The 144,179-nt window shown below is 47.3% G+C and overlaps 2 protein-coding genes across 3 annotated transcripts; both read right to left on the bottom strand.

Moving 5' to 3' along the window:
• Positions 1-47,765: 47,765 nt before the first annotated feature.
• Positions 47,766-49,956, bottom strand: LOC138472963 (histone H2B 1.2-like). The gene is made up of 2 exons (XM_069611387.1): positions 49,759-49,956; positions 47,766-48,326 (listed from the first exon to the last, which is right to left on the bottom strand). The coding sequence occupies exons 1-2, from the start codon at positions 49,954-49,956 to the stop codon at positions 47,892-47,894; spliced, it is 633 nt and encodes a 210-aa protein (XP_069467488.1). The 3' UTR covers positions 47,766-47,891.
• DHRS3 (dehydrogenase/reductase 3) lies at positions 49,099-127,883 on the bottom strand. Of its 2 annotated transcripts, none has more exons than XM_069610906.1 (6): positions 125,985-127,237; positions 64,902-65,045; positions 60,235-60,354; positions 52,650-52,888; positions 52,060-52,185; positions 49,099-50,764 (listed from the first exon to the last, which is right to left on the bottom strand). In XM_069610906.1, exons 1-6 carry the CDS (start codon positions 126,177-126,179, stop codon positions 50,680-50,682), a joined length of 909 nt encoding a protein of 302 aa, XP_069467007.1. In that variant the 5' UTR covers positions 126,180-127,237; the 3' UTR covers positions 49,099-50,679. The 2 variants fall into 2 exon arrangements, with proteins under 2 accessions (XP_069467007.1, XP_069467008.1); XM_069610907.1 differs by lacking the exon at positions 125,985-127,237 and adding an exon at positions 127,772-127,883 and having other exon boundaries at positions 50,078-50,764.
• Positions 127,884-144,179: the final 16,296 nt, after the last annotated feature.

Genomic DNA, 144,179 nt, shown 5'->3' with positions numbered 1-144,179 from the left:
ATGTGTTCATATAAACTATTAGCCGATCTGGTGGTCCAGTGACCTAACTTTGTGGATTCCTGAGATTACTAGTAAGTCCTGCATTACATGCATATATTTTTTCGATGTTGTGAACTTTTAGATTTTAAGGTTTACTACCTTTGTTTTTTGACTTTTAAGTTCTTGAAAATGCAAACGCACTTCCTTACAGGATCACAATTGATCACATCCTTTCGACTTTGCAAATTATGACATGTCCTCATATTTTTCACCACAACAGTATTAGAATTATTTTTGCTAACTAATTCAATACAACCAGACATACGTGTTATGGCAACTCTTCAAATAACTTACTTACAGCTTTCGAGCATAAGTTATATGCTATCACAGATTTATCTGTTTACCTTCCACCTGCAACAGCTAATATTTACTTGTCACAATCTCTTTTCAGCTATCAACTGCATATCCAACATCCTCGTAAATACCCCCCCAACGATCGATACATCCGTTTCAAAATATTCCACATCTTAATTAATACTTGCTTATAAACCAATCATGGGTTTCCTCTAGCAGGAACACATGTTATTTTCTCTGTCCCATCAGACGACTCATTCACTACTTTGAATTAGCATTTTACGTTTGGACTAGCATTTCCCTGTCTTCCGGCTTGGTTCATGTGTCCTAGCAACAAGGTCAGGTGACTGCGCCACCTGACAGATCGTGTGGAGGTTACTATAGTAACGCCTCAGAACTGCGATTGCTTTCAGCATTTGAGAAACTACCCGCCACTGAGCACGCCAAATCCCCAAGCCGGTAAGCACTTGCTATCGCATTTGGCAAATTACATTGCTCGCTTTTAATTTCATTTTCTACAAACACGGTTTTCCAATCATTTTACAGAACACGGCTAGATATCCGGAATAATCACACCAAATACGAACTTTTATACTGCATTAGTGCTACAGCCACGGCACCTCGGCCAAGCAATACATCATGACTTGTTCTGAGTTAAGGTAATATTTGCCTCTCTTCTATTATATATGTTACACAAAACCGTAAATTACAATAGACTAAATATGCTCTATTTGCTTCATATTTCACAGCTTACTGAACTGACCAGCAACATGTTTTGGAAATCATCCGTTGCTTTATTTTTTCTATAGTATGACTTTGACCATTCTGAGAACAATTATAATAAGGTATGCTATATTTATCATAACCTACATACTTACCCTTAAAGTCATGGTGTGTACGTAGTAATTTAATACCATGTTTTTCTTTCTTTTCTCTCCCATTTCCAATTGCTCCTTGCTTTGACACTCTTCCCCCTACCCTGACAGGTTTCTAGATGGAACACAGTTCAGGTTTAGCATTAGCATCATAGTCCAATGTACTCTATATATCTATATGCCCTGATGACGACCTCATAGGTTGAAACACGTGTTGGCATTTTCTGTATTTCTTGGCATTGTTTGGCATCATCTGTTACCAAGCACCTTACATGAAATGTGTACCTATGCGTACCAAGAATGTACCACTTTTCTTTCGCAACTTCGAATCAGGTTTTTTCTGTATTTCTTGGCATTGTCTGACATCATTTGTTACCAAGTACCTTACATGAAATGTGTACCTATGTGTACCAAAAATGTACCACTTTTCTTTTGCAACCTTGAATCAGTTTGTACTATCACTTACTTGAATGTAAAAAACTGGGCTTTTTGAATCATAAATCAATTGAACTACAAATCAGTTGTGACTTTTTGTTAATACTCCTCTTCCACCCGGCTTAAACTTACCACATCTAGTGAGTATATAACAGGTTATAAGCGCAGCCTGTGTAGATGGTTACCCCTCACAATTTGTTTCAGTTCAGGTGATAGTGGTAGATCACCTTACCATCCACACGACAGCAGCTCAACCCATACCTTAATTTAATCACATATTGAGATTTCCAGGTGTGCGCTCTCCTGATTAGGGCTCTACTCCCACAACCTTTTTGTTCTACTTTATACATAGCTTAGTCTACCCATGACAGACATTTGCAAGGCTGCCAGGAAAACTACATTCCTGGTTTCACCCTTATTAGGGATCATCAGTGCAGTACAGTCCTAACAGCCTTGGAGGTTGGAGAATGTGGCCATGTTTTCACAACACCAAGAAAGTTATGGTGGGTTTAGAAAATAACTTTCACCTGAAATGTTAAAGTAGGAAAGTTCATTTGACCCAAGTCACACATTCCACAACGCCACCTAGTAGCCATCGCTGGAAATTCACCTCCAGTTCTGAGCCACAACATCAAGGCATATTGGGTTTTCAAATTAGCTCAAATGCAAACCTTTTTCTCCAGGTTTGCATTTGAGCTAATTTGCATACCCACTGTGCCTTGCTGTTGTGGCTCAGAGCACATCTCGGCCGCCCGCAGAGCCGCCCACTGGCTACCCATTAATGAAAGAATCCTATTCAAGATCCTTTCAATCACCCATAAATGCATCTCCAACACAGTCCCTCCTTATTGGTTCAGAAAATTGCCAAGGTTCATTCTAACAGGTCCACAAGAGCTGCCCAAAGGCTGACCCAATCCAAGTTCAAACGAGTCAAAGCTAGAAGAACCAGCTTCCCAGTTCTTACCAGCAAGTACTTGAACACCGTCCCACCGACTTTGAGAGTGGAAGAATCCTGCTGGGTCTTCCGCAAACCCGTCAAAACGTGGCTGTTTCCTTAAGCAAAACCTCCCACCAACGCACCATTTCTCGCCAATAAGCATCTACTAACGCACCCAGCTTGCGAGCTGTTTTGCAATGCCTGCATAAACGCTTTTGTAACTGTAATCTGTAAATGTATACTTGCTTCTGTAACTATAATTCGGAATGTACCTACGCCCTCGCCTTACTTTGGGCCCGATGTAGCTGGTAAAAGGACCCCTATGCCTACAGGCTTTGGTGCGCTATACAACTGGAAAAATAAAACAAAATAAATCCAATGCCAAGAAATTTAAAACCAGGTTCGAATAATACATTAGAATAACTAACTTTAAAATAATTTGTGCCAGGAGATATAATACCCACCACAGTTTCTGTATGGGTGAAACCCCACCATCAGAATTCATTTTACAGAAAATAAAATGGTATCAGAACTGATGGCAGTGTGTTGAAAATGTATGCATAGAATTTGTGATATACTCAACCCCCTGTTTATGAATTTTTAAATAACTGCATTAAATATTAACATTCTTAGTTTTTCTTTAGAAATGCTAGTCCTTGGCATGCAAGGGATGAATATTTTAGAGATGTATGTGGATGTTTGTAGCGCAGTGTCTTTTAATTGTTTAGTACGTTTTTTGAATGCGAGAAAATTCGTGTATTTAGTGTACTTGTGTAACAATTTTGCGAAAAGCGTTATGAGAAAAACTATGTTTGCATTTATATTTTGTGGAAGTTCTTTTGAACTATAAACAAATAAAGATGACTATTATTATTCTGGCAGGTTAGACACTATGAAGAGGATTCATTTGAGATATTATTCTTAGAGGACAAGTAGGGGCAAGAGGGAGACTGCAAATGAGACATTTCCAGGGCAGCTGAGGATTGGAGTAGTGAAAACGATTTTCGCACCAGGGGAAGAGCCCATGACCAATCAGGTGGCTGGAACAGCGGGCGAGAATATACATTCTGCGCCCGCTGTTTCAGCCACCCGAGGCCCATGGCTCGGGCTGGCGGGCCGTTACCGGCCATGTCCGCCTTGCCGCCGGGGCATGAAAGCCATATTATTTACATGCCTACAACTTCCTGCGAGCGCTGCGCAGACTACCCGTGAAGAGTCTAAGTGATCCAGAAGGCTGCGCCCAGAGCGGATTCTTTCACGTTAGCCAGCCTCTGCAGAGAAACTGTATGCACACCAGGAATAAAATACAGATTTGCAGTAGCATGGACTCATCCAAAGTTTCTACACTAAACTTGTGTTTTCGCATCTTTCTCAGATACATTTTCATATTATTGAAAATATAAGGACGCTGTTTTCATGCCTTTCTGCCTTGAGCCAGGTTGAAGTTCAGAAAGGCCATGGGACCTGTGTGTTCTACTGCCCACCTTCAGTCCTCATACTGGCAGACTAACCCTCTCTTCCCACCTGCTGTTTTATTTCCCTATGTTCAATGCTGGACATTGGGCCGGCGCTCGGCGGATCCGGGATCCGGCACCAGAAATGGAGCCGGATCTCGCGATCCGGCCAGAGTAAGCCGCCCAAGACCATGAACCAGGCTGGAAAACTTTTTTTTTTTTAAAACGCCTGCGACGGCAGAATTGCCTTTTACCGTTGCTTTGGCACTGGTGTGTAATGCACAATGCTCCCTACATGTACAACTGATTATTTTCAGTTGTACATGTAGCAAGCGTTGTGCATTACGCACCAGTGGCAAAGCCAGGGGTAAAAGGCAATGCTGCCGTCGCAGGCGTTTTTTTTTAAAATGTATTCCAGCATTTCGGACACCACGAGCCGCGCCCCTCTAGACCACGCCCCCTTGGAATCCCCCACCACATTCTTTCCATTTCCACCACTGCCTAGATTAATTACCCTCTCCTTCTGGTCCCTCAACATTCTGAAGGGTCAAGCCGAGGTGCAGGCCATTAAAAAAGACTGTACAAAATATTAGTCAAACGCAATCAAATTAGCAGCGTATCATCTCTCCGATAGACAACTGGTAGTGCCTTGATGGGCATTCCAAATAAGGCTCAAGTGATGCCAAACACAGTAAAATCAGTTGCACGAGATAGAACGAAACAAGCCATTCACGCACTATTGCCAGATGCATGACTGGTTAAATACTCTCCTCTGTCATAGAGCATGATCAGACACACGGGTTAAATGCTCACCTCGCATAGGCCCCCAATGCAGTGTGCCCTCCCCTTCCAAGATTGATAACATTGAGTACCACTAAATTGGGTAATAATAACAGGCAATATTACAGACAATATTACAGCGCCTAGAAGTGGGAAGTATCCAGATTGCACTGATCCAAAGTCTGGGTTCTAGTAATACATATAGTACAATCGCTTTGAACAGATATGCTGCTGTGTATTTGTCCATTTAAGTATTTTGATGTATTTATTCCACTCTCCTTCCACATGGTGCTTCTAGCCCTTTGATCGATTTCCCCTCATGTAATTAATTGACCTGTAAGATAATTGAGTTAAGTGCGCCCCTCAGATCTGTGTTCAAAACCAAGAAGTGCCCTTTCCTGCTTTTGGGGTCACTAAAGGTGGAATTGGGCATGGGCACTAATAGCAGCTTTTAATTAAGCGCTTAGAAGTGACTTTATTATAAAACGTAATGCCATTCATACTACAGGACAGTGGCCCTGAATCAGCCATAGCACGACCATTACTTGCCTGAACATACACAAGTGTTCGGCATTTGTAATGCCATGACGCTTTGCTTTGTCTTCGCCCCGTTACCGGTGATTGATTACTGTTTGTGCAGGCAGCCTCTTCTCTCCTATCATCGATGGTGTTGGGTCAGCTATCATTACACGAATTAGTCAGCAGACAAATTGCTAAAAAACGAAACCCCTTTGTAGTGACACGGTCCTATCCGCTGCTGTGAGTTACGAGGGCATGCGTGCGTGCGTCCCACGTGACAGTTGCAGGCTCTTAAGAAGCAGCAGCTCCTTCCGTTTCACAGGAATTGCCTCTGGAGGGTGTGAGGTGTGTCAGTTTTAGCCCAGGAGTATCCTCCCTTCTTTGGGTCTATTATTTAGGACGACACACTACTGCACGAATGTTAAACAATGTGAACCAACCCTCTTTGAGACTTTAAGGACCTGCTTCAAAAATATTTGCAGCAGAGTGTAACTCCTCGTTGAAAATGCGGGTTGGCAAGTTCCTTAACATGGCTGCACAATACAGGCATGCCCTTACCCAGGGTCATTTATTTTAAGGGCACATGTGTATTTCTTTGTGGCATCTTTGCATATATAGTTGATAGGCTCCCAGAGCGTGTTGCCCTATGATTACAGCACGTTGGTGTTGCGTGGGGGTCTAGTTGTTGCGGGCAACGTGAGCGCCGTGACTGTGTCATGACGCTCACGTGCCCAGTTAATAAAAGGGGCTCTGCTGGCGCTGCGAGGGCAGAGCAGCAGAGCCCCAGGAAGTGGCAACTCGTGTCTGTGGTCATTGTGTGGTTGGGCCTGCCATGTGGTCGTGGCCTTGTGTGCGCGGCGCGGCCCGAGTGCCCTCGGAGCCGCGACCGTTGGGAATCAGGGGGAGACACCCCCACGCATTGGATCCTGCGCCCAGTGACACCGGGCGCTGCAGGGTGTCGCCCTGTCTAAGACACGCCGGCTGTCCGCCGACACGCACACTGCTGCTGGGTGATCCCGACGGCATTAGAGGGCTGCCCCGGAGACCGGAGGCAGCCCCCCAACACTGGCGACGAGGAAGTCGCGCCCGCCAGCTGGTGCTTGCGGTGGGCGGAGTCGTGGACCCGCGCACACGGCCGCAGTCGGCGGCCGTGCAAGGACGCATGGAGCGGCCCTCCTTTAGTTAGGGGGCGGGGCCTGGAGCTCCGACCCGCGGCACGGAGCGGGGAGAACACCCGGGCTGCCACGGGTGAAAATCTTTGTTTCAAAATAAATAAATAAATAAAAAAAAAAAATAATAAAGTGAGGTTTCGTTTCCTCGCAGGGCAGAAAAGGGGACGTGGCCTGGAGTGCCCGCCCACGGATCGTGTGAAGGGCCTCATCAACGGCCTGTGTTTCCCCAAGCACCGACGGGGAGGAGCGGAAGGAGGCGTGGCCCACGTGCGAGCCCCATGATTGGAAAGTGGGCGGGCCCGTTCCCTGTCTCGTGTGCGGAGCCGGTAGGAAGGCTCCCCTTGCCCGGGCCTCAGCGGTGAACGGCCTACTCGAAGGAAAGCCAATCACAAGCATCTCTCAGGTGGGGATCTCGGAAAGGGGACAATAACCCCTCCACAGGCCGTATTGGTGCCACGCCCGAGGGTAGCGGCTCCACCCGGAGTGCTTGTGCGCCCGCTAGGGTTCCAGAAGAGGAAGGCCATCGAACGAGGGTGTGGTCACCGGGAAATGGGCAGTGCCCCTCCACAGGCCAAACCGGTGTCAAGCCCTGGGGTTGCGGCTCCACCTGGAGTGCTCGTGCGCCCCTGGGCAGGGAGAACGCCAGGCACCCATCGACAGCCACCTGAGCCTGGCAACGGCAAGCGCACACCAACACCGGTGATTGGCGGATGACGTCCTCACCTGCCAACAGCATGTCGGACGATGAAGGGGTATGTAGGGGTCAGCTGGCACCAATACCCCATTTTGATGTCCTTGGTGCGCCGGCAAGCCTGGGGGCCCGGTGGGTGGCCTGGGTGGAGAACCTGGAGTTGTACTTCGAGGCGGCAATAGAGATCAAAGACGCCGCCAAACGCCCGACACTCCTATACTCGGCCGGGCTGGCCGTCCAGAGACTGTTCAAGACACTAAAACCCCAAAATCAATCGTACGGTGCAGCCGTCGCAGCCCTGAGCGAATACTTCAGACCCATGGTCAACAGGGACTATGAGAGGTTCAGGATGAGGTGTGCGAAGCAGGAGGAAGGGGAAAGCCTTGATGCATTCCATGGGAAGCTGCGCGGCATTGCACTGGGCTGTGACCTGGGGAACTTCGAGGAGGATGAGATCCGGGTGCAAATCATCTATGGCTGCAGCTCCACCAAACTGCGCAAGCAGGTTCTGAGGGACCCAGCGCTGACCCTGGATCGAATACTGGAGCTTGGCCGGGCCCAGGAACTGGCGGAGGTGCGGGCCTCGGTCATGGACTCCTCCAGAAACCAGCTAAAGATGGAGGTCCCCATGCAGCGAGTGAAGGTTGAGGAGGTGGCGGCTGTCAGCAGGTGGCCAGGAGGAAGAGTGATGAGGAGGGGAGACTGGCCGAAGAGAGACCCCAATGCCACAATATGTCAACAGTGTGGGTGGGATCTGCCTCACCCGCAGGACTGCCCGGCGATGGGACAAATCTGTGGAAGGTGCGGGAAAGGAGACCATTTCGCACGAGTGTGTCTCGCTCCAGCCTCAGCCGGCATGATGGGGGCATCAGGGGGGAGTGAGGTGAAGGGGAGAAGGACCCCCAAAATAGCGGCGGTCCAGGTGGTGGAGAGTCCCCGAGAAGCACCGTACGATATGGGGGAGGAGTACGAAGAGAATGTATTCTTCTTGTCCTGCAGCGGCGCCGAGGGCCAGTTTGATCCCGGAATCTTCTGAGTGGGAGGACCCCGTCATGGGGACTGGAGCACACCTGTTTTGTCTTGCGGTGTCAAAAGAAAAATGTTTGGGTTGGAGTAGCGGTTAGCTGGTGCGCGGACTGGAATGCACCAAATGTTTGCGGTGGGGTGTCGTGTGATTTTGTTTGTTTATAATAAAGGAGGGATGTTGCGTGGGGGTCTAGTTGTTGCGGGCAACGTGAGCGCCGTGACTGTGTCATGACGCTCACGTGCCCAGTTAATAAAAGGGGCTCTGCTGGCGCTGGGAGGGCAGAGCAGCAGAGCCCCAGGAAGTGGCAACTCGTGTCTGTGGTCATTGTGTGGTTGGGCCTGCCACGTGGTCGTGGCCTTGTGTGCGCGGCGCGGCCCGAGTGCCCTCGGAGCCGCGACCGCTGGGAATCAGGGGGAGACACCCCCACGCATCGGATCCTGCGCCCGGTGACACCGGGCGCTGCAGGGTGTCGCCCTGTCTAAGACACGCCGGCTGTCCGCCGACGTGCACACTGCCGCCGGGCGATCCCGACGGCATTAGAGGGCTGCCCCGGAGACCGGAGGCAGCCCCCCAACAGTTGGTACAGCCCAGCTGCCCACTAAGCTGTACTTGGTGGTTGCCCTTAGTGTTGCTCGAGGGCAGTGGTCGAAGTGTGCGAAAAGTAGTGGAACTATGTTCCCTGCTGGCCTGCCCCACCCCCCACAAACCCCATCGCCACGCCACCCCCCCCCCCCCCCCAACGCGCAGTCCATACTCCCAGAAAAACACACCTGCTGTTTAAGGGAACGTTCATGCAGTTAATTGAAGTACGTTTCAACTTCTTCCTACACTTTATTATTTAAAACAAAACCATTTTGGAGGGGTTTCTTTTTAAAATAAAAGTACAGGAACAGTAAAACGTAATAAAAAAAAAAGTAAAAGCGCACCACTCCCGCCCACCTCGACCATGCTCGAGGGCTGACATCAAAGGAAAACAATCAGGGAAAAGAAAAGAGAGTGGGGCGATCATTGTTAGAATAGTTGACCCTTACACTACTGCGTGGAGGGCCTGCATACCAACGCTCCAATTGGTCTGTTGTGCCCACCCTGAGACTCGCTCATTAGCTCAGCAGCTGTAATCTGTTTTGCCAAGCTCCTTGTGCCAGTGGAAGTGCCATGTAATCACTGCACCAGCCTGGGCCCTTCCCGCTCCGATTCCAGGGGTCCTCTACACTCGGGCCGCACCTTGCACATGCAGCCAGGGACTTCCACAGCAGGTCCCCCTTCTCGGAAGGGGAAAGGCTTTGTCCGGGTCACTTTTGGTATCCCCAGTCTCCGTAAACTGTCCTCTTCATGGCCCGCCCTGGGGCCCGATTGGACTAATTGTAGGCCTTAAATGCTCAGCCAACCACTACGAACTGCTCAGCCTGACTCTGGCAGCCCATTCCCTGGGACAGGGAAGGACAACCGAAGCTACACTGCTACAATACAGAAGGCAAGTACACCAGATTCTAGTGTTGTGCAAGTGGTTATTAACAGGTTTAGTTATTGTGTCCATCTTATTCCAGCATTAGCGTGTTTTTTACTGCATTTTTGTATTAGCCTATGCACATTTGGGTCCCTCTACCCCTTATCTTACTGCTCCTGCTTCCTTGCCTACCTGCTCCTACCCTTCCTCACAACCCTCTGGCAATCATTTATCTCAGGACTCCACAGAACCGTAGAGAGACAGGGGTGCGGCATGGCAAGGGTGGTAAAACTGGAACACCTGACGTACCAGAGTAGGGTTGCTTTTGCTTAGCTTGCCCGCTTGCCCCTCTCTCGGCTCCCCCTTGTATGCCCAGCCACACCATTGCTCTCCCCCCAAACCCTGGCTACAGGAGCAAGTGAGGAGATGCCCACAAGCATCTGAGATGTTCTCCTGGTACCTAAAGCCTTATTCACAAAACCTAACTGGAGCAAGTGTGGAGATGTCTGGAGAATCCCGGGAGCTGCTCGCATGCACCCCTGTTTGCTCCAGGTCATCTCAGAGGTCATCCTCGCATCTATGCATGCAGTTTTAGACTTTGTGATTCAGGCATAAGCAAGCAAGTGCAAGTCTGAGCTACTGACAGGCATTTCGTCATTTGCTCCCGAGCAAATCTTATGGAATCCCGCCTACTATTTCTCGAAAATTGGCTTAGTGCTTATGAAGAAGTACAAAAGTGCAGTGGTCATTTTGGTTTAAGTGTGCAAAAGGATTGCCTAAAGTTGGACACTATCATTAATGCTTCCTTTGGCGTTGTTTGAAATAAGCACTTTTTCAGGAGAAGTTTATCTGTAAAAAAAAAAAAGTTTCGAAATATCAGTATTTTCATCTAAAAAGCATGGTGTCTACCACCAAAATAGGGATAACTGGCATGTATGCAATAGATTCGGAAAAAAACACTTGTGCATGTCAAATTTATTTATTAACTTAATCTGACTGCCAAGGGCCCTGCCTCGTGCCCTTAGATTGAATTCGAGCAACTCGCTGATAAGCTTGGCAAAGGTATTTAAAATGCATTCTGCTAAGGGAGCCGCTTGATTTGCATAGACGCTGAGAATACGGTAATATGTTTGCTGGCCCTTGCTCTCGAGTTGCCTGGAGAGGGAGAGAGAGACAGTGTTTTGCTCATTATTCTCAGTTTGCTGCATGCCTCTCCCCCACTGTGACTGCTGTTTGACCTGCTGTCCGCTCGGAGACCCAGAGAGGAGGGCGGGAGCGCTTGGGGCTGGCATGCTACTCATTTATATTCATTAGAAAAACATGGACGGCCCTGGCTGCGCCGAGCAGGCCTGGCAGGGCCTAGCTCCTGCAGAGATGGGGCAACAGATCACCCTGGGCTACAAAGAGAGCCATCCAGGGCAGCAGGCTCCGCTTGGCCTGGAATTAATCTTTTCGCACTTCTCTCAGTGACATTAAAGTGTGGGGGGGGGGGTGAGAGGGGGAGCCCGCAGGATAGTTCGGAGCCATTCGTTTCACTCAGCCATGCTCTCTCCATCTCCTTCCTATTAAGCAGAGTTATTTTCTAGATGCACAGCACTGATGTTTCCACTAATGACTGACTCCCAATTCCATGTGAAGTTAATGTTGAAAAACGGCTCGATTGAATGATGTCTTAAACTCAGCTTCCGCTGCTCCTTTGCTCATCACTTATTCGCATCTGAAAAAAAATGAGTGTGTGTTGCTGAAGAGGTTAGTCTGGTGCAGCGGTGGAAGGGACTGCACCCTCTACCTCTACTGCTGCTTTCCTAGTGCGGCAGATCTATCTGTGCAGCACCAGCGGGTGGCGATGAATATTGCCATAGCTGGCACAGTGTCAGCAGGAGTTTTCCCAGACAGCCATTGGTGTCTGCCAAGGAGAAATCCTGGTGCGGGCATGGCTTCCGAAAATGGGATTTGCTTTTCCTCTGTCAGTGTATTGGCTGGTTATTCGACAGAAGACGGAACCTCCTCGATCCTAAGGGGCGTTGTGCACCTGACCTCAAGTAAGGGCTACATAGACTTCAAAGAATGGGACACTGGGCAGACTACAAAGAGCCCAAAATGCTGCAACCAGACTTCTGAGACTTGGAAAAACAGTCCCCAAAGATTACACCACCTCCCGATCAAACAGAGGGGTCACTTCAAAACCCTACTCAAATCCCCCACACCTTCCAAAGTAGGGGCCCAGAACCCATCACAAGGACATTCACCCACTACAAACCACCAAGACCACTTTGATTCGGTAAAACCGCCTTAATAAGGGTGACTAACTTCAACCGGAAAAGTTATGCCGAATCCTCCGCCTCCTTCCTGTCAACAACACTGTGGAATTCTTTGCGTTGACACCTGCCCAAAGAGGAAGAGCAACTGCCCTTCGGAAAACAGCTGAAAATCTCACAATTCAGCATGAGACCAGAATAAACCCACAACCATCTGGACCCCACTCGGGGCAACATTGTCCAAAGGGAAACTCCTTTGAATAGTTATATGAATAGGCCACCAACCCACAAACAACTCATCAACAAAGGGCCTTAGGAGAATGAAAGCCTACACAAAGCCTTAAATAGAATAAAAACTGTCCTGAACATGTAGGTGACTAGGTTTACAACACATCAGCTGAAGAGTACGGGAGCTCAGAATCCGCTAAACCCTCACCAACAAGATATGTCCCAATACAATCAAAGAACACTAGAGCTGCAATTTCAACTGATAATAAATAGCACATAACCAGCACAACATGTCTAGTAGCAGGCACCCACAGACTAACATCGAATAAAGGGGATCTTCCCTCTCTCGTTTATAAGGCACATCACATGCCAACGCTCAACCCATCAGCAAAGGACTCTAGGAGATCAGACTGATTTGGGGCAGTCTGCCTGGCACCTTAAATGGTATTGGAATAATACTGTCATGAACAGGCAATGGGCCAGCAAACAAGGCATCAAGCAAAAGGTTTCCGAGATCAGACTCGTTTGGGTCGATCTCTCCCCAAGCCCTTTCTCTAAATCTACAACAGAAAGGAACCCTGCAAGTAGATGCTGCAACCAAACACTAAAACAACGCGAGGCAAGCTACCCTGAAGTCAGGGGTACCCTTGCACCTAACCATCTCCTTTCCCTTCCAACTTACTCACATCCTCACTGCTCCAAATTACACTACTCACACAATCAACTCCCGCACATGACAGCAAGTGGATTCCATACACTCTGAATTACCTCAGCAATTTCCCTACACACCTCTGTAGCCCTAGCACCCCTCCCCACACCTACGGCTAACTAGGTCCCTGCAGCACTTTTCAACTAATTCTTCTTTGGCTCACCTCACAATGTGATGTAGCTCACACCCAAGGTCCTAGGCCACCATCCACGTAGAATCACACCCAGGCTCAGATTTCAGGTATTTCTGGTCAGCAGGCATCAACACGAAAGGATTTGCACCTGCCATTCCTCTGTCCCTACCCTCCCTCTTTTCTTGCAGAACCACATGCATTGAAGCCGCCATAATGTTACAAATGCGCTTTAAAAGATCACTTTACATTGCGTAACGTCTGAATTTGTGCAAACCTTTGTCCCATTATTCTTGCCCCAGAATGCGCTGTGAGTAGATGTTGACTGTACATATTCTCTCCAAAATCTTTTTGAGAAGAGCCTTTAAAGCAGCAGACATCATCCAGTACTGAGGACTCTGGTGCCTCCACAACCTCCAGCCAGAGGCCCAGTTCACCCCGGAGGGGCTTTAAAACTCTCCTACACCCTTGGGAGAGTTGAACCATGGCTCACCGCCCATCCGCTTGGCCAAGCAGAGAATGATTCTGACACTGTAATTCATGCTCAATGATCCATAAAGGTTGGAGAAGCGATTATGTACAGGGCAAATAAGCAGGGCACACCCATTTAAGTTAAAGTAATTGTAAGTCACTCCACGTCACCCAAAAAGCTTTCTGACCGATCGGCCTGAGATTCCTTACTAACATGTTCAAGCAATACATTCCCTGGCGGAGTCTACCTCCCATCCATACACACACTCAAGTAACTTTCCTGAAGTAGAAAGCTGAGGAAAGACAATTGCTGTAATGGGGGCTGATATATGGTAGAAGAACCCTCTCAATCTCAGGCTGGAAACAAATCAACGGAACTTCTTGGAGGGACTAAAGAATTCCTTGTCCCACAAAGCCTTCCTAACCTAACTGGTCGGCGGAATTAAGACGGCCAGGATTCAGCATTTGATCTCCATTGTTTCCTATCCAGGTATCTAAGGACTGCATACCCTTTCAGAATACCTCCAGTCTTGGCATACCCTCTCTGAGCATTCAGTCAAGAGGCAGAATTCTGGTGTTTAATTTCCTTTGCCACAGTCTTGTCATATGTGTCTACAAAAGCAATTTAGTCCAAAACGTAAAATACCTCTAAAAATTCAGTGAATCTTTTAAGCAGGCTTAACATTCAACATGGAAGTTATCCAGTCACACATTGTTCTTGTTAGAATGAGGACTACTGGTAAAAACGACTTCTTAATACTCTGCAAATCTTTTAACTTAATTTGGGACAATTCATATATTTTGCTAAATCTCTGAGGGAGATTTCGATGTATTTGCAGGTTTCGGGGTACAAATGTTCTTTTGCAATGGTGGCGAGCAATTGTTTGGTTTAGGATTTCACTTGGCCTGCCCTTTATATGCTAAATTTCATTTTGTGGAGACTGTCACTCTGACTAAATTAGGAATAAAGCCTTTTAGACCATGTGGAATGAAAAGATAGGTTCCAGTTGTGTATGTAGTTTCCATTCTCTAGATCCTCAATTACCTTGCATGGGGTCTCTTCCTGCTTACTTAAACTAAGTTCAACTTCATTCAGACATTGGCCGACTATCCTCAATGGTTGTTTGATTGACTTAACTATCTTTTCATCTCAACATGAAGGATAATTTCTTTGCACATCTCCATTAAAGGCTTGGTCGGGGGCTAAGACACAACCTTAGATATTTTCACATGAATAGCGGGGGAGGGATTTCTCTGTAGTTTTCGAGTTAGCTATTTTACATATCTAGCCACAGAAAATAGGATGGTATGGAAGGTGTAGTCCAGTGATCTATGTGGAATGTTGCCTACAGAAGGTGGGTGAAGGAACATAGAAAAACGAGGCGCAAGGAGTGATTGTTTTGAAATTATCTGGGATGGTAGTATACGTGCAGGCTGAGCTGAGAGACAGAATAGATTGTAAATGTATATTATGTTTTGTTACTGGGATCTACACCATGCAGCGCTACCATGTTTATGGTCTCCAGGCTGGATCTGAAAGAGTTGGTGGGGTAGGTAAGTGGGGGGAGAGAAGGGAAACATGCAAAATAGCTTTGCTGGTGTGTTGATGTGCGCAACTCAGAATTACCCACGTACTGGGTGGGGGTCTCTTTCTAGGTCATCTTTGTCAAGAGCATAGAGGCTTTTGTGTCCAGATGGGGAGGCTCTTGCCCCTGTGGTGCTAGGGTGCATTAGCCAGGGCAGTGGTGTATACGTTGGGCATAGAGGTGTAGAGCGCTGTTGCTTGACATCTGTAGTGAAGAATTTTAAACTGCCATTTTCTAGTGGCATAGCTGGTCTATCTAGGCGTGTTTGGGTGTGAAAAAAAGAGTGTTAGTGTTGGGACAAACATTCCATACCATGGACAAACAAATATCTGTGCCTGAAATAAGTTTAGAACATATAGGAAGTCCCTAGTACACATCGAACGGTATACAGTTCTGCACTTCACGTGAACAGTGTTGCAGCGGTGCAAGTAACCCATGCGGTACCAGGTAAAACCAATGAACAGTGTTTCGGGCCATATGATTGTGATAGTCAAATATTAAGATACTGTCATTCTGGACTGCCTGTCCCAAATAATTTGCATTATTTTGCCAGTTTTAATTACTTATAGAATAATGTATTGTTCAATTTGACATTATGGGGGTCATTACGAGTTAGGAGGTTTAGCAGCATGGCTATCCCCTTACCGGGTTCCTTAAATGAGGAATTACCGGGCCATTCCAACCTTGGAGGGCCCGGTAATTCCTCATTCAAGGAACCCAGACCCGGTACATCCCCATTCCCATTCGAGCCCCCATAGTGCTCAATGGGAATGGGGAGCATGCTAACAACGGGCCCGTTGTTAGCATGCTGGGCTGCTCGCGGGACCCGCTAAAGCTGCCTGGTAAAACCAGGCGGTCTTAGCGGGTCCCGCGAGCAGACCTCGTAATAGGGCGGTAAGGGGTTAACGGCTCCAGCACCTTTACCGGCACCGTTAACCCCTTACCACTCTCCTCGTAATGAGGCCCTATGAGTTGTAATTAATCATGCCCTGCTCATACCTCTGGAGGTACTTCATCCCTCTCTGCTGCTGTGAATTAGGTTGGTTTAGGGAGAGTTCCCATCCAGTTTGCTGCTTTAGCTAACAATTCTCCCAAACAACAATAGTTTTATTTAATGAATTGACATTGTGGTTTTGTCTATTTCATTTTTACAAATGTCTCGTTCCCAATTCATTGCATGCTACTTTATGTGCTCATGGTTAATCTTCACCCAAGGGAATGTTTCAACACCCACTCTCTATTGACTAAATACATTTGCCTCTCGTACATGAATGTTAAGTTGCCAACAGGGTGGAAAAACGCGCCTTCACCTTGGTTTCAACTCAGTGCAGCCGGAACTATTGTGAAATAACGCTTTCATCGGCTGAACATGATATGATTGTAAACCAGGCCCTCTTGGTTTAATTACACAAAAAACGCAGCAGATTTAAGATAGCCCCAGTCCTGTTTCTGTGTGTCTTGGGTCAACAGAGCTTTGGCTTTCTTTTGACTTGCTCTGTTTTTACTTTTTATTATTTAACCTTTTCTTCTATTTTGTTCTTAGATAAACTGAAGTGAAAACTGAAATAAAGCCAAATACCCTTACATGTACCAATCACATGAAAGGACCTTTCCTGGCAGCCATTTCTTTCTGTCGAAAGCACCACGTAACCACATGCACTATTATAATGTCAGCAGTGGTCGAACTGTACGAAAAGAATGAGTGGAACTACGTTCCCTGCTGGCCTCACCCCCCCCTCCCCACAATCATCATTGCCAAGCTCCCCCACGCACAATACAAAACCCAAAACAGACCTGCTGTTTAAAGGAAGTGCAAGTTTCAACTTCTTCCTACACTTTCATTTTGAAACTAAACCATTCCGGAATTATGTCTTTTTAAAATAAAAATAAAGGAACAGTAAAATAATTTTTTAAAAAAAAAAGTAGAGGAGCACCGCTCCCGCCCATTTCGACCACTGAATGTCTGCCATCTTGAGAATGTGCCTGGTAACACAAAGAAAGGCGTGTCCAATTAGAAAGCAATATTTCTCCTGTGTCTTTGCAATTTTTTTTACTGTATCTGCTCTATCTGTATTACACACCCCTGACATTATAATATTGATACCTCCTCACCATTCTGCTTACCCTTAATTCAAACAGGACTGTCATGGCTTCCTCAGTTCTGTTTCTTAGACCTCCATTCACGCCCTGTTAGGCCCATCTATTGCTTTATCCAAATGACTGTCCCTTCAGCATGTAATTATCCCTGTTAATCCATTTAAACCCCCTGGTACTCCTTTCAAAACCCCCAGAACTTTCCTCGCTTACTTTCTGCATCCATCGTCCTTCTGCCATCTCACAGAAAATTAACACCATACCATGAATTTGGAGCTACGTCAGAAGCAGGTCAGGTGCAGTGAGGATACCACGGAAAGGGGAGGGAGGTTTTAGCAGGTGGCTGTTTGCGTATTCTCAGTTTGATATTGGCTTCTTGGTACAATGTCCTGCAATTTTATTAAATTTATGTTATTGCTTATAATGCAAACCTAGCGCAAGAGTAGTGGAGCGCTTTACAACAGGATTGTGCCAGAATTGGGCTTGGCATCTTATACAGTAACGCAGTACTGTTGGTGGAGGGATAGAGGGAGTTGTATTACTCAAGCAGGTATTTTTGAAAGAGCCACGTTTTTAGTCTTTTGCAGAACTGGAGGATGGTAAAGGCATTTCGAGCATCTACCGAGATTATGTTCCAGATGGCCAGGGCACGGCAGGATAAGGACAGCTTGCATGTCTTCACATTGCGGGCTAGCTTTGACTCCCAATGTTTTGATAGTTTTGCTACATGAGGTGCGAGAGTCTACAGAGGTAGGGAGTTTAGCCGCCAAGTATGTTGGTGTTACTTTTGAGACTGCTTTGTAGGTGATACATGCAGTTTTGAATATGACCCTGGCAGGAAGGCAGAGCCAGTGAATCATGTACTGTGTTGGAGAGAGAGGGTCGAATTTGCGGGCACCTGTAATGAGGTGGGCTGCAGCGTGGTGTGCTGATTTGAGGGGGGTCAAGTGTGCGGCTGGAAACTCAGCAAGGAGGGCATTGCCCCTATTGATGTGTAAACTAATGAGGCCTTGGACCACTGTATGGAATTCATTCAGGGGAATGAAGGGTTTGATTTTGTGGAGTGTGTGGATCTGTAGCCATGCAGTCTGTGCCTTTTTGGCTATGTGGTTTTGGAAGGAAAGGCTACTGTCAACAATGAAGCCCAGGGATTTGGCTTAGTTCGACAGCTTTGGGGTGAATCATTCCAGGCACATGTCATCCAGCCATTGTTGTACAAGTTGTTGTTTGGTGGGGGGACTGATGAGGACAAATTCAGTCTTGGTCGGGTTCAGTTTAAGGAAAACATTTGCCATCCATGCTTGGATAGTAGCCAAGCATTCACGGAGCAGGGCAATGTCCTGGCGGCCGGTGACCTTAACCTACAGCTGTGTGTCATCACTGTGCTGGTGGATGGCTATGTTGGGGGTCATTTAGGAGAGTTCCCAGGGGTTTCATGTATAGATTGAAGATGATTGGAGAGAGAATGGAATCTTAGGGGACCCCACATGTGACTGGGAGTTGGCTGGATCTAAATGAGTCCATCTGTACGACTTGGTGCCTATCGGATAAGCAGGGTGAAAAACATTTTAGCACAGTACCAGAGAAGCCCATTGTGTCAGCAAGGATGGAGAGGAGTATTTGGTGATTACCTATTTCAAAGTGTCATAGAAACCTGACGACTGCAATACCGGTGGATTGGTGAACAATTTATTAGTAGAAAGCTAAGAACAGGACAAAACAAACCAAGGACAGGACAAGACTTTGACACAAGGGCGTACTCCCCTCCCTGAGTGCCCCATTCTCTTATAACCAAAGGAACGCATGCATTTCAATAGAAGGGGTGGCCCCGACAGGGCAAAGAATCATACTGAAACAATGATGCATGCAGGGCACAAAGGCCCACTATACAAGTCTTTGATACCAGCTGAGTTCTTACATGTTAGACAGTGTTATCATGGAGAAAGACATTACGTGATACCTTTAGTGAAGTACAATATACTCCTCAGAGTTTCACACATGCTGTCAGGCAGACGAGAACGCTTACAGTATGATGACTTCCTTCTGCTAAAGCCGCTTTTCCTAAGAAAGCGGGAGCCTAAAACACGCTTACATATGCCAAAAGGGAAACACGTCAGAAGCGAGAAATGTGATGGTGAGCCTTCCAACACATTAGGCGAAGAGTCTTCATTGCAAGGACACGTGCAGTAAAGCTGAAAGACTCACACTGCATGGGCAGAGAACAGTGTTTACACATGGCAGTTTACAGTGCCTACTCAATATCATAATGCAGCAATATACTAGGGAGTACATACATTTTTTCAATTCCAAACTTTCCCACACAAAAGACAACTGAGAGGTCTAAGAGGACTACTCTGATTTGTAAAGTGCCCTGTTGCTTCCCAAATGCTCTAATAATATTAACATTGACCGGGCATTTATGACCATACACATAGTCCTTTGTTCTTTTGTTGTTCTCTGTTGTTGTTTTGAATTTGGATTTTCAATGCATCACTTGTCCTGTGGAGTAGGCTGCATTGCTGTGGGTGTTATTGTCGTCTTAGGTTTTGAACAGCAGTGTGTGGAACAGACTTGTGGTGTGCTCTGCCCGCTCACCCTTGTCATCTGCTGCATGGCCCCTGACTCTGCAACCCTAGATTGAATATCACTGACTGGCTTTTGCCATCACCACTGCAGTTGTGGGCTCCCGTGTGTGGCCCCGCCCCCTGGATGTGCAGGAGCGATGACATGATTGCTATTTCAGGTGGTGCCTCTATGGCATCCTTTGCTCTGGGGGTCCCATTCTAAGGGCTCTACTCCTGTTTGCGCCTGATCATGCACCAACATGTTATACATTTGTTCTACTATCTAATTTTTATATTTTCTGTTGTTTCCATGCCTTGTCCTATTCCATCTAGGATAGCCCACCATACTTTTCCCCAGCTATCCTCTGAGCGCACCAATATTCACTCTAATCTTCTCTGCCCTCTGACGGATTGCCCGTTTAATTTTGGCCTCCTCAAAGCTCGTTCAGCTTGTAACAAATCCCACTCAATATGTGACTCATTTTTTCATTGTAACCAACACTTACTTTGTTTAACTGAAAGCTGGATTACTTATACCAGCCTCGTTTCAAACTGCTGCTACCTTGTTTTGCCACAGTGCTTGCACATCTAGACATGGTGGGGGCACTGGGGCTCTCGTAATTCTTTCTGGACTCTTCTACCGCCCCCTTCTGGTCTCCCAACCTTTCCCTCCTTTGAATTCCATTTTTCTTCCCTTTCTAATCCCATTTATGTCCCCCTGGTCTAGGTACTGATTTTCTTGAACATCTTGAATTTATTTTATCTTCTTTTCTTCACCACTTCTTCTTCTTGGTGACTTTAATCTTCCCTCCTCTAATTCATCTTACCCCTTGTTGCTTTCACTTATGGATTCCTATCATCTGCAGTTCCTTCCTTCTCCCCCTCCCATCAATCTGGTTCCCGTCTTGATCTCATTTTCTCTTCACTTCATTTTTCTTTTCCAGTGTCTTCCTGTCCCTTTCATGCTTCTGACCATTTTCTACTTTGCTTTTCTTTTCCACCTTCTGGTCCCCCTACTTCTTTCTCTTCTTTGTCTATTTTTACTCATAATCTTTCTTCCTCTGAAGCTTGTCTTTGTTCTTTGTATTCTCCTCTTCCATCAATTTCTGCTTTCTCTTCTCTTTCTCCTGATAGGACCACAATCACGCTCCACTCTACTTTGCTATCTGTACTCAACTTAGTCTCTCGTCTGTGCCCCCTGTCCCCTACTCATAAAACTCATCAGCTCTGGCTCTCTGCTGGAGGCAGAGGTGCCGCAGTTTGCTTCTGATGTTGCTGTGCTTTGCCTTTGCATTCTCTGTTTGACTCTGCTTTACTTGCCGCAAAGAAATCATACTTTTTCGGACCTCACTCTTTCCCTCTCTCATTACCCTCGTTGTCTTTATCAACTCCTCCACAATATCTTGCCTTCTAAACCTCCTGATCCATCTGCTTACTCGTCCCTTTCTTCATCTGATTTTGCCAAATACTTTACATCCAAAGTGGTGAATCTTTGCTCAACCTTTACTCCCTCTGTCACGCCACCGGCTCCCGGCTGCCGTTGGCGGCTGTGGAACGCTTGGCGTTGGCGGCGCCATTCGGTTGTTTCAGGTTACTTTCTTACTTCCTGGTTTTCTGGTCTAGTCTTTCTGTCCTGTCACTCCATTTCCGTATTTAGCCCCACCCCTCTCTGGGTTCGGCGCGTTGCAACTTTGTCCCTTTCGCGCTGTTGCTGTGCTCCTGTGTTTCACCTCACGTTTTTGCCTTGCCTATCTTGCTTTCTCTGCCTTCCTTCCCCGTGCTCGAGTATTTCGCTACTCATTTCACGTTACTGCCTCCCCTGGTGCTCTCCCTCTTTCTTGTCTTCCGCGCAGCTCTGCTGCTCGGAGCGGATGCTCTTCCTTTTCTCTGTTTGCCTTTTTTTTTTCCTGGCTGCTGCCTCAGTCCTTCGGATTGCCTTTGCTGCTTTCTGGCTCCTGTGGCTCCTTCGTTCCTGATTCCTGGCTCTCCCCGCGCTACGTTGTTTAACGTACACCTTACCTGAGTGCTCCTCTCAGCTCCTTCTCTTTCCGACACCCATCCCGGGTGCATGCCCAGTTTCTGCTTCGGATCTCCGGCCATCAAGCCCTGGACTACTTACGACTTCGCAGCAGAACACTCTAGGATGTCCGCTCCAGTAGTGCTTCGGATTCTCATTCATCAAGCCCTGGACAACTCTAAACATCTCGGCTGTTTTCTGCAGCAACATACTCGGAGAGGTTTTTTTAAGCGGCTGCTTTTTTCCTCTGTCATTGGTCCCTGCGGTAAGGGGGTCCACTGCTTCCCTGTCTAGCAGGGAATCAGGGTGGCTTCCTACCGCAGAAGACCGTTTCTCTTCTCAAAAAAGAAGTCAAAGAAGAAGCTCACCCGGCGAGAGACCTCATCAGAAGAAACAGGTGAGGAGGAAGGGGAGGTAGACATTGATGTAACTGACAACCCACCTATCTCGGCAGAGTCTGATAGTTTGCAACGCCCGAAGAATAGATCAATGGCTACCCCTGAACAGGCGCAGGAGCTTCTTGTAGCTGTACAGAATCTGACGCTGAAATTGCAGGCTGTTAAAGCTGAAAATGTGACTCTTAGGCAAAGGGTCGACTGCTTTGAACAGTCTCAAAGCGACCTTTCTCCTATGCCCTTGTCCTGCGGCAAATATGATGGTTCACCTCACAAGTTCAAAGAGTTTATGGAAGCTTGTATCATCTATTACACTTTCAGACCCCAGACCTATTCCTCAGATCAAGCCCGCATTGGGTTAATGGTTTCTAACTTAACAGGTAACTCCCTATCTTGGGCTTCACCACTGGTTACCAGTGCCAGTCCTTTACTGCAAGACTATTCCAGGTTCACAGCCCAGTTCAAGTTGGCCTTCGAAAGGCAAGAGACCACCTTAGTAGCCAGTGAACAATTGCTGGACATTCACCAGGGAAACTCTGATTTATTGTCCTACATTTCACGCTTTAAGTGGGTGGCTGCTGATGCAGGCTGGGAAGAGAACTCTCAATACACCATCATTCGTCGAGGCCTGAGAGAAGACCTTAAGGACGAATTGGTGAGGGTTACAAGACCTGCCACACTTAAGGATCTATGGGCTACTCTGATTCAGCTAGATTATCGCTTATCAGAAAGGTGGTCAGAGCATCAGAAGCATCGTGGGTTTCCTGTCCTGGCCGAGCCAAGCCCGTCCTCCCCCTCACCCACCTGTTTGAATAAAGAAGAACACATACAGATTGGGACTACTCGAGGACCACTTACGTCTGACCACCGTGGCGGCGGCGGGCTTGACAGAGAAAGATTGTGTCGGAAGCGGCCTCTATGCTTGTGGTTGAGTGTACGAAGCATATCGGGGGTGCGGCTTGACACAGCTACACACGTTGCAGAGTCCTTTCCTCTTGCAGTTGGACGTGGACGCGGAGGGAACGCAGCGCCGCTCGTGGCTTGCTGGAGTACTCGCGACTTGCGGCTCGCAGGCTCCGTTTCCTGGTACAGCGGCATCGGCCGGGACCCGGCGTTTTTCTCTGCGGTGCTGCGCCAACGGGAGCCGCTGCTGCAGTATAATAACGGCACAGCGGCGGGCCGGCGGAATAGCTGTGGCGCAGCTCCGTGTCCTTGCTGGACCTTACTGGTTGGCCTTTTCTGTGCAAGGGCCCCCTTGGGACATTGCAGGAGGTGAGTGAAGAGCTGGGAGTTTGCTGCTCGCGGGCTAGTTGTCACATTATCTGGCCTCCATCCAGTGATCTCTCCTCCTGACGCTCTGTGCACAATAATTGGCCAGTGTAGCACAACTATTGTGCTAAGTTAGCTAATACTACATATTTGAGATCTGATGAGACCCTGATTCCTGTGGACCCTTGTAGTGTGCAACCCTTATTTATTTTGGCTTGTGTGGTCCACGGGTGCAGTTACTGGGCCTTGTACTGCTGCACCTTCTTGGCTCATTAGAGCAGAAGTTGCAAGACACATTTAACCTGGCTTATAGATCACATTCCCAGGAGACTGTGGGCTTTGGCCTTTGATCCTGAGTGCTTCGATACCTTGACTTTCGTCCAATTCTCCGGCCTTTGGGTGTAAGGACCCCTGAGGCTGTGGTTCACCTTTTGCTATCATCCCGGGGTTGAAGGGAATAATAACCATCTCTCATTAACCCTCATATTTATTATCTAAACCTGTACGAGAAAGTTTCCCTTCCTCTGAATAGACAACCTTGGTGGCCGTTGACCTCCTCCCCTCCCTTGACATGCAGGAAGGGAAAATGTCCTCCCATTGGAGCTACAACCTACGGAAAATTAAGACCCTACCTTTAGAGGGGAATATGGAGATTCATATAAAGGGTGACAAATCTAAGAAGAAGGCGAAATACGCCAAGCCAGCGGACCAAGGCGCCATCACCAAGTTCTTTCCAGTAAATCCTCCTCCGGAAACAAACTCAACTACTATCGAAGAAACTGCACTCCCAGGCTCTAATGGCAGTGCGCTAATGAATACTATCAATTTCGATGACATTGACAACAATTCCCTCTTAGACCTGTGCCTAAATATCCAGAGAGGGATGGCATCCCACACCCCTCTGACGATAATAAGCAGCTCATTACCCCATAATATAAGCAATATGAGCACTCCTCCTGGACTACATAACTCCATTGGAAGTAGCAGACGTTTGTCTGCCTCCCCTAACTTAGCAATGGCATCTATGGAGGACCCACCAGACAAATAGGACGTGGACTTGGACTGCCAACATCCTGGCTCAACTGAGATTGCCGAATTGCAGTCATCAGTTGCTTCCCCTACAATTTGCACTCAAGATTCTACTTCAAATGTCAAGTCGTATCCTGGCTAATACCAACACCGTTTTCATGACATTAGACCAGAAGGATCATCTTCGTGAAGAAGCGGAAGCTAATCTATCTGACGCCTTACATATTGTGGAAGGAAGTGACGACCAGGACAACATGGAGGGCGTTGTAGCCAAGCCATCAGAAACTATAATCAGTGTTGGAGACCACGACACACCTCAAGAGAATGCTGCTGACCCTGAGACGACACAAAGTTCTTATGTTTTCTTCTCACGGAAACAACTTAGACTGGCGAGGAAGGCGCTTAAAAATGAAAAAATCCTAAATAAGTGCCTTACCCTCTAATGCTGAGCCACGGTCAGGGCTAGAAATACGCTAAAAAAAAGCTAAGAAAAAACTAGCTAGAGCAGCTGCACTGGTGCTAACGGCCAAAGGTTCCCTCGCTGGCTGGTTGGTGCCTAAAGACAAACCCATTACCCCGGACGCAGACAAGGATTTTTTGAAAGACTTAGACTTGGACCTTTTGAAAGATTTAGATCTAGAACTGGAACCTAGCTCACCAGTAGTTACTGATCTACCATCAGTACCCGTCCAAGAGGGAAATTTATTGGTGCCTCCACATCCTGAACTTGGGACTGCCCCTAAAGACATCAATGCGAACCGCATCTGCCTCATTAAGAACCTCTATCAGAGTGGCAAAAACACTTGGCTTGCGCGATCTGAGCTATTAGTCAGACTCTATTGTATTCCCCAACTTCGAGTATTGAAGTCAGACGACTTTATGTTTGTAGAACCTCTGTCAGGTCCGAACCCCTACGTCTCTGCCTTACATTGCACTTTTCTGTCAACAGCACGGCTGATCAGGAAATACAAAGAAGAACTTAGGGCTGTTGACGTAGCCATTGACGTGGACCTGAATGAAGTGGACCCTAACATTTGCCCTGACGTCACTGCAGCACCAGTTACTGCGCTTAATTGCCTGAAGCAAGCGGACATGAAAAATCTTGAACTTGCCAAAGTCCAACAAGTGCTAAAGTGGCTAAAGGAATCCCTCCCGGGGGTTCTACACAATCATTGAGCCTTTTCTTTTCTCACCTGGAATTGCAGAGGCTTTGCCCACTTATTGAGGGCAGAGGGTTCCATTGACTCTCTTGGTAAACGTAGCTGCATTTGTCTTCAAGAAACCTGGGCAATGGACCCTCTGTTATGGGATGGTTTTGTTGTATAACAATCTTTCGCAAAACGGGGCATAAGGGGGCCGTCCTTTTGGCGGTTTGCTCATTGGGGTGGTAAACACAATGGTTTCCCGAAGGGTCCACTGTGAACTTGAGGATTACCTCATGGCAGTGGAGGTCGAATATGAAGAGGAAAGCTGCTTTTTTAGGTTTCTCCTTGTTAACCTCTACAATCCACCAGGTGCTAATATTAGTGAATCCTTACAAGAAGCAGTACAGGCCCTAATGTCATCTTGGTTAATGAAACCTGGTAACACTGCAGTGGCGGTCATGGGGGATTTTAACTGCCAGATGATTGGGGAGGGTTTTGTATCACCTAACCCTAACCTCAGTACAATTTGTTTAATGACCCATGAAAAAAGGGAGGCTGTGTCATGATGCCTGCCCCCGGAAGACCAGACCAGGCCCAGCAGCCCCGGAAGCAGGCATCATGCCACTTGGAGCATGCCCAAAAGCCCCAGTTAGGGGCTGTTTGGGTGCAGTCCTGGCACCTATGGCACCAGGCTCATAACGATAAAGTCAGTCCTGGCGCCATGGGCGCCAGGCTCATTATTGATAACTTACCTGAAGCAGACCATGCTGCATACTCACCTGAGGCAGACCATGCTGCATGAAGACTCAAGCCAAATGAGGCTTAGGAGGGACTATTTTACTGAAGGGACTATTTTGTTACTTGGGTGGGGCTGTGGAAGAATACTTACCTGGAACTTCTTCCAAGGCTATTTAAACCACGCCCGGACAGCCACACGTGCTTCGCGTTATTCTGCTTGCTGCAGCGTAACGCTCACCGTGTTTTCAGCAGCTCCAGTCTTCAGCCACGCCCGCTTCAGTCCTGGGACTCCTGAAACAAGAAGAAAAGAAGGATAAAGGTTAGAACATGAGTTTTAACTTTAATCCTTACCTGAATCCTGATCCATTTCGCCACGGAGCTGAAAGACAGAAGTCTTTGAAGCATCGCTTCGCATTCCTACGGCGCCGCGCTGAACTCACCTGCTTGGCGGTACTTCAGCATTCCATCACGCTCTCTCCATCTCGCGGCCGCCCTCCGACACCTAAGGAGACAAAGACAGCAAGGTGAGCAAGGGGACTCTCTAAGGCTATACAAGCTACCCCCGAGGACTTACCTGATTTACCACGGGGGTACTCACCTCATCTTGGGTCGGCGCAGTCAACTCTGCTTCATCGCTGTACCCCGGCCCCTAGGGGGAAAACCACAATAAACTTACCTGAATCTTACCAATTGCCATTTGGAAATCTTCGAGTGGATTAATCGGCAACCTGCAAGGAATCGGACAGAGTGAAGATCAGACATTTGAACTCTTATGAACAATTGGACTTTAAGTCAATACTGGAACTCACCAATTCCTCTACGCCAGTGAAGTAACTGGTCATCAACGCGCCCCTGCGGTCGACGCAGGATGGAGAGCTCATCCTTCCAAACCATCAGGTGAGACTAAGGAGGGGACATCAAGAGTGATCTGTGGGAAGACAACGGGAGTGGGGAAGGTGGGTTGACACTCAATTCCACGGGTGGTTAATTCCCCTTCTCCTTTGCAGAAGAATATTCCTGCGAGCCAGACAAACTAGGCTGAGCAGGCCAGTCCAGTCAGTCATCTCGGCGCTACACGTCACGCTGGTGGAAACAACAGTGGCCCAGTTCCGGTCGACGCCCCCGTGGGAACCAGGTGAGCGTAACAGGCTGAGGGGTTGGGCTGGCTACAATTGTTTTCCTTATGGGATCTTGAGATGATCAACGGCCGCACGTCTGGGGATAGGGCAGGGAAACATACTTGGACAAATGGGTCAGCTGCCAGCACTTTGGACTACATATTCATGTGCCCTGAGATGCAGACAAAAGTTGCTGACATGAAAGTGATTAATACTAACTGGAGTGATCATGCGATGCTCCAATGCTTTCTCCGACTACCTAGTCATACCACTCCCATCTTGAATATTGGCAGAATTAACATCAATAATGCAGGCTCAAGAATTGTATGGTCAGAAAAAAACATTAGATTAGCTACGGAAGCCCTCAAAAACACTCCCTCAGTAAACTCCCTAGACTTCAACAGCATGTCTGTCAATGCCATTGAAGAATGGATTCTGGCATTTTCTGGAAAACATGCCGCGACTAAAGTGAGCCACATGCTAAGACCAGAGGGCGTTTGTCAACCTTACAACAAAGGAATCAGAGATGCTAAGAGAGGGCTGAGAGCGGAAATTCGTAATATTAAGACCTTGAACTTGCCTGCAGCCCTTGCCTGCAGCCCTTTACCGCGAGAGGATTAGAAAAGCCAAATATAGCTATAAAATGAGCATTAAGCATATAAAAAAGGCTGAGAAAAATAGTGCCTACCAAAGACTGATACTGACTATTTGCCCTAGGAACTCTCGCAGTATTTGGTCTCTGCTGAACGAGACTAGGGAGAATGGTAAATGGCAACTAGTTAACCCTATTAGCGAGGAGACCTGGGTAAAATTTCTAGAAGAACGTAATCACGGGGAGAGTGAATCTCTTAAGATACCTTGTCTAAGGCCACTACTTACCCGCCCTTTGAAGTTTCCCCGGTGGTCATTTGGAACAAAATTAAAACTCTTAAGTCCTCAAGAGCCCCTGGCCCGAATGGGGTGGCAAACGTAGTGATTATGAACTACCCCAAATTCTGGGCGGAGGTGTTTACAGTTCTCTTTGAAAAGGTCTTAGCGGAGGGGAGAATCCCGCATTCTTGGCAAACAGCAATCCTCATCCCCATTTTCAAAAAGGGCAATCGTGCCGATCCCAACAATTACAGGCTATTATCAATGTTGGACATATCAGGCAAACTTTTTGCCTCACTGTTAAGCGAAATACAGAAATGGGTTGACGAGGCCAACATACTCAGTAAATTCCAGAGTGGATTTCGGCGGGATTACTCCACCTCACACAACCTTATCGTAATGGACATAATTCGCACACGGGCGCTCTCTAAGGGGCAGCCTCCTTTGTATGCTTTATATATTGACTTTAAGGCTGCCTTTGATTCCATCCCTAGAGACAGGCTGTGGCTGGAACTTGAAGCATTGGGATGTCCGGAAGGTCTCTTGCACTACTTGAGACTCCTGCATCAAAACACTTCTGCTCGCCTCAGGCTAAACCAAGAAGGCAACATGACTAAAAAAGTGATCCAAAACAGGGGGGTAAAGCAGGGATGCGTTACTGCACCTCTGATCTACAACCTCTATGTTTACGACATTCCGGCAGTACTAGCCGAAACTGATAATTGCCCACCTAAAATCGGTGAGGCGCCTTGTACTGTACTAGCATACGCTGATGACCTGGTAGTGTTTGACAACACTATCAGTGGGCTACGGCACTCTGCTACTACCTTATGGGAATATGCTAGTACGAATGGTTTGACCATCAACTTAGACAAGACTGAAGTGCTCAGATTCACTGGGAAAAGAGTCTCCCGAGTTAACTTGATGGTGGGTAAAAAAAATATACCTTATGCTCCCTCCTACCTGTATCTCGGAGTTGAAATTGAGCCTAATGGCGATTACCATTTATGCAGACAAGGTCGCAAAATCAGGGCAGCGCAAGTTACGGCATTGATTGCTGCATTCACTAATAAGCAGGGTGGCTTTACGCTGTGGGGGACACGACACTTGTATATACAAGTATTCATGCCCATGATCACCCACGGCCTTGAAGCCCTTCCCTCGTTTGACTTAGCTTGGCTCCAAGTGATGGAAGGCAAATTTTGGCGTTGCATACTGGGACTGTCCCCGGGAGTACCGATGTCTTTGATAAGACTGGAACTGGGTCTTCCATCACTAAAAGCCACGGTACTCAAAAGGAGAGCCAGGTTGCATCTCAAAATGATTAGTTTTTGCTCTAACCCTCTATTGTCTGTGATACACCAAGAGGTGGTAAAAAAACACACCACTTCACTCCTATTTAAAGCAATGACTATATTTCTCGCTCACATAGGTTGGATACATAAAGGGGTAGCTTACACTAAGGAAGTACATAAAGCACTTGGGAAAAGGGTGGACCTTTGGGATTGGCTCGAGAACTTTTCACACTTGAGCACTCTAAAGAGCTATCATTTCATCAAATACAGATTGTATACTTATATGAAGCCCCAAGCTTATCTGAACCTCTGCCCTATGAAAAGACTCAGACGATTTATCATCCTATTTAGATTGGAACAAATTACCTACTCTGAGGATCATGGGAGCGAGAGAAAATATCCCAGTCCCTGAGCGAGTCTGTCGCCTTTGCAAGTCACCTGAATGCTTGGAGACAGCTAAACATCTTCTAACGGAATGCCGGTCACTAACTAGCACTATATTACTGCATCTTGGTGAATTTGTACATAACCCCCAATCTATCTGCGAAATGCCTTTTTGGCTATACTGTACTAATACTTGTAATATGCATTTGTTCATAGCCCTTTACAATGTATGGCTAAAAATCGAGCTAAATCTGGGCCCATTGATTTGAGCAACTGGAGACCCGCAATGCGAAGAAAATAGAGGGCAGTACGGACTTGTTGTTGGTACAGCACGAACATAAGCTGTATATATGAGCTTGATGTGAGTTGCTATTGTAAACACTCGTATTACTATGTACAGTGTACATGTCCGCATAGCATTTTGGGTCAAGTTAATAATAACAATGATATTCCGCATCTTCTTGTTGGCACATGTTATATTCATTTGTTTCTTCTTTTATTTTCCTTTTCTTGTATATTTGTGCACATTTGTTGAACATTACTTGTGTATTGTTTTAAGGACATTTATGAAACTTGTTTTTCTATGTGTAAAGTTTGAATTTACTTTCAATCTGTATCACATTAAAGAATAAATAAATAAACTTACGTCTGAAGAACGAAAACGATGCAGGGACAACAACCTGTGTATGTACTGTGGATACAACCTACACATTTTGAGGGACTGCCCTGATGTACCACCATGACATTCGGGAAACGCCACACCTTGGAACTAGTAGGGACAAGTTACCGAGGGGGATTTCCTGGTCCCTTTGTGTCATTATCTGTCACCCCTGTTAACGCCACCGAGAACAACTGTCAAGGATGTCCAAAGGTTCCTAGGACTTGCTAATTTTTATCGCAAGTTTATCCTAGGCTTTTCCGACAGGGTTCTTCCCATCTCCAGGTTACTCAAGAAGTCTTCAATGCCGTTTACATGGACTCCTGAGGCTGACCAGGCCTTTCTGCAGTTGAAAGAGGATTTCTGCTCTGCTCCTGTTCTTCGCCAACCAGACCAGAGGTTCAGGTTCATAGTAGAGGCTGAAGCATCAGCAGCCGCTCTAGGCGCTGCTCTTCTGCAGGAACATGAAGGTCTGGAATACCCCGTCGCCTACATGTCCAAGTAATTAAATGACAGTCAGACACACTACTTGGTCATCGAAAAGGAAGCTTTTTTTTGCCCATGAAATCCGCCTGCGAGGAATGGCGTCATTTTCTGCAGGGGGCTAACCATCCTTTCGAAATAAGAACGGACCATAGAAATCTGAAGATCTTACGGAATATGGAATGTCAATTCCCGTCAGGCCCCACTTCTTTACCCAATTTGATTTTGCTTTGACATACTTACCAGGTCCTAAAAGCATTCTTGCAGATGCTCTCTCAAGATGACCGTATCCAGGGGTTACCCCTCAGTCTTATGCTTCCTGATGTCAAGGTCATCTGTTCTGTAGTCTTTCTTGGAGGACTTTTGCAATGCCACGCAGTCTGCTGGGACTCCTCCTGCTACTCCTCAAGCCAAGAACCTTCTTATCCAGGATGGTCTGTGCTTTAAGCAGCAACCCTTATTTTTGCCCAACCTGCAGACCCGTCAGACAGCGTTACGATGGTGTCATGATGACCCAGTGGCAGGACACAGGGGGGTGAAGAACACTCTGGAACTGCCACGACGCAGATATTGGTGGCCCTGCATGACCAAGGAGGTCACGTCTTATGTTCTTTCATGTCCTGTATGCTGCCGGTCAAAGAACAACACTCAGAAATCTATCGGTTTCCTACAGCAGGAAGAGTATGAAATCAACCAATTCCATTGTGGATTTGCCGCCTTCAGAGGGGTGTTCTTGTATAATGGTAACGGTTGACTGTTTCACCAAGATGGCCCACTTCACACCTCTAGCTGGTCTACCGACTGCTGCAGAGATGGCAGCGGTATTTGCTAGAGAGATCTTTTGCTTAGATGGCACTCCAGAAAAGTTAATATCTGACAGAGGTCCTCAATATACTTCACGCTTTTGGAAAGAACTGTGCGAGAGGTTGGGCATCAAACATGCATTCTCATCAGGTTTCCATCCACAGACTAATGGGCAGACAGAAAGGACCAACGCCAGCCTAGAACAATATCTCAGGTGCTTCAGTAATAGTCAACAGGACAATTGGGTTGGCTTGCTGCCCACCGCTGAATTTGACTACAACTCCATGCACAGCGCCACTAGTCTCAGCCCTTTCTTTTGTTCCTATGGGTTTCATCCTAGCTTTACTCCTTCTCTGTCTTTTCCCCCATCTATTACTCCTTCTGTGGATGCTTTACTTACCAGTATATCGGAAGCTCATAAAACAGCTGTCCAGAGCCTACAGGCAAGCAGTCTTCGCTACCGTTCCCAGACCAATCCCAAGCGCCAGCCTTCTCCTACTTGGCAGAGTGGGACTAAGGTGTGGTTGTCCACTAAGTACCTACCTCGCTGGCTTCGTCCCTCTAAGCTGACACCCCGTTTTCTGGGTCCCTTTCCTATTCTTCGCTAGGTCAATCTGTGGCCTTCCGCCTACTGTTTCCCAAACATATGCACCGCCTTCATCCTGTTTTCCATTCATCTCTTTTGAAAGAGTTCAAGGTGGATCCCTATCATCGCCCTTTGCCTCGGGAGCCGGTACCATCTGACATTCCTCCTGAAGAGTATGAGGTGGCCTCAGTGCATGACTCCCACTATCGGCGGGGTCGTTTAGAATACCTTATCCATTGGAAAGGCTATCCCCATTCTGAGGATTCATGGGAGCCGGTTTCTCATGTGCATGCCCCGGCATTGGTTCAAAAGTTTCACCGTCTGTTCCCTGGCAAGCCGGGGGGGGGGGGTCCCTTGGGAGGGGGCATACTGTCACGCTGCTGGCTCCCAGCTGCCGTTGGCGGCGCCATTAGGTTGTTCCAGGTTACTTTCTTACTTCCCGGTTTTCTGGTCTAGTCTTTCTGTCCTGTCACTCCATTTCCGTATTTAGCCCCACCCCTCTCTGGGTTCGGGGCGTTACAACTTTGTCCCTTTCGCTCTGCTGCTGTGCTCCTGTGTTTCTCCTCGCATTTTTGCCTTGCCTATCTTGCTTTCTCTGCCTTCCTTCCCTGTGCTCGAGTATTTTGCTACTCATTTCCCGTTACTGCCTCCCCTGGTGCTCTCCCTCTTTCTTGTCTTCCGCGCAGCTCCACTGCTTGGAGCGGTCGCTCTTCCTTTTCTCTGTTTGCCTTTTTTTTTTCCTGGCTGCTGCCCCAGTCCTTCGGATTGCCTTTGCAGCTTTATGGCTCCTGTGGCTCCTTCGTTCCTGATTCGTGGCTCTCCCCGCGCTACTTTGTTTAACGTACACCTTACCTGAGTGCTCCTCTCAGCTCCTTCTCTTTCCGACACCCATCCCGATCTCTTACATGTCTCTAATTCTCCTCTGTCCGCTCATCATTCTAAGCTTTCTTCTATTCTCATTCTTCTTGATTTTTCTGCTGCATTCAATACTGTCAATCCTCTTTCCTTCTCTCCCTCTTCTCTGCCTTTTTCTTTATCTGCACGTAACTTGGGTGTCATGTTTAATCCTTCGCTCTCTTTTTCACTCCACATCTCTTCTTGTCTTTAAATCGGGCCACGGTCTAGCTCCTTCTTATCTTTCCTTGTTAGTCTTGTTCTATGTTCTGTCTCACTCTCTTAGATCACTATGTTCTGTCTCACTCTCTTAGATCACAGAACATCATTCTTCTTACTGTTCCTAAACCCCCTTGTGACTCATCCCATTTTCGTTCCTTTGCACTTCTAGGTCCTTAACACTGGACCCCTCATCCTCTTTGCTCCGCTACAACTTTATGTATTGTTCAATCAAATCTAAAAGCTCATTTTCTATCTTACCTTTCTACTTAATTCTGTAGGCCTCTCCCCTCGTCTGTTTCAACTCATACTGCATTATCATGTGATTGTACCGCTTTTTTGGTGAAAAGTGCTATATAAATGTAATAAAATGAAGTTAAATGAATGCTGAAATCCTTAGTAAAAGCTTATGCTGTTCTCCCCTTGGCCAGTGTGGATGGTGGTGGTTCTGTGGAGTCTTGTGTGGATTTAATGCAGGGGAAGTAATGGGTTCTTCACCTAGTATGTCTAAAAAGTGTTTCCTATTGTTTTTGTTGGTGCAGTCATCTCAGTGTTCTTTATCTTTCCTATTTGTGATGTACGGTGTAATCTGTGGGTGGGTTTGTTGTCTTCTCCGCTTTGAAAAGTTTCACCATTTTGTCACTTTGGACAGCCATTCCCTGTGATCTAATATCCTGCCATTTCCAGCTCCCTGAGCTCCTTTGTGTTGTTTCGATCATGCTGTAGTCGGTGCATCGTGTTTTGCTTATTAGTACCCGGCGGGAGTCAAGCAGAATGCAACACGCCTTCTTTTAGGCTCTCGCCGGGTCCTTACCCGGCTGAGAATCCTTCGATTCTCGGCCGGGATTCCAGCCACCTTGTCCTCGGCGGGGGGTGTGGCAGCCCCTCAGCCAATGAGGAGGCTCGATGCGGGGCCATCCCCGCTCCGAGCCTCCCCACGGCTGAGAGGCTGCCTTCGCCCCCCGCCGGGGACTCGGGTAAGTTTTTTTTTTCTTTTCTTTCCCTTCCCTCCCTCCCTCCTCCCTGCCCTCACCACCCCACTTACCTTCTTGCTCATGTGTCCCCGGTGGGGGACGATGGCAGCCTCCAGCAGTGTGGAGACTCGGAGCTAGGCCATCCCCGCTACGTGCCTCCACACGGCTGGAGGCTTCCATTGTCCCCTGCCGGGGACGCAGGTACCTTTTTCTTTTTCTTTCCCCTCCCTCCCTTCCGCCCTGCCAATCCCACTTCCCACTTACGTTCTGCATCTTTTATTTTTTCGGGAGCGGACGCAGGGCCACCCCCACTCTGTGCCTCCACATGGCTGGAGGCTTCCATCGTCCCCTGCCAGGGTCGCAGGTACTTTTTTTTTCCCCTTCCCCTCCCCCCTTCCACCCTCCCAATCCCACTTACCTTCTGCTTCTTTTTTTTTTTTTCGGGAGCGTACACTTCTGTTCCCAGGGCGTCCGCTCCCGATGGCCGCCATGGAAAGGGAAAACGGACTCTGTTTTCCCTTTCCCGGTGGCCATTTTCTTGGTCGTTTTTTTTCTGTCCCGAAATTCTGGGGCGTTTCGGGGCAGAAAAAAGGGGCAGAAAAAAATGCTTTTAGTGCCCCAGTCACACCTATATTGTGGGCCGGGGTACTAATAGCAATATGACTCTCGCGGCGGGGGCATTACCGACTCAGGTAATGCCCCGGGGCCTTCGGCCTATAACTATGGGCCCCGGGGCATTATCTGAGTCGGTAATACCCCCGCCGCTCGGGTCATATTGCTTAATTAATGATGAGAGACAGAGTGCAGTGGAATGCATTAGATGGCCCAGTCGATAAAAGGGAGGCGTATCTCTTGGTATGGTCGATTGGGTTGGAATTATTATCGTATCCCTAGTGTTGCTTTGCATTGCTGCAGTGTGTGACTTTTTCTGAAGTTCCTGGTTATAGCTCCTTTTGTGCTTGTTGTCCACATCGTATTCTCCTGTTATGATTCTTAATAATGTGTCCATGGCTGGAACAGTTCCTAAAGCTGCATCGGTCCTGGAGTGTATTGGGCTTTGTATATTCGGCAATGTTTGAGGTGGCTCGATCTTGCCTGAGATTAAGCTTAGGGCTACTGCTTTTAGATTCCCCAGATGGTATGTGGTGCCTGCACCCAGGGTCCTCTTGCGTTACCAGCCACCATTGCCCTGCAGTTGTTCTGATGTTTTGTTTCTTGTCCCCTATGCATCTTGGTTTTTATATCTGGTGTTTTTTCTTCCTTCTGTGGTTTATAGCAATGCTTTTTCTGTAGTGAAAGTCTATCTGGTATGGGGTTGATTGCTTGATCATACACAATTTGGATTTTTTGTCTCCAGGGTTCTATATTGAGTGATGTGGGCCCGCTGATAAACGTGCTGTTGGTGGTTTAGGTGGCCATGTTATCTGCTTTTGTGGGAGGCTGAGAGTTTTTTGGGTTTTGCTTTGATTTTGAGACTAACTTGTACAGGAAGACTTTGTTCCTCTGATGACATTAGTGGTGCCTGGTGTTGCATTGTTGGCAATTATATACTTTTTCGGTTGTGCGCACAAACTTTGTTGTAGCCTGGTAGTTCTCAGGATAGTCTATGTCTCTGCATGAATGGAGTGGCCTAAAAGTGACAGTCAAGCGCTTAAAGAGCAAAGGCAAACCGTGCAGAAGTGCAAATGGGTAGAATTTAAACTTCCACACAGGGTTACTTGCACCTTTCAGTGATCTCACAGTTTGCCATGTGGTCACAGGGCATAGTTGGAGTGGCTATGGTGGAAGAAAGATGCCAAGAGGCCAGGAGAACCCAGGAAAGTTTTGGGTATATTGTAGGTGGAGTCTGAGCTCTGTGGATGAGGATACTTGAGAGAGGACGTGAGGTCCTGGAAGAAAGAGAGGGAGAGGGAGAGGAAGAGTGGGAGAACTAGAGCATGTCAATCGATTAGGAGAGATAACTATGAAACTAATGGAGAGGGAAAACTACCTATGGGGAAACAGCAGGGGCTAATTCAGGCATACATTTTAACAGAAAACCAATTTTCACAGCAGAGTCTATTTTAGAAATTACCAAAAGATAGAAAAAAATGCTTTACATGAGGTTCAATTTGACACAGTCAACTCAATTGCCAAATTTTATTTTCTTGCTTCTGAACAAGATGTGACTGTAAACGTGGACTCTGGTTTAATTTATCACCAAGAAGTTTAAAGATATACTTCTTCCCGTTTCTGTGAGTCTGCAGCTATGCTTTCCTTCGGCAATAAGAATTTGAAAACAATCTGTATGTACATTTTATCCTTAGATTAACTTAAATTTGATTTTGTGTAACGACCTAAAATCTACCCCTCATACCCCTCGGATTTTTCCAGTTAGTCATAAATTTGATTGCACAGTTGCGGTCAATTTCCAACGCAACCCTTAAAAGGACAGAGAACACATACAAGCCTTTTCTTTGCAATGGGCCACCTGCTATGCATTATGGCTGTGGATTCTGGGAAACCCGGACTGCTGCACCCTGAGGCGCACCAAGGCCGGCTCTAACACAAGGCAATCCTAGGCAGCTGCCTAAGGGCGCCATTGGCAGGAGGGCACCAGGGGATCAAGATTGGACCTACAACTAGCTCACCTTGCAAGGGGGAGCAGTGGGGTACCTAAAGTGTTGGAGGCAGCATTAATCCTTGCAATATGAATCCCCCCCCCCTTACCACCAACAGTGATACTGTGCAGTTGTGGTTTGTGAGTACTCTTGAACAGCACGCATTACAGAATAAGTTTATAGGCGAGAAGCACGAACCCCCTCCTATCACACTCCCCACTACCTTTATTTGGAAATATTTAAAATTCTTACCCTCATTTGGGAACATTCCTTTAACCATACCATTCAAATCGACCCTTTTATTCTCGTGTGATTTTTTTTTTTTTTTCGTAATGTTGAGATGTCTCTTTAAATCTACCCGCTTCGTGCAGCTGGTTTCCGAGTCATGGATGACATCCCAAGTTTGTACTGATCGTGGGAAAAAGGGACATTATTTCCAGCCACCCACACAGTTTTAATGTGCCATCTATTAAAATGCAAGGCATTAGCGACGTTTCTCCACGGCCCGCAGGCAGGAGGGGACACAACAAATGCTTGCAAGCCCCCGATGGAGTTGGATAATACGCTCGTTACGCCTCCCTAGCGCGGAATCCCAGGCTAGCAGCGGCGCGCAGAAAACATTCTGAGCTCCTCTCGCACACAGTGGGGCCGCATGGAAAATAAATGGGCAACATTCAGATGTCACTGGTTACCATGTTTACAGTGCTCGTGGCAGCGTGCAGTATTTTGCACCACGGACACTGTTACAGTTTTGGTCAAAGTGTCACACAAATCAGGGTGTGACTGGGCATAAAATTGTCTCTGGAACCAATGAAAAAGTGGCCCACTGTTGCGAATGTGACACTGTTCCAATATAGTACCAACTGGGGAGTTTTTTTTTGGTTAAAATGTGTTGCAAATTGTGCCTTTTAAAAACGATTTGTTAAGTCACACTGGTCAAAACTACTAGCTGCACGGTGTAGCAATTCCGCAAACTGGCCCGCACTAGCATGTTGGGCCTGCCCATCGGGCATTGCCCTACTGGCCAGTAGGAGCGTGTACAAACTGCTTTTACGCCTTTCTGAATCATTTCACAAAAATGGAGGAACACACCGTCACCTTGAAGCACTTCCGGCCTGGATTAGTTTGTAGAACATATCACAGCACCACCAAACCCAATCCTTTTGAATTACTGACACAGGCCCAGCCAGACGCTGCTAGCAAAGAATGCACCAGCAAAATACCAATTGGGTAACAACCTATCACCTCGTTTCTGGAACCTTCAATGCATAACTGAAGGGCATTGAAATAAACAAACACATCTGAAAATAATCACTCAGAGAAGGGTCTGCGGAAAAGGGGGTGGAGAAGATGGAAAAGGTCTTTCAACATGTAGTTAACATTTTGGAAGGAGTGGCAGTAGACTTGGGATAGAAAACAACGTGGGGACAGAAACAGACATGTGCAGCGACTGTGGAGAAAAGCAAGACTGCGGAGAATAAGCGAAAAGTAGTGAGAGGAAGACCTGTCAAATATAGAACATAAACTGATGTGTAAATGAAAGGGGCAAACATGGCAGCTCAAAGAAACCAGGAAATGGCAAGGAGAAAGCAGGCACAGCAGCAACCACTAAACAGCAAGAGGGGCAGAGAATAGAAATGGTAGGGCTGAAGCAGAAAGTGCTAAGGAGACGGTCATAAATACTGAGTCTAATACTCTCAATCTGTGTTCTTATGTAGGGCTTGCTGCTGGATTACTTCCGCTTCATAAGGAACAAGTTACTTACCTGTAACTGTTGTTCTCCAGCATGGGTCTGGCATGGATTCACATGCTCATGAATATTCCCCGTCGTCAGGCTGGGAATCCTCGGTAAAGAAAAAACCAGTATCAGTTTCGTTTCTGATCTGTCTTTCGTAGTAGTAACCAATCACTGGTCTCTGCGTCATACTGACCACAGCCAATGACTGCCCTCTACCTAAGCCCCGCCTCTGGCAGCCATCTTCAGATTTGGAAGCACGTGAAGTGGCAGTATGACCAAGTGAAGAGCCGCAGAGGGGTAGGCGGGAGGGTTCGCATGTGAATCCATGCCAGACCCATGCTGGAGAACAACAGTTACAGGTAAGTAACTTGTTCCTTCTCCAGCATGGGGTCTGGCATGGATTCACATGCTCATGAATAAAGAATACATAGCAGTACACACATGCACAACCACGGGAGGTGGCAAAGGCTCAACATTAAGCATCACATAAACTCAACATTAAGCATCTTACCTCCTCACCAGGCTCACCTCAGGCGAACAGGTTGCGCAGCACTGCTTGGCCGACCCTGGACTCCTCCCTGGAATCCCGGTCGACGCAGTAGAATTTCGTGAAGGTGTGCGTCGACCTCCACGTAGCAGCCCTGCATATGTCCAGCAGGGGCACACCAGATAGGAACGCCGTGGTAGCTGCGATCGCTCTGGTGGAATGGGCTCTCGGACGGCCAGGCAGCGGTCGGTTTGCCAACCGGTGACAGCACATGATACAGCCGGAGAGCCATCTGGAGATGGAAGCCTTCGAGAGAGCCTTCCCCTGATTGACAGGTCCAAAGTTCACAAAGAGTTGTGACGTCTTCCGAAAACCCTTTGTGCGGTCCACGTAGAACTTCAGCGCTCTAGCTACATCCAGCGAGTGCAAAGTCCTCTCAGCCGGCGACGAAGGCGACGGGAAAAACACAGGTAACACCAAGGGTTCGTTGAGATGGAAGTCCGACGGTACCTTGGGCATGAAGGAGGGGTGCGTCCTGAGCACTACCCTCGTGTCGTGGAAAGTCAAGTACGGGGCCTTGCAGGAAAGGGCCTGGATCTCTCCCACTCGTCGTGCGGAGGTGATGGCCACAAGAAAAGCTGTTTTCCACGATAGAAACTTCAACGGGGCCGAGTGCAGAGGCTCGAACGGAGGTCCCATGAGCTTGGTCAGCACCACGTTGAGCTCCCACGCCGGGGCCGGAGCCTTCACCGGCGGGAACGATCTGAACAGTCCCTTCATGAACTCTTTCACCAGACGATGAGACCACAAGGACGTCCGGCCCGTGGTTCTGGTGTATCGGGAGATCGCAGCAAGATGAATCTTGATGGACGCGTGTGCCAGACCAGCTTTGGCCAGCGTCAGCAGGTACGGCAGTACTTGGGGAGCCGTAATCCGTAGAGGGTTAATCTTCTGTGCGTGGCACCAGACAGAGAACCTCTTCCACTTGTGTCCGTAGCATTTAAGAGTCGAGGACGCCCTGGCCTTTGCAAGAACCTCTCTGCAATCGGCCGGTATGTCGTATCCTCCAAACTCTAGCGCTGCAGGAGCCAGGCCTGCAAGTTCAGCGACTTCGGGTCGTGGTGGAGGATGGCGCCTCCTTCCCTGGAGAGTAGATCCGCGTCCGCCGGCAGCTTGATCGGCGGGGACGCTGACAAGTCCAGAAGGTCCGGGAACCATATCTGCCTCGGCCACGCAGGTGCGATGAGGATCATCCTGCACCGTGACCTCTTGAGCTGGTTGATGAGCCGGATTAGCAGAGGCAAGGGAGGGAACGCGTAGAGGAACAGGCCCTCCCAGGGGAACGAGAAAGCATCGCCCATGCTCCTCGTCTGGGGAAACCTGCTGGCGAACCTCCAGCACTTGGTGTTCGTCGCCGTCGCGAACAGGTCGATCTGGGGTGTGCCCCACCGTCGGAAGAGGCGATCCACCAGATCCTGCCGTAGCTCCCACTCGTGGCACGAGCGCAGCTCCCTGCTGAGTGAGTCGGCGATGGTGTTTTTTATCCCTGCCAGATGAAACGGCACCAGAAAAATCCCTTAGGCGACGGCCCAATGCCACAGGTCCTGCGCCTCCTTGGACAGCGCCGGGGACCTGGTTCCGCCCTGTTTCCTGATGTAAAACATGGTGGTGGTGTTGTCGGTGAAGATCCTCACCACCTTGCCCTTGAGGGACGGAAGGAAGGACCTGAGGGCCCAAAACACTGCACGGAGCTCCAGGACGTTGATATGTAGGGACTTCTCCGTCGGGAGCCAGAGTCCCCTTGCGTGCAGATTTTCGGTGTGCGCTCCCCACCCTTCCAGGGAGGCATCCGTGGTCACAGTCTCCTGGTGGGCTGGGGTCTGCAAGTCCATGCCCGCCGTCAGATGCGCGCGGGTGCCCCACCACCGTATCGCTCGTCGGAAACTCTCGTCGAGCTTGATCCTTTCCTCGAAGCTGCCCGTCGTCTGGATCCAGCGCGCATCCAGGAATTCTTGCAACGGGCGCATCCGGAGCCTGCACATGGGAATGAGGTAGATGCAGGAAGACATCATCCCGAGGAGGGACTTGATGGACCTCACTTTGGCCGCGTCGGCCACCAACATCCGTTGCACCTTGCCCAAGATGGTCCTGGTCCTCTCCTCCGACGGGGAGGCCAGAAGGGACACTGTGTCGAGCCTCGCTCCCAGAAACAGTGCGACTTGCGCGGGCACCAGGTGGGATTTGGCGTAGTTCACGGAGAATCCCAGGTCCGTGAGGAGTTGGACGGTCCTTGCCGTGTGGACCACGGCGAGCTCCCTCGTCTTGGCGCGGATGAGCCAGTCGTCCAGGTAGGGGTAGACGTGAATCCCCTCGCGGCGCAGCTGCGCCGCCACCGGTGCAAGGCACTTGGTGAATACCCTGGGTGCCGACCGTAGTCCGAAGGGAAGGGCTTTGAACTGGTAATGACGCCCTTGGACCACGAATCTGAGGAATTTGCGGTGCCCCTTTAGGATGGGGATGTGGAAGTAGGCATCCTCCAAATCCAACGACGATAGGAAGTCTCCTTCCTCCAGCTGACCCAGGACGTGCTGGAGGGTGACCATCCGGAACTTCTGCGTCTTGATGAACTTGTTCAGACGTCGCAGGTCTAGGATGGGGCGCCATCCTCCCGTCTTCTTCTTCACGAGGAAGTATCTCGAGTAGACTCCGGAGCCCCGAAGCCTCTTTGGGACGAGTTCGATGGCGCCCTTTCTGAGCATCGCCTTTACCTCCAGGAGAAGTTGAGGGACGTGAAGTTCTTTCCTGGCCACGGGGGGGACGCGCGGGCACCTTCTTTGAAACTCGAGCGCGTGGCCCCGGGCCAGGGCGTCCAGCACCCAACGGTCGGTGGAGATGGACTCCCACACGCTGACGAAGCCCGCCAGCCGGCCTCCCACCGGGGTGCTTCGGTGGGGGCCCGACCCCACGGCCGGTTCAATCCTGCTTGGACGCGGCCTTGCCGCCCTGACCTCCTTGGCGACGACGGCGGGGTCCGCTAGACCTGCCTCGTCCTCTGTAGGCCTCTTGCGACGACGAGCGGGCCGCTTGACGGTAGGAAGCGAAACCGCCGCCGGAACCTTTGGAGGCGCCCTTGCCTCCGCCGCTCCGAAAGGGCGTCCGTCGTTGCAGGACTCCAAGGGCCCGGGCCGTCTCCGTATCCGCCTTGATGGCCTGAAGGGAATCGTCCACTGTCTTCCCAAACAGGTTGTTCCCGTCGAAGGGCATGTCCAGGACTCTGGTCTGGACGTCCTGCCGGAAGTCCGTAGCTTTGAGCCATCCACGACGTCGAAGGCAAACGCCGTTGCCCAGCTGGCGGAACCCAGTGTCGGCGATGTCCGTCGCCACGGTGATGGCGTGGTCCGAGGCCACCTCACCTTCCTGCAGGATCTCAAGGGCCTCCGCCCTCTTGTCGTCCGGCAGAAAATCCAGCAGGGGAGCCATCTTGTACCAGAGCTCCCTGTCGTAGCGGGCCACGATAGCCAAGGCGTTGGCCGCTTTAATCGTCGTCGCTGCCGACGAGATGACTCTACGCCCCATAGTATCCAATTTCTTTCCCTCGCCGTCCGGCGGGGAAGTCGATGTGGAGGCCGCACCCCCCCCCGCTTTCTTCCTGGCTGCCGCAAAGACGACGGAGTCCGGGGTAGGCTGCGCCCGGAGGCATAGGGGGGCCGTGTCCGGGACCCGGTACTTTTTCTCGTACCGGTCTCTTCTAGCTGGCGTCGTGGAAGGGTTCTTGAGGAGGGAAAGGCCCTCATCCCAAATGTCGTCCAACAGAGGCACTGCGAGGACCGTCTTCCTCTTGGCCTCGCGCCGCTGATAAAGGAAGCCTTCCTTTTTCTTCTCCTCAGGGCAGAGTTGGAAAAGCTCGGAAGCCCTGGAGATCATGGAGTGGAAAGATCCGATCTCGTCGGGCGGAGAGGCCCTGGTGGGAGGCGACGACGGAAAATCCTCGTCGTATGCCTCGTCGTCCGTACCCGTCGCTGCCGTGTCAGTCCCCGTATCATCCCCTCGGGTGGACGGGGAGGAGGGCTGGAAGGGGCGCGACGGTTGAAAAGGAGGTGGTGGATGGATCCTTCTTTTCTTGGTAGGGGGAACACCAGAAGGTCCCGGTTCTGGATCCCCCGACGGGAGAGGTTCCTCCGTCGGTAACGGTAGCCTCGTCCTTATCTCGGAGCATAAGGACTGTATGGCCAACAAAATGGCCGCCGAGTTGTCTTGCGGCGCTGGCAGAGGGGAATCCGACGGGCGAGCAGGGGCCCCGTCGGTATCCTCGACGATGTCGTCGTCGTCACCTGCGTCGGGGTCCATTCCGACGGGCTGGCCTTCTTCCACGCCTAGGCCGTGGCTTAAGACCTCGATCAGCTCCTCTTCTGAGGTTGAGGCCGACTCTACGACGACGCCCTGCCCCCCCTTCTTCTTCCCCACGGGGGGTTTCACGGGGGTCCTATCGATGGGCACAAAGGAAGACTCCCTCCGAGGAGGCAGGGAGATTCTGGGCCCTGAGGTCGCCACCACTGGTGCAGCCACCACAGGCTGAGCCAGGGCCGCCGCGACCGTTTCGATAGAGGGCTTGGTCGGATGGATCAAGGCCTTCACCACCTTAGGTGCGCTCACCGCCTTATCCTTGAGGGAGGGGGCACTGCCACGCTCCTCCTCTGCCTTAGAGCTCGACCGGGGCCTCTCCAGGAGCTTCGCCGGGTGCTCGGCCTTCCTCTTACCCGACCCAGAGCGTTGGCTCGTGGTTGATGGTGCCGGGGAGGGTGCGCCCTGCCTGGCGCCCGTAGAGCCCGACCGTTCGGCGCTCCCGGTGCCAGCGGACTCGCGGTGCTTGGCCTTATGTTGGGCCCCCGTCGCCGGGGCGCCCTCAAAGGTCTTAGAAGACCGCTCGGATTTCTTCTTCTTCTCGCCAGACGGGCTCTTACCCTCCAGCCAGTTGGCGAGACGTTGATGGCGGTCCTTCATGGTCCGTTCCGACATGTTGCCGCAAAACGCACAGTCCTTCTCCACGTGCGTCTTGTCCTCATGAAGGCAGTAAAGGCAGAAAGAGTGTTCGTCCTCCTTGAAGACGTTCTGCAGCTGGCATCCAGGGCAGACCCTGAACAGCTTTCCGGGCGTCGAGCTTCCCTTCTCCTGGGCCATCTCCGAGACCGGGCCTGAGAAGCTTTTGGAGTCCTCCGAAGTGTAGCTCGACGAAATCTTCACCCTTGAGGGGCACAGATGAATCCGACACGGGTCCCCGTTGATCGGATGTAGAATCGGTGGAGCTTGAGGCTCTTTTGACCGAAAGAATCGAAGTTTTTTGTAAAAAGCGCGAAAAAATAGCACTAACGCTCGAGAGCAATAGCACGAGGATCCCAACACATGAACGTGCGGTAAAAATCTGAAGATGGCTGCCAGAGGCGGGGCTTAGGTAGAGGGCAGTCATTGGCTGTGGTCAGTATGACGCAGAGACCAGTGATTGGTTATTACTACGAAAGACAGATCAGAAACGAAACTGATACTGGTTTTTTCTTTACCGAGGATTCCCAGCCTGACGACGGGGAATATTCATGAGCATGTGAATCCATGCCAGACCCCATGCTGGAGAACGCTGCTAAGACAAGTGTTATGAGAACATTCACTTGCACTTTTGCATATTTTGCTATTTGCACATGCGCACTTGGACTCACTTCACTGTTGACCCATTGAATGAATTGTTTTCCTGACTTTAATAATTTTTCTGGTTTCATTGTTGGCCCACTGTATTTTGCGCATTAGCATCCCAGACAAATTGTTTGCCCGCGGTATGAATAGGGTGTGCTCTAATATGAACATCCTCTTCTTCATGCCAAAACACTCTATACGCAGATTAACCATGCCATTCACACACCGCAATTTTAATTCCCTCCCTATAGATACAAACATCGGAACACTGCACCTCTACACCCAATTTACATATCACCACCCCATGCAGCCAGGCTTCAAACTGGACACAAATGCCTTTATGCCCTCGACACAGACGGATTACTGTCATTTGTTCGTATCCGAAATTACCCAGGAAGAAAGAACCAAATGTTATTTGTTCAAAAATAACATTTGTTTTTTCCTCCTGCTGCCATTTGGATAACCCTATCCAACCCACACCCTTCCTTACCCATCGGTGGCACACTCCGCTGTGTGCTGCCGACTCGCCGTGTCCCTGCGACGCCTGTTCCCATTCACTTCTGTGATCAGGAACCGGCACTGCAGGGTCATTTTCTTTGTTTCACTTTATGTGAACGGGTCCGGGGGACACCCCCACAACCCCAGCAGACATTATAGTGAACAAGGGTGCGGGGGACACCCCTGCAGCACCCGCTCCCCTTGTTTACTATAACGGCACCGAATGGGATATTGTTCAAAATTTTCGGCTGTTCGAAAATTTCGTACGCCCGGAATTCAACCAAATCTCCCATTCAGTTAATTATATTTTGTCTTTTTGGCTAATACCAACACAGACCACCTAGAGAAAACCCCACAGATTGTACTTGCAAAATGCACCCATCCACAGAGCAGCAAAGCTATCCAGCATGTTCCCTCTCTCCCCATTATCCTAACCCGCCCTCCTCTCTCTGAGATCCGGCAGGGTGCATGGAGACCCAGGAAATGAAAGCCATAGAAAGCATAAATCCTAGTAACATTAATACCATAACCAAATTCAATGGTCCTCAATTTATCAACCTTGGGAGGATGAAGGGTTGAGGGGGCAGGGGGATTCAAATTTGCTAAGTAGAGGCTGGCATTGTTCCAGTGGCAAGCTCTTAACTTGTGAGCTTTCTACTCGAGTCCAGAGCAGGGACTGCCGTAGAGAAAGAAAGGGCAAGCTAGGGCGAAGGATAGGGTCGGCAGGACAGTTATCCCAGTGCCATTGTATGTTCTTGAACATCACCAGCGAATGGATTCTTGCTGGCAAAGGAACAGTGATGAGCATTCGTTCTCCTGGAACGTATTTAAAACCATAGATAGTTCTCATGGCACAGGATTAATGAGGAGATTTGTTTCTGCAGCAACACAAGGTACCAAATAGGAACTACTTTGCTGGGCCTCCTTTGGTGCTACAGGGCACACAGTTAGCTGTTGGGCAGATACATCTCCAAAGGTGCAGAGAAAGAAATGCACTGGCAGACCCTGAAGGATTGGATTATTTTGTCAACTCCTTTTCAGAATGGAACGTCAAACACACAGGGTGAACATTTGGCTGTAACGTGCCGCTTGGATCACATTTCTTGATGACGATAAACCGCAATCTGCCATTTCAAAGGGGGACTTCTCTTGCTGTAGTTGCTTGTTCAGTGACTAAGGGACTTTTCACAACTCCTATCACTTTCGTGAAATGGCACAAGTGGGCGATGAGGTAAAATATCCCTGCCATTTTGGATTGTTTGTAATGCACTGCCTATTCAGGTATCTGAGCACAAAATAACATAAGAACATCCAGGAATTACCATGGTAACCATTTCTGCCTTTAGAAAGAATGCGGGTCGTTGAAACATTATTTACACATGCAAAGCCATTGCCAATGAGAAGTAAGTTTATATTTTTAATCTAGTTGTTGCGACAGGCACTAAACTTGTATAATTACAAAAGAGCGGATAACATGTGCCTTATTACCTGCACCTCATGCTATGCTTAACTTGCAATCGGCCTTGTATATGTCTTTCTAGCGGGAACATAATCACATGTCTGATAATCTACAGGGTTCTCTTATCAATACTTGATTCTCCACGATATTCTTAAGAGAAGAAAGGAAATGTAAGGTTAAAACATGCCTTGCCAGTGAAATTAAAGTGTCCTAAGAGCAAACTGATTTTGCACTGTTTGGACTTCTTGTGAAATAAGAGAGAAAAATAATTTGAGCCCGCCTTTTAAACATCAAGCATTGGCATATTGGTCCTTTGATTGCTCTCTAGGTAGCAAACTAATGCAATATTAACTAATGGCATTAGGTGCAGAAACCCATGCAATATGCGCCACGTTCTTGTTTGCAGAAAGGGAGAAGAGTTTGCTGCTGCTACACGTTTATTACGATGGCTCAGCAAGTAAAATGCTTGCTTCGTAGATCTGTTCACAACCTAACTCCACATGTTTGAATCTCAAGGGGAGGACATACCATTCCATGTTCATAAACTGTGTGCCAATTAGTTGTGCAATAATAATACATGTTACAAGGCACACAAGTGGTAGGAATCTGGCATACAGCACTATATAAAAAGGGACATTATTATTAAGAGATAACATGGCCTTGATTTAAAGGAAACTTGCAAGTGCCCCGGACACTTCAAATCAGCAAATGTAACGGTGCCCTATTCAGTTGTATAATGACATGTAGTTACAGTGCTTGGTAGTGGTCGCAATCTGAAATAAAGCACTAAATAAAATGTGAGATTTAGATGCAAAATGTCCATTACTTAAACTGTGGCCTCACTTGGCGCTGGTGTACTTGGTGACGGCCTTGGTGCCCTCGGACACAGTGTGCTTGGCCAGCTTGTCTGGCAGCAGGAGTCGCTCTGCGGTCTGGATCTCCCTGGAGGTAATGGTCCTGCACTTGTTGTAGTGAGCCAGGCGGGAGGCTTCCCCGGAGATGCGCTCAAAGATGTAATTGACAAAAGAGTTTATGATGCCCATGGCCTTGGAAGAGATGCCGGTGTCAGGGTGCACCTGCTTCATCAACTTGTAGATGTAAATGGCATAGCTTTCCTTTCTGCTCCTCTTGCGCTTCATCCCGTCCTTCTTGGGTGACTTGGAGAGCGTTTTCTTGGGCGCTGGGGCGGACTTGGCTGGCTCAGGCACGGTCTGCGGCTGACTTTCACGCTGTGAGGAGCGGGAGAAATGTTCTACTGGCGGGTACCTCAACCACTAGCATAAAAAAACTTAGTCACACAAAACAATGCCCTCAGAGCGGCCTTAAACATTCCCAGAAGAGACCATATCTCAGATATAAGACGCAAACCATGATGGCTGCCGCTCCAGGTCAGAATTAGATCCAAAATGCTGGAGATCACCCACAAATGCCTAACCAACACTGCACCCAAATATCTCACCAACACGATCACCCCAACACAATCCACAAAGCATGCACGTGCCACGACAGCTCACCTTCTCACTGTGCCCAAATTCAAAAGAACTAAAGCCGGGGGCCGCAGTTTCCCCGTTGTAGCTGCAAAAACCAGGAACACTCTTCCCCCCCTTGTCATCAGATCTGATCCATCCCACTCCTCATTCTGCAGAAAACTCAAATCATGGCTCCTCACGGCGAGTCAGTAGTACTTTCACCTGTGCGGATGACACTGTATACTATACACCTACCCTGATGAACTGTACCTTGAACGAACTTCTGAGAACCCTCATTTTTGTACACTGCAAATTGCATATTAACCTGTATATAGTGTAAACTTTGTAAAGACACACCTATACATTTAATGACCATATCGCATGTTGCCTGTGGTAACCTTGTAAATGTTTCTTACCCTGTATTTCCAGCGCCCAGATACCTACGGGTTAGGCGTGCTTTATAAATGCTAAATAAATAAATAACAATATGTGTGATTGCTAGGAACAATTACAAACAGCTATTTGTGCGATTTGTGAAACCATGTTATAGAACATAACGCGTGCCAGTCCATAAGCCAAGAGTTCAAATTGTGTCACCTTTATTTAAAAAAACTGTTTTGCAAGGGCCTGTCCTGGGAAAATAATAGGCCATTAACAAATTACAATGAATAACGAGTTCCAGGAGTCCCTTGAGAAAGCTTACTAGCTATCTGACACATCTGGGCTAATGTGGTCCAACGCAGCAAGAATTGAGGAATCTCTCGGCGCAATACAAGAAGCCTTACAATGAGTGCCATGTGACTGGCTTTTTCAAGTCACATTCATTGCCGTTGTGAGTTTGCTGCTGGCCATTAGTCCTTTGCACTACTCGTGCTGGATTGGATAAAGCAGTTATCACGTCACAAGGAGTTCTGACTAGAGGCTTTCCAATTTGCTGGCACCTTCCAGGAAGTGCATCCATTGTAACGTCCACACGATCCTCTAGGAATGAATGGACCCTGAGCAAATAAAAACTGTTGAAATCAAGAGTTAAATGTTTAGCTCAGTTTTAACGCTACAATTATAACATCATTGCTCCTTTGTCACGTGGTAAAGGCATCTCCAAGAAGAAGTGTAAAGAATCATACTGCAGTGTATTCTGGGCTTGCGTGTTCCTTACGTACTTGGTGTCGTTGTAGGTCCTCGACATGTGTTACATTAGGTCTTCTTGCTGCACGGTAGCAGGTCCTCACCTTACGGTACACCAGTAGAACTTCTTGTTGTACAGGTTTGTGATACACTGGCAGGTCCACACCTTCAGGGGCACTGCCCGGCCTTTGCCTTGAGGTACATTGACATACATTAACAGTTCTGCTGCGATCTGGTACAAAAGCAGGTCTCTTGTTTGCAACTCAACAGCCGGCCCTTGGCTTGTGGAATACTTGCTGTTCTTCATCTTGCACAACACTAGATTGTCCTCGCTGTGTGGAACTCTAGTCTTGTGGTACGGCACCAAGCCCCTGCCGTGTGGGACACTAGTCAGCCCTCTGCTCATAGTTCACTGATCAGTTCTTGCTTCATGGGACCCATGAAGGCCTTCTGCTTCTAGAACCAGTCCATAGCCTGTTTGTAAAAAAGAAATCAGTTGTCTTGAACAGCTGAATGCTGTTGAAAGCAATGGCACAGCTTAGACACTGGACCCAGCAGAGCAGTGTCAATCAATGGGGGTATTTCTGAGATTTGTAACCTGGCCAGCAAGTCTTAAAAGTCATTCTTTAGTTCCCCATCATTATAGCAACTGGTAGATGTTCAAGTGTATGTCAAGCTTTGTGATACAGTGTTAAGAAAATAGAATGTAAAAACCCTTGCCAAAGAGTCATTAGACATTATTGAAAGATTGGTTAAACCTACATGCTAAGAGAGCAGATTTAACAATAGAATCCTATAAATTCAAAGTAAAACTGTACAAAGCGGTTACTTGTCCTCCTTCCAAGTACTGACATCTGCTGCTGTTGCGGCCACACAAACCGTACTCAGTGCCATGGACAAGACCTTGAGGAACCATTTGCCGCAGACTGCTAGTCCCTTGACCGGAACATCCTGGCAGCTGGTGAGCTGTCCGTCTGACTCCCCAAAAGTTAACTCTTATCTTCACAAACGAGAGGTTCAGCTTGCAGATTTATGTCCGGCCTTTGAAAGTGTTCATGCAGGTGTAGCTTCCCGAAAACCTGTGGATCTCTTCAAGCGCGGCCTCGGGCAGGATGCTGCAAAGAAAAGAGAAGAAAGACGGGAATGCACCTCTTGATCTGCTTTAGTCACTTGTGTGTGTTTGCACACCGAGCGGAACAGCACGGGCTCTTTAGGGAAGTGGCTAGAGGAACTTCCGCAACATCCTATCATCCACAAAAAATTGGGGAAGCCCCAAAAACAACCATGCTGATTTGCTCCAGGTTATTTTCTTCCTTTCGTTAAACCCAATTTATATTTTACAGTTCAGCAGCCATTTTCTAAACAGAGCATTGAGGCTTTGTGCATTGTTTATGGAGCTACACACCACTATTTCTCCATTCACACTCAGAATTTTCTTTATTGAAACCGTTTAGTTTGTTACAGCAAAGCAATGCATCCACTTAAGAGCGTGTGTCATATACACTTAGTATCATACAGTGCAATTTTGCCCTGGCAACAATACTGGAGCAGAGATTGCCCATATATAATGCAGCAATGCATCGTTGCACTTATATACATATTTTGCTCTTGGCGAAATGTCCCCTCTTCTAGGCCAAAGTAGATAGAATTTAGGCCCTAATGTTTCAGTTACTATATCCCTCCTGAAAATGTGCACCTGCAAGCGTCTCTAGGTTTTAGAGAATACACCCATTGTTTGTCACTTGCAAGGACCCCATGAGGTCTGGCGGCAACAATAACTGCACGATGTTCATAAGAGGTTCTAAAATAGTTGATGCTGTTGAAAGCTCAGTCATCAAGAAAGAGAAGGGTTGGATAATTGCTGCAAGGTTTCCCTGAATTTGGCCCTTTTCTGTGATATCTGTAAGGGATTGTTGTGTACAGTTGATGACCCTTCTCAACAACATACACCCAGGCCACCTCCTAAAGACATTTACAGAGCTCCGTTATCTTTCCCGCTCCTAAGCTCATGAGTCATCATTTTACTTTTGTGTGACCTATAAGCAAATCCAACAAAAGGCCCTGAAAAACAGCTCATGCATCATGGAATCATAGATTGGCCACGCATTTCCTGAAAGTACTTTAAAAATGGAACTACTGTTTCTCAAAGCCATCCGCTTCCCTGCTCGCCCAACTAACCAAACTGAGCATCCATCCATCCACCTTAGACCAAACATTCCAAGAACAATGATCAAAAGGCTGGGAGTCACTGTTGACACTCGAGACCCAGACTGGAGAAGTGAAAAGCACATCTGGAGACGAGTACAATATATGTCTACCCAGTGGATTAGAAATGCTTCTCTATAACTTTATGAAGCCACCCTCAGATAGAAGCTCTGCGTAGTCCTCTGGGTATTTTGGAAATAATTACCTTTTTAAGATAACAAGTGCATGCATTGTCCAGGGAAGAAGCAGCAGGGCCTGGTTTAATTTTACTGCTTCCACGGTCTTCCGGGCCACCGTCTCTGGCTTTAGGGGCGGGAAAAGGCTGGGAAACCTGAAAATTAAATACCATATCTTCAGCAAAACCAGTAGATTAAAGACATTATTGTTTAAATCAAGTCTCCATTTTAAGGCATATTCTTGCCACTCCAAGAGGGAAATCCTAACACTCCCATCAATTACAGAACCTACTTTTTCCACCGGTTTCTTGTTCAGAGACTGATGATTTCCAGCACTGTTCCGGTGAAAGTCAGTTCCTCCCGCCCATGCCTCTGATTTCATCCTCAATTTGAATGGTTGGCTTAGAAAGCCAGGAGAGAAAACCAATAGGCCAATGTGGCAAGTCTCTACTCTCGAGCTACTTCATGTCGCCTACTCTCTCTGTAAGCTGAGATCCCCACCACGCTGCCCAAGATGGCATAGAAGAACTGCACATCTACAATGTGACAACAACACCCAATATCTGGGGGGTCTGTCTACTGAAAAATTATTAGACCACGGACTTCAGTTCACACTCACCTGACTTTCATGCCTTGAAACATCTCTGTACTAGTGTGGAATGGCAAGACTGTGGTGGCGTGGACACCTGGGCAGTCCAACAGGCCTAATGTAAGGCTCTCCATGAAGGCGAAGGAGGAAGCCTTTGAGGTGCAGTAGTCAATGGCACCAGGAATCGCAGACAATGCAAGAACAGAGTTCAAACACACAATGTGGCCATTTTGCAGTTCCAGCATCCGAGGCAGGAAGGCTTTTGTGGTCTGAGGGGAAGAAGAACAACCATAGATAAGCTGTCAAGAACATCTTATTTAGGCACGATAAACAAAATGGCCTGGTTACAGTGTTTTCAAGCAGCCAATTATCAATTAGCCATTTCTTAACTCCAACTATCACTACTCCTATATCAAGACTGCAAAGTATTGTTAGTGAATATCAAGAACTTCTGTTATGCTAGCATTGTTTTAGCCAAATGAAAATAAGACATGCTTTTGATACCAAATTGTTAATTATTTTGAGTCTTTTCCATAAAGAAGAATTTAGGCAACGGGTGGCGGGGTGAAATGGACTTCCTTTTCAAAGAGCTTTACAAATTAAAGACTTCCAATCATGGCATCCCATAATTCCAAAGGCCTCAGGGAGTTCACCACGGTGTTCCAAAAGTATATTTACTCAAAATCTTGAAAACGAACTGATACATGAAAGTCATACAATGTTCATAGTCCACAAAATGTAGCCTTCTAGATTCAAATATAAAATCAGGAAGACAGATTTTCACGCAAAGGGTTGCTCTTTTCCTATACACAGAAATATTTAGCCAAACGAAGTAAACAAAAAGTGTTTTAAAAACCCTGACATGTTTCTGTCCTAAAAATCATTTCATGAGCATTCTTCAGGGACACATTCAGTGGCAACCCTTTATTTTTCGGATTTGTTTATTCCATCGATAGAGAAATACAATACAACAGTAGCCAGAAAATGAATGACATACACAAATGTTCATCAGAAAATGTAATTATTTTTTCAACAAAATGAACATTTAGACAGCAACTTCCCAAAAAATGACATTTTCGAGTGTCCGTGAAAAAGATTTTTAGGACAGAAACATGCCGTTTAAAAAAAAAAACACTGTTTTGAATCACTCTTGGGTTTGGTAGTTTGTGTTGATCATGTGTTGCAATCAGTATCTTTTGCACTACTAAAACTGGTTTAGGCTTTGTAAAATGTAACTTGGATAAATATTTCTTTGTATAGGAAACAAGTTAGCCATCATAAGTACTGCTTTGTCAAGAAATATATGTCTTCCTGTTTTTATACTTGTAGATAGAAGGCTAAATGTCATGGACTATGATAGTTGCATGAATTTGCTATGTATTATTTATTCAGGTGTTGAATACATATATGTTTGTATACATTCTCACTCTACGGTTTTACAACTGCATAATACAAATGTTTGCTATCTCTCTACGGTATTTTATTTGTTAAACCAATCCACGTTTTTGAGAGATGTACTCATCTCTTGTGCTTTTCATGTATTGCTATTAAAACCTGAATGCGCTTGAATGGATGTTGCAAAATTGTTCTTTGACTGTTTTGTATGGAATGTATGAATGAATTGGTGCAATTGTAGAATGCGGCAGCTAACAAAATAAGTGTATTCATGAAGAGGAGTTGTTCCATGCCTACCATGATTATCCCTTGTTGTCAGAGCATGCTTGTGTTCATATTTCCTGCCCTAGCACAAAGGAAGTGGCATTACCAATCAGGTTGCAGATAGTGCCCAAGGTGCAAAGCATCACAGTGCCAAGAGTGCCCATAACACCAGGCATGTGACACATGAGGAGCATGCTAGCAGTCCACGTACGCAACATACCATTGCAATGTGAATAATCCACACAGCGCCCCCTCCCCACACATGAGGCACCATCGCTATGTTAATAATAAGTCACAATGGCCACTGCAGTGGAAGCGCCCATGGAATGCCTGGAATTCACGTAGCGGCCAAAGCATAGACAACTCGTATTACCATGCCAGTAATCCAGATAACCTCCAGCATGTAAGGCACCACCGCAGTTGCCAGTAACCCAGAAATGCCCACAGCATGTAGGGCACCGCCGCCATTCACAGCGCTCCAAACAACCCCCTCATCATGTAAAGCACCACTGGCATTGGCTGCAAGCAATAGAAGCGCCATTACTGGAAATCGGCTTCAGTCCCTATCCCCCCCCCCCTCTCCTTCTGCAGGCTGCAAAAACCAAGCAGCCAACCACTTCTTGCTGCCCGTAATGCCTCCCTTTTGCCACCACCTGCTTCACTTCATCTCTGCTAAAGTCTCCCTGCCTGCCGCTTTCCTCCTAGCTATCCTTGCATCAGCTCTCAGCAGCCACGTGCCTCCATCCAGTCGCATTACCCACCTGCAGAGCATCCGCTCTCCCGCCAATCCACCACCACTCCCTCCTTTCTTGCCCTGCTGCCCACGGTCTACGCCTGCTTCTGCTTCGCATTATCAACCAGCCATCTCTCCTGAGACACCCTGCCTCCCCCCTTATTTCGCCTTATTTATTTATTTTACTTATTATTTATTCTGTTCTCGCCTGTTTCCGCACTTTCCACTTCTCCCCCCTTCCATGCACTTTCCCCCTTCTCCCTTTTCCATGCATTTGCGCGTTCTTAATGTCTCTGGGCCTAGAAAGATCGCTGCTTTTGTTCCCTTCCCTTTGCCTGGTCGCGCTCTGAAACACTTGTGTATGAGCGCGATATGAATAAAATATCATCTCATTTTTCCTGCAGCACCCATGCTCACATCTATTTCCCTTGCTGCAGACTCTCAATGTCACGCATCTCTTTATCTGCCTGGGAAAAGGGTGGTGGGGGAGGGGGTTCAGCCCTAAACCCATGGCACTGAATAGCGTAATCCTGCCTCTTGCACAGCAACCTACTCGCGAAAAAGTCGGTAACTTGTTTTCAGTTTCATTTCAACTTTTTCCGCAATTTAGCGGAGCCCATTTTGTTGAGGGCCTGACGCCTACACACTTAATTGACCATAAAAATGTGTCAAGAGGGGCTAACTTTCAGGCCGTCCGTCTTTGCTCTTCTATATGAAAGGTCTGCTCACGGCCCTCAACTAGGTTGTAATTTTTAAACCATCGAAACGAACGAGAAAAACCCAAACCACAAGAATAAGAATCGGGATGTTATTTTGCATTAGATAGAAAAATGTCCCCAAGTGCACCCTGCCCCGACAGAGCATGTCTATAGACAGCATAACTGCTTGATAATGGGGTGCTAGTATAAGGAAACGCCAGGGTGAGAGTGCGCAGCACAAACACCAAATTCCGCCTGTGTGGGTTTAGCCAGGCCTGAAACCTGAGTTACAGCACACTCTCATGTATGGTTTCAAAGCCAAGTTTAGGTCAGTGCGTTGCTGCTTGGGAGGGGGTCGTCGCCATATGTTTCTTCACTTAACTGTGCAGTGGAAAAAACACTGACCGCAAGCAGCATATGCAATTTCATAAGCTATATTACTCGTCAGCTAACGCTTTCAACATGGGCCGCCTTCCGTCATTATGTAATGGGCGTAGAATGCAGAGGGGTGACACACTGCAGAGAGTGGCGTCGTTAGGTCGCCTGTCTGCTGCGGCCCGTTGCAAAGCACGCCGTGGCACCCGCCACACATAATTAATGGCCGCTGCCGATGGTAGTAAACGCAAGGGTAGTGTTAAGTTGCCACTGTCCGAATGTATTTCGAGTGCAGCTGGGCACGGAGTGATGCATTTCCACAGGGTATGCCATTTTTTTTAAACACCACTTCTTCCCTCCCCATTTGTTGTTGCTAGCGTTCTAGAGGCACATATCGGATTAACTTGGGGTATTCATTATTGAGGAACTCTTGGGATTTCCATGTGGCAGATAGAGACCAATGATTTGCTTGTTAATTCTGGAAAAGCCGCATCCATCTTTGTCTCACCAAACATTCCACAGCACCAGTCGTCCTTCTGTGAGAAAGTAAGCTCTGATGGGGAGGCTGAGGGGAAACTGGGGGCTTTTGGAGTAAGGGGAAGCCACCGGATCCGTGATGCGACGCTGGTGGAGGTACATGGGGAAACCCCAGAGCCTCTCTACCCTCCCCAGCGTAATGTGTAAAGGGGTTACAGTAGGGTTGACAGATTACAAGTGGAGGTCAGGTTGAGGGGGCCACTAGAGAGAGCTGGAGGGGCAGGCAATGTGGGGGTGTCTGAATACCATTACAATGATTGCAATTTTTATGGAAGAGTGTATGAGGCTTGCAAGCTGGCAAGAGCTGCTTGCCGACTTACCGTGGAGTGGGCAAGAACCTCCCGAACCTGCTCACACTTCACTGAGTTTGCTCACTAGACCAAAGATACAGGAGGAGGATCAGGTGTCTTGCGTGTGGTGCAGGCAAAGCAATGATGGGGAGATCAGAAAAGGAAACTGCATGGTTGCCCTAACGGGGATGCCTGACTTCAAAATGGCGTCAGTTGCCTTAATGCCCTTGGGGCTACATGCAATTGTGAAATTAACAAACGCAGCTATCAGGGAGAACCATAGCACATGGGCATGATGAAGGTAGAAATGTAAACAACTTGGGAGGCGGTCAGACTCTTTATCAAATTACCTGGGGCTGACTAGGTCACAATACCGCCAACCCCAAACTTCACTGAATGACCGAGGGTTGTTATGACTGTATGAAAGGACGCAGAAGGAGCCAGGTGGTGTGGGAGTTCAGAAGGAGAGCTGGAGAGGTGACGAAAGGGTGAGAGATTGTAAGGAGAGTGCGATACTGAGATTGACACTCAATCTTTTATTTACATTGCCAAGGGCCTGGGAAGGGCTAGATAAATAGGAAGAAACAACCGTTGCCAAGAGCCAAAAAGGGCTCTGATACTGGTCTTCATAATGACGGTGAGAAAGAGGAGATGATCACTGGCCCGCAGGAGGCGTTTGAGGATGCAACGAAATACTGGCGGAACATCCAATCGAGCTTGCTACAGCCTTATAAAAACACTGTGGCGACCAGGAAATAGTCAGTGGGGGGGGAGGGAGAGCTATATGCACCCAAATGTGGTTTATAGAACAGGAAAATTGGGGTATATTTGATTTTACTGACCACAATTACAGAGCGGTACAATTAATCGTAAAATCAATCAGGTATAGGGCCTTTGCTCTGGCACTGTTGCTGATCAGTGTGAATCTGTGGTGAGCTATTGCTGAACTTGGTTGTCTGCAATATGTGAAAACATGTTTTCACTATAAGCCTAGCCCCGCCCATTCGTTTGCAAAATCATTGTTAGCGTCTAAATCTAAAACGGGAGGAAGCAGCTTCCAATGCCTAGCTCCAAAGCACTGGAACTCCCTCCCACTCAGCATTAAAAAAGAGGAATCCCTCCTGGGCTTCAAAAAGTCACTCAAAACGTGGCTATTCAACCAATACGAATAATGCCACTACCTCTGCACCTGTAAATACTCTGTCGCCTCTAGCTCTCATTGTATGTAAATACCTTGCTTTGACTTTTCTGACTGTAAATGATCCCCACTGAATTTTATTTTAACCAACTGTCTGTGACCTTGCCGTGATACCCAAGGGTCTGGGCGTGTAACAAATGTAATAAATAAATAATAGTGTAGTATACGTTGTTAAATGTAACCCTCCTGCATTTTTTTTCTGATATAATTGCCAAAACATACTGAAATGTGATTTATGAAATTCAACATTCGCACATACAAATATGTGCACCGATTATGTTAATGTTAAAGGCATTTATATAGCGCACCGTCACCAACAGAGTTGGGCTCCAGGCACTCTGGCGGATCTGTAACAAGAGGGTGGGGGGCGGATGGTAGGTTAGTTGCTTGAAGAGGGAGAATAAGAGTGAGAAGAGTGGTCTGCTGTTGGTGGCTTCAGTTCGCTTTTCACCGTTCGCTGAGCTTTGGTGTAAGTGTCGGATCGGGGCGAGACCTTGTGTGCTGTTGATGCAGTATATGTGTTGCTTTTTGTTGTTGCAGTGAGGTGAAGCCTGTGCGGATTGCTGGGCGAGAGGTGGTTTTTCGGCTGAGTTGAGTGAGAGAATGTGGGCATGTGCCGTGGCCCAGTTCTCTAACACCTCAATGGGCATGCACTCACAACAGGGTGCTAATGAGCAATTATGACCAATCAATATTTTCAATGCTGAAATTAATAGCATAGACCCAACACAAAAATGTGAATAATACTAGAAAATTGACAACTTGAGAGCGCTGTGCATGGTTACAGTTGCAGAGACCAAAACGAATAGCGGTCCTCATAATAGCAGTCCTCATAGTAAGCTGAAAGAGGATGATGGACTATTTCCAAATATCATATCTGATTGTTCATATAATCAGGAAAGCTTTTGGAGAGGTTGAGCTTTCACGTATTGTGCTCTTCCGATATCCAGTACCTGGTCATTATACAAATTAAGTGACAGCAGGAAAGGACCACCAATCCCATTGAATTTACCATTTTCTGCTTCTATGAAGGCCCATGGGGAGTGGGACCAACATAATCTCTAGTTTTACATCAACTATGACCTTCCTTTGTGTCAAGAAACGTTCCACCGACTGGGCCCTCTTTTATGCCGTCTGAGAAGGGGCAAGCCCTACCTGGGTTTCTGCCCTATATCGCTGTGGTGGCACCATGAAAATGGAAAGTGAAGGGTGGAGACTTGGGGCACCCACCAGGAAGACGGCGAAACGCTCCTCACTATATAGAACGCAATGAGGCAACAACATTATAATACCAACAATCCAGCTTGTCCATGCAGGGCTTGCACCCAATTAGTCGACATAAAAAGAGGCCTCGTTTAATCCAATAAATAAGGTAGGGAACTTGACCTTTTATGGTGAACTGATCAAGGAGTATAGCCATTTTGCAAAATCTCACGTTTAACACTTTCAAACTGACGGTTGACCAATGGATTACTGTATGGCACAAAGACAGACTTTTAAGGTAATACCCACAGCCACTTAATGTAATAGTGATGGAAGACGCCAAGGACACAAAGGATCAATAGAATGCACGAAATAGGCATCTCAGGCTTGCATGTGACCAATTAAATAAGGAAAGAAAGCTTCATATTTCCCAATATTTCCTTGCCTGGATACAGCGTTCATCGAAAATGATAGATGATCATGCAGTATTTTTAGCTACAAATGCTAGAGTCCCTTTTCTGGGAGCAAACAAGCCCATACAACCCGTTCCATGGGGTGTTGCACCCCTCTCTTCGGGGTTTACAATCACCTTTTTGCTTGATATGCCTTACTGGAGGAGAAATACCAATTTCCATATCTCCAGGCAGATATCTCCAGCAGCGGAAAACTAGCATGCTCTTCTCAGTTGGCAGCATCCCACACAACATGGTATTTGGCCTTGTTAAAGTTCCGCAAAGTGGAGCTCGCACTTTTAACATATCATTTTTAAATTACATTTTTGGGAATTTGAATAAATGTGTAAATTGTGCCTGAATCGTGAATTAATGTGTATGTTGATAAAGGAATTGTGTGTCACCAGAATGATATTTAAGCACTGGGGTTCATTGAAATCAGACATTGTAACTAAATAACGTTGACTTACCCAGAATTGCCCAAGGGTGTTTATATGTTGGGATTTAAGTAGTGCGTCATCGTCGCTGTCCATCAGGCTCTTCCCATGAACCACTGCTGCATTGTTTACCAGTATGGTGACATCACCAACCTGTGAACGAGAGCATTAAGGACTGGTTAAAACAGATTAGTTGAATGCGTTTCACTGCATTAGAAGCTTCCCATCTGCGGTTCCTTCATAGCCTCTTCCATTGGAAATAATTCCCTTCCCAGGGACACCCTGGTGTGCATCCTTTTCCAGTGTACCGTACACTGCGAGCCAAGTCTCATTTGTTTCAGACATACCATAGAGTCTTTTTAAGCTCTAGAATATACTTGGATAGCTACCTAATCGTATCATCTAAGTAAGAGTTGCTTGTAAACGGCTTCAATGCATTTCCTTTTGGCAAGTCAGTAATTCTATGTGAATTAAAAATGAAACAACTTTTCCGTAAGAGTTTCCTCAATGGAAAAAGTATGATCTTTAGGAAAAGGGATACAGAGCAAGCAACACCTTGGGTGCAGTGTCGTATAATACAACCACAGGTATGTATTAGATTCATTATTTGTGTACTCAGAGCAGCATACCGCCTTGATTTCATAGTAGAGAGTTCGATTCGGTATACAACAAATAACCAAGCCAGAGAAGTCAGCAGAATACAGTATAGCCACCATTTCCATTAGTCAAAACACTTTTAAGCATTTCCTAAAGAGAACATGAGAGATGTAATATTCTTTCTAGCTCATTCCTAGCATCCAAAACTCTAGTTGCAATCTTACACCCCTATATCTCACAAGGAAAGAGGTGTCTGAGACCAGCCAGATCATCTCCTTGGGTCAGTGAGTTCTTAAACCCAGAAGCTCTCTGATAACATTTAGCGCCAGGCCAAGATAGACTTTGTGCAACAGTCATTGACCTTTTGAAGATGGTCATGGCTTCCACCGGTAGCTTTTCTGGCTTAAGTCACATGGCCGAAGACTTTCAATATGCAGTTGAGGTTCATTGACCAGTTTTGCAGCAAATAAAGCGATCCAACAATTGAATGTGGTAAAGATGATTTCAAGAGGGTAATGCAAATGTACCTACTCTCATAATTATTGCATGGATTTATAACTGAAGGGTTTCAACTGGGATACAGGCACATTACAAACATTAATAAAACGATTGGGACCTCCCTATGTGCTTGGTAAAAGAAGCTTAACACTTCATTCTAGAGAATCCACTGACAAGAACCTTACCACTTCTGAGCCTATGAGTTGGGTCCTTCATTCTCCTTATGTGCCGCACCCCAATGATGCCTGTGACGACTGCGCCCCAGACGATAGACCCACATGTGGGTTGGCCAAGGAAGCACCCTGGAAGTCTGCACAATAATGACAGTCTCTACTGTTACCAAAAGAGTCAGCATTTTCCTGGTATTTGGCTCTGGTGGCATGGTGTTGTAATGCTCGCTGTGAATCCGAGGACATGTGACACACCAATGGTAAACCTTCACACACTGGTGGAGTGGCAGAGGTTGGAGAAAAAATGCAGAAAGCCTTTTTCTGTCTTTGTTCTCCTGCAAGTGATTTGAGGAGCCAGAAGTTCCCAAAATAGATAACCATATCATCAAAAAAGCCCCTGCTTAATTTAAAAATAAATAAATAAATATCAAGCTAGAGAGGAAAGTCTAAAAGGTCAATAAAAAAATTAAAAAACTAGTAAGCCTAAGCTCAATCCTCTTTTATTGAGAATGTGTCATTGCAGCTGTCGGCTAGTCCCACAATTAAAAGCAGCTATCATTTCTCCTCTCTTGAAAAAGCCGTACGAGGCCAGATTACCTTTAAAATACTCTGCCTAATGTTCAGATGTCTGCATGGATTGACTACACTTTACCTTAAAAAACAAATCCAGGTCTATGAACCAATCAGTTCTTTATGTTCTAACGATAAAATCTGCGTGGTGATCCCTGCATCTCAGTTCATCTATAGAAGTGATCGCAGATTCTTGGTGGCTGCGCCAAGATTGTGGACTTCGCTCGCACAGCACATCCATGCAACTGGTAACTTTCTTCAGTTTCGCAAAGCCATTAAGTCCTGGCTTTTCTGTCAACTCTCATATTTTTGTCAGGAGTAGATACTAGCATATGTGGCGCGTTATAAGCAACACTTTAACACAAATTACAACCAGGGAACCTTGCTCATATAACAACTTTGCCAAATAAAGAATAGGACATGCTGAATTATGCATTAAATAATCCGATTAATGTCAATGTTGGGGCCATTGCATGTTCAGGAAAAGAAACACGGGACCAGCAATAGAGGCGCTAACAGGGGCGGGAACGGACCTATCACTCATCATGGGTGGGCGAAGCCAGACCAGTGGAACACTCAGCATGTCCCCAGCTGCTTGCTGCTGCTGACGATGTGCTGCTCCCTGTCTGGCTTTCCCAGTACTAGTATTCCAGCATACATGCCCAATGTGCCAGACAAGGCTGGGGGCATTTGGCTTCACCAGTCTTGCATGGATACACTGATGCATGCAGGCTGCGGTACTGCAGGGCTGAATTTGTGTAGGGGTCACAATGAAGGCAGTCCGGCTTCACTGCACATGTGCAGGACGCAGAAAGCTCTACCTTTTCCAGGTTCTCGTTGCGTGCTGCACAGGAACTAGAGGGTCTTCCTAGCAGGTATTTTGAGTCTGGACTGGGGCTGCAGGAGAGAAAAACATTTATGTATGTGTGTATGCACGATTGCATATGTGTGTGCATGCAAGGGTTTGTGTCTGTAAGTGCACGTGTGAATGAGTGTGCGCATTTGAAAGATGGAGTGTATGAATGCTGAATGGGTGCACAGTGGCGTGGGGGGGGGCGGTTTGTGCAGCAGCAGCCAGTCTGGGCATATTTTCTTACTATCACCTGCCATTTTTTACTTGGCTTAAAGGGTACAGCCCAAACACTGAGCATACCCTAACGCATTTAAGTTGAACCCAGGTTCATGATACGCCTAATTAAAGGTAAAACAACCATTTATTGAGTCATATCATACAAGTTCGTCATCAAACTATGTCTGTTGCTCCGACAGACATTGCAAACATTAAAAAGTAAGTAGAAGACTATCTCATTCATTCCTCTCCCACACACACTAGTTATCCATACCATACACATAGCATAACAGCAATGCACAAAACATAATACACAGTGCATGTGGCCGATAGCCAATTCAATTTTACAATAGGTCCTGAAACCCAAGATACGATGTCTCTTTTAAATCACTAGACATGGCTTAATTAACTCTTCAGAGTGCACACCATGGTGAGCACCAAGACGTTGAAACGTGGAGTGCAATAAATGTCAACAATCATTTCCTTCATAACACAGATACAGATGGAGGGTAGTCTGTGTTTGTTATCGGCAACTCGAGTTTCGGCTATAAGGGTCCCCTAGCAGGTAGTGAGACCAGCCTCATCAGGACGAAAAGCGATGATAGGGCAGGGAGAGCCTCTTGGCACTACAATGAATGAACAATGAGAAAACTTGAGTTGTCAGGCACAGTTGTCAGTGTATACAGACTTCATCACAAGATTCGGTCACATGTTACTGCAATTAATTATATTGCATGGTCGGGCCAGGTGAAATTAATGCTGCAAATTGACTGTGACAAATACGGACCCACCGCCAAAGGTGGCCGGGGTGCCAGAGTAAGAGAGAGGAAATCCCTGAGTGGAAAGGTGAAGCCTACAAGGTGGACTACGGTCTGGAAGTCCTGTGGTAGGACGAAGGGGTTGATTTTTCACAGCGAAGAGAGATTCTGAGACATGATATTTGGGCCTTCTTGGCTATGTGTTTCTGGAAGGACAGATAGCTGTCAATGGTGAAGCCTAAGGATTTTGCTGAGTTTGAGAGTTGTGCATCAAATACTTCTAGGCACATATTATTGAGCCATTGTTGTACAAGTTGTTTTTTAGCGGGCGGACCGATTAGGACAAATTCAGTCTTGGATGGGTTTAGTTTGTGGTAGGCAGTCGCCATCCAGGACTGGATGATGGCCAGGTAATCACAGAAACAAAAAATGCCAGCAAGGAGGGAGAGAAGGATGCAGCGCCAGATGGTGTTGAATGCAGCCAGTATGTCAAAGAGGATGAGGAGGCATGAGTCACCCTTATCCATGATCTGGAGAGCATAATCCGCCACCTAGATGGTGGCTGTCTCGATGCTACACTTTGGACGTAACCCTAACTGATAGTCATTTAGGAGGTGGAGTTGTTCGATTCTGGCGAGTAGTTGTGAAGCATCTACTTTTTTCAAGATTTTGCCAATAAACGGGTGGTTCATAATGGGCCTGTAGTTGACCAGGTCGTCTAGATCTATGGTTGGTTTTTTCAAAAGAGGTTGTAAAAGACCGGTCTTGAGGGTGTCTGGAAATTATCGTTCTCAAAGGGAGATGATTCTGAGCAGCGCATTAAGGGCCGGGCCCGTCAATTGTTTAATGATTGAGGCCAGAATTATATCGTCACAGTGAGAAGTAGATTTAAGGAAGGCAATCATTTTAGGATATCCAGGGGAATGAAAGGAGAGAATTCAGTCCAGGGGGGCAGTGTGCATGCCAGGGTGCAGGGGACGCTAATGCTGTAAGACGTTGATTCGATGGAAATGGAAAGAGGACTCTGCATACTCTCACCTTTTCACGCACGGCCTTGGCCTGCTGGTACACTTCTTCTCGATTGCCCACATCACATATGAAGTAGTGACACTCCGTGCCCATCATCTTGACCTCTTCGCAGGTTTCTTTTAGGCACTTCTCAGTCCGACCCCATAAAATGATCTGCAGAAAAGAAATGAACCATGCAACATCGTCAGCACAAAGTGGTCATGACAACTGCTAACCGAAGCATGGTGCAGGAAAACACAAATCAATTAGACACAACATGATCAATGCTGTGTCCAGCGAACAGCCAAGAGACACAAACATGGATTTTTTTTATTAACACTATATACCTTTTGATATTTATTCATTTATTTCAGGATTGTATGTGTCAGGTTGTGGCCAGCTGTAGGGCTGTTACTGGTCCCTTTTATTCTCATGGGCAGCTATGAGGGTCATCCGTCAAGCAATATTCTAGCCGCACAGTATTTGGTTGCTTCTGTCTCGTGTGGTTCATGGACTGAGCCAGACGGTTTTGGGAAAGAAGCCTTTTCCCTCAATAGATGGTGGAGTGGTCTTAGGCTGTGTACCTGGCTCTTTGGTGGTTGTCACAGTTTGGGTTTCTGTGTAGGTTTCAAATTATCTATTCACTCTGTGATCGCGGCACAGCTAAAGCACACAGCATGAGTTCACCCAACTTAAGTTGCAAATGGGCCTACTATTGAACCTCTGCAAGTTCCACTGCATTTTCTCTGCACTGGTTTCTGTCTCTTGTTATGTAGCCCTCTCTCGCTATCGCACTAGACTGAAATGTAGTGTTAACCTCACCAAAAATAAAACAGAAAAATCCACCTGGGTCCCCATCTCTCACCGAAGTTTCAGAAGGGTGCCTCAAATTTAGATGTGTTTTTCATGTATTCTGGAGAGGACGTTTCACTCTGGCTTACCTGCAGAACATCCTCATCAGAATACGTGGTGCGGGCCCTGATTACAGTAGATAATTTACAAGAAAGTGATACATACATAGGCAATTTTGTGTACAGAGATACATGCCACTAGTTTACAGCTGTGTATTATGCCTTTACAGCACATTTTAATGGAGGTCCAAATATATGTAATTGTTGAGAATGCATTCCCAGTGTGTAGACATATACCCAAACGTATGTATCAAAGCAGGTAAGGTACTTGTTTCTGAAAACGAGTAGTTTAACTTTTGTACTGTGGACATCAATTGGACAAACTGCGGGGATATGCAGTCTACCTAGTTGCTGTTTTGTTCCACCTGGTGAGTTAACATTAAAGGTAAGGGGAGAGATACAGTGCTATGCAAGACCAGCTGTATTTCTCCGCCGGACTCCCTGGCGTGACCGGTGGCTCCTGTGGTATGATGCTCTCGTACACATTACCGGGCATGGTGTGATGCTCTGGTACCTGACCATGTAGATGTTCTGATTCTATTGTACCCAACCCTGAATGTAGTATGATGCCCTTGTACACAGTGCTGGACCATGTGTCAGAAGGTCAACATATGCGGGAGGGCAAGATTAACAATGGACGCCAGCCAGACACAAATGATTTACAGCTAGAAGGAGAAATACAAGAGAAGCTATCATTTTGAAGATAAAAATGCTTGTTTTCTAAAAATAAAATATACCATGTTGTAGAGTTGTTAAAGAAGGTAACAAGGCATGTGTGACTACATATGACGTTGATGCTTTATGAAAGACCAATCCAGAATTGAACACTTTATTTGTTCTAGAACTTGGCTCTGCTGTGGGGATTGCGGATCAGTCCATAATAATGGTTCCATGTAATAATGTCCCTGCAAAAATGTCTCTTGACAAAAATGATGCTGTTTTTTGTGGAGACATTGAACATTTGGGGGACAACCCGCAACTCCTGCATTTTTACAATGGGAGCAGGGGACATCCCTGCACCCTGTCCCCATACATAATGTCACCATATATAATGTCGCCAATGGCTTTTCCCAGCGACATTATGTATGGGGACATTATTACCTAATAGCATAATAATCAATATGTGTATCCAATTCACAGAGATGTTGCATCTGTGGCAGTATTTTAAAAAGTTGTTACTGTCCATGACATGGAATTCTAAGGGGAAATGTTGGGACAAAAACTGGTAGTCAATCATTGAAACTGTTGAAAGGTTGAGTGATATTTAAAAACAGACCAGCATCTGTTTGTTCAGGCTAATCCACCTAATTGGAAATCGTTGATGTCAGTCCAGCGCAGGGAATGCGCCGGAACAAGACAGAACTGCGCTCCGGCAAACAAACATCTTGCCGGAGCACCTTCCCCCATACCCAGGGGCTAGCACATGTATGTGCCAGATCCTGAGCCTCAACAAGCACATTGCTTTCAGAAGATTCTCCTTAAAGCAGTCTGCTCGTTGAAGCACAGGCACGAAAGCCGCATTATCCCATGTGCAAGTAACCCGCTCTTCCACAAGCTGTCAAAAGACTCGGCACTGGATGTAGAAACTACCAAAGCCTCACATACAGTGATGTAGCTGTCCAAACGTATATATATGCTCTGCAATTTACAGACATCTCTTTATTAGGGTGAATATTGTGACCAATCAAAACAGAAGAGTCCATTAGCCGCTTAAAAGGGTTTCTTACTGAATGACTATAAGACATGTTTAACATTTAGAACTGTGGACATTATCATGTTCCCATAGTCTTCTTTACTTTTATGCAAATCGCCAGGATTGGGTTCTGTGAAGAGATAGATACTGTGTTTGCAACACCCCTGGGCCCCGCCTTCTCCTTCCAACAGCCCCATCCCTCCAAAGAGGAGACAGTTCCCCAGTACATTTTTTCCATTTCCAGCATAATCAGTACCTCACTCAATGCACTCCTACTGTGTGGAGTACTATCATGGAAACTACCGCGCCCGAAACATCACTTCTCCCTCTAACTTGGGCAGCACTGCCTTGGAGGGTATCTGACCCAATACACCATGTACCCTTCTATGTTGGGAAGCATCAAGCCATGTTCTAGTTTCGCCCCAACACGGGACAAGGATCTGTGCTTTGAGACTACTTTGATGGTGATGTGCGCAATATAAAAGACTCAACAGAACATTCGTAAATTTAAGATGTTAGAATATATGGGTGAGAGGGTGATGATGCAAAGCAGATCATATGGTCTAGAGGCAGGAAAATTGTGCACAGGCATGGGGCAGATGTAGGGAACAGCCCTGTTTTCGAAGACTGACTTCAGGGAGGTCATGGGAGAGGAGGATTATAAAAAATGTCCTATTGAAGTCCCGTGAAAAGCAGTAACGCACCTGGCACATTTAAACGAAAGGTGAGCCACTCCCTTCTTCCCATGTCTCTGTGGGACGTGTCGGGGCCAATTAACCAATTCCAGCTATGAATAACCACAAATTTGATTGAATCACCGAATTCTCAACTTTGCATGTGACGTCATAATTCGGATCAAGCAGCAAGTCTTGTACCTCATAGAATCGCCGAATTCTCAACTTTGCAGATAGGAAGTCGTGATGCCTCGTCTACCCTTAACCCGCGCATGACCTCCCTCACTCACTAACCCCCCCCCTCCACTCCACCCCCTCAGTCTTCCACACGAACCCACAACTGCACCCTCCTCTTTGAAGACCCCAGAGCTCTCACTTCTGGAAGTAAAGTGTTGACAGAAGTTGTACAATGGGAACAGAAGCCCCATTACATAACTCCTTGTAACTCAATCTTCCAGTCAAACCAAGAACAGCAGCAGGAACAGCCGAGCCAGACAGGGCCATTCATCACCGGCTGACAGGTCTGCAGGGCAGGGAACCCCCAGGAGGGACCTGCGGCCTCTGCTCCGCTCTTGGAGGAATGTGCACATGCTGGTGGGGGTTGCATTGAACAGTTTTGCAGGTGAGGTAAGGAAGCAGCGCACACGAGAAAATGCCGCACAGGACTGGCCATTCCAGAGTATGATGATGGACTGTGAAACACATTCATTATCTTCCAAATAGGGACTTGGCATATTGACCGAATCTGTTTAACATTATGACTGATGCAGTATCCCATGTTTATGTTAGTTGCTGTAAGAGAAGGAACCCGTCCTCTCTCTATGTCGAGCGACGACGCTCGCGCTGGTAGAAGGGGCTACCAGTCAAATGCCAGGACAGTTGAGCTGTGAGATTAAAGGAGCACAGACCTAGGCAACCGGTCTCCGTGCTTTTATTTACGCCATACATATTTGCCTCATCATCTCGCTTGAATATAACTGACTTGGGCCTAATTCACATAAGCGTTTTATAAGGGCAAATCCCCATTGTAAAACGCTCTGTGAATTAGGCCCTTTAGTCCTTGTCTTGTGGTGCCAAAGCTGGTATAAAACTGGCACCGCTGCAGCCCTACTACTCGGGCTCATGGTAGGGATACATTCCCCCCAGCCCCCGATCAAAGAATCTATAGTTGTCGCTGCCTCCCTTCGCCCCGGTCACACCCAATAGCGTGATATGCTGCCCTGGCAGAGAGAACAATAATAATAGCATGGCCAACTCCACGGAAGGTCCCTTCCCTCTTTGTTCACGCTGGAATCTGAACAATAAACAAGTGGCACTTCAAGGGCAACATTAGCAGTCCACACTGAAGGGACTTGTTTTATAGCATAGGCACAAGACGTTTTGATGACAGCAGCCGCAAAGAAGGTATATGGGCTGTAGTTAATATAGATGCAGGCCACAGACCAGTAGCCAGACGGCACCCCAGTGTAGATACAGAGCATACAGGTGCTTATGCATGGATTCATGAAGCTGATGCACTGGGAAGTATACCATTGGATAGAAAGAGCATACAGATTTGCAGTTACAAGGAAGGTCCACTTATCCTAATATAGAGATAAGTTAATTTGTGGTGTGCAATATATGAATAGTCAATATTTTGTTTTGCCAATGAGGTGTCTGAAGAGTGTACCCTGAAATATATATCACTTTTAGGGCCTGACAATTATGAAAAATGTAGGGGATGGCAATGCAAGTTAGGCACTATGAGGTTAAATGATCTGCCCAAGATCACACACTTTGTTTAAGTGGTGAAGCAGGGATTTCGGCCCTGTCTGCAGTTTCAGCACTTGACCACATTGGTTCTCAATTCTTCATGCAGCAATGTACAGGTCCTTGTGGATATTTGACTTTTAAGTACTAAAACAATACAATTGTGTGAACCTCTCTTAGAAAGCCCACAAATTATGTGAAAAACGAACATGAAAACTTATTATACACAAATGTTATGTAAAAGGGGCATGACTGTAACTTGTTTTTCTCAGTCTTAAATGGAAGTCTACAAGTCCCCAAATCTCAGTGGATGAGAGCCTGAAAAACATCACCTGAAATGTTTACGATCGCACTTCAAAGATGTAACTATACCTCACAAAAGAAACTGTGTGATAAGGTCACCTGGTTAGATGTATGGTATGACACAGAGTTGCAGATCACAACAGCCACTAGTAGGTACTTTCGGATCCCCAGACCAACTGATGCCAAACAATTTAACTATGTGCATTTGCGACATTCTTTAAATAAACTTTAGGAGATAGCTATACACGGGTAGTATACTTCAGAGCAACACAACACATATGTAACACAGATCCGAATCCTAGGTCTGCGCTTAGAAACGTTTTCACTATTAAGTGTGTTATAAAAAAACATTTATAATTCATTATAACTATTGTTGATAGGAAAAAGGGTTCGATATTGAGGGGAGCTGTTTAGCCCCTGCTTATAGCCTAAAAGAGCCTGGTTAGCTTGACACCAACAGCCACTAGGAGCTACTTTTGGATCCCCAGACCAACTGATGCTGAACAATTTAAATATATGCATTTGGGACATTCTTCAAATAAACTTTAGGACGTAGCTATACAACATTTAAAGTATAAGGGGGCATAAATGATGAATAAAATGATAAGTTTCCATTTTGCGTGGAAGATGGATTTGTGGAATGCTATGTACTAGCTCCTCGTTCCACAGTGGTAACTCATGGTCGCTGGTTAATGCTTGATAGCCAGGAGCTGCTTTTATTTAAGCTCCTATTTATCCAATCTTAATTCTAGCCCTGAAAAGAACATCTGAAATCCTAGAATAAGGAAAACTTTGTGTCAAATATACAGACCTGAAAATTAGTATACCAAAGCCCTCTGCCATTTGGCCAGCGGCCTCCCATGTAGGCTCTCATCCATTGAAACAGCCAATCTTTCCAGAAAAGAGAGAGCAGGCAATCGGCTGAAGAACTTCCCCTTTGGGGTGGGAGCAAGCCTGATTTGCATATGGTCTTTCCCCTTTTGTAATGGCTTGGCAGGTGAAGAACGATGGTCTGGAGGGTTGCACAGAGCAATGGCAGAGGATACGATCAATTCTAGACCTTCCAGGCATCACCCCTTTTTGTTTTGCTATAATCGGCTGAAGAATGACAGGAAAAAGTGAGAAGGCAAACTTTTTCACCAACGACAGCCCAGTCATTGAAATAAATTGGTCTGAGCAGGATTAAGTATCGTCCTTTGCGAAGTCCGGAGAGATATAGACCCTGATATTTGGATTCCACTGCCTACATTTGGAATATTAAACCACAGCTCCCAACTAAGACATTGTATTGTTCATTGGGAGTCGTATACATATTGCCATGATGGACCCTGCTACTCAGGTTTTACAATCCTCATTTAGAGTGATTAACTTTAGATCTGCACAATACCAATGCCATATTAGTTTTTATAACTAGTGTTTTTTTTGTAATGGTGCACTGTTTCGTACCACAGTAGGTGTTACTATCACCAAATACGTAAGGTTCTCCATCTCAGAGAGACGAAAGGCTGGGAAGACCTTGTTGGAATGTGACATTGTGATAAGGCACGTGAACACACATTTCTGCAACACGTGCTTAATACACAGAGCTATCTTCTTAATCATTGTGTGACCTTTTCGCACATGACCAATATATTAAGGTGATAACGCTACACAGGTTATGCTATAATGAAGCACACACTGTCACTGCACCAGTAAACACAGAATGCACTGCAGGCTTAATTGACCAGATCTGAACTGTATTGCTAATAAAAGCAATGCAACTGGGTTCAGAGCCTCAGCAGCATAGTTTACAATGTTAAAACGAGCTATTTATGTTCGATCAAACATTCTGCACCGACTTCTTTGCACCGAGACCACCCGGATGGTATTAGCTGTGCCCCTTTTCCCACCCAAGACGTCTCTGCCTATTGAATTCAGCCTGCAAGGACTTTTCAACAATTCTCTTGACTATTGTTAAAGTGCTTAGACATGGGAGGGCTCTGGCATGAAGCATCACACAAAACGCGATTTATCACAGTTCTTATACAGGCAACATTGACATTGGACTGATTGTGCCATCCCTATCAGACTTTATGGGCCTGATTCACAAAGCGTTTTTCTATGGGATTGCACAATTATAAAACACTTCTGTGAACCAGAGTCATCGGCCCGAAGCTCCGAGTTGGTCCAATTCTGTGTTATCTGTAACGCAAGTGACAGAGGTAAATACATTGAAAAATAGTCATCTCCGATGTGTAGTATAAAGTGCTGATGCACTTAAGACCGATGGAAAGCAGCCAGTGTGGAAGGCACTATTGTGCCGCTGAGTTAACTACTTTTGGAAAACCTGCTTTTTAACATACAACACAGACTGGTGACTCCGGTGATCGGGCTCCATTTTGGAACAAAATCCAAACTGCTGCTCGTCCTCCGCTCACCTTCTAAAGCAGACACACACTCTTGAAAATATTCACCAGAAAAATTGGCAAGAGCAGTGGCTAATCCCCGTTGTGACAGCTCTGCTCCTGCTGACAGTCCTGCGGGCTTCCTGTCGGTACCTCTTTGTGACCTCGACGGCGGGACAAGACGCAGGTGTAATGGTATGTCCGTTGCCTATGCGGAAGACTCCCTGTTGTTGTGACCTCAGCACTGAGCAACAGGGCTCGTGCTGAGTCACATGTGTAGGTAGGGTCACTTGTGTGTCCACGTACCCGGTCTTAATAAAAGAGCCAGGCGGTCTCCCGCTCGGCAGTTACAGTGAAACTACCCGTCTCACGGCTGGCGACGAGGGGGTCTAAGGACCTGTGCGCTGCTGCCGCCTTCTTCCCTCAACCCCATAGCATGGGTATGTCGGCTCTCGCCAGGGGCAGCACGGTCCCACGTGATGCTCATACCATGACAATGAGCCGTGTTTAAAAATATGTGATCCTTAAAACGTGCTACGCTTAAAGTGGATTCAGTAGTAATGTAAATTTGGGGTTGTGATCCCGCATATGTCTCGCCTGCTTAAAGTAGGCCCAGTAAGATAGCAGGTCATCAGTGTTTGCCAGAACAATCAGTGGACGAAGTAGGTACCACGTCACTCACAAGATAATATTCTGTATCGCCAAATGTTGATAGTGGGCCCCCTGTAAACCGGGTGCATAGTAATGCCCTACGCTGACCGTGGAGCCCAATGCAAGTTTCTCATTGGCCATAGTAATACATGCTGTGTAATGTTGTCGTGGCTTTGTAATTGATTTGTCTTTACCCTTGGCATGGGATGCTGTGATGTCAGCACTGAGCCACAGGGTTTGTGCTGAGTCACATATGGAAACAAGTTACTTAGCTGTAACTGTGAAGATGGTTTCCAGAGGAGGGGCGTAGGGAGAGGGCAGTCATTGCCTGGGGCAGTACGACCCAGAGCTCTGTGATTGGTTTATAGGAGAAAGACAGTTTATAATTGGAGGATTCCTGACCTGACGACGGGGAATATTCATGAGCATGTGAATCCATGCCAGACCCCATGCTGGAGAAGTAGGGTCACGTGTGTACCCACGAACCCGGTCTTAATAAAAGAGCTGGGCGGTCTCCCGCTCAGCAGTTACAGTGAAACCACCTGTGTCCGTGTGGTTATTGTAGCCTGGTGCTGTCGGCTGAACAATGGCCTGGACAGGCTGCCAACCTCTCAGAGATCCTCAAGACGTGGGTGCCGGGCAGGCCGGCCCCCTAAAACCTGTAACAGACAGTTGGAAGGGTGGATGATACGGAGGTTGACCGGCCCAGTGGGAAACAAAAATACTTATTTCATGCATTGCCTGGCCTTTGAGTAGTTATGGTTGGGAGACCCCCAACACTTGTTTAGACCTAGCCATGCTCCCACGAGCTAAAGTCCCAAACTCACACCTGTAAGGGCCAACTCCCTCGTGCTATTGTTAGTCTGCAGTGATTTCGGACTGAAACTAGTGTGCCCTATCCTACAATTGAATCTCTGCCTTGCATGCTTGGGCGAAAACAAGGTTTGTGGGTGGGAGGTGGTGTAATCATACTTGGAATCCCCACTGATGGGATTTGAACCTGTGCTCTGTGAGATGAATCAATTTTTGTAAGGGACATTCGGTTCTGTGTTCCTTCACCTGACAGCCCTGGCCATCACTGTCATACAACTTCAAAGAGGGGAGCAATGCAGCATGAGGGAGGCCTTAAAAGGTAAGTTGTATAATAGCTGATAAGATAGTTGAGCACTCGCTACTGCGATCTATGTGTGATCTGCAGGTCGCAGGTTCGAATCCTGGCAAGACCAACTCAGTCTTTCATTCTTCTGAGGTCGATAAATGAGTACCAACTTCAGTTGGGATGATAAATGTTATAAATAAGTTAGTTCTCTGTAAAGCGCTTTGGCTATAGACGCTACATAAATAACAAATCATTATATTCACAAAGTAGTTGCAGCCTTCACCTGCCCAAAAGAGCAATGTTCAGGGGATGCCTGTTACTGCAATAGATACACCTGTCACACCTTACTTTGCTTTCTGCCAATATGGAGAAAATGAAAGCTACAATTATATATACTCTTATTGTTGTACACATTACTAGAGGTTTATATATTTGTCAAATTGATTTATTATGATTGTCCCTGCCCCCTTGCCACGCACTTGCGCGATCTGAATGACACCTGGGCTAGTAGGATTGTTGTCCTGTCCTCCCTTTTGTTCCCCTCCCTTGCCTCGTCGTGCCTTGAAACACTTGTGTATAGGCGCGTTATAAATGCCATTTCATATCATATCATGATTAGTGTACTTTTGAAGTAATTGAAATCAACACATTGAACACATTTCTACCAACCAAACCTGAAACAATCTGCAATCAAGTCCCATTGTTGCGACTGGTTGCAAACCGCAGCTTAACTTAAATGTGTGATCCTGTCCAAATCCATTTATCTTTCTTTCAGTGGTGGGCACCCCTCCTGACCCCTCACTTTGGGTTGCTTCATTGGATTGCTTCATTTTGGCCGTCCTCCTTGGGTTCACTCCCGGTGCCCTCGGTTAAAGTGAAGAATTCGGGTGTGATCATCTCTGCCAATCTGTCCATGGATGCTTAAGTTTCGGCTGTTTGTCAGGCCGGGCATTTCCAGCTGAAAATTCTAAAAAGGGTGCTGCACCTGATATCAGTAGCACTACGCCCGCCGGTTGTGGCTGCCATGGTACTGACTAGAATGGATTATTGCAACTGTCTCTACCTGGCACAGCCCAAGGGTTTGATTTACCGACTTCAACGTCTCGGGTTGCGACGGGGGCACCGTACGGGGCCCATATTTCACCAGTTCTGTGCTCCCTCCACTGGCTCCCAGTGGATGAGGGTGTACGCTTTAAAGTACTATTGATTGTCCATCGAGCTCTGCACGATCAGGGAGCAGAGTATCTCCGAACTAAGGCTGTGCGCTATCTTCCTAAGCACTCCCTGCGCGCAACAACAGCTGGCTTGCTCTGTGTGCCCTCCTTCCGTCGAGCCCGTGTTGGGGGTCCGGCGTTTTCCATTGCTGTGGCTCAGCTGTGGAATTATCTCCCCATTACTATGAAACAAATGCCGAACCATTGGATTTTTAGGAAAACCTTAAAAGCATATCTATTTTAATTATTGCGGTTCATTGGCTGATTTTCTGTTTAGGTGATAGTTACTTGCCTCTCCAGCGCCATGATGCCTCCCGGCGACCGTGCGCTATACAAGTGACCATAACATAACGTAATGTAACGTATCAGCGCGATAATTAATGAGCTGTGTGTTTGTACCAAATGAAGAATTATATAAGTAAATAGAGCAAATGCCCAGATGGAAATTACTTACATATGCTGATGTTAAGCTTTAGACCACACACACACGCACACATCAAACAGATTTTCTAGTAATGGGCCGTGTAAGGTTCACGCCGCGCACAATCAGCACATATATCAGGGTTTTGATTTTCAACTGGCATGCAGCAAATATCAATTATTTACCCCATGCAGTATGTCCTATATATGCCATGCTTACCCCAACTCAGAACTGATCTCATATTTTTTTAGTGAGAGACATATGCTGTCCCTACTCCTGGCAATTAACAGTGGGCTGCCATTTCAAATGGCCCCTTAATACAGCCGAACATGAGGGAGTATCAGGGATTTTAATGATATTGACAATAGCACTGTCGTTGTATGGCACCACGTGTTTGCCCAGGCCTTATACAAGTTTGTATCAACAATGGTACAACTTTTAAAGATCTCGGAAGGACGAATCTTTGACTTCGTCATTTGTGGGTTTCGCACCTACGACATAAAACATAACCAGATAACTCCTGTAGGTGCATTAACCCACTGAGCTATCTTACCATCATAAACGTCAACTTGTCTGTAGGTAAACGGTAAAAGGTTTAACCCTGGCAAATGTTTGAAACCTGCACACAACATTTAAAAAATGCTCTCTGGTCGAAGACACGTGCTTTTAAAAGTTGCTCGACTACCCATGCTAAGTTAAAAGACCTTATTTTTAACAGAAGATGCTGACTTGCGTATCCCCTGTTCCCAACCTCAATCCTAAAATTTGAGTCTGCCCCTTTGGCCACTGTTACCCCCAGTCATAAGATCCTTTTATGCAAATGCTGAGCACACATGCCCTCTCGTGGGCGGAGCAGTGCGGCAGTGTTGATTCGGCGCCCTAGCGCGGAGGGGAGGGGGTAAAGAAAGGTCAAGTGGGAGTCAGGCCATTTCACTTCAATGAATCGAGAAACAGGGTCAACTAGAGTGCATTCTACACCGGCGGCTCCCGGTGCTCGGGTTCCCTCCTACGAATTACTATGTTTTAACAAACATGCTTGGGTTTATATGGCATTGCACTGCGATGCTATTTGTGGCTGCCTGATAGCCAGTGTGCATTTACAGGGCTTCTATCCCCATAACGAATGCACTTGAAAGGGAAACAAAACATTATTTGGGAAGCCAAAAGCATAGTTTGGTTAGCACTGTGGTCTAGAGTCCGAGGATAGTGACAGTGGGCTACATAGCGTACGACAAAGAAAGGCTGACAGGCCACCTGCAGAAGCCATATGAACTTTGCGAACGCTAACACCATGGGACAGGAGCACAGCTTGTATCTGGCTGTCGGAGGTGTACGATTCTCCATCAGAACCACGCCTACGTATTTATTCGCATTCTCAAAAAGCCCGGGGGCATGGGGCACTGTTACAGAAATATGTCCCTTGGTTGCGTATTTACCGGAGGTTTTTAAGCAGGGACCCAGGGATCGAACCTGTGTTGTTTCGTATCGACTTTTTTTTCCAAGGCAAGCACGTTGTCTGAGCTATCTCCCCAGGACAAGATACGTATAGGTAGCTTTTATCTGCACCTGTACAAAATAGTAACAAAGAACAGTAATTCCAAGCCGTACAGCAAGAAAATACGCATGCCCAAAATTATTAGATATTTGTAGAGTCGAAGTTCCCAATCTTGGTGGTTTCTTGCTGCTGTGCCTAAGAAATATAAGGGTCGCAAAGCCCTATGCGTTAAAGTTGTCCTAAAATAGAAATGTTCAAGGCTTTGAAAAATATTCATTGCTTGGGAATGCTATGATTACTTGCCAGTAATCCCATTACAATGGCTCCTTCTCTTCCTCGTCACAGTCCTAACCTTATGAGAGGCTCCTGCCTCGTAAAAGGAATACCCCTTTGAAAACGGCAATCAAGTGCATTGGGACTGGCCCCTCCCCCTAGGGAGGGATATAGGGCTGTACCAGCACTTCCTGTAATTCCAAGCAAAAGACCACCCAATATCCACCCAGGGTAGGACAGGTGTTATGTTGATTTGTACTGAGCACTGCTAACAGCCAGAGGCAATCTCCAGGTGCTTGCGTGGCTCTGACAGAGAGGCGTGCAGAGGTTAGTGAGGATAGGGTGAGAGGCCAGGTTCAGAACCAGTAGGAACTGGCGTCTGTGAGTGTTGTTTTGCATGTGGGAGTTTGTGCGGGAGGCTTTGTTGTGTATTATAACCGTATGGGTAAGATTCAGTGCCTCAGGTATTTGGTAGTGTTTTGTGTTGGTGTTAGTATGTTGTGTGGGTTGTGGTGGGTTTGGTTGTGCGCACTGGTTAGAGTGTCCACAAGGAATCCAGTCACAGTTGGCTGTACGATTATAAGGTGTCTTGGTGTGTAGTCGCTTTGTTGATGGTTTTATGCACTATGTGGGTGGTTCATTCTAGGTGTGCATCAGCATCTAGAGATGGTGGATGTGAATATAGAATTGATTCTTGGTTTGTTTATGTGTAGTGTGACTAGCCCAAGGTCTGGTATAGCATCAGTTATGTTGGAGTAGCAGGAAGGGGAGAATGGGTTAGTTAGTTGGTCGATTTGTTGGAGCCTCAGCCCTGCTCTTTGGTTGCCGCTTAACGGTATTTAGCCCGGTTCTTGGTTGTGGTTCTTGTGCCCATCCCGTCTCCACTCTAGTTGTTTGTGGTGTTATTGTTGTCGGTGTCCTTCGAGGGTGTCACTGTCTGTTGAATAGCTTGATTTTGAGCCGTTTCCTGAAGGTGATGGGGTCTTCTGTGGTTCAACTTTCTTTTGGCATGGTGTGCCAGATGTTAGCAATTAGACGTGAGAACGCTGTTCCGCCTACTTTTCTTTTTTTGTAATGTTTTGCCTCTATTTGTAGGTTGTTGCTGGATCTTATGTCCCTTCCTGGGTGGGTAGCAGGACTGTGACGAGGAAGCGAAGGACTCAGTGTAATGCGATTACCGGTAGGTAATCATAGCATTATCTTATTGTCTCTCTTTCGGGTCTCACTACGTACCTTGTAAGAGCTCCAGAGCAATATGCCAGGATATTGGGAGAAAGAAAATAAGGACTCAAGTGAACTCAAGTGAATGCAGTGAAATTGTATTCAGGTGCAATTTAATCATCATCGCAGGAATGGGCCGCAGACCCAAAGGAAGGCCTGGGGGTCCCACGTACAACTTGTAATACGTAATTAAAGTATCTGGAGAGGACCACAGGGATGTTCTACAGATCTCATCAAAGGGAACCTCCTTTAGAAGCAGCCCAGCAAGCAGCCATTGCCCATGTGGAACGCCCCAACACCCTGTCAAAGGGGGAATCCTCACCCCCCTGGTATGCCAGTCCAATAGTGATCCTAATCCACCTACTCAAGCTCACGCAGTCTGTCGCCCAGACAGGAAAGAAAAACAGGATGTGCCAGGATTTGGCTGGCCGTATATCGCTCCCCCGGGGAGTGGGGTCAGTCGGCCCCATGCACTTGATTGCCGTTTTCACAGGGTTGTTTCCAGTCAAGAGACAAGGGCCTCTCATAAGGTAAGGACTGGGATGAGGAAGAGGGACAAAGGGGTAATATTGAGGACCTGTCCTAGGAATGAGGTGTAAAATCTGGAAGCGCAAGATGATGACCAGTTGAGCGCTGGAATGCGTTTTGTGGAAGCAAGCATTTGAGAGGCGATTTTGCGTGGAGGAATGAAGCCATCCGAGTGTTGTTGAAGTCTGGGAGCGGTGTTGAGAGGTAGGCCTTGTTTGTCCAAGGCGCAGTGTAGAATGCGGAGATTGGACTGTACGCTTGGCAACTGGCAACCACTGCTACTTCATCACTTCAAATCCGCAGTTGTAAAAATGTACGTGCACAAAATATTACCATGCCACATAGATACGTACACTGCCAGTGAAATAATCCACATGGGCGTCGTGAGCCACACACCAAGTAAGTGTGACATTTTTGGGTTCTATTTTTGTGCTAATGTTGCAAACTCAGAATCCAGCAATGCACCTAAGGCACACACAAGGCTCCCATTTCAGCAAATCACAATGGCAGAAACATACAAGAGAAAGCAATAACGGCATCACTAAAGTGGATGTGTTTTTATGTACAATTTCCATCTTCCACTACCAACCGTGTCAGTTGTTTTTGCTCCACTGATCTTTGGTGCCAAAACGTGAAAAGGTAAAATTGGTAAGCAATTTCAGGGCGAATCGCATCTATTAAGTATCTTTACACAGCAGAGCTATCACCCTAAATTGCACATACTATACCCCCCTATTGGGACAGGTTTTCGACAGCAGAGTCCCCCACGACTTGCATCCCTCATTTGTTTACTACCCCCGTTCTCCCCAACTAACTGACTCACCGCTAAAGTCTCCTACCATCTTACCTTACACCACACGCTATGACCACCAGATTGGCTGTTACCACCTGAACTTTCATTGAGCTATGAATAAACTCTCCTCTCTAGTCCAATCATATCCCCCCCGCCGCCACATCAGTAGCTCACTCGACCCAAAGCACTGAAGTCTTGGCGGAGTAATCCAAGTAGAATGGCACTGAGATCTTGGCTACTTCTGACCCACCCTCATCAACAGCACAGCCTCTCACGCTATCCTACTAACAACCCTCTCCCCTACCTGTTTTCTTACAGAGCCATGCGCAGCGAGGCAGAAGGGTGCTTTATAAGGCCATTTTGCATTACATAATATTCCTAGAACTGTGCACTGGGATGGGTAGGGCCATGGAGATCCGAGTTTACACATCCTACTTGGAGAGTGAGGTCAATTTAGGTCTCCCTCAATTAGAGGGAATTGCTAGCAATCTGATGTATGTGTATTTTTTTCCAAAATATCCATGAGAACGATCTTAGTACTTTTACACATTCACCCGGCTCCAAGGGCTCTGTTGTTCAAAATACCACAGCCAAGTAATTATATGATCTAATGAAAATGTAGTAAAACAAGACAAAAAGAAAAAAAAAGAACAAGAAAAAAGTAACCATATATACCAAAAGCCACAGTGTATAGTTTTTTTCTCCCTTACAAAGGATACTGGATATCCTTTGTTCACAACTCTAATATTCTCATGGTTTCCAAAGACCAAAATGAAAAAGTAATTATAGCACTTGAGCAACTGAACAGGATACAATTTAGGCCAAAAACTTAAACTAATGATAGTTCTGCTGACCTGGATACAGTTAAGGCATACAGCATTTTCCATCTCTTGTGTTTTATGTTATCACACTAAGTGGGTGCATCTTGAGGTCTTTTTAAATTGAGTATGCTGTGTATGAATTGTTCAAATTTAATACGATATACATACATCAAATATTCCTGGAAAAACACAAAAAATATTCTAAATCTTCACAGAACTCTAGCAGGGCTGTCAGTTGACTAGCTATGGCCTCTATGGGACGTTTGCAGCCTATTTTTTTTAAAAAAATGTATGGGGTACATAGGCCAATGAAAAAGATATGGGAAATTTCACTGGTTATTTTAAAAACACCAGCTGAAACCAATAGACCAGGGCTCTCCAACTTGTGGCTCTACAGATTTTTTGAACTACGACTACCATGACCCCTCGCCATTCACTATGCTGGTCATGGTTGATGGGAGTTGTAGTCCAAAACATCTGGAGAGCGAAAGGTTGCAGACCACTGCAATAGACATTGGTGGAGATCAAACCACTGTTCCATGATGCAGCTAGGATGTTCTTTATCAGAGTGCTTGCCATTCCAGTGAACTGCCTGCAAGCAACTTGATCCAGTGGAAACCATTTGAATTGGTCAAGGGGAATTTCCACACGGGAAGGCATTACAGTCCATGGCAATCCCTTGGCTCGATTCTTCCTTGGGGTTGGGGTTGTGCTAACCACTGTAATTGGTTCCTCCATCTTGCACATTGCAGTAGACGTTTACTCCCAAAACATTGGGGGTGGTTTGCCAACTCTCGCTTACATCATAACACTGAGGCGAAACGTGCCTTTGATTGTTGAGCATCTTTGAGGGATATCTATTTGAAAGTGCTACAGAAACATTAAAAGTGACAAAACCTTTAGAGTATGAGGGTAATCCAAATGTGTTCTTAGAATCAATCATGCTAATGCTTTGGGAGTTCCAACCTGAAAATGGGCAAACCCACAACATTTTACCGCATGTGGGTGCGAACCACTCTGAGAGAGCTCTGTGTGTTGTGTACCTTTTGGTGAAGGGGAGGCAGATCTTAGTGTTTCATTTTGTTTCATTGTGTTCTAGAGCTTCACCACATAAACTGGCAGCCGAGCTAAGCTGCTCTGCTTTGGGCTCGTGGGAGTCGTGGGACGGAGTAAGTAGCCACCGTAAATCTATGCTTTATTTATTCGACCATCCAATTCCCACACACTTGCCATAGAATTTTAGCAATGTGCAAATGTGTCCTGATTTTAGCAGGCAGTTTTTTTGCAACTGCAACTTCGGTCACTAGCCTGACAAGCATGCATTCTGTGTAATGTAATGTGCTTTTCGGAATGTAATATTGATTAAATGTGCATGTTCTACAAAGTGCATGTGAGTAATTGCAGAGCCCTGAACCGTAAACAGTCGCTCTAGTATTTGATAGACCTGTGTATGCATGTGGCACGCTCCACTGTTAGTGCAGCATGCAATATGAAATGGTGGAGTCTCATGCCTAATTAAGTCCAGTCAGGTATCACATATTCACAGGCATAGCAAACTAGAAAGTAGCCAGCATCCAATACACAACACTGCTATTATAACAATAGTGTACTAGTCATCTCTGCCACAAATGTCATCTGAGGCTCACACTCAGAGCACGGTCACCACAGCACCTACCCCACTGCCCTCTTCCTTCCTGCACTTGCACGTTCTGAATACTCACAAGGCAGGGTAGGTTGAGCCATCCCTTCCCCCTTCTGGATTTTTTTGTATTTAATTGCACTGCTATCCCTCGTGCCCTCCCTGCTGCCTTATGGGCACTTTGAAACAGAATGTATTTCCTGTATAAGCGCCTAACAAGTAAACAATAAATAAAATAAATAATGTGTCTGTAACCATACATTGGTTATGGCAGTGTTGCGTGTTATATAGGGTGACCAGACGTCCCAGTTTTGCCGGGACTGTCCCGGCTTTCAGTGCTCTGTCCCTCTTTCTCAAGATGATGTTTCCATTGGAAACTACAGTGGTCCCGGTTTTTGATGGTCGGTCTTTATAGCTGGCAGGCGTGAATGCACAATCTGACACAGAAGAAATTCTGCATTTTACAACTATAAGCTGTTGTTAGTTTGTGAAAAATTATAATATCTGTTTATTTGAACAGTAACACTTAAACCCCTTCCCCTCCAACTGCTACTGAAGTGTAGTGCCTTGACAGCCACTTTCAATAGTTAGTCCTACTTTTATGTTAGTTGCCCTGTCCTGTTTTTTTTCACTTTTTAAATCTGGTCACTTTAGTATTATAATATAGATGTGTAACTCATATAGATAATATTGTGCTATGTTTTCATTTGTTTACGAAATGTTTTTTTTTAAATTGCACACATGGTAAAGTAGACCGGGCCTCAGTTTGTAAAACCACAAAACTAGGTATAAATGGCTGCGCAATGACGCACGACGTCACCGTCATACAAGACTCCAGGGCGTAATCTTTTTTTTAACCCACGTAACCGTATTGTAAAATCTCATAAAGTTTCACTCCCCGCCCGCCCCCTGAAAAGCTGGGTTTCTGTTGAAATCCACCGCGTTTGTGGAACTTTGGTGCGGTGTTTCACACCCATAAAAAGTAACAACTAAAAAAAGTGCGGGCTGGAACTTAGCACTGAGGGAAACCATCGAGTTATCTGTGTGCGGAAGGCAGACCACGATAAGAGGGTGCCCTGGGCGGTATCTGCCGCTGCAGAGCTGCCGGGTAAGGAGACATGCTAAGTGGTTGCAGCCCTCCCCTCGGGCCGCAGCACCACTTCCCCTGTGAATGGTAAACAAGGCTAATGATGTCATTTGGAGCTGGCTGACCCGCCGGTGAACCCTGAACTGTAAATGAGATGCAAGCAGCGGCCCCGCCCACCCTCATCCGCTCACATCGACCTCGCACAACAGCCCCAGTAACTAGGGTCCCTCCCAGGCCAACCTGCAAGTGCAGACCTGCCAAGCGGGCTCCGTTCACTGAACCACCCCTTCACCAAAAACCTCACACCCAGAAGCATGCATGCAATTAAGGCGCAGCAACAGGTGGAGGCACTTCAACCGTAGACATTGCTGAAGCCTGCGCGTGGATTTGTTTATTTACTGGTGGAAAAGCCTCGTGCGGAAAAAAGCCGCCTCAGGGCGAAAATGGGAGGAGGGAGACGGAGTGACATGAGGCGGGATAACAGGGAGATCTTGCACCGGGAAGAGGGGGGTTTGTTTTGTTCTCCATGGCATAAAGTTAAAACATGCAAAAGATCAACATTTTAGACCAAAAAATGCAAGTCAGGTATACATGCCAACATGTCCAGTACCATTCGGGAGATGGTAGCTCACTTCATGTTTTTTCTTTGCACCCTAGGGCTTGAAGCTCTGGATTTTCCCCATTTCTCACACAGAACTACAAGTCCCAAAATGCAAAGGAAAAAACACAACAGAACCGAAGTACTGTCTCCCGAATGGAATGGCCCATGTTACCATGCATAGGGCACAGGGGCCACAATGTCGCGAAGAGGAGGTGCCAGGAAGCTACAATAATCCCACCCTAGTTCTGCACCACATTTCAGTTTACAGAAGTGCAAACCTGATCAAAATAAGCTGACAATCACCCTAGAAAAACCAGCTAAAGTTGTAGCCTGGTGAGCCAGAGCCGCTAGTTCCTGAAGCCCGAAGTGCTCCGAGTTCTTTTTGTTTGGCTGTGTTTTTATGCTTTGAGTTTGTAGTCAGTTTATTAGGTGTTTCATGTTGTGGTGGTTTTGCTAAGCAAAACAAGTCAGACAGGTATTGGCAATGATTTTTGGAAGAGTTCCGATTGGCTGTTGTGTGGCATTCTGTAATTATGCCGTTTAAGTCCAGACGCAAGCATAATTTGCCACATGTTCTTAGGTACAAGAGTAGATACAGATCGTATGAAGCCTGTGAGATCTTTCTTCCTAAATAATTAACTGCCCACTGTCCTACATGGTATACATTTCCTCCTCCCCCCACCTCATCACACACAAGTGAAAGACAACCAGCGGTTATATGAGATGCAGGGAATTGAGTACTGTGAGAAGGATGACTAGGACTTGGACTAATAAACATGTCCTGTAAGTAAATGGGTCAATAGTGGTCTCCTGGGTTCATAGTGGGCTACATCTATCTGTCTATTATAGTTCTTATACAGCGCTCTATCGCCCCTAGGCCTCAGAGCGCTCACATTGAACAGACAGCGTAGAACAAAAAAGCAACAAGAGACAGAGAAGAAATTCTATTAGATTTCCTCTTCATCAAACAAGTGCGTCTTGAGCAGTTTCTTAAAGATGGTAAGAGACGTGCTGTTTTTAATAAAAGATGGCATGGAATTCCAAATGAATGGAGCCCAGAGAATGAAATTAGTGCCACCTACTCTTTCCAAGGTTTTACATGGTTGTAGTAGGTTATGTTTTTCATTAGATCAAAGATTTCTTCAGACCGGGACCTTGGTTAATTTCTTAGCAAGATAGCTAGGGGCGGTGCCTGTCAAACATTTGAAGGTCATAACAGGACATCTGAATTTTATTTGCTGTTGGACTGGTAGCCAATGACGTTTTTTTCTGGCTACTGATGTTTTTTCCGCCGTCTCAAGCTCAGAACAGCCCTGTCTGCACCATTCTGTATGGTCTGCAATTTCTTGATGTTACCCTTGGAGGTACCCATCAGGTACCTGCAGCGTTGATTCCTATGCTATACTACTTCTGATGAGATGCGCTAGGGGAGTTTTCCTAACGTCTACCTGTGGTAAGACTTTCTAAAACCATCCCTTGGTATACAGAGCTCCAACTTCTAGTATAGGCCTGTACCACTCAAGGTATTGGTAGTATGACAGAGCAGCCAGGCTTATTTTAGGAGGGAGATGTGAGCTGTAGGTAAGTACAAAGAACCCTGGTAAATACATAGGCCCATAGAAACACTTACACAGTTAAAGTTAAATCTCAGGTAAGTATGTACTATTTCAACTAATCAATATAACAGAAAACCAATGCAATATTTCAGATGGGAAAACCATATGTTAAGACTTATACAGCTAATTGAACACAGTTCAAAGGTAAGTAACATTCCATTTTTATAGTAACTCAGTAAATGTTTTGTTGAATAAAAAGGTTAAGCAACATCAACAATAGCAGGTCAGTACTTTTAAAAGACATTACTTTTCAGAGGCCTTAAGGCTTTAGCAGTTCATCCCTTTCTGGGCATGAGTTCTTCAAAGTCACGTAGGAGGTAAAGCTGGGAAGGCACAGATGCAGAAAAGGCCAAGTTCCAAAGGATTCTTAAGTTATAAGTAAGTAAAGGACTTTTGTTGGTCAAAAATGTTTCAGGGACCTTGGGAAAGGCTCCCAATGGGCGCAAAAGCGTGAGGCCTCAGAGAACGGTATGGGTGAACACCCAAACACCGGAATCAGCACTGCAGCAACAATGGAGAAACAGAATGACTCCAGGTAAGTATTACCACAAGTCACACAGTACCTGAGGAGTAATGAAGAAAAGTCAGTTGTCTGCCTTCAAGATGCATCAGTGGTGGACCCTGTTTCCTGTTCCTTGGTCGTGGTGACGAAAGGAGGGATTCTGGAAAGGATGTCGTAGCAACAGGCGAGAGAAAGGACCCCCAGCAAAGGATTCTTTGTGCTCTAAAGTTGGTCTGCAATTTTGGCGCCTTTACACAAGACTCCAATGAAGAACGGTTCTCGTTGAAATGATTCACCTCGCTTGCTTGGTCCTGCGCTCTGGTGAGGGTATTTAGAGGAGGGGGATCTTGCCTATGGAGGTCCAGAAGGAGTCCACCAAAGTTTCGGGAGAGTTTGTTCACTGCAAGGCAATGCACTGCAATCAGGCTCGAGGCCCCATTGCATTGGCGGTTTGCAGCCCAGGAAGGTCACAACACATCGTGGGATGGCTTGAATTGAAGGTCCTCTTAGGAATGATTATGCCCACCAGTCCAGGGGAGGAAGTGGTCCTCTTCGGAGCTTCCCTGTCGATTTAAAAACATGGTCAGAGCAGCAGTGGTACTTCAGCAGGCTTCTCTGGTCGCTGGAAGGGGCTGCAGGTGTCTCTGGTCTTCTTAGGTTCGTTTGTTCCAGTGGTTGACCTGTCTTCAGCCTCAGGATCATGACGTTTTATCCAGAAACCGAGCCAATCACCACTCATGCTCTTTAGGGGGTGGCTGTCCTTTCAGGACATCCCGCCTCCCAGTTGGAGCTGGTTCCAGGCAGGCACCCCAGGAGACAAAGAACAGCAGATTTTCAGATTTCCTGTCCTCACAGACACACTAGAGCCTTGTCGGGGTTTACAAAGGATTCCCGCTGAAGGCAAAAGTCAAACCAGGACCTCCCCCATCCCTGATGGCAGAAGAAGGACCAAGGAAGGATACACACACAAGAAATGGCAAAAAAAGGGGCCATCTTTTTGGGTCCACGGTGAACCTTCTGTGTATAAACACAGCTGTGAAGACAGCCTGCAAGTAAAAATAAAACAAAAGCCAGTAGAACATGTCCACAGCCACCAGCTATTCGGGTATTCTTGTCACTGTGACATAAATGTTACAGGAGCCGTGAGAAAGGGGCTACAAAATAACCCCTCAGCACCCCACATAAGCTGGTGTGTGCTGCTCTCTCAAAAGGAAAAGGTAAGAAGGATAACAAAGCATCCCTCTATCCTTGGGAACAGTAGTTCTAACAAGGAAAATAAAATAATATAAAAAGGAGAGCCCAAGGGCTCCCAGCAACACTGGACAAAAGGTGCTGTGTGCTGCAAAAGTGAAACACAGATGCCTTAGGAAAGATGGAGGAAAGCAAGATTCCATAACATAAAGTAAAAGCAGAATGAGCAAGTGTTCCATAGAGGAACAACCTATCCAACAAGATGCATTTTTCAGTCCCTTCTGCTGGCTCTTTTACAGCACTAAGGTTGAGGCAGGGTAGCACGTCTCGAGGAGGTATTCTTTTTCCTTGAACGTGGAAGGTGGTGTGTCCTGTTTTGGCCACTGTAGAAAATTGTAATGCCCTGTAGCCTCTACTGCCAACTCATCTATTGGCCCGTTGTGGATTCCTATTTTCTTGTTCAGTTTCTGTTTCCAGTTCGTGGTCACTCAGTGTGGCAATGGGAGAGCATGTGTCTGGGATTCCGTCTCTGGCCACAGGGAAGTACTCTGCAATCTAACATTTAGTGCAAGTAATCAGCAACATTTATGTTTGTGTTTTCTCCTCAGGTGGCTTCCGAGTTAGTGGCATCGGTCTTCTCCAGGGTCTGTACCATAGCACCATAGTGGTCTAAAAAGTCTTGCCATTATTACCTATGGGCCCTCTGGAGGCTCAGAGCATGAGCAGTGTGTTTCTGCTCTGGCATGCCATGGTTTGCAAGCCTATTCTATTAGGGTCTGATATGGTGTTGAGCCAGACGAGTAGAGTTCACATTTACTCTTAAGAAGCTCTTCAGATTAGCAAACCAAACTAAAGGCCTTGCTCACTTCTGCTTAAGTTTGGAATTCCTTCTACACTGGCCAAAACATGGTAAATAATCTGCATGCTTTGTATAATACCCCAAAAAGATGAACAGAGTACATATTTTTTTGAGTCCAATGTTTTGTTTTATTTATTGTTTTTTTTTATAACGTACCTAATACCGTACCCGAGTTTGGTTTCTAAGTGCAGATCTGGGATTCAAACCCCGGTTGCTCTACATGGTCTTGCGCCCAAGACCGGCGCGTTGCCCCTGTGCTATCACCTGTTCACATGCTGGTAGCCTTTTGGGTCTCAGCCAGTCACCCATCATGCTAACAGTAGCATTGTGGCCTTCCATAACATGGAATAATGCAGTGATGCAATTAAGGAATATCTCTGAAACAGATATTTCTGTCTCTCCACGCCTCCACTGGACTGTGTTTATGGCCTGGTGGGTATTGTGATATGCCTTTCCATAGCGAATGAAAAGCACGTGCTATCCAAAAGATTGGAAGACCACCGGTTATTATGCGTAACACAAAGATCACTATGTCACCCAGAAAATTGCACGTTGTTTCCGGAATATTCGGTCAAATAGATAAAGGGAGGGCACCAAGCAGGTCAACTACACTGATGCAAAAAGGGCACATGGGCTCGGTTCTGTCCTGGCCTCCTTGACGCCATCCTGCCACACCCGTTGACTCTGCCTGCATTGCCCAGCCCCACATTCGCGCCTTGAAACACTTGTGTATAGGTGCGTTACAAATGCCATATCATATCATATCCTGTTTGCTGGCTCTGCTCAGCCCCACTCTCCGTCCTGCTCGCCGGCTATGATCAGTCCCATTCTTTGTCTGCCCTGCTCATAGGCTCTGCCCAGCACCACTCTATGTCCTGCTTGCTGGCTCTGTCTCGCCCTGCTCTTTGCCCTGCTCCCTGGCTCTGCTCAGCCCCTCTCTTTCTCTGCCATGCTTGACGGTTCTGCCCAGCCCCACTCTGTCTGTCCTGCTCCCCACTATGCCCAGCCCCACTTACTGTCCTGCTCCCTGGCTCCGCCCAGCCCCACTCTTTCTCTGTCCTGCTCGACAGCTCGGTCTGTCCTGCTCGACAGCTCTGCCCAGCCCACTCTTTGTCTGCCTTGCTCCCTGGCTCTGCCCAGCCCCATTCTTTCTCGGCCATGCTTGACGGCTCTGCCTATACCCGCTCTTTGTCTTAATCGCCGGCTATGCCCAGCCCCACTCTTTGTCTGTCCTGCTGGGCAGCTCTGGCCAGTCCCACTCGCTGTCCTGCTCCCTGGCTCCACCCAGCCCCACTCGTTCTCAGTCCTGCACGACAGCTCTGCCCGTCCTACTTGCCGGCTCTGCCCAGGCCCACTCTTTCCCGGTCCTGCTCGAAGGCTCTGCTCAGCCCAGCCCCACCCTTGGTCTGTCCTGCTTGTCGGCTCTTCCCAGCTCTGCTCTTGGTCTGCCCCACTCCCCGGCTCTGCCCAGCCCCACTCTTTCTCGGCCATGCTTGACGGCTCTGCCTATAGCCGCTCTTTGTCTTAATCGCCGGCTATGCCCAGCCCCACTCTTTGTCTGTCCTGCTGGCCAGTCCCACTCACTGTCCTGCTCCCTGGCTCCGCCCAGCCCCACTCGTTCTCAGTCCTGCTCGACAGCTCTGCCCGTCCTACTCGCAGGCTCTGCCCAGCCCCACTCTTTCCCGGTCCTGCTTGTCAGCTCTGCCCAGCTCTGCTTTTGGTCTGCCCCACTCCCCGGCTCTGCCCAGCCCCACTCTTTGTCTACCCTGCTCTAATTATCTGCCCACTCCCGACTAACACATGTTGCACTCAGAGGCGTAGACAGGGTGGGGCCTGAGTGGGCAAGGCCCACCCAAAATCTGTACATGCCCACTCAGCAGCACTGTGTGGGCATTTACAGATGTTAATGTCTGTTTCTGGGGTGGGTCCAACTAAATTAGCTTCAGGCCCCACTTGTCAGAGAATCCTGGCTAGGCCTCTGGTTGCACTGCTCCTCAGCGTATTGACTTCCTGCTCCACTCTCCACTATGTTACACGTGCCTCGGCCTGTCCCACCTGGCCTCTCAGAAAAGCATTGCCTGCCTTTAGCTGCACATCAATTGATGCTTTGCAGTGGTGCTGGAAAAGCAACATCTGTGCTTCATGTGTAATTGGCAGTTACTGGAGTAATTGATAAAATCCTGCCCAAGAGAAACTCCAGAATTCATCCAAGCTCCTTCACACACAGAATGCCACGGGCTTCATATCAGATCAACTACCCTCAACACGAGTTATTAAACTGGCAAAATAGCAAAGCAGGTATACGGAACTGCTGCAGAAAACGATTTGCAATCTGTCGGCTACTGTTTTAAATTCCAGTACAGGAGTACTAGTTGTCATGAGCAGTGTTTGTATATTCTTGTGGGGTATATGCAGAATATGTAAAAGGAGGCACATGTGGTTTTGAAACCCTCTAATCAAGGCATAAGATATTGTCGTTCCCGTTCTTGTTAAGTTCAGCATTGATCCCTTGCACTTGAAAGAGGCCATTTGCTTGGCCCCCGGCAGTCTGTGGGCAGCAGACATAAACAGAGAGAACGCGGCTTTGAAACCCTGGTCGCCGCTCTGACAAAGTACCCAGCCAACTGTGACCTGCAATTAAATATCACTTTAATCTATGATGGCCAAAGGTCGCATTACGCTGAGAGGTGCCCCAGCTCTGCTGGCGTCAGCGCTATCAGCGGCTATCGGGCTCTGAATAGGGGGTCGTGAATCGGAAGCACTGTGATCTGGGGGCTGCCACTGTTGGCATCTGGGGACAAGAGCCCTTTGAAGAGTCAGAATCTTGTTGGGGCACTGTCAAGAGGCTGAGGGCGCCGGGGCATTATTGAGGGGGCTCGGGGCCTGCCGTCCCACGCACAGATTGCATTACCACCCTGCTGTACTGTAGCCTGGAACACCGCCCTACACATTGACATAACCCATGCTCGACCTTAAAGAGTGGGGGAGAGAGAAGAGATGGTGGGGAGAGCATACATGCCAACATTCAGACACAGCTGGGAGGGAGATTTCCAAAGGGAAATCGGGAGACCAACATTTCCCCATAGGAATGCATTGGGGCTACAGCTACTTCAGGCAGGAGACAGTGAAAAATAGCCGATTTTTCGCGGAAAAATCGGGAGTCTCCCGCCTGAATCGGGAGGGTTGGCATGTATGGGAGAGAGACCCTGACTTATTTGCGGGGGGCTAGATACTCGAAGGAGAAAAGAATAGTAACACATTGAATTGAATTGATGTTTTATTTATATCGTACTGGTACACTAGTGTTTCATGGCACGACAAGGCAAGAGAGGGGAACAGGGGAGAACAAAAACAACGATCTTACTAGGCCCAATGACATTGAGAATGCGCAAGTGCATGGAAAAGGGGAAAAGTGCATGGACGGGGGGAGAAGTGGAAAGTGCGGAGGAAAAAACAGTTAAGTAATAATAAATAAATAAATAAAATAATTTAATAGAGGAAATAGGCAGTGGTAGTGCAGCCAGAAGGTGGCAAGTGCTGGGTTTAGCAGACAAGGTATGTCAGATAAGTGCGGAAGAAAAGTGCATTCAAACTGCTTATAACAATGACTGCACCCTGGTGATTCACCAGGGAGGTCAGATGGAGAGGAAATAGCATGTAAATGGCTGAACCCTAAGGTTCTTGGGACCAGTAGCTGTTTGTCGCACCTCGAGCCCAGGAGGGCCGACCTTTGTCCAGATCATGAAAAAGGGCCTGGAACCCTTAATCTTCCAGGAACTTTTGAGTGCCCTTTGTGACCGACCCAGGGCAGTGCAACTCTTAGCATGATCAGGTGTATAGAGTAGAGGATCTGGACTAAGGACCAGGGGTGGACTGGGAACTTAAAGTAGCCCTGGAAATGTTTTTTTTTAAGGTGACCCCTTGTTACCCATTGTGAGCAAGCCCAACCACTTTCCTACGCGAACATTTGGAAATATAATAGGCAACCACACAAAGGAGGCACATGCTGCAGAGGCCCACAGGGAAATCTCCAGAGTACCCTACGGGCCAGTCCATCCCTGATAAGGACTTGCAAGCCTATATTACATTGGGTTCTTGTATCTCTCTTGCTTGTTTTCTCAGAACCACTGCACTATTATGTTTTATAATATCCCTCTTGTGTTATCGATATTTCCTGATAGATCTGTGATGAAGTCCCCTGCCTCATTCTGGAGATTACTAAGGTGGTGACTGCGGTGGCCGGGGACCACCTGAGCCAGTAGATGTTGGGCCTGGGCTTGTATAGGGAGGACCGGTCTACCCTAGTTCGTCTTACACACACTTAACAATCTACAACTCATGCACAAGTAGCTCACACCCCTTCCCCCAGGACATTTTTAGTGTCTGCATGGAGCCCCTCAGAATTCCCCACACTCACTGAAAAAGCAGATATACAGAGCTATTACATTGGCTCTCATTACAAGTCAGGCGTTAAGGGGTTAACGGCGCTGTAAAGAGCGTCGGCGCCGTTAAACCCTTAACGCCTGATTCACACTTTAACGCCTGCTTTTTGCAGGCGTTAAAGTCCAAGGCGCTAAGCGACCTTGATGCTAAGTAATTAGCGCCTTCCCCATCCCCATTATGCCCTATGGGGCAAAAATGGGAATGGGGAAGGGCAAATGGTGAATGGGGAATTACCGCCCCACTCACCTTGGAATGGGGCGGTAATTCCGCCATCCACCATGGCGGAATCCGGCATGGACCATGGTGCTAATAGCACCATGGTCGACCGCCTGCCTTATAATGAGGGCCAATTTGTGTGCACAGCACTCTGAATCCACTACCTAGACTACGGAGGGGTATGCATTTGTACGCTTTCCAGATGTTTTGGACTCCAACACCCACCAGCCCTAGCCAGCATAGTCAATGGTGCAGGGTCATGGGAGTCGTAGTCCAAAACATCTGGAGAGCTACAGCTTGTGGACCCTTGCACACTCACTGTAACTGAGCCAACACAATCTATGTAATTTTCCTTATATACAGCGAGCATTGCACCTCCTGTATGCTGATTGAACATGAGGCCTACAAGACGTTCATACATAATGGGCCTCATTACCAGTGTGGCGGTCCGGAAACAAGGGTACCAGTAAGATTACCAGCAACCTTATTTCCGGAGCGCCACACTACACGTGTGCCTGTAGGGGACTTTGCGCTCGGCAGGCCTGACCCTGCCAGGCGCAATGGCCCTGATAGGCAGAGTGGTCACGGAAGCACCGGCACCGTTAGCAACGATGTCGGTGCTTTCGAGTCCCCATTCCATGGGACTCCAAGGGAATGGGGACTTAACTAAATCTGACGGCTACCTTCCCGCGCCGCCGTGACCTGTAATGTTCCGGTGGCACCGGGAAGTCAGGCGCTGGAAATGGTATTTCAGGGTTGGCAGCAACCAGCCAGTGGCACCGGTGGGTTACCGCCGGCCTCGTAAAGAGGCCCACAGTGTGTACGTGGAGCTCTACATGCCTGAAATTCATCTTGATGAATTTTAAATACATTTAAATAATGCAAAAGAAAGCAAAAGTTTCTGATCGATTTAGTTTTAGTACCAGCGGACTTTGTTCACAAAATAAATCGAAAAAGAAAGTGTCCTCATTCACGAATTATTCATCAACTCCTGAAAGTAGAGCTGCCATCTCTTATGGGAAATCTTTAATAGAGAAGCAGTCTTTTGCCAAAGCACAGCCGCATGAGTCACAGTCGCAAATATAACGGGCCACGTTGTAGCCTGAAAGAAACAACACTCGTTTCAGGAAATAAGTCGGTTTTTCCATCATGGCAACTTTTCAGAGGTGGCGTGTCCCATTCGGGCTGAGCCAAAGCTAACGAGCTCGGGCATGCGCTGTACTGCGGCCTACCGCCAGGATTTCATGACTCCCCAAAACCCGAGAACTGGTTCAAAAAGATCACCTCACCCAGCCTTGAAGGCGTCTTCTAGAGCAGGAATGCGTCGAAGAAAACACCTTCCAGAATGATTTCCACTCTAGAAATATGCGGTGTGCTTGAAAACACTGCGGTTCGATCCACGGTTCAGCACCCTGTGGGCAGGGACCCCACACCCGGTTTGCGATCACACATGCAACCTCCATGATGGCCTTCATGGCACCACTACTGTGCATTTCCACCTTGACTTTGAAGGTGGAAATGGTTAGAGAAAACACGTATTATGGGGTTAATAATGAAGCAGGGGGTAGTTTCGAAATACTACTACAAAATAACCCCCCCACCACTGGCGAACTGTGAATTGGGTAGATTTTCAGAAATGCCGTCAGCAGAGATGGCAACTTCCTGCCGCGGTTTTTCGTAACGACACTCCAGCCAAGCCCAAATGAGCCCCTTACTACCTCGTTGGTGTGTTTTAATGCAACACCTAGAGATGAAACAATTGAAAATACATAAGGAGTTTCCCACTACAGTCAGGCCCCACAACACGACGAAAGGCACCTAAGGTTATAACAGGCACTAACCACAACATTTAAGCTACTAACAAATATGCATGAAACGGAGAACAACAATTTTAATGGTATGCTTGTTTATTCCAATCTGTTCAGATCCATTCTGGTGTGAAGAGGTTTGGGGTGGATTGATGGTTTAGAAACCGATATTCACCCTTGGACCACTGGTACCCTGGAATTTGATTCGTCACAAGGTCCTAATCCATGTAAGGACGGGAGAAGCAGGAAGGAGTTTTAGCTGGGCCAGGCTGTTGCCCTTTCCTGCATGTGGGGGATGCTAGAGTGCTTGTATCTTTTTATCATCACGTATAAGTGTCAAAAAGTCAGGTGCCAATGCAAACTCCATGGGTCATTTCCCACCCTTGCCCCCTTCTGTGCCCTGCTGGCCCTTTGAAACAGTATGTTCTTATTGTATAAGCACCTAACAAGCAAACAATAAATAAATAAATATGGCATTGTAATTCATTTGGGAAGAGAGCCGGGTTTAATTTATACATGCCAGCTCCTTGATGGATTTCACCATGCCCATTCATTTGAGATGAGCCATGATCAATTTGACTGCCCTAATGCATTTGGGGTAAGCCGGGCCTCGTATGGGGAAAGCGTGGCCGCTTTACGTTGGATTGCACAACATTGATTTCGTGCTCCACGAGTAGTGTACCAGGGCACAGGGCGAGGGAACACGGGGGCGGATGGCATCCACCACCTTTTTTCAGAGGGTGCACGCCACCCACTCTCAATTTTCAAGGAGTTTAAAAAAAAAATAATTTGCTGTACCCACTTGACGTAAACAGTGGCGCAGGCAGGATACCAAACAGGGTCACGCAGCAAACAGCAACAAGACCACACAAATCTCCTATCATGAGGCAGTAAAATGTCTCATAATGACATGCTGCTGTACAGGACAGGTTTTGACACATATTCCTGGGTATAAATGGTGCGCACCTTTTATACTTAGAAATGTTAATGGAAAATCTGTTCTCTTGGCAAATGTACATGTTTCCTGTGCAGTGTTTTTTAACTGGGAAAGGCAAATTGAATGACATTTGCAAATTTCACTTTAATATATGTTCACTTCCTGTGACGTCACTTTCCCATGCGTCTATCCACTTTTTTTTCGGGACTTGAGTCCTGATGTGTGCACTTGCCCCACTATGGCACGTATTTTTTCACCCCAGTATCAAGGCACAATTAAACAATGTGGGCGATACGTATGTGTGTGTAATGTAGAATTTCATTTTATTTTCAATATTCTCCCCACTTGAGAGTCCGCCAGCACTTTTTGCTGGACTCTTGGGTTTTTGATCAGTTTTCCTGAGTGAGTGGGGAGCCTTTTTCCACACTCAGGCACTCTTTTACCATACCTCTCAACTCACACGCTTTTGGCGGGTGTCACCTGCCACTTAGGAAGCTCTCTCCCCTGCCAAGCTCGCTGCACGCCCATAGGAATCAATGGGCTTTCACCCGCCAAATGTAAAATAGGGTGTTTTCACCCGCCCAAGGGCCATGGAAGGTTGAGAGCTATGCTTTTACTTTATCTCTGTGACCTTGTTTCAACCCTGTTGGTTGTATCTTTTTGGAGTTATGCTTTCCTCCACTTTTTTTTAAGGCATTTGCTATTTATTATTGCAGCATGCAGCACTTTGTGTGCAGTGTTGCTGGGAGCTCTTTGAGCTGGCCTTTTGTATTTTCCTTGTGATAACTACTGTTTCCAAGGACAAGGGGATACGTTTATCCGACTTAACCTTATTTTGTGGAATCCGCACACCCCACCTTATGTGGCGTGCTAAGGGGACACAATGTATTCTTTTTTTCCTGTAACTTTCTAATTAAAGTGACAAGATCATCTGAGTGGCGGGTGGCAGTGGACATTTTCTACCTATTTTAAGTGAAACTTGCAGGAAGGCTGCTGTCGCAGCTGCAGTAAGGGACACGTAGGATACCATTAAACTAAATGGTGCTTGTCTTCTTTTTTCTTCAACTCTTGATGACTTGTCCTTTCTTGAGCCTTCTTTGACCTGGCTGAGTGGGGGCAGTCTTGATAGTTCTTTTATCTTTGGCAGGCTTCCTTGGGAAAACCTGCCAAAAATCTCGCACTGCCTGAAAGGACAGGGTGTCTGAGAGGAGAACGAAACTCTCCTGGTCTTTATCCTGCAGGTGTGGCTGCCTAGATCCAGTTCAAACTGGGAGGTTGGCAGCCCCCAGATTTGCACGTATGGCTTGAAAGGTGATTGGATGTTTGAGCTGTTTTTCTGGTATAAGCGAGGGTCCTGGAGCAGCAAGAGAGAGTGAACCCATGGAACGAAGAATCTGAGGAAGAAGGACGTCTTCGGCCACCGCCAGCTAACGCCAAGGAGTGCTGAGTGTCCGCTACAGATCCAGCCTCCTCTTCCGATAGACAGGGAAGATCCAGACCGGACGACTTCCTCCCCATGACTGGTTGGACTAACAAGCTGCATTTTGAGCCAGACTTTAAAGAGCTGTGACCGTCCTGGGCTCCAATTCCCCAATAACCTGGGACCTGGACCAATCTGCTGTGCATCGTCTCCTGAAGCGCAGTTTTGGCTGGAACTTCGTGGGCATTCTGCTGCACCCCCAGTGACTCTTTCCTACTCTGAGACATCTCCCCTAACAAATCGGGACCAAGAAACGGAGAGAAGTCTTCTGTGTAACAAATGTCACTGAACAAAAGCCTATGTCAAGTCCCAACGAGCCAGTATTGTGAAGATCATCTGCTGGGCGTCCCATCCAAAGAAGATGACCACCTTCTCCTGTCAAAAGTTCCTTCTTCAGCCTCCAGGCCAAGAATCCAAACAGGAGCTGCTGTCGTCTCACCTGGGGACCCACAGGTGGCACCATCTTCTTTCTTCAAGAAAAGGTACTGTTCCACACCTAGGTACTTACCTGGGCGCATGCTGAGTTGAATCAGACTAATCCTGAGCTTTCTGAGACACATTGGGGTGCACATTCCAACGGTGTTGTCCCAGGCCTAAGGACACTGGTTCTTTGGCCTACAATCTTTTAGAGGGTCTACCTCACCCCCCTGAACCACCTTTTTACTAAACATTTACTTACCTGCAACACAGAAGAAACTTGCTATTTTTGACAACTTTGACAGCATCTACCTTCCTTTGTTTTGCCGTTCAAGTGTGCCCCCCACCCCCGCACCCCTCCTCTGACTCTGAAATTCTTATCCCCAGATAGGGTGGACTTCTTAAAGTATACACTGCTTAAAAGTACTTACCAGTATCTAGGCTGGCTTACTATTTGATTTGGTACTCTGACTACTTACCTGTATTCGTCTAAAGGTAATATTGCCTTGAGTAATTATTAAAAGACTTACTGTATGAATGTGAATACGTTTACTTACTTGTAATGATAATATTGTGTTGGTTGCCTAAGTATTTATAAAAAAATAACATATTTTTAAAAATACTATAGTGTGCAAGGGCCTTCTGGAGAATAGGTGTGCCCTGAGTTCTTTGTACTTACCTACAGCCGTAGTCCCACCAAGACTAAGCCTGGCTGCTCTACCATTGCTACCAATCTTTTTTGGGTAGTTCAGGCCAAATCTAAGAATTGGAACCTTGTACACCTCAGAGTGTTCCTAGTCCCACCATAGGTGGACTTTTGTAAAACCGCTGAACAGTGTGTGTGAAGAGTGTGCCTCTGGGCTCTCCCGAACTCTCTGCCATTTGTTGCAGTGTGTGCCGTTTATGGCAGTGCCTGTGTGCTTGTGCTAAGAATGTAACAATTCAGTGTCCCCCCATCAGTGACAATGTCGCAGTGGATATCTCCTATGAATGACACTGTTGTAATGTGTGCTGTCCTTTCCTGACACAATGCAGGCATTGCCTTTTCAGGGACACAACGTTTCAGTGCTTCTCTTCTAGCGACAAGAAAATGTTGTTGTTGGGTCTTCTATTGATGACACAATGTTGCCGTGTGTGTATGTACTTCCACCCACACAGGTCCACAGATATGTGTAAACTGTGGTACTATTATAGAAGTACCACTGGAAGGAATATTACTAACTGATCTGAAGAGGAACTTTAAGGTAAAAATGCATATTTTAAACTGTGTGTATTACTGGGTGCAGAGGAAAATGGATCACAAAACAATATTTAATTTTAATTAAAATATATGTAAATGGCACTACTTTTCGACTCCCTAAAAATAATTGTACTCCCAACTTAAACAAGCATTGGCACTGCCAATAGTTCAGGGTTTTCTGCAGGCATGGGAAGGCATTTGTCAGGCACTGCCAGTGGTATTAACTGGCCATTGATGGTAGCAGCTGCAACATGGCGCAGTTATCTGGGCACACAACAGCAGTGCCTGGCAAATGCCTAATACTAATCGACAAACCAAAACTGGTGGCTTTGTCAATGCTTGTTTTTGACAAGACTTCAGTGAAGAACACACATAGTGCTTATACATCGAGAAGCTGAATGCAGACCTGGTTTAGAGATTTTTATTACACCAATTGCACATTTGCATTTCCAATTAAGCCATTAACTCACAGAAGACTGCTTTGAAAAAACACTGGCAGGCATTTCAAGGCTCAAAGTTTGATTGTAAGGCTGGATAAACTCGAGCTGAAAGAGTTCTGTGGAAGAGGTGTTTTGGGGGGACGGGCAGCAACTGTGTGGGAATGGCCTTAAGGATTAGCATGAATGTAGGAGTTAATGGGTGGGCAAATAACCAAAAGACACCTTGAAGCTTTGTGTCCCTCTTCATATGACATGACTACCTATCTGTGCTCTAATGCAATTGTTTTGGTTTACAGGTGGCTCTGCCACGTAAAATCCCCAAACTAAGAATAGAGGGTAACAAACTCAAATTTGGAAAACCTACCAGGAGCTTTGAACAGAAGCACTGCATCCCATAGATAGACTTGCCTCATAGGAGAATATCTCAAAAGAACCACCCAACTGGTTTCTCCGAAGACAACAAGGGGCTCATTATAACTTTGCTGACGCAGAACTAACGCGCCGGTATTACCGTATACCAGCACGTTTCCCAGCACATTTTTGCATCGACAAAGTACAGGTTTGCCGGTGGGATTGAGGAATTACCTCCAGCTAAGAGCTGGAGATAATTACACCACCTTACCGGCAAAAATAGCTGGTATTACCGGCACCAGTATTACCGGTAATAATGGCAAATCTCCTCTATGGGACTCCATGGAATGGGTATTTACAACCCTTACCAGCACTTGTAATATCGCCAGAACGAGTGCAGGTAATGGTGTTCCCATTTGCGGTATCTTGGCGGAATTACCGCTAGAATAGCGGCAAAGCTATAACGAGGCCATTAGGGTTCCAACCAGAGAACATGCCTTCCCCACCCATACCACAGGAGTAAAATATGGTGACCCAGGACTACTAAGTCCTGTTCAACATGTATCCGAGATTTAACTTGTTCATGAGACCAACACGCAAGCGATTGGCAGGCTTGGCAGATGGCTTCCACATTCATGCAAGTGACATCCAACTCTACCATGCTGTCTTTGGAGATCATCAAGAAAAGCTAGCTGAAATTACCATGTTTTCAACCGAGAAAGGAATAGATGAACGAAGAAAACAAGTCATAAAGTTCCTCTCTAGAGGCACCGAAATCCAGCCCTGAACACCTGCCACCAAGCAAAAGTCAACGATTTAAGCATCACCATTGACAGCACTTCATGCTAGCACAAGTCAACGTGGACACATTATCCCGAGGACACTTATGGGAAAGGTAGAACTGCCCTTCCCCTGAAGATGCAACACTGCCACTCCTCTCTTCATCTGGGCCCAGACGGAATATTGTCACTGACCTCTAGAGAGTGCAACTAACCCCCTACCAATCGGGGATGCTGGTGTAAGAAAAATGCAATAACAAGACATTGGATATCCGAATGATTGATAAGTGTAATTCATATCAGGTCCCAGGATTATAGGAGCCACGATTTTACAATGTTATTCCTGTCCATGAGGATGCACTGACAGCATCAAGGCTTTTCTCACATAGAACTGGTTTTAATAAAGCTTCTTTCTCCCAATTGTTTAGCACTGTTTGTGATGTGGACACACACTGACACAAAGAAACCACATTAATGAACCAATACGTGCTGTGCCGAGAGACATGGAGACGTTTTAACTGAGTTTGATCGACATTAGCTAGACATAGGCTTGTAAGATTCATTTTGATGTTGGAATTAGCAATATTTATTAACAGAAGTACTTTTTTTTTAATCATTTAGAGCACTCCCTGAAGAAGTGAAACGCTCTAAATGCTTCGATTCCATGCAGAATGATTCCATTCTCTTTCAACTAAAATCCTCAATACTGCTGTTCTGGCTGCTTCTAAGCACTAAATCACTCATAAGGGGATTTTCCTAGAATCACACAATGTTGGTCTAACACAGAAGTTTCCTTTAAAGTCATCAATTTGTAACTACACCACAACTGCTTCCTATGTCAAATGTGGCAGTGTGTGTTGAACCCAAGATCTCATAAATACTTGATAGCAATGGATTGAAAGTGGCTGGGGACAGCAACGGATGTTCTTATTGCTTTAAGGATCTGTTCTTGGTCTTCAAAACTGTGGGAATAACCCAAGGATATAGATGTAAATTGGGGCCATTGCTAATGGAACCTGAGAAATCTTTGCAGCCGGGCACACTTTACCAAGATTCACAAACATGCAGCCCTCAAGAAGAATTGACCAATATGATCAGGACATTGGGCGTTGTCCTGGTTACTGTATTTTTCAATTCACACCTATCCAACTTCATAAAAACACATGAGCACTTTAAGATATTGCCACACAAGCTTCAAATGTTTAATATCCTGGTCTGCCTGTATTGTGACAGCACAGTACTATTAACCAAACCATGGCCAGTCTACAACATCATTCTGCTTTTGCAGCCAGCAAGAGTTCAACAAAACTCCCTATATAATCCTTCCTACCTCAAACACTAAACGCATACGGAGAGGCCCAAATTAACTCAGGTCATCCACACACAAGTTTAATGAAGTTCCATTTGCGGATATGTCGCCAAGCTCATGTGCTTTGGTTTGAACATCGAACGGTAACAGGAATGAACAAACTCATAACATTTCTTTATTTTAATGTCCAAATAATTGTTTCTGGTCAAGGGAGCATTCAGGTCACAATACAACTGAGGGAGAACACACATTATGATTTAAAGGGGGTATTACAGCTGAGGGAAGGACTTGTGAAATAAACTGAGGGCTACACTGCTTTGCAAAAGATGTTGAGCGACAGTAAATATAATCTCAGAGGTGTTGCTAGGGGGGGGGCTGAGGGGGCTATAGCCCCGGGTCTTTTGGTTGTAGCCCCTGATAGAAGCTCAGCCCCCAGCCCCGACAGTCCCAAAATTAGCGTAGCCCCAGATCTTTTAAGACCTCATTGTATGGAAAGCCTGCAAAGGCTTAACCTATCTCCTCCCAGGAGCAGACAAAGGCATATAGACCTGTTCTCAGAGAGGAACGGGAATTGTCAGTAAAGCGCTTTACAAAGGAAAAAACTAAAAGGTAGTTGTTTAAGATGTGCAGGTTACACACATATCCGGAGGCCCAGTGATTAGAATGGTTCAGCTGTGTTTGATAAAGGAGTCCATGCCAGTGTGTCTAGGTTTAGGTGGGGGTGGGTAGTGCACAGTGAATGTAAGGATTGTCAATTCTTTCCTGAAAGTCTGTTTGGTGGGAGTAAGTCTTGAATGGGGAAAATGGTGGCAATGAGTTCAAAAGTGTGTCCGAGTAAGAAGGCCTGGTTGCTGCTCTTCGACTTGTTGGCTAATTTGGTCTCCAGAAATTACGCTTGGTTCAGCCTGTGCAGTATAATTTCCCTTCGTTTAACCAGGTTTGTTAGAGAGGAAAACTGGAGATGAGGCCCATTGCTTCAAATACGTGCACACAGTGGTGTCCGGTGGGGGTCATTGAGGATGGGATCTGATATGGTTGCATCTGCACAGACTTTGCATTGGGTCTACCGCAATATGGAAGACTTCAGTCCCGGGTTAGCCTAGAGTGGAGTTGAATTTGTATTTGTGACGTGGGGTAGGTGCTTCCACCCGCGGTATTCCAGCATTCAAACAAAATAGAGTAATGCTTGAGAGAAGAACAAAAGCCCCCCCGTGCCCTTCACAGGTGTTATTTTGATCGTTTGAAGAGGTTGAAAAGTAGGATGTGCCTAGTATCTTTTGGGGACAGCCAGAGTTAAGAAGCTTAAGTCTTTGTTTGTAATATTCTGGTGCACACCCGTAAGCACAGCAGTGTGCAACAGTTAGGAGATTAAAAGATATCCCACACCAACCTGGCAGCCATTGGACTTCAGCGCAAAATCGGTGTGATGTTGGAGTACCTCAAAGAGCCAGTGGCTATAGACGCTGCTACGTTCGAAGAACCTGCATTCCCTGTAAGGGGTGTTTAGTGGTGCCAGCATCCATAGAGCATCCCAATAATCAAGTGTGGCTCCTATAATGAAGCAGGTAATCAGAGCTCAGGGGTCTGTTGATAGCAGTGGTTTAATTTGTCTCAGAGGCGTTGCTTCCATCCATGTGGCAGAGGAGGGAATTTGTACAGTTGATAGGAAATGAATGAAGGGAGGAAAGCTGAGATTCTTCAGAGGACTTCTAGTTGATCATAATCTGTGGAAATGTCTTGCTAATGAGCAACTAAAAGCAGGCGTCTGTGTCTACACGGAGTAGAGGAGCAGGCAGATAAGAGGCCTACGAAGTCCCTTCTTGACAGCCATACAGTAAATGCTATGGTTGACATGGCACCTAAGTCGCAGCACTCAAAACTCTGAAAAATGTGAAGATTATACTGGAAGGGGTGCTGTGGTGGTGAATTTAAGTCATCTTGCAAGAACTAAAGTGAGTGACGCTGAACAATGTTGAATGAAGTGGGATGCTCCAGGAAACTCCAGCTCCTTAGCTTGTCTTGAGTGTCTCACGTATCCTCCATTGTCTCCCATTGAGTCTTGATAGAATGGTCTGAGCCTGTCACTGAAAGTCCTTGCAAGTCTCCAAAAAAAAAGAAAGACGGTGCTATGACTTGAAATTATACGAGGTGCTGGTGGGTAATGATTGATACAGAGGGGTCAAGTGTAGATTCTTTCACAGTTGTCCAACTCTAGGCCTCGAGGGCCAGATCCATGTCGGTTTTCAGGATACCCCTCATTAATATCCATGAGATAAATTTGCACGTAATGATTATATGTATGCAAATTTGCCCTCATGACTATTAATGCAGGGTATCCTGAAAACCTGTCAGGATCCCGGCCCTCAAGGCCTGGAGTTGGACAACCCTGTAAAATCTAAGCCAAGGGAACTTGTTTTCAGGGAAAGAGGGATGCTGGTATATCAAGGAAAACATAACACATTCTCTCAATAAATAACTTTGCTTTATCGATATGGAACAAGACTAACTGCTAGGCTAGTGTGAAAGCGGAAATAGCTAGAGTGGAGTACTTGTGCGGAGGGGGCAGAGGGAAGAGCATTGGGGAGCAGATGTAGGCTTGAAAGGGAAAGTGGAGTCCTGGGGGATCAAAGGGGGACACTAGGTGTGGAAAGTGGGCAGTATCAGTGGTGGATCTCCGGTTTTGGAAGGCTAGAAATAGATTCAAATATCCTATAGTGATATGGCAAGGGAGATAGTGGGGGGAAAAGGCTAACAGTATAACGTCCAATAGGAAACGGCTATTTCCCTGGGAAACCTGCACGCCGCATTTCCCCTGCTGCCTTGTGTAACTGAGGCACAGGCCGCAACTGTGAAGATGCCATCTGGTATTGCCCACTGGGAGTGTGCACACCCAGAGCTGTAGACTCTACCTTCAAGCTATCGTGGAATCAATGAGTCGAGTAATCAACGTTTTTGGGAGGACAAAAAAACCCTTGAAAGACACTTCTAAAATGAGTGCAGTTTGCAGCTTTTCACAGGAAACGTTTATTTTCTGCGCCCAAAACTAGCTAAATATTTGTAGGCAATGGCATGAACTTCATACAGACACCTCACTGCCTATAAGGCAGGGCTCGGATCTGAAGCATATTTGTTAATCCAGGCACCCCTTTGGTGTTGGTTATCAAATGTTCTGCACCCGGAGGATGTGGTCATTAAATCCTCAATTAAAACTTTATCGGCATAAAGACTTTAAAAGGATTTATTATACTGACGAAAGACATTTGAAGCAGGCAGTGGAAAATGAAAATAAACCTTGATCCTGCGAATGGTGGGAAAACGTGTGTTACTCGATAGGGCAGGGAAAGGCTATTATTGCTTGTAAGAAACCGGGTTCAAATAGTGTAAGTAGCTCACAGCTGCTCTCGGGCTCAAGGGGAAGGGACGCGTGTTTTGCCAAAGCCTATTCCGAGTCCCACTGGGTTTGAATTGGAATCCATTATCTGCCATTACTTTAAAACCGTTTTCCCGAAATAGCAAATTACCGTCCAGTAAAATAAGGAACTTCCATGAAATTCAGAGCTCTGCTCCGGCAGCTGCACTCATTTTAACGTGAGCGTGCTAATGAGTTTATGGCATTACACCAGTGACTCATGCGCTATTGGCAAATTTCAACAGTCTGAGCACATCAACAGTATACATTTCAAAATAAAATGTTTTCAACGTGTCAGAGGCAGTTCAACCAGGAATAGCCACAGCGGCAACATGAGCGGCTGCCGGGGGCAGTCAGCGTGTCGGTAGATGTCATCGACCTATCGAAAGGGCTGTCACTCACCGTGGCTGGTGGTGAATAAACTCACAAGTTCCACTGCCATACTGTGCGAGAATGGGCTTAATACACCTTCCCCGTGGGAGTGGGCAGAGTCTACAATGATTCCTTATGGGAATTCAGGGCGGCACCGCGGGAGTGGGCAGAGTCTATAATGATTTCTTATGGGAATTCAGGAGATCACCGCGGGAGTGGGCAGAGTCTACAATGATTCCTTATGGGAATTCAGGACGTCACCGCGGGAGTGGGCAGAGTCTACAATGATTTCTTATGGGAATTCAGGATGTCACCGCGAGAGTGGGCAGAGTCTACAATGATTCCTTATGGGAATTCAGGGCGGCACCGCGGGAGTGGGCAGAGTCTACAATGATTCCTTATGGGAATTCAGGAGGTCACCGCAGGAGTGGGCAGAGTCTACAATGATTCCTTATGGGAATTCAGGATGTCGCCGCGGGAGTGGGCAGACTCTACAATGATTTCTTATGGGAATTCATGACGTCACTGCAGGAGTGGACAGAGTCTACCGTGATTCCTGGGCAGAGTCTACAATGATTTCTTATGGGAATTCAGGACGTCACCGCAGGAGTGGGCAGAGTCTACAGTGATTCATTATGGGAATCTAGGAGATCACCGCGGGAGTGGGCAGAGTGTACAATGATTCCTTATGGGAATTCCGGACATCACCGCAGGAGTGGACAGAGTCTACAATGATTCCTTATGGGAATTCAGGACATCACCGCGGGAGTGGACAGAGTCTACAATGATTCCTTATGGGAATCCAGAAGGTCACTGCGGAAGTGGGCGGAGTCTACAATGATTCCTTATAGGAATTCAGGAGGTCACCGCAGGAGTGGGCAGAGTCTACAATGATTCCTTATGGGAATTCAGGACGTCACCGCGGGAGTGGGCAGAGTCTACAATGATTTCTTATGGGAATTCAGGACGTCACCGCGGGAGTGGCCGAGTCTACAATTATTTCTTATGGGAATTCAGGAGGTCCTCGTGGGAGTGGGCAGAGTCTGCAATGATTCCTTATGGGAATTCAGGAGGTCACCGTGGGAGTGGGCAGAGTCTACAATGATTCCTTATGGGAATTCAGGAGGTCACCGCGGGAGTGCGCAGATTCTACAATGATTCCTTATGGGAATTCAGGAGGTCACCGCGGGAGTGGGGGGATTCTACAATGATTCCTTATGGGAATTCAGGAGGACACCGCGGGAGTGGGCAGAGTCTACAATGATTCCTTATGGGAATTCAGGATGAACAGTCGCCCCCAGCACTTAATGAAGCTGCTTTCATCTTCAACTGTTTTGCAATGTTTGTGATGTCGACACACACACACACACACACACACACTCACTGATGTGTTTCTTCAAGTGGACCGATAAAAGGCCAAGTGAAACACAACAGGTCTATTTGGTTTAAGTGATCAAATTTGTTGAAAATTGAGTCAGAATCTTCAACATACCCAAGAAAGAAATTGAAAGACAAGCAAAGAGCCCAAGAACTGCCAAACTAAATCTTACCCAAAAATATGAGATGTTAACACAATCTTTCAGTTGAGGTTATCAAAAGGGTGGCAACACAGAAAACCGACCTGAAAGAGTAAAGATTCAACTTCGACTCAGTTTATTTGAATGGACTCCATTGGGTCAAAATCCCGATCCAGATGGTGGATGATGCTGGCATGGCCTGACTGCTGGATACACAAGGAGGAAGGTTTTCACAGTCTTACCGAAGTCTATCATGGCGGACGAGTGCAGAAGTGCGTAAGCTGGTAACTGATGGTCATCGCCACCCAAAAGCAGCAATCCAAGAAGTGAATAGGACTGTTCTGCATGTGCATGAGGTAAAGAGCTACTATTTAGACCAACCAAATAGTAGCCTTTTGGGTCTTCTGCATGCCGTCATGGTGATACTTTGGTGAACTAGAGGGCGCTGGTGTATTTCATCTCTTTCGCAACTGTACTAACATGGAGGCTAGCTCGATATTATGTTCATATAATCGTATGATGTGAAGTTGACATCGAATGGTATGTCGTTTCAGATTTTGGGGGAATAGCTACCATGGAGTAGGCTCAGCTGAGTCTTTTCTTTCATGCAGTCTCCCTTGGGGTTGACTTCAGGTGTTACTCTCCCTGTAGGATACAGTGGGATTCTTCAAAAGAAGGAGAAAGTTTTTTACTCTCTTCACTGTTTTGTAACTAATGCAGGGCATTTAACTATGGTTTGCGGTTGAAAGGGAAGCCAATGAAGTGAGATCAGTGCTAGGGGTGATGTCATTGCACCCGTACTTGTATTGACCTCTTCTAAGACATGGGTCAGCATGTAAAACTGCTTTGATATGGTTGGAAGACAAGTCGGGAAGATCTGTAAAAGGAGCCATGCTGCCATTTAGATGGGGTAGTTGTATGGGGAGGGTTCCTTTTTTGGCTACTAGGTGGCGCTTTAGCCGAGCCCAGTATGCAGACATCTTCTAGGTGTGTGGTTAAGAGCCATGATAATGTGTGTGGGTGTTGGTTGTAGCCAGCGAGGAGTGCCAGCTTAGTTTTCGATGGCTCACGTGGATGGCTTCATTGGCTGACAATTCCTAAGCGTTAGAGTTGTGGATCATCAGCCTATTATTGTATTGCGTGTTTCTAGCCTTCCATATGAAGATTAAAATCCACTGGGAAAAGATGGACCTCTGGGGGATCTGCCAGGCGATAGGGAGGTGATGGCCATCTAGAGGGACTCAAAAGGACACAATGGCGGTGGATTGCCAAGAATTATTTTGGAGAAGTTAGCACAAGTAGGGAGAGAGCCCTTTTTAGTTTTGGCTATTGGGTGGCGCTAAAGCCACCTGCAGACTGAATCTATTGCATTACAGTACAGCTAGGGAGAAATGGCATATGAGGAGAAATTTAATTTCATATTGTATTAAGTATTTGGTTTTGTTTAGGGGCAAAGCCTTTGATGGAATTTTGCAAAAAATATTTGCTATTTATGTTTGTGTTATTTTAAGATGCCATTTTGTCGAATTTTGTAAATTCGCTAATGTTTGGTTTTTATTTGCAATTGCATGTGTGCTCATCCTAAATAAATCATTCTTGACTGAGAATCAACTAAGCGCTTCTCTTTCTAAGCCCAGCTAAAGTATGCTTCATTGAGACGGCTGATCGATGTACGAGGGGGGCCTCATGCAGCATGTGCATGGTGGCGGCTACGTGATGCAGCCGTATCTAAACCATAGAAAAAAGGACCCAAGCCAGTCATGACGGTCTGTGTGCGATTTCCCTCTGCAGAGTTTTCTGAAAGGAAAGGGAGGTGGGTGATGATTTGATAGTAACATTGTCATGGACAGGATAGCATTTTTAAGGTGGTTTAGAATTTCCCCAGTTTGCATGGTGGAAGCGCAAGGCCACTGGATAAGGTAACCCCGGCATGAATGAGAAAGGAAGCGGTGCAGGATTGTTGACCATTGACTTGAAAATTTTGGCGGGGAGTTGTGTTCTTATATCGGATGGCTTTGAGGGAAGCTAGCATGTTTGCGGTGTGTGAGGTTGGTGGGTGTTTTGGCTTGAAACGTGCTCGATTTGATTGCCTTGTGGGACTACATTAGAATGCGAATCATTCCATGTGTACTTGTCAATACTATTGCTCGCCCAAGTTATTGACATCAAGACGCAAGGTTCCAACTAATGTGGATGAGCACTTGACATTCAACGGGTGCAGTTGACATTTTTCTGCATGAAGGTACACATTCAAAAATAGGTTCTCTGCATCTTGCACAAATACTTTAAAATGTCAAAGTTCCTAATCCTAAAAAGAGATCTTTGCATTCAAGGGTCCGCTGCAATCCTGGACGTTCCCAGGTGAACGGCATGATACTTTAGAGTTTAGCACGATGGTCATGAATTCTTGTTTTGCTTTTCTTTTATGATTCGAGTGCCGCGACGCAGGCACTATGAAGAGATTTTTTAGAAATGTCAGAACATCCTGATCACTGGTATAGGTTCTTGGCCAAAGGACTCTCAAGAAACACTTATATTAAGGGACAGGGTCAACAATTAAGGTGACACATTTCTAATCAAGCAAGAAAGGATAGGCAAAAACCTATTTTGGGTACTGTGAAGCAGAATGGCAGCTTAACTGTAAAAATCCACCCCCTAAGCGGTCCTGCCCAGTGTGCAGAATTGGGACTTTGGCCTCTCCTACTGGACAGAAAGCAGTCCAGTCCAAGAGGATGAAAAGTCCAGCTAATAACGGTATGCAGATATGTGGCTGGTCAAAGGGCTGGAACATTCCACGTGCCCTTATTGGCCAGAATGCCCAATGATCCAGCCAGTCAGGTGACCAGAGTGCTTGAGACACTCTGAATGGCCATAAAGCTGGTCACTGAAGAAAATCACTGCCCATCTTCTGGGAAAATTGGACGGGGCTTCTGGAAATCCTGCTCCAGAGTAGCAGCCATGGACGGAGGGCTCACGGACAACCTGCTGATTCTACTCCACGCGTCTCGGAAATGTTTGCAAACCGCCACCAACAAGCATGGGGAAGTGAAGGTTTTCAGAATTTAGAATGGGAATAGCTACTGCACATGTAAAAAAATAATTAAAAAAAACCTTTGAAACATGGTGCCCTATCTGAAATGCGAGCTGTAATGGTCATGATTGCCACAATGCCTTTGGGCTGATGTGCGCTTTAAAAATATGAATAAATAAATAAATAAAGGTGAGCATGAGGTTAATGGCCGAATGTGCGCTTGCGAAATGGTAATCAGGCAGACGGAATGCATTGTGGGCTGGCTACTAGCATCCAATGGGATACTTGAGCTAAAATCCTAGCATTCAGACCATACATGGCACAAACAGCCCAGAAACGTTATTTACTGTCAGTGTAGCTTGTTTTGCAGATCTCCTTTAATTGGCCTTCACCAATATGCACAAGATTCATGAAGGCGCAAGCACGCGGGGTTCACGTCAGGTGCTGGGAGAATCCCGCGCCCGTGCTTCGAGACTTAATCGATTACCGAGGTGACCGAGTGCGCAGGCCACACAACTCGTGCGCTAAGCACGATCAGTTCCCCACGAGTGGCGTTGAAATATTTGCTAACACGCATCCACAAGTCGAGAGGCCACGAATTACACTGCGTTAAGGACAGCGGTGTCCCTAGGCAAAGGCGTGTCCCCAGTAACCACGACGACGCACCCAAAATAATACACTGGGAGCCAAAAGAATGCGGATGCTGCACCTGAGAATTTCCAACAGCTTAACAAGACCCACAGGACAGGACAGTGCGTCTTGCCTTTTTTAGATGGCGCATGCATTGAATTATTTATACTGTTGGAAAGCGACACATTTAAAAGGCAAAGCGTACCCCGAATGTGACACGGTGTGCCCATCTCAGCAGGTTGCTGGAGAAGTGGGGTGGCGGGCAGCATTTGGAATAGTAATCAGCCAGCTTCAGATCGCATTTTCCGTAGTAGGCCCTTGCCTATAAGAACATTGGAAGAGAGCCTGATAGGCTGGTGCCTCTGAAGGCAGCCTGGGCTGGTGGAGAGTCGGTCACGTGTCAGTCGGCTTTGTATGACGCGCGTCAGACTCTTGCTCAACCCCACTGACCCTTCAGGAATTTTCCAGATTTCTCAGTCTCACAGTCCAAGAAGTGCATCTGGTCAAGTAAGTGTCCTGTCCCACTGATTATCAAGCTGCATCCCCGCCCCTCCCCCCACACCAGCCATTTCCTCTAGTTTGTCAGCTGGGTGTAAAGGGGTCAACTTGAAATTAGTTTCTGGACCACAGTTCGTGCAAGGATAAGCCGTTTCAGGCAAAATGCCCTCTTGGCAAGTCCAACAGTGCCAGGCTATTATGCAAGTCTATGCAAAAAGGACGAGCATACTCGTCCTTGGCACTTAAGGGTCGGTACAGATCCACTTGTTTGCCACCGCACCCCGTGCTGGTGAAGCCCTTGTCAGGTGCCTACAATTGCCTTGCTGTAGAAACAGTTGAATTAGAAGCACATGTTCCTACTGTACCTCACACTAAGTAATTGCAATCACCAATACATAGCAGAGAGGGGCTTAGAGCTGGCATGTGCATTGTAGGAGGGATGTCTTCGGGCAACGATGGGACTCTGCCAAGAAGAAGCGTTGGGCAGGGATTGGGTTAAGGGCCTAAGGCCGGGATCAGTGGGGGCTGGGGGGAGGGGAGGCATAAGCCTCTGGTGATGAGAAGGGATGGTTCTTGGATGGATGTGGTGCAGGGACAGCCCGAAAAATAATGTTTGGTTAAGAAGGCTTTGCAGATTCTTAAAAATACCACTAGTCTTTCAGGTCTAGTTTCTCAGTTTACATACTCGACCTAATAGAAATGCACTTACCCCATTTTTAAAGGATGACAAACACTGTTTAACGTCCCTCTGTGAAATGGTGCAGGTCACCATGGACACATAAACACCCCCATACTGGCCAGCAAGGTAGAGTACCATGCAAAGGGTACTCAACCTTCATAAAATCTCCTTGAGTCGGGGTGTGGGTGAAGATTTTCGAGCCCTACTTAGCAAGGCTAACTTTAGCTAGGAAAAGCAGCAGTGTCATACTTATAAAATCTGATCATGCCAGAACTAGAGGGTTATGTACTAATCGTCCAGCTCTTTTATCATAACTAGTTGATTACAATTATTACTGTTATGTGTACATTATACTTGTTGCAAAATAGACTTCACTCACGACCAATAATTAATATCCTGTACGTTCTCCACATGCACACACCTTTATGGAGCGTCGTGTCCCATGTACAGCCAACTGTGTGTTTGTATGTAGATGAAAGTAAAGGTTCAGCGTGCACTTATGGTATGTTTTGCAGCTCTGCCCCATGTTCTCCCGAGGGCATTACATGGCAAAAATCCCTCGTTCCCTTTCCCTAACAATGTTTCTACTGAGGCTTCAATTGTCACCCTGACCGGCAGTCCTGGCTGGTAACAGACCCCCATTCGGAGTAAGGCTAAAAGATCACAGAAAAGGTGTCTGACGAGAGCTGTACAGCATGTTTACTAGTCAGGGGGATGGCCACAGCGAAAACTAAGATGGCCGCCATGGAAACACCATGGGGAGCTGTAATGTGTCACCCCTCCTGGGAGCTTGGTATCTCCCAGGGGCTCGTAGCAGTAACCACGTGATGGTACTAAATAAAAAGAATGAGCGGCCTCCCGTTCTTCAGTCTTGAAAGTAACGGAATCTGGTGTGGTATGTCCTTCCAGGCCATGGAAGAGCCCGTGTGCTCATGGGCTGGCAGGGTGCCCCCCTGCAGAGAGACATCTGCTGGGTGCCCCCATCATGTCGGCTGGGTGCCCCCAGCCTTGGTCACCCTGGCCTGGGTCCCCCCAGGCCAGGACATAGCAGGAGCTTCTTCATGGCAGCACACAAGGAGGAGGAGGAGAAGGAGGTGTGGCCGGCAGGCGACGAGCATGAGGAACGCAGAGGCGGCACATTTGAATTTTGAATCCAGGGCTAGAGGGGAGCAGGTTTGTACTGCCACATGCAGTATGTGCTCTACGCCTGCTGGTTAGCCGGTGCAAAGGGAGGTCTCCCAACGAGGCAAACTGCCATTTCTCATTTGAGTAGAAAGATCACAGATCCTCTGATGGGATGTGCCAGCCACCTAACATCCACACCATATCACTTTACTGGGCATTGAGAAAGAAACTTTAAACACGCCTCTTCCAAACCTTCTGCAACGACTCAGTGGCAAGGAAGCACCTGAAGCAATCTCAGCTGCTTAAGGCCATTCAGGCAAATTAGCCTTTTTTCTGCTTTGAGCTGATATGTTCTGCTGGCTTGAGCAAAGCACACACAGGGCCCCAATTCATAGAAATTGGCGTTTGTTCACTTGAGTTTAACATTTGCCCATGCAAATAGAAAAATACTGCATTTTGTGGGTGATTAGATTCACAGGAGTGGGTGGATATGCCCATTTACACCGTGGTGTGCCTGCATATTTCCCAGATCAGCGATTGCAGAATTTGACCGCAGGGGGTGTACTGGAAGAGTGGACACCTTGCATCAATGTGAATCCCGGATTCACTGAGGAATGAAGTGAGTACTCCCCTGCAAGAAGCTAAGTGGAGGAAAAGTGCAGTGCTTACAGGGCTCTCCACAGACCCCTCGTTGCATTTCTCAGCCCAAAATAGAAGTGCTCATGCTTTAGCTTACAAGCTAGAACGCATGAACTTTACTTTTAAAACATTTGCACCTCAGAAAAAGAGCTGAAATTTAAAAATAGCATCATTGTTACATCTTTCATTCAGAATGGAGAAAATAAATGCTAACAGCATACTCTTTTTGTGCCTCATGTTTCTATAACGATTAATATATTGCCCGGTTAGTTTATATGTAATTGGTGTACTTTTCAAGAGATGCTATAAAACAAAGTTTTTTTATTAACGCCAATGAATCCAAACTAATAAATATGTATATGAACTATAGTTGGGAAGATATGTGGTCAAGTGCTTAAATTGCAGACTGAGCACAAATCTGCGTTCACTGCTTAAACTAACTGTGTGATCCTGGGCCCATCCGTAAATCTCTCAGTGTCTTACAGTCTCCGGATGTGGTTCGCTATGAATCTTTTGCTAGGAAAAAAAGCCTCACTCGTGGTTTACTAGACTAAAGAGTTGTTCCATGTATAACTGACACTTTATATATTGCAAACCACAAAGTTATTAGTCTCTTGCCTTGCTCATGAGAACTTCAACTCTATGTGATTTTACTGAAAACAATTACAAAGAAGTATTTTTCAGAGAAACATTTACATTGAAAAAAATACCAATTTTTTTATTTGGGCCCCCCCTCAAAACCCAGTTTCCCTAAGCCCTATGCTTATAAACCCACCCGAACCCCCTCCCCACTCATTTTAATCCCTTACCCAAACCCCCATATGTATATATATATATATATATTTTAATTCTGTATTTTTTCGATGTAAGAAAAATACCTCTTTGTAATTGTTTTCGTTAAAATCATTTTATACCGGCAACTTCTTGTAATACCACTTCCCATGGTGCGCCCTTTAGTGTCAAAGACTGATGACAATCCTTGTAAAGTCCTTTTCTGTGATGACACTTATTATGATGTCAATACATATGCAAATTGGGACGGTTGCATGTCTTTTTGCTGAACAGGGCCTCAGAAACCCCAGGACTGGACCTGGAGTAAAAACAAACAAGTCAGTGCCCTTATATGCTTTCATCGCCACTTTCTCATCCCCCTCCCCCTCGCCCTTTGGCTGTCTCACACCCTGACACAGCCCTTTCCATGCTCCACTCTGCTATATCTGATATTCTCGATTTTCTTGCCCCTGTCATGAGGATCTGCCTGAAGCTCAAAGCCATGTGTAACTCCTGGTACGACTCAGATCCCGTCACCCTCAAATGCAAGTGCAGGGTGGCTGAGAGGAAATGGCGTGCTTCATGTACATCCTCTGACAAACTGGCGTGCGTGCTGCTTGCTCCAAAGGCAATACCGGCTCTCTGTCCTCACCAAGAAGAGAGCTCACATTCAAGCCTGTGTCTCTGCAGCATCTAACAACTCGGCTGAACTCTTTAAAATCTGCAAGGAACTGGCCAATCCTGCCGCAGTCTCTACCTCTCCTGTCTCTTCCCAGGCCCTTTGCACGGCACTGGCATCTCATTTCATCTCGAACTCAGGACATCCTGTCCTCTCTTTCCTCCTCCCCCCTTCCTCCCTCTACTCTCTGCTCTTCTTCCGGCCCTTCTTCGGCCACCTCTCCCCCCTCCTTCTCTGCCTTTCCCCTGTTTTCCCCAGACAATGTTTCTAGACAAGTCTGATCTATGAAAGTCTTGTCAAAACAGGTTCATCCCTATTCCTCCAAAACCATCAAGGACCACATTGACTCCCTGGCTCCTGCTCTGGCCGACTTCTGCAACAACTCGTCCGCCACTTGAGTCTTCCCTTCCCCCCTGAAGCACTCCCTTGTGCACCCTCTTCTTAAGAAACCCTCTGCCGACCCGTCCTGCCTGGCTAACTGTCACCCAATCTCCATTACTCCCTTCCTGGGAAAATTCTTGGAAAAGCTGGCCATCTCCTAGCTCAATCTTCACACTGAATCTGTTGGTTGTCTCCATGATCATCAGTCTGACTTCAGAGCAGCCAGAAGCACGGAAACTGCTCTCCTGAACATCCGTGAAGACCTGCTTCCAAACTTGATTCCCACACCCCTTGTGTCCTCATCCCACTTGATCTCTCTTCTACCTTTGACACGGTCAACCATGCCATCCTGCTCAACCGTCTCTGTGATAACCTGGGTATCACCGGTCAGGCCCTGGCGTGGCTGACTTCTTTCCTCTCTGATCAACCTTCCCAGGTTCAACTTGGGTCCTTCCTCTCCTCCATCTCTATCTGTGGTGTTCCCCAGAGGTCTACACTCTCTCCGTGGCTGTTCAACCTATAACTGGCACTTCTTGCCCACCGCATTGCTGTGCTCTGCCCCAACTTCCAGTGCTATGCGGATGACATTCAGCTCATTTTCAGGCTACCTTCAGCCACATCTTCTCCCTCTCTCATATCTGACTGCCTGTTCGCCATCCAGGAGTGGTGTGCCGCCAATGATCTCTGCCTTAATGCCAGTAAGACAGAGATTCTCCACATTGGAACACCCGCTCCCTCCATTCCTGCCACTCTCTGGCCGGCCTCCCTTGGCCCTCCTCCTGCTCCACCTGTGAGGCTAAAAACCTTGGGGTCATCTTGGACTCCACACTCTCCTTCTCTCCTCACATCTCTGACGTCTCCAAGAGGTCACACTACCAGTTGCACCTCCTCAGAGGTATTCTTCCTTTCCTCTCCTTCCCCCAGAAGCTCACTGTCTCCAGAGCTCTGGTTCTCTCTAGGCTGGACTATTGCAACAGCTTCTTTCTAAATTTGCCTGCTTCTACTCTCCGCCCTCTGCAACTCATCCAGAACAGGACTGTGAGACTTGTCCTTGGCCTCAAGCCCAGGGATCGTATCTCTCCAGGAATGAAATCTCTGCACTGGCTCCCAGTGGCTGCCAGGATTAAGTTCAAAACCCTCTGCATTGTCCAGAAGGCCTTCTGGGGCCTGGGCCCTCAATACCTTCAGTTCTCTCTTCCTAAATATCTTCCTTTTCAAGCTCTTCGCTCATCCGCCTCTTACTATTCCTTCAGGATCAGTCGCTTCTCCAAGCAACGAGTTGGTGGTAGACCTCTTTCCTCGGATGGGGCCTCCCTGAAACTTGAGGAGAATCATCTCCGGTTCCGGAAGCATCTCAAAAACTTTTGCTTTTTCTCCTCCTCCCCTCTGCTGACTTCCTGGCTGAAACTGAAACTGTACTGGTTACCTGGTCACCCCCTGATCTCGGACCCAGCCCCCCACCAGGCGCACACCTGCACTGCCTTCCTGGCAACCCCCGCAACTTAGGGACTGTTTCTGTATCCCTACAGTTCCACTACCAGCACTTGACACCTGATGTCTGCACTTACCACCAGCTGGCTGTACTTTACTTATGGTTTATTATTCTTTATCCCATGTACGGCGCTCCCCCCCTTCCCATGCACTTGCGCGATCTTAATGACACCTGGCTTAGTAGGATCATTGTCTGCCTTCCCTCTGTTCCCCCTGCCTTGCTGCGTCGCGCCTTGAAACACTTGTGTATGGGCACGTTAAAAATGCCATATCATATCAGTTGTACAGTTTATTTATTTTTTGTTTCTGTTGATGTTTTAAAATGTAATTCGACACTAATAGGAAAAAGAAGTCGACATGGGAGAAAAGAGGGGTGTGAATGACTCAATTTGGAACCACAGATTGCTTCTCGTGCATGCGCCTCTAAAGTGTCCTGCAAAACAATCTTGTGAAGTTAGCCACCCTACACTCTCTGGGAAAGTTGCTTATCGGGCAACTCATTCCACCTGCAAGAATGAAAAGGCTTGCTGCATGAACTCAAGCAAATTGCTGCTTGAAGGAGATTCCACTTTGGGTTCACACACATTTCTTTCTGCCCACCCACACATATTCTTCCTTGCACGCTTTCAACTTGTTGTCAAGGAGAGAAGTAGCTTCGTCGAGTCCGTTGTTTGTGTTCCATCAGAGCTAGGAGGGGCCCGGCGGTGGATTATGGAAAGTACAGTACTTTGTGTTCACACCCAGTTAGTTGCCTCGAGCCAAGTGGCAGGCACTGAGGCAGCAGTGTACATGGAATAATCGGCTCGTATGTCTTTCGCCTTGACACTAGCACACGACTTAGTCAAATGTTTGACATTGAAGTACATTATCATTTCATTCGGAATGTGCGACTCTAAATGCCGGGAAAACGTAATCTACACTAAATATATACCACAAACGTACATTCGAATGTGGCTATGCAGGGGGAAAAAAAGGCAAACTATCAATGCTGCTTTTATGTTGGCAAGAACCACCTTGTTCAAGTTAAACAAATCTCGAGCGCCCTCTGCTGGCCCATCTTTGAACCGGGGCCTTTCAATTCCTTACACTTTCACAATAAGTTCAAATAGTCGTGGGGTTGGGTTCTATGTCAAACTCTACATTACATATGTGATGAGATTAGGCTACTGTGCTATAGATGGACAGTGAAATTCACTGAGGATGTTCGTGACCAAACGATAATGTCTTCCAATATATTTTTTTCAGTACAGAGGGGGTGAGGCTCACGCTATCAGTGGTGCTGCACTGGGAAGCAAAAGAGGCCATGGAAATAACGTTCAAAGTGGCCCCATGTTATACATTTTCAGCAAGCCCAACCCCTTTCCTATGAGAAAATTGGACAATAAAACTAGGTTAACAAACAAAGGTCCTGGGTGCAGAGGCCTACTAGGAAATCCCCAGCGATCCCTACAGGCCAGTCCACCCCTGCACACCATCATCCCATTTAGCTGTATTAAACTCCAGCTGTGTCCAACACAAACACACTGAAAAGCGTAAATGGTCACCAACGAGCAGCTATGGGTTGAAAGAAAGTTCGTTCAGAAGAAAATAATCTGAAAAGTGAGTCACGGTTTTAAGTGGCAGCTGAGATTCTGCTGAGGGAGCTGCTGTTCACACAGTGTGCTGCTGTCTCAGGCATCAGGCATCCTGACATCATACCTCAGCCGTAATAAGAGTACTCATTACATGTTCTTATTATAGGACTAGATTGTATTAATAATACTAGGTACATGATTTTAAACAGATATTCAAGAATATTAAATTGATCGTCAGACAAAGCCCATAAAAGAGGTGCGTTGGGACACTGTCCAAAATGGCCAGCTGCAAGGTGTCAGGAGTGTGCTGTGGTATCAAGGTGGGAGGAGTGTGCTGCAGTATCAAAGTGGGAAGAGTGTGCTGTGGTGTCAAGGTGGGGGGAGTGTGCTGTGTTATCAAGGTATCAGGTTGGAGGGGAGTGTGCTGTGGTATCTAGGTGGGAGGTGTGTGCTGTGGTATCCAGGCGTGAGGAGTGTGCGGTGGTATCAAGGTGGGGGGAGTGTGATGTGGTATCAAGATGTGAAGAGTGTGATGTGGTATCAAGATGTGAGGAGTATGCTGTGGTATCAAGATGTGAGGAGTGTGGTGTAGTATCAAGGTGGGAAGAGCGTGCTCTGGTATCAAGATGTGAGGAGTGTGCTGTGGTATCAAGGTGGTAGGAGTGTGCTGTAGTATCAAGATGTGAAGAGTGTGATGTGGTATCAAGATGTGAGGCGTGTGCTGTGGTATCAAGGTGGGAGGAGTGTGCTGTGGTATCAAGATGTGAGGAGTGTGGTGTAGTATCAAGATAAGAGGAGTGCTGTGGTATCAATGTGTGAGGAGCATGCTGTGGTATCAATATGTGAGGAGTGTGCTGTGGTATCAAAGTGGGAAGAGTGTGCTGTGGTATCAAGGTGGGAATAGCGTGCTGTGGTATCAGGGTGGGAAGAGCGTGCTGTGTATCAATGTGGGAGGAGTGTGATGTGGTATCAAGATGTGAGGAGTGTGCTGTGGTATCAAGGTGGGAAGAGCGTTCTGTGTATCAATGTGGGAGGAGTGTTATGTGGTATCAAGATGTGAGGAGTGTGCTGTGGTATCAAGGTGGGAAGAGCGTTCTGTGTATCAATGTGGGAGGAGTGCGATGTGGTATCAAGATGTGAGGAGTGTGCTGTGGTATCAAGATAAGAGGAGTGTGCTGTGGTATCAAAGTGGGAGGAGCGTGCTGTGGTATCAAGGTGGGAGGGGTGGGCTGTGGTATCAAGGTGGGAGGAGTGGGCTGTGGTATCAGGATAAGAGGAGTGTGCTGTGGCATCGAGGTGTGAGGAGTCTGCTGTGGTATCAAGGTGTGAGGAGCGTGCTGTGGTATCAAAGTGGGAGGAGTGTGCTATGGTATCAAGTTGTGAGGAGTGTGCTGTGGCATCAAGGTGGGAGGAGCGTGCTATGGTATCAAGATGTGAGGAGTGTGCTGTATCAAAGTGGGAGGAGTGTGCTGTGGCATCAAGACATGAGGAGTATGCGGTGGTATCAAGGTGGGAGGAGTGTGCTGTGGCATCAGGATAAGAGGAGTGTGCTCTGGTAACAAGATGTGCGGCGCGTGCTGTGGTATCACCCCAGCAGAGACTGCCTTGTTATGTCTTGAAACAGCACAGATGGAGACCATGCCAGTGGGGGTAATTGGCATTTTTATGTGAGCCCCAATTGTGCTGCAGCTCAGGCCAAATCTCCTGCAGGTAGAAGCACTTCTATGTTGTCAGAATAACCACAATGCTACAAAAACAGTTATGATGTGCCTAGGGGAACAAGGGCCCATATCCTAAAAAATAAAAGGGGCACCAGGTGGTCAAGGAAAACAGTTGTCAAGCTGAGAGAGGAAACCAACCATCCTAATGTTCTAGGTGGAAAGGTTTGCATCTAATTGGCTTCAGGGATCCCAAACAAGTGTCTCCCATCTACAGATTTCCAAGCCACTGATCCACCAATCTATGATTCACCAATCATGCTATGGATCCAGCAATGTATGGGTATATCCTTTCTATGGGTACATTCAATATACAGCTCTACCAATGTCAGACAAATGTATCCGATCCCTCCACACTACAAACACACTGCATCAACAGGTACGCCCATTCTTACGGACAGTTCCTTGTGTGGAAATCCCCCTTCTCCGGATCGATCCAGTGTGTGGAATGCCCCCTCTAGGACTACCTCGTAGGGTCCACAAGGGCGTGCAGTGTCCCATCAAGTGTGCACTCCCATCCCTGCATCCGCCATTCATTGGATCTCCTCCATCAACAAATCTTTCTCTGGTACAGATATATCAGTGTACTACTATGTCCCTGCTACAGATTCATTGTTTCCAATAGATGGATCCTCTCTTGGCGATAGATCAATTTCGAGATCTAATCTATCAATATAGGCAGCCCTCCTAAGGACGCATCCACTATAGGGGCCCATTATATATGCATGTGTCTCTTCTTGGAATCTATTCTTTCTGATAAAAACCCTGCCATGTACGGGCACATTTCTCCTATGGATCTCTCAAATGTATGGATCCACTGGTCCTCAACCAACCACTGAATCAACATATCTGCCTCACCTATGGATGGGATCTGTGGCAGCGACCGGTAGGGCCTGAAAGCTAAACACCAGTGTGCTTTTCTGGTTTCCGTGTATCCCATCCTATAACAAATGTAATGTTAGCTTGGTACAAATTCCAGGTTTGTCACAAGGAAAGTTTAATGTGGCCCCGTCGCTCATAACGAGTGGGTGACATGAAATAGCCCAACAAGCCGTGAGCCGGGTGAGAGGGGCTGCTCCTTGGCACCGGAGGCTTGGCAATAGGCTGGATTACAAAACAGTTCTTTCACTTGGTGCCAGAATGGCGAAAGAGTATTAAGACTGCAGATGAAATAAGACAGTTGCCCAACTCCAAAGTGACTAAGTCATTTGATTGGGCAATCAGCAACAGAAAAGTGGCTCCTGAAAAGGGATTTCATTGAGTCAGAAGTGAATGGGCAGATTTCACTCCCCGTGGCTTCCCTCTCTTACCCGCCCCTTCTCATCTGTCCTATTCCAGAGTTACTATTTAAATATTCTAGAGATATGTGGGGTAATTTGACCCTTTTTTGGGGAGAATTCTTGCAGCAGTAGCCTTTTAGGACAGATGTCTGCAACCTATGACACCCATGGTCACACACCATTGACTATGCTGGCTAGGGCTGGTGGGATGTATAGTCCAAATCATCCTGTTCTAGGGAGGATGCCGGCCAATGGCAGGACGTGGGGACTGCAAGGTAATCTGGGAAGCTTCTTTGAGTCCGGGGAGACTTTCAATTCTGCGAGTGCTTCAGTGTAAAAAAAAGGCAGAAGTTAGCCTAGTTGGGGCGCATTTTGCCATGACCAGGGCGTCCAGCCCTAGGGTACCACAATCAAATGCAGGTTATCCATGGTGGGGCAGAACATGAAGACTCAGAGGTGTGTGACCTGGGCAGTGATTGTCTTGCCCTTGTGTCCGATCAGTGTAATAAGAATGGAGCGTGAAGGAGACGGAGCAGTGTGGGTAAGTGGGACGCGAGAGCTCCGATCCGTCAGTGCCCACCCCCTTCGCTCCCGCCTTTTCATATGTCAGATTACTGAATCCATCAACCGTTTCAGAACTGTAAAATAGCACTGCACGATCTGTAACTATCCTTTGGGAATGAGTAACTTTCTGAACAAGCCCGGTGCAAGACTCTGCCAATCTAATCAGAAGACATTGGGAAAATGAGCATTGTCTCCACCTCTCGCGTGTATCTTCAGGGCTCATCCGGCGGGGGTTGGAGAGGCAGGGGTAACCACTGCCATGTCCCTGCATGGGTGGACTCTAAACAATATCTCCCAAAATACATTGCTCTTAACCAATTAATTAGATATGGTCATCCCATTTTTTGGAAAAGTTTCCTAACATTACCAGTATTTGACTTAAAATATGTCTCCCCTTGAGTCAAAAGTGAATGACTACACCCCAGCTCAGTTCCTATGTTGTGCGTGGGTGGCAGGCACGTGGATGTCGTGCCTCGCTCATGGGTGCTTCAACGTGCCATGGGGGTGGCCTCTGTGCGCACTCCAGCATATTCCCAAACTACCCCAGTGAGGGTGAGGCTACAGCAATAGCAGGTGGGCCGCGCGGCTTTGCAAGACCTGTGGGCTGCTTGTCCTCAGGCTGAAGTTCACAGTGTCGGGGCGTTCAGTCGCTCATGGCTGACCATAAAAAAAGATAGCTGGCGGGCGCCACAGGGTGTCAGTCAAAATGTCTCAATTGTGACAGCCGCAGGTGCTCCTACAGAGAAATGAATGGAAGGGGTGGTCACAAGGGGAAGCAGGTGTTTATGGAACGAGATGTTGTGAGAGATGGGATCCATGGAAGGAGTTCTGATAGAGATGTAGAGCACTGGTGGCGAGGTGGCCTACGCAAGATGTCGACTAAGGGGGGTGCCGGGCAGGGGAGAGGTCTATTGGAGGTTTGGCAGGTGTATATGATCTCTGGGAGGACACATGACCTAGGAGAAGGTTTGCCGTTCTTGGGGACATTTGCTTTAATGAAATTAGATAGGGAGAGAAATGGGATTCATGAAAGTTGCTCTGAAGACTTCTGGTATATGGAAAGAGGGGTGATCTAACAGAAGGTGTAGTCTATTAAAGGGTGGAGGTGTTTGTTGGTCTATTGGAGGAGATGGGGCCTATGGAGGCGGTGGGTTCTTTGGAATGCAACATGTGGGGCAATGGGATCCATGGAAGAAGTTCTGTCAGAGCTGTTGTCTATTGGAGATGTAGTGAATGGGGTAAGGGGCTTCTGAGATGTGGTCCATGCATATGAGAGGAGATGCGGTCTATGGCGGCAGATGTGGTTGACGAGAGGCGATGTGGCGCATGGAGTGATAGAGTGGTGGCAGAGATGCTGTCAATATGATCAGACTGTAGGGGGTAGCGGTCCATGTGCCCACCCTGATAGAGGGCCAGAGGGGAAACGGGGGAGAGAGGTGTCCCGCTCTCGCACAGGCGGACCGCCTGGCACAATTAACACATCATTCTGGGAGGAGCCTGTGGGTGGGGGGGGGGCGGTTATTGCTGCACAAGAGAATGTACTAAAGGGGACGGGATATGGGCGGCGTTTAGTCAGAACAGCGGGGGCAGAAAGGATACTGTCACAATCCAACCCTACTAGCAACTCGCCCTTCTGCCTACACCTTCCAGACGCTGAACTAAACGCAACCATACCGCTACACCACAACAAACCGCACACACTTCACAACAAAGATACAAACCACATAGTCCCACGCAACACCACATGGCGGCTACCAACCGAAAAACACACCTACGCTCAGTGAACAGTGTATCCGAACTGAAGCTGCCAACAGCACACCACTGCTCTTGTGCTTTTTTCCCCCGCTGAGTCCCACTAACTTACCCGCCTGCCTCCTTGCCCTACAGATCCGCCAAAGCCCCAAGAAACCACGCAGGTGGCAACAGCGCGCGGTATGAGAGCCATTACCATAACATGCCTGAGAGAGTGGTCACTGGAAGGAGGTGTTGCAGGTATGTCTGAGGAGATGTGTCATGGAAGGGATGGGGTGTGTGGGGGATGTGGCCTATAGAAGGACACATGCAGCAAAAGGTGTGCTCTAGTGGTGAAAGGGCTGCACGCTGAACCAGCAGACCTGGCTTCTCCTCCCGGCTAGTTCTCCACTTTGCCAAATGCTTTGACCCTGTGCGTGTGAGTGTCTTTCCACGTGCTTCGATTGAACAGCAAGAAGACGCATAGAAAAGTGTGCAACTTCTATTCCGCCTGCCTCCAGTGGGACCGAGGGCGCGGAAGGCACGCATTTTAACATTGCTTTCACGTCCATGCGCGCCTAGCCTTGGCTTTACGGGGAGGCGAGGGTGGCCTTGGGAAATTACCAATTCATGAATAGTAACTGCTGCCTGCTCCCCCCCCTCCCAGTCACAAACCCCGATTACATCGGCATAGGTAAACAAAGCAGTGGCTAAAACACAGACCTCCACGTGTAAGGCACATCATAGAATTCATTCAGCAAGTGGGACCAACTACACCATAACGTTCACACCGTGAAGCCTCTGGGAAAGGGCGCGAATTGGGGCTCAGCTTGTGGGACAGTGCTTCCAGCAGTTGTGGGCAGCTGTGCACAAACGTGCGATGTGGGTGCGCTGTACAGGCTGCCCTCCTTCCGCGATGCGTATGTGTGCAGAGCAGGCAGCTCCGTAGGGGTACTTACTATGCGCGAGGTGGGCGTGCAGTATGCACTGCTTTGGGTGCTATGCGTGAGGTGGGTTCGCAACACAAGCCGCTCTGCGGGGGTGCTGTGTGCGAGGGGGTGTAAAGTGCAGGCTGCTCAGCCGGGGTGCCATGTGCGAGGTGTGTGCGCAGTGCTGGCAGCTCTGCGGGGGTGCTGCGTGTGCAGTGGGGGGCGCTAAGTGGCTGTGGGTGAGCTGACAATGCTGGGCGGTGTGTGTGTGTGTGGAGGATGGTTTTGGAGACCAGGCTTCTCTCGGGGGTGCTGTGTTGGAGAATGCTGCTGGCAACTGATGTTTATAGGGCGGTGTGCACGGTGCCAGCTTGTCCGTGGGAGTGCTGTGCACGAGATTCTGTGTAAAATGCATTTTGGGCTTGGTACGGGAGAGTGGCATGCATGCCCGCTGGTAGCGTTCCGTATGAAGCGGTCACGCGGTGTTTTGTGCTCTGTGGTGCCCGGGTTCCTCCTGGGTGTAGGGAGTGCGAGCTTCTAATTGGGACTGCAATGTTGGGGTGGTGCTGGGGTGTGGGCTGCTCTGCGGAGGCATTGGGCGGAGGGGGGGATGGGGAGGTAGCGGGGTGCTGTGTGTGAGGTGGGCACACTGCCTTGTATAGTGCAACATATAAGATACTGTGTGTGTGGGGTGGTTGAGGTACAGCCCAAGTTGACCTGTGCGGGTGTGTGTGTGCAGTGGACCTGTGCGGGTGTGTGTGTGCAGTGGACCTGTGCGGGTGTGTGTGTGCAGTGGGCTGTGGGTGTTTTGCAGGTTGCTCCACGTTGAGGTGGGCACGCAGTGTGCGCTGCTCTGCGCGGGTGATTTTGTGTGAGATGGCAATGTTGCAATGGTAGGAGGCACTGCCAGGGTGCTTGCCATGGAACCGCCATCCATATGTGCCGCTTACCTTCTTGGCCCTCTGCTTGGCGAACTCATGGGCCAGGTGTCGCCCGATGCCACGGCCCCCGCCCGTGATGAGAACCGTGTCCCCGGTCAGTTCCATGGCCCTCGGCGGCCGCAGCAGGCGCACCGCCGCCTTCAGCACCAGGTACAGCATGTGCAGGGGGAAAAGCAGGAGGCTGCCGAACGCCCGGTACTCCATCCTGGGCACCCCGAAAGAACCTCCGACTTCAGCGGCGATGGCCCAAGTGAGGTCCAGTTCCCAGAGAGCGAGGGCCACCGGGATGCAAGCCCGTGCAAAGTAACGCTCCAACTCCCACGGTCCAAATGCAGCGTGTGCAGGAATAGAGAAGCGACGTCGTCCTTCAGTTCGAGACCCCCCGCGGCTGTGGGGGGTGTTTGGCGAGGGTGCGCGAACAAGGGAAAGCAGCCGGGTGACTGGCGAGGAGCGGCGGGAGATCACTGCGCGCTTCCTCGCCCCATCCTGCTCCGGAGCAGCCCTGGTGTGTGTGTGTGTGTGTGTGCAGAGCTCAGCCCGCGGCTCTCACTATTCTTAGACTCAGGAAATGGCTGGGGGAGCGCACACTGCACAGAGCGTCCGTCTGCAGCGGGTGCAGCGGGCGTGGGGGCTGGCTCATTAACGGCTGCCTCTGCCCTCTCGCAAGTGGGGCGGTGTGGGGGGGGGGGGGCAAAAGCTGGCTACTGTCTCTGTAACTCCTGCTGCCGCTCTGTCCAGCCCACACCAAACTTCAAGATTTTGGGGGAAATGAAGCGTCTACTGTCTCATTCATTTGACTCCTGGTGCTGAATCCCTTCGGCTCAGCCCCCACCCCTCTCTCTCTCTCCAGCAGTCCTCGCTGTGTGCTCTCCCTTTCCCCCCTCTTCACTCCTTTCTTCTCCAGGAACTCGTGTCTGTCTCTCGCACTCTGCTCTGCCGGTGCCTGGCGTCCCTCGCTCTCGCCGCGCGCCTTCCTTGCCTCTCAGTGGCGGTGTAGTTGCGAGTTTTATACCCTATTAAGCCTGATTGACAGTTAAAGTGTTGAGTACATGCCACTACTGTTCCCGCGAGTGGCTGCAGCCCTCCTCTGGCTCTCTCTCCCGCCCTCTCCCGGCACAATCTCGGCTCGCGCAAAGGACAGGGGGTGGGGGCACACAGGAGCCGCAGAGCTCCCACTGCCCTGTACAACAGCCCCCGGAATCCCCCCGCCCGCGAGCACTGACCCATTCACCAGTGTGGCACGCAGGAGCTTGCCCTCAAGTGACGGGGCAGCAGCTGCACAACATTGCCTTGCACACGAGACCTGCACTTTGGCAGGTATTGCAAAAGTCAGAAAGAACATGTCAACAATAAAACAGTTCTCCAAGGGATAACGTGCTTTTTTTAGGAATTGGACTGCAAAATAAAACGCAGTGAAGCTCCGGAGCTCGACACCCTGTTGCAATTACCCATTGCAAGCAGCTGTTTTCTCACTTTGCAACTATGACCGTGTATTTGTATTTCTTTGTATGCACATAGCGGGGAGATCCCCATTGGACACCCCCATCTCCTTAGGTCATTATCATAACACAATGAAATGAATAAATGAATACACAGACAACTGTATTAAAGTTCTTTGGAAAAAACACAAGGTCACAGTTTATTTTGGAGCAAGACAACTTGGGACGGTCCCAGCCACATTACAAACAGTCAGATACGGGTGAACCATGTCACCACTTTAGCCACTGGCCAAACTGACAAAACTGCTGGTTATTCCAGCTACACTGGCACAGCCAGCAGGAACCAAGGGCACTGACCAGGATGATTGTTGGCCTAAAGCCCTAAGGAAGGGAATCAGTGCCCGTCGAGGGATCGGCTCGAGCCCGGCCAATCCCGAGCCGCTGCAGCGTGAAGTACCTCATTGGCTAGGACCACCCCGATACTCCGCCTGTAACAAGAAACGAAAATATTAGGAACAACTCAAACAACACACTAACTTATTTTATCAATACTTCTACTATGGCACTCTACTAATTCTACTGATGATGCGAAAGCGTCACCCTACTCCTACCACCGGTCTGCACGTATTACTCCAGTTTTAAAACTTACCAATCTTCAACCTGTTTAACCTCAGCATTATATTCTCAGGCGTGGGTGGGTGGGTGTCAATTCACACTGGGCGGGAGCTGCTGGGCAAAGAGACTGATGGCCAGCAGCTCCCGCCCTTATAAGTGTCCGCAGGGGGACCTGACCGGAAGCCAGGTCCCCCTGGGAACACCTCTTCCCCTTCAGAGGAGGAGAGGAAGAGGAGAGAGGCCTGACCAGCGACCGGAATGGGGTGGCCAGAAGGGACAGCCCGCTATGTAGGCTGTCCCTCTAGCGCCCCCTGCGGGGGCCGGTCAGCCTCTAAGCGGGGAGATCCCCATTGGACACCCCCACCTCCTTAGGTCATTATCATAACACAATGAAATGAATAAATGAATACACAGACAACTGTATTAAAGTTCTTTGGAAAAAACACAAGGTCACAGTTTATTTTGGAGCAAGACAACTTGGGACGGTCCCAGCCACATTACAAACAGTCAGATACTGGTGAACCATGTCACCACTTTAGCCACTGGCCAAACTGACAAAACTGCTGGTTATTCCAGCTACACTGGCACAGCCAGCAGGAACCAGGGGCACTGACCAGGATGATTGTTGGCCTAAAGCCCTAAGGAAGGGAGTCAGTGCCCGTCGAGGGATCGGCTCGAGCCCGGCCAATCCCGAGCCGCTGCAGCGTGAAGTACCTCATTGGCTAGGACCGCCACGATACTCCGCCATGCTTTGATGGTGGCTGACGCTGCCATCAATGCCCCCAAACCCTAGGACCTTGCTTCTCCTTCAAATTTACTAGACAATTACAGCTTACCATACTCTCCATTGAATTCATCTGCAACCTGCCCTCTTTAGCTCGCCCAATATAGCCGTTAGGAAAACATTGTTGCCTTTATCAGATAGGTGGACCCCATCCGCTTCAAAATTGGAAGGCAAGGAGCTCAAACAGCAGTGCCCTACGTACTCCAGGCCCTCTGCCTTGGTGGATTTCGCAACACTTCTGTTGAGGCGCTTTCTGGATTTCTCCATGCCGGCTACAGAAATGGCGTCTCTCCATACTTGCCTTTGCACGACTTCTGACCAGAATATTTCTGTGCCTGGCAACTCGTGCGCCATTATACGCAAAGTAACCTGTATTTATGCGAGCAAGCGTCCACGACCCAACTTGGCCAGATCGTTGCCCCCAAATGAATCAATAACCACCTTGGTGCCCGCCGCCACTGGAGTCGCCAGTGAATTGCCGGCAGCAAGGAATGCCACCTCATGCCAGGAGTGCCCAGCCACACACACTCGGTACCCTTGAAACCCAGGTTGTGGCCGATCGTCCATTGCCTGGTGTGGGTGCGATTTCTCGCCGTCACCATAACCAGTACAAAAGGGACCCTATAAAAACTCAAACAGAAAAGAGTTGAGTAAACATTGCTTTATTAACACACAAGCATTCGCGAATGGGCCACAAGTTCAACCGTCTCGCAAAGCAAGTCGTCAAAGTGCCGCCCTTTCCCCTGCACATCGTGGTCCTTTTATACCCATCTGTTTTACATTGTCATACATTGCTGCACATAGATTATGTCCACCACAAGGCGGTTCCTCCCAGTCATGACTTTGCATCAACGGTCAACAGTTCAACATCTGCTATTGTGGTTTCCTGTTATCTGTTATTCGCTCTCTCTCGTGCCCCTCTGTGTCCTTATCTCTGTGCACGAGGCTGTGCTTACTCATTCCTTCCCCACCCGTAATCTGCAGATAGTTTTAGCAGGCTCAGCATGCTTCGACATACAGTGACCAAACACAATTCTTCTGTTAAAAACAAGTTCTTGCCAGGTCAGCAGGTCTTCAATGCCGCTGTATAAAGAGAAGGCCTCTTCTTTTAACAAAGGGTACATTCTTTTAACACATATGGTGATTAGTACAAACTCCAAGTGTGAGCACAACATTACATATGTATGCGTACCTTCAATCCACCCTTTGCTCACACTTGAGCATCAATCTAAACAGTCCTAGCATAAGCAGATGGCAGGAAAGCAACATCATCACATACTGTATGTACCATAATCTTCTCCAGGCCTCCCATGTCAAAAAATTCCTGTTGTACATGGCTTTTATCCATTGGATTTAGGCGCGTTATGCTGGAAGAACACATGGAAACACAGCACGACACACATAACGGGAAGCATTGGATGCAGAGACAAATTCCTACAACTATTGCCGCTAGAACCAGTATGGGCGTAAGGAGTTGCCATCCAATTTCTTTCAGGAGCTTCATCCACCAGCTATCTCCTGACCCTTCCTCCTGGTGGATGCTATCCGCCACTTTATGCAGTTTGGTTACTCCATCCAGGATTCCTGTACTCCCTTCTGGTATGTAAACACAGCATTGGGATCCCACCAAAAAACAGACTCCGCCCCTTTCTGCAGTGAGTATGTCTAAGACATACCTATTTTGGAGAGCCACTAGCCGAATTGCTTTCATTTCATAAGTGATGTTTTCCATTAGGTCTGCAGATTCTTCGATTACGAACTCAAGGGCCCTGTTTAGCTTTTGGATTTCTTGACTGTTCATAAAGATGCCCGCTGGAGGAACCAGGACCCCCATCAGATCTATAAACGTTTCCCATCCTGTAGGTTGATACGTAGGAATTTTTGGGTTTACTGCTCGTTTATTTCTGCTGTGTATTTCTTTATGCAGAGTAGACGGGGCATATACCATCACAGCCGGCATTATTCTGGCTATGTAACATACCCCAACAAAATCTTTGGCTAACCACAAATAAGCCCTCTTGTTACAGACGTAGGCATGTCCTTCAATCTGTAACAATCCCTTCGTGTAGTTATTTAGATTCACCATTTGACTGCACCCCGAGATCATTCTTTGATTACCTCTTGCGCTCCTCTTAAAACATATATTCTTTGGCCTAAACTCTTGTGTGATGGTGATAGGGGGAGGAGGTTCTCTTACTATCTGTACCATAGCAGGTGCAAGCCCGATTCCCTCAGTTTTGATTTTATAGCGTATCTTTTCCTTTAGAAGGGTTTTGTTCTCTCCTCTAACATAACAAGCGGTATTCGGTATCATGTATTGCTGTGCTGACACTATTCTCATGTAAATTAATGTACACCCGGCATCCTCAGTAACTGGCGATGCGTACACTGGGATGCCTTCACTGCTATGTCGGGGCATGTGGGTGCAGATCCAGCAATCAGTTTTATTCACTACCCCATATGTTGTGTTTATTATCTTCACGTATTCATTTTTAGCATAGTCTTCCGGGTCGTGTTGGTCATAGGCATCTCGATTCCTGCTCTTGACCCAATCTGTTCTCCCTGTTTCATTTGACTCGGGCAACAGGTTCTTTAATTCATATCTAGATGGATGTTCCAGATACCAGAATATTATGGCAAATGCTATTAGTACTACTATCGTGCATACAGAAAACAAAATTTTGCCTCTTGTGGTACAAACTGGTATTTTCCTCTTACCTTCTGTGTTTGAGGAGCATACACTTATCCGTTCAGGGACTAAACCAGCATACACGGGTGTAGACATAGTTCAGTATATGGCTCAGTATACAGCGTATATCAGTTGCAACCTAGCGATATAGCAATATCCCCTATTTAAAGCACCAGTGTCCTTATTACTCTAATAGTGGTAGGTCTCACTGAAAACCTTCATCCGATCTGTCCCACGTCTCGTAGTGCCTGTCCCAGGAGGGGAACGCCGAAGGCCCTTCAGGCTACAAGCCCGTCGTCTTCAGTAAGGCACAATTCTGCTAAAACCAACAAGAGAGTCCAAATGTTCATCTCCCTAATGATCAAAGTTCAAAACAGTGTCCTTACACGTTGCTTGGCACATACACGTCACGGGATCGGAGACGATGGGCACACCTACTAATGGCGTCTGGCAGTACTGTTGCAACCTGGGGTTGGTTGGTTCCCTTTTCCGGAGGAATCAGTAATGGAAGCGTCTTCTTGACGTGATTCACGTGGTACCAGTGCGGTTTGCCATCAACTTTTACCGCAGTTTGTGTTGCGAGGAGCACCTGAAACGGGCCCCTCCATCTGGGTTGCAGTCCGCTGGTGCGATCGAAGGCTTTTATAACAACCCAGTCACCGGGCTGCACGTCGTGACCTTCTCCTATCAGAGGAGATGGAGCTACTGCGTTCACCTGTGCATTAATAGAAATCAGTCTATTAGTTAACCCAATACAGTACTGTTGTAATGCAGGCCATGCTTGCTCAGACAATCTCTTAGGTGATATGGGGGTCCCAATACTTGGTGGGCGCCCCATAACAATTTCGAAAGGAGATAAACCATGTGTACGCTTAGGCATAGTACGCATACTCAATAATGCAATAGGCAATGCATCCGGCCATTTCAGTCCCATTTCAGCACAAGCCTTTGCCAGTTTGTTCTTCAGTACCTTATTTGTGCCCTCTATAATCCCAGCTGATTGAGGATGAAAGACTGCGTGGAAACGTTGATCAATACCAAGGGCCTTGCAAACTTTGCTTACTACTTCACCAGTAAAATGAGTCCCATTGTCAGACCATAGATATCTGGGGACCGTATACAAGGGCACCCAGTGTTTCAATATGCATTGTGCTGTGGAGGTGGCACTATTGTCCCGCAGGGGATATGCTTCCACCCATCCTGAGAACCCACATTTCATCACCAAACAGTAGGAATGTTTATTTACAGGCTCCAGCTGTATAAAGTCCATATACACCACCTCAAAAGGGCAGGTGGGTAACTTACTGTGGCCCGCCGGGGCCGGTACACCTTTCCCCACATTATATAAAACACATATTTCACATTGTTTTGCCCATTGGCGACAATACATTCCCAATCTTTTGTTGTACCACACAGTACTTAAAACTTCTTCCATAGTTCTTGCGTTAACGTGGGTTGGACCATGAGCCACGCTCACTATCACAGGTAAGTATGCGTCAGGTAGTACCCAGGTGTTCGTTTTGGTATGTGCCCATAGCCCATCTACCGTCTCCTCATATTGATCATCCTTGTGCCAAGATAGTCTTTCTTCAATGGTTGCATCTGCTTGGATTTCCTTTACGCGCTCCTTCGTCCCTTCCATAGTCACATCCCTCCCCACTATGAGCTGTCGGGCTTCCCACCGAGTGTCCCTTGTGGCAGCTAGTTTAGCCATCTGGTCAGCCAAAGAATTTCCCTGCGTGACATAATCCAGTGTTTTTTTATGCGCTGAGCACTTCACTACGGCCACCATTTTGGGCAGCGTAAGGGCTTGCAATAATTCAGCAATCAATCGGGCATGTTTAATAGTATCACCTTGGGAGGTTAAAAACCCACGCTCTCCCCAGAGTTTACCAAAACTGGAAACCACCCCATGAGCGTAGGCTGAATCAGTATAAATTGTCACTTTCATACCGCTGCTTAACACTAATGCTCTCGTTAGCGCAATTAATTCTGCTGCCTGGGCCGATTTTTCACACACTTTCCCACTCTCAATCAACCGTTCCCCTGTAGTTACTGCATACCCTGCTGTTGTCTCCCCATTTGGCAGTTTGAAACAGGAACCATCACAGAATAATATACCCTCATTATCAACCAGCGGGGTGTCTTGCAGGTCTGCTCTACCCTTAGTGTGTTCTTCCATTTGAATCACACAATCATGCCTAATGTCATCAGGTGAGGTGGGCAAAGGAAGCAGTGTCGCTGGATTCAAAGTGTTACACCGTTCAATTTTTACATTACTGGCAAACAGGATCATCTCATACTGTGTGAGTCTAGCTGTAGTCAAATGCTGTGTATGCACTCTATTCAGAAGAACATCTACCGTATGTGGAACCTTTACTGTTACTTCACTCCCTAGGATGATACCTGCACTTTGTTTTAGGGCTGTCGCTGCTGCAGCTACTGCTCTCATGCATGGGGGTAGGCCTCGAGCTACTGAGTCCAGAGTGCTAGAAAAATATGCACATGGTCTCTGTTTACCCCCTTGTTCCTGTGTCAAGACTGACACAGCGCAACCTTCCTGTTCATCAACAAAAAGGCAAAATCTCTTAGTATAATCAGGTGTGCCTAAGGCCGGTGCGTGGCATAGAACATCTTTCATAGCTGTCAGGGCTTTTTCCATCTCAGGTGTCCATTCTAATGGGCCGTTTTCTTGTACTTCTTTTAAGGCTTTTAGCATGGGCTGGATCAATACAGAGAATTCAGGAATCCAGTGCCTACAGTAGGATAAAACACCAATTATCCTTCGGAGACCCTTTGCCGTGTCTGGACCTTTTATGGACTGTATCAAAGCAATGCGATCAGTAGACAGGGTTCGCCCCTCTTCGGACCGCTCAAAGCCTAAATAATGGACCTTTTGTTTTACATACTGCATTTTGGCTAGGGCTACCTTGTGCTTATTCTCTGCTAAGTGCATTAGCACCAATCTGGTCACATAATGGCATTCCTCTTCGGTGGCTGCACATAATAGCAAATCATCAACATATTGTATCAGAGCAGTGTTAGCGGGTAGGGCTAGGTTATCCATCTGTGTTTTTAGTGCTTGGCTGAATATAGCGGGACTTTCTGTATATTCCTGCGGGGCTCTAGTAAATCGATACTGTCTATCTCGAAAAGTGAAACTAAACAGGTACCTGCTTTCTTCGGCAATAGGAATGCTGAAGAAGGCATTTTTCAAATCAATTACCGTAAACCATTTCGCTGTTTTGGGAATTAAAGTGAGTACACTTGAAATATTAGGGACAACTGGATATCTGGGTTCTACTATTTTGTTTATTTCTCTCAAATCAATAATAAAACGATAGGGTACGGCTTCATCACCTTTCTTGTGTACTGGAAGGATCGGAGAGTTACAAGGGCTATCATTTGTTGGCTCTACCACCCCTAACCGTATCATATCCTGTACTATTTGATATAGTGCCTGCTCTCCCTCGTGTGATATGCGATATTGTTTTATCCTGGGCAACCTGGCACCGGGCTTTAGTTTGATTACTACTGGGGAAACATCCAACACTCCTACATCATTCCCATGAGTGGCCCATAGTTCATTCGGGATGTCTTGGAGTTCCGGGGGCAGGGTTTGCATTACTCCTATCATACTCATAGGTTTGCTTATGGTCATTCTCACTCCCTGGGGGGGGCAATATATTGTGGCCCCTAGCGTTTTTAATGCATCAATACCTAACAAGTTTTCTGGGCAGTGATTGGTCAACAGCCACCCATTCTCCCATTTTACCCCATGAAGTTCCGCTTCTACTATTTCACTTACAGGAGTCTTTATTGGATTTCCCCCAAATCCAACTGATACCTTGCTTTTATCCGATAATGGGACAGCGGGGACGGCTCTGATATTCACGGAACTGTTTCCAGCTCCCGTGTCTACCAGACATCTCAAGTTTCGGTGGGGGCCGATCCTAATAGAGGCATAAGGCCCCCTTTGGTCTATAGGAACCTGCACCACTCCCGCTATCTCATTCCGGCATCCTCAGGACATATCGCTTGTGTTATCCTGAAAATCATCGTTATAGTATACCCCTTCTCCACATTCTTCACCCTGGCATACACCTTGTACTTGTGTCGTTTGTCGTGGCTGATACAGTAGATTGGGGGGAGGCGGGGCCGGCCAGGGAACATCCCCTCTTGCTTGTCCGTCAAAGGCATTGGGTTGAGGGGGTTAAACATTCTATTGTCTTGGTTGCCGTACCCACCAGTCCTATTTCCTGGGGCAAATGTTGTCTGTGAAGGGGGCCGTACGCCCCTTCCTCTCCCACCACTCTGGGGACACTGGGATTTCCAGTGTCAGGGTCTCTTGCAGAAGGCACATACATCTTGGGGTAGCCCATCCCTCCTCCCATATAGCGCACCTCCTTGCACTGTACCTCTTCCTGTCCCTTGGCCCCCTATCATGTTGCTACTATAGCCCTGTGACGGGCCGTTATAATTGTAGTTATACCTGCCTTGGGGCCCTTGATGCAACTGTTGCATCAACACTTTGGTTTTTAAATCCTTCTCTTGTCGTGCCTTTTGTTGTCCCTTCACTCTTTCCCCTCTTTCGTAATACCTAGCCATTTCGAGGAGATCCCGGGGGTTTCTAGTCATCCATGTACTTTCTTCCCTCCTAATGTTCTCCTGAATTGGCCCGTGGAGCCCCTCTACAAAGTTTGTGGCAAAGTACCGTTGGCCCGTTTCAGACCCTATCTCTAGCCCACTGTGCGCTTTGAATGCTGCTTCATAACGCAGAAAGTACTGTGCTACTTCCTCACTTGCACCCTGTATCACAGCGGACAGTTTCTCCACATTCACATCAAATGGGGGTAACACCTTTTCTAGAGCCCTCAGGACTGCCATGCCATGCCCCCTTAGGGGTTCAGGATATTCCTCATGCAGTTTTCTATTTTTGCTCGCATCCATTACATCTTTCCATTTTATTGTTTCATTGTCTTTGGCACGAAAGGGGGTCCATATTTCTTCTGGGACAATGGCTAACAATATGTTATCTACATCCTCTACGGTAAATAACCCTGGTCTGAATAACTTTCCTACTTCTTTGTAGAATCCTGCCGGGTCTATACGGGGGTCGGGGATGGACTTGGTGATAAGCATTAATTCAATTCGGGATAAAGGGACATACACATAGGTGCGCATCATGTTACCAGTGGCTGCCTCTATGGTGGGTTGGCACTCTCTCATTGGCATTAATAGTAACTTTTCCGTATTTGTTTGTTCACTCACAGGGGCCTGCGCTGGTGGCGAAACAGAGGATTGATGACTAAGAGCTTTCTCTTTTATTTTTTTATAATCTTTTAATAGTTTCTCCACCTTAGCCATCCTCCATTCTTCCGCCCCTGAATCATCCACTCTTATATTAGATAGCAGTTTCTTATCCAATTCCGTCCTAATCCTATTCCACTGGGACACATATCTAGGCTCCTTTTCCTCTTCTATATCATCCACCCTAATAAGAAGATATTTAATTACGTTTACTTGTATAGGCCAGCCAAGGCCCTCCATCAGACTCACCAGGGTGGACATGGACTGCGAGTGTATGGATGCTATCATACGATTAGCTACGTTTTGGCCCGCCTGGTCTGCATCTTTGAGTTTAGCCTCTCTTTCCCTCACCTCTCTTTCCCATGCCCTCTTTTCCTTCTCCCATTCAACACCGCCCCTTATGACTTCCGCTATTATGTCGGACATACATCCCCATAACTGAACACTGGACGCAGTCACTGGTAGTAATGCGACAGCGTCCTGATATGCTGAGGGCAGATCCGCAGTACTCTGTCCTCTCAATTTACAGTTACCCTCATGAAAGGTATATAGTTTAGTGGCCACTGTCCTAAATTCCAAAGGTGTCAAACGCCCCAATTGGTCCCGTAGGCTGTCATTGAGGGGTGTGCCATACAGCCCGGTCATAAGGATTTGCAAGTCTCCATCTCTATCCTTTTCTACAGTAGTCGTTCTCCTATGGTCTATCAACCTATCTGGGTCTCCATACTTCATTGGAAATTCCACCCTTTCACCCTCACTGTCTGCCGGTGGAGCTGTAGCTCCTGGAAACAATAATTCAGTCGTTGTTTGTTCTGCTTCTAGCCCTATCACATCTTCATATCGAGGCACCGGCACGGCAGGATACATACCCCCACTGTTCTTAATCATCATATGTCTATCCAACTGATCTAGCCTCTCACCCTTCTCTTTTATCTCTAGATCATGTAATTTTTGATTTACCGTTCTCTTCTGCTCCTTTGCTTTTTGTTTATTCTGAGCATTGCGCCTGCGCATTGCTTCTACCCTCCATAGTCGTATAGCCTCAAACTGTGCGGGTCTAACCCGTCTTTTTACTAACTCTATTTCTATTTTGGATATGCGGTCTATGTCAAAGGACCCGGTATCTGGCCAATTATGTTCAATCGAATCTTTTGTATATTCAGACCACTCCCTTAAAAACAATGTCGAGTTCAATCCATGTTTAATCAACATATCAAATGCAGGGGTTCCTTCAAGGGGGGCATAGTGTCTCTTGCCTATACCTCCCTTGTGGGAAGCCGTTTGACCCATCTTGGCGGTATACCGCAATTGCCTAAAACACTCACCTTTCCCAAATATGCACCTATTGGCTAATAATAATAATACATCCTCCTGGCGTATCTAACATATCATATCATCATTTCAACATTACTTCTTCATAGACGGACTTACCACCGTCCTCTTCACAAACCCTGAATCATTATTTCCTTATTCCATCATGCATCCGTCCATACCACTTATCTTAAGGGTCCCGCCAGAGTGTTCCGGACCCGAAGGGCGACAGCCTGCTGTTCCACCGCCAACGGAGCCGGAAAAACAAGGATGACGCGTTGGTTGCAATCAAAGGTGCGGATTCAGTTGTTGGGGCCCCGTGATCAATTCCTTCTCCGGTTCCGCCGCGGGGTTCCTCACCCAGTGACGGACTGTCGCTCCTTCGCATCCCACTTCTGACACCAAAATTGTGGGTGCGATTTCTCGCCGTCACCATAACCAGTACAAAAGGGCCCCTATAAAAACTCAAACAGAAAAGAGTTGAGTAAACATTGCTTTATTAACACACAAGCATTCGCGAATGGGCCACAAGTTCAACCGTCTCGCAAAGCAAGTCGTCAAAGTGCCCCCCTTTCCCCTGCACATCGTGGTCCTTTTATACCCATCTGTTTTACATTGTCATACATTGCTGCACATAGATTATGTCCACCACAAGGCGGTTCCTCCCAGTCATGACTTTGCATCAACGGTCAACAGTTCAACATCTGCTATTGTGGTTTCCTGTTATCTGTTATTCGCTCTCTCTCGTGCCCCTCTGTGTCCTTATCTCTGTGCACGAGGCTGTGCTTACTCATTCCTTCCCCACCCGTAATCTGCAGATAGTTTTAGCAGGCTCAGCATGCTTCGACATACAGTGACCAAACACAATTCTTCTGTTAAAAACAAGTTCTTGCCAGGTCAGCAGGTCTTAAATGCCGCTGTATAAAGAGAAGGCCTCTTCTTTTAACAAAGGGTACATTCTTTTAACACATATGGTGATTAGTACAAACTCCAAGTGTGAGCACAACATTACATATGTATGCGTACCTTCACTGGCCCTTTTCTCAGCGCGTGTCACAAATGAGTGGCCGATCAGCCATACTGCATCATCTAAGGGGAAAAAACATACCCTACCATAAATTCTTTGATCCGCCCGGATCCAACACACACACTACTCCGCCCCGCCCTTGAGTGCCCTCTGTATCTAGTATTATTCAGGGGATGCATTATGCTGGGGGCGGACATACAATCGATAACGGCCCGACTCCCACCTCCCCACCTTCATGATCGCCCGTGGAGACATGCCCTGCTGAAAGGCAGTGGTAGCTGCGCCTATCCTGAAACTATGGGTGGACCATCCCTCCCCCTGAATTCCCAAGCCCTTCAAGGCCATTGTCAGCACCTTGCGAAATTGAAATACAGAGAGGGGGGAAGTGTCGGCGTGGGTTAGCAGGGGGCCAGCGCTTGTAGCTCTTATTTGTATAAACCTCTTGAAAAGGTGCACAGGGCAGCAATCCGCCAGGGGGGCCCCATGTAGGCATATGTGAAAACCTTTTCCCTGCTGATCCGTCTTGCTTTTTCTCAACCATATACTGACCCCTTCACCTGAGTCTTTGTGGAACAGGGATACATCACCCAAAGCAATGGCCCTCCCAGATGTGTCTTTCTTGGTTGCAGAAACTAGCTCACTAATCCTAAAGGCCCCAAAAAAGGCCCATGCGAACGCCAACCTGAATAGCGCGGTTTCGTATTCACTAAAGCATATGCTAGGTAATGTGGCCAACAACCTCACCAATAACCCAAAGTCAATTGGTTTGCGCACATCCTCAGACCTTGGCTCCGAAAGGGCCCAGCCTTTCAATGCCGAGTGCACCAAAAACCCCTTTGTGGGATCACCTCTCCCCTCCAATTTGGAGTGGAAGGCAACCGCCGCCAGATGCGACGCCGCCCAACTCTTTGACAATCCTTCTGAGTGTGCCCAAACCACAAAAGTGCGTACCTGTTCCTCCGCGGTCTGTTTTTCGCACTGTAGATAAGAAATCACGCTCTTGAACTTACCATAACCTTGCTGGTATCTGCATCTTACTCCGGGCGTGAGTGAGCGCTCACTCAACTCTGCGAGTGCCCTGTCCACACCATCAACTGCCACCATTCCTTTTTGAACTGTGCTCCCTCCAGCTTGCCCTCCGGGTGGGCATTCCGGAACTTGGACCACTGAAAGCGAGAAAGAGCGTCAGCAGCGACATTTGCAGTGCCCGGCACATGTCGAGCCCTAAATTCAATGTTATGATATAAACACACTTCCACTAGTTTTCTGAGCAAGCTCAACATTGCTGGGCAAGAAGCAGACTGTAAGTTAATGGCTTGTACTACCGCATTGTTGTCGGACCAAAAACGTACCCTCTTGTTGGCCAGAATCGTAGGCCATAACAACAATGCGACAACAATGGGGAACATCTCTAGGACCATTATGTTTTTTGTTCTGCCCTTCTTGTGCCACTGCTGCGGCCACTTCTGAGCACACCACTCAGGCCCTAGGATCACACCGAAACCTTCGCTTCCTGCAGCATCCGAAAACATCTGTAGCTCAGCGCTGGTTTCCCACGGGGTTCGCCACATTTGAACCCCATTGAAGCTATCTAAGAATCTGCACCACATCTTTAAGTCCTCTTTGAGGGCAGCGCTTAATCTAATGTGGTGTTGCTTCTGAGCCACACCAGCTGTTGCCCTGGCCAGCCTTCGTGCAAAGACCCTCCCTGCTGGGATGACTTTGGCCGCAAAATTCAGCTTACCCAGGAGTTGCTGCATCTTTTCCAGGGTGGTCCTGTCCTTCGACAAATTATTCATAATCTCAGCGTTTAGGCCTTTGACTTTATCCTCTGGTAACCTGCAAGTCCCCTTAACAGTGTCAATCTCAATGCCAAGGAATGTTAAAACCCTACATGGACCCTCTGTCTTCCCAGGCGCTAAGGGAACCCCCATCTCTCCCATCAATTGCTGAAAGGCAGACATTGCACTTGAACAGTCATCGGACCCATCCTTGCCAGTAAATAAAAAATCGTCTAGGTAATGGACCATTGCCCCCCGCTGCTCTCTTCTGCGTGCCGCCCATTCAAGGAACGTGCTGAATGCTTCGAAAAAGGAACAAGACACTGAGCACCCCATGGGCATGCATTTATCCACAAAGAAACCCTCCTTCCAATGGAATCCCAACAAATGAAAGCTGGCCGGATTTACAGGTAATAAGCGAAATGCAGATTCTATATCCACCTTGGCCATCAGAGCCCCTTTCCCCATATTGGCAACAACCAGCGTAGCCTGATCAAAAGAAGCATAGTGGACAGAGCATGTCTCAGGGCTCAACCAATCGTTGATAGACTCTCCTTTTGGGTATGAAAGGTGGTGGATGAGCCTGTACTTACCTTTTTCCTTTTTGGGAACTATGCTCAGTGGTGACACAATGAAGTTAGGGAGGGGTGGGGCATCAAACGGCCCCGCCATCCTGCCTAGTTCCAGTTATTTGCTCACTTTTCTATCAACTTCCCCCAGCAGGTCCCTTGCTGAAGGTAGGTTCTTGGCAAAGCGGCAGGTGTGGGGTCCCTCGTAAGGGATAACAAACCCTTCCGTGAAACCCCGAAATAGCAAATCCCTCTCGCGCTGTTTGGGGTAGTGGTTTAGATGTTCACCTAAAACCTGTAAGTTAACTGGAGAGGGGCCCTTAGTGGACAAATCCAGTCTCTGTGCTGCTGCGCTGATTGCCGGGGGCGGGAGGGAAATGGTAGTGGACTTACTGGCCTTTCCGCTGACCCCTTCCAGCGGAGAAACCTTCCCGCTTGAAACATTTGACCAGGGGATGGTTCCCGCCACATTTCCCACACTCGTGACTGTACCACTTCGGACCCCAGTTGCAGCTGCCTTTATTAAAATAACGGCATGTTCTGTTCCCTGTTTTCTTCTCCTCTTTAGTTCCCTTTGCAACACCAGATCCTGTGGCTCCTGACTCTTGGCTCCCTGGGGGGCATTGTGAAAGGGTTGCCCCTTACCCCCACTATTTTGCTTACCATAACAATTACTCTTACCGCTTTTTTGGACATCAGCCCATCCAATGCTCTTCCTTTGCTTACCACCCATGAAAGAGACCCAAGCATCCATCATCTTTTGGTCCCAAGTCATCTCGGGGCATTGCTCCATCATAAATCTAAATTTCCTGTCATAATCGATCCACCCGGTAGAACCGTACTCTTTTGCCTCCTCTACAATGGATTCCCTATATTTGACCAAACCTGGTCCATGCTCAGGGTTCTTTTCCATCACTATTACTGACAGTATAGCGAACGCTTTCTCCCAGTTAGCGATGTTCTCCTCTGGATGATACTTACAGTGCCTCTTATTATTCTCCTCCGCACTTAAGGTGACATTGGGACCAGCATCTTCTATTGCCAAAAGGCTGAATATGTCAATATTCTTCCTAGCCCATATCTGTTCTTTAATGTCCTGTGGTATATGCCATGCCAAGGATGACCTGCCCGACAACAAAGGGGAAACTGTCACGGGCTGCACAGCACCCAAAGGTATAGTAGGTGGGGGAAGAGGTGGGATGACCGGGTTGATGCCTGGCCCCAGGGCTGTTGCAGGGGCGGTGGGTGTGGAAGCGGTGGGAGGATTGTTATTAGTAGTGCCCACATTGGTACCCTCACACACGCTCCTAGCCACTGGTAATTTGTCCGCTGCCACCACAGCAGGCGCCCCACTGCCCTTAACTAACAACAACAATTCCTCCAAAATCATCCCAAACCTTTAATTCCCAACTGCACCGCTGACTGATGGTGTCACCTCTGAGTTAGCAGCAGACACCTGTAAAAGGGGTGGTGCTATGGTCAATTGCGCTTGATTTATACTCATAACCCCTGGCCCGCCATCACCACTTGCCCAAGTTCGCTTGTATTTTGAACAGCAGGCGACACCTGCAACACCTCCGTTTTCTTACCCTTCTGCTGGCGTTTTCTTTTTGCAGGTAAGGGCTTTAGTGTGATTTCGCTGGGGGGGGGGGTGTCAAGCACGGGGGTTGGACAGATTTGCGCCTCTACCACCACTTGTTGGGGGGGCAGTGGTTGCTTCCTGGCTAACACTTTCTTAGCCCAGCCCTTCCCCTCACTGCGCATCCTTTCTTGGAATAACGCCCATATGGCCCCTTAGTCCTCTTCCTCACTTGAACCCGAGGTGTTGGGCACTTCTTCAATTGAGTGGAACAGGTCCTGAGAATCCTCCACAGACGACATCCTATACTGGAAATGGGAAAGAGTTCAATCAATACCCTCTTTAGTGTATTAAACGGTGCTGGGCCCAAGAAGTGCCTTGACTAGCCCCCTGTCGCCAACTTGATGAAAAAACAGTATTACATGCCCTGTACCTTACCACTCTTCTGTCTTTTGGGAAAAAAGGGGGGGGGTTAGATCCCTCTTATCTGCAGCTTCTTTGCCCGTCCTGTATTCAAAATAAAGCATGAAGTTCAACATAATGGGCAAAACAGAATAAACATGAAAACACCCCTGAGAGGCTTTATCCTGTTAAATTATTCCATCATAATAATTTTGTTTTTATAAAGCGCTACAAACCCTCCGGTGTCTGAGCGCTGCCTGCTGTTACCCACAGTGTGTGGTGCTCATTTATCGACCTCGGAAGGATGAAAGGCTGAGATTCGGCCCTGCCGGGATTAGAACCTGCGTTTGCAGGCTCTGCAGGGATGTCAAAGCGAGTGCTCTACTCGCTGTGCCACTTGACCAGTTAAGGCCCAAAAGAAGAAACCTGAGAAACAACCCTGCTTCCCTTTCTTGGAGCAGCAGCTGTGTTAACATGTTCCGCATTGTGGGGCATGGCGGCCCTAATCTATACCACTCAGGTCCCCCAGCGTTCCGAGAGCAATCACGTACCAGTTGCGCCACTGCTGGATGTGCTAACCTCCTTCCATTTGACCCAGATGTGACTCTAACACGCAGCCTTCCGATCTGGGTTCATGCACGCCACCGTTGCGCCAGAATGTCCTGCAGCTATAACCCCTAACGTTTGATAATTTGGCA

This window comes from Ambystoma mexicanum, chromosome 8 (assembly GCF_040938575.1).
Source record: "Ambystoma mexicanum isolate Mex_15411 chromosome 8, UKY_AmexF1_1, whole genome shotgun sequence".
In the NCBI taxonomy this organism is placed as follows: domain Eukaryota; kingdom Metazoa; phylum Chordata; class Amphibia; order Caudata; family Ambystomatidae; genus Ambystoma; species Ambystoma mexicanum.
This window is presented reverse-complemented; position numbering and strand designations above follow the sequence as displayed.

Bases quoted from the DNA above. Each gene is read 5' to 3' on its own strand.
- DHRS3 (XM_069610906.1), bottom strand. From the start codon at position 126,179: ATGGAGTACCGGGCGTTCGGCAGCCTCCTGCTTTTCCCCCTGCACATG. The intron at 52,889-60,234 runs GTAAGTCAACGT...TCTTCCCCTCAG, and splicing joins ACACCCTTGGGCAATTCTGG to ACCACAAAAGCCTTCCTGCC. The intron at 50,765-52,059 runs GTAATTATTTCC...TTTTCTTTGCAG, and splicing joins GCACTTGTTATCTTAAAAAG to CATCCTGCCCGAGGCCGCGC.
- LOC138472963 (XM_069611387.1), bottom strand. From the start codon at position 49,956: ATGAAGAACAGCAAGTATTCCACAAGCCAAGGGCCGGCTGTTGAGTTG. The intron at 48,327-49,758 runs GTAAGGTGAGGA...TTTTTATGCTAG, and splicing joins AGAAGTTCTACTGGTGTACC to TGGTTGAGGTACCCGCCAGT.